The 144,179-nt window shown below is 46.0% G+C and overlaps 2 protein-coding genes across 3 annotated transcripts; one reads left to right on the top strand and one right to left on the bottom strand.

Annotated features, from left to right (window-relative positions):
- Positions 1 to 37,403: 37,403 nt before the first annotated feature.
- LOC146198654 (uncharacterized) lies at positions 37,404 to 83,547 on the top strand. 2 transcript variants are annotated; one of them, XM_084594159.1, is made up of 13 exons: positions 37,404 to 37,580; positions 38,165 to 38,441; positions 39,170 to 39,342; positions 41,866 to 41,976; positions 46,057 to 46,119; positions 48,264 to 48,350; positions 51,082 to 51,197; positions 53,698 to 53,796; positions 58,985 to 59,090; positions 61,085 to 61,249; positions 66,840 to 67,015; positions 77,237 to 77,282; positions 80,109 to 83,547. In XM_084594159.1, the coding sequence occupies exons 2-13, from the start codon at positions 38,174 to 38,176 to the stop codon at positions 80,214 to 80,216; spliced, it is 1,518 nt and encodes a 505-aa protein (XP_084450285.1). In that variant the 5' UTR covers positions 37,404 to 37,580; positions 38,165 to 38,173; the 3' UTR covers positions 80,217 to 83,547. The 2 variants fall into 2 exon arrangements, with proteins under 2 accessions (XP_084450285.1, XP_084450286.1); XM_084594160.1 differs by lacking the exon at positions 46,057 to 46,119.
- A 15,525-nt stretch (positions 83,548 to 99,072) lies between these two features.
- LOC146198653 (uncharacterized) lies at positions 99,073 to 104,661 on the bottom strand. Its single transcript, XM_084592628.1, has 4 exons — positions 104,469 to 104,661; positions 101,753 to 101,824; positions 99,763 to 99,968; positions 99,073 to 99,313 (listed from the first exon to the last, which is right to left on the bottom strand). The coding sequence occupies exons 1-4, from the start codon at positions 104,658 to 104,660 to the stop codon at positions 99,073 to 99,075; spliced, it is 711 nt and encodes a 236-aa protein (XP_084448754.1). The 5' UTR covers position 104,661.
- Positions 104,662 to 144,179: the final 39,518 nt, after the last annotated feature.

Here is a 144,179-nt window from a genome sequence, read left to right as displayed (position 1 = left end):
TAGATAGCCCAGTTACAGCTTCATGGTGTTAAGCCCCGCAATACATAAGAAACATGTTTTGATTGGGGTAGATGTCTTCGACAACGAAAGATTTGAGGAAGCTGCGTACCTTTCCTTCATAGCAAGGCTTGTATTTAGAGAGTTTTACTTCAAAAACAAGTTATGAAATTTTTTCAGACCTCTCTTCTTTCGCAGCTGTAACACTGAGGTGAATGTTGACTATTTCTTAATTTCACTAAAGCCAAAACACATGTAGACATCACTGTGTAATTGGAGAAGGCGGTTAAACGATGAAAGAAAATCGTGCATTTATTTTGATGTCTTCTATGCATGAAACCTTTCTTATGCATGCATTTCTTTTCAAAAAATAGCCAGAGCAGGGAACTCTGACGGATATGCCATGGGTTACAATGCTATGCTTGACAATCGGTGTTTACCGAGCTTATGCCGACGACGAGAGGCACTCGGTGTAACTTCGAAGTAACCTCGCTGTAACCTCGCTGTAACTCAGTGTCTTCTTCAGGGCACAGTAGTTTTTTGTTTTGTTTTTTTTTGCTCGTTTTTTGCTTGTTTGTTTGTTTGTTTGTTTGTTTAATTGTTCGTTTGTTTTGTTTTGAAGGCGGGGATGTGCATTACGTTAGGCCAATCTGCAATCGGTATGGGAGGCCGAAGGCGCCTCGAATGTCATAAATGTTTTACGACCAGGGTTGCCAACTCAAAAATAAAAACTCACAGACAAGAACGGCTAACGCGCCTCGAATGTCTGATAGCTTTTATGAGGAGTTCCAATACGAAAAATGAAAGCACGCAACAAGAAGTCCCAAAACCCGCTAAAAACCGCAAAAATAAATATTCGCATAAAAACTATTTTTACACATTTTGCTGGGTTTATATAGCCTCTAAACAATACAACTAGTTTTACATATTTTATAAAACAAAACATTTTGATTCCTTTTTATTGGCAACATCACACTGTGAATTAATACTTACGTTCTCGGGAATACGTCGCCTGCCTTTAGCAGGTTGAAATTATGCAGAAGCACGTTTTTTTTTTTTTTTTTCCTTTCCTGTATAAACAGCTGGACGCAGATAACAACATAAAAAGAGCGTTCGTTTACGTTTACAACTTCCAGTACCCAGTTTTGAAACTGCAGCCACTCTTTTCTAAACTTCCGCACATACTTTACAGGTCCCAGACAGGAAACAATAGACTAGAAGGCTGCCTTTAGGACTATAAGGCGTATATTTTCCGATGTTCGTCACCAAGACATTTCAGTGATATCGTGCCCTTATTATGACGTTCTCTTTGAAAGTTGAGCATAATTTTAAGGAATTTAGGCGGTTCTAAACAAATCACCTTAAGCTGTAGAAAAAAAAAGCCAATGATAACTAAAAAGCCGCCAAAAATCATGTTTCCTGCAATAACACATTTTTGTCCCGCTAAACGCTGTAAAAAGCTGCCAAATTTACCGAGAAAACCACTAACTTGGCAACACTACAAGTTACGCGAAAGCAGTTGTTATTCTGTCGATGTGCTAATAATATTCGATGAACTTCCAGTCCACTCCAGAAACAAACGGTGAATGACATTCCATGCCGAGTCCTCGCTCCTAAGGCATTTCCCTCAATGGTGTCTTCGACGTTTTCGGTATCCGCGACACCCGCGGGAACGATGACGCTTGATCGCTTGACTAAGATGGCACTCTCACTTCTTCGGCGATGGCACTCTCGCTTCTTCGGCGATGGCATCTCAAGGCTATGTGAGTCAGGGCTGTCTTGGAAGATAAGGCTTCGTCCGGCGAAAGCGATGTAAGCATGAAATGATGATGAATGATAGGCTGACGCTCAGTCAGGAAATGGACGACCCTGGTTACGTCGAGAGAACACTTCTTCAGGAATACGAAGATAGCAGGACAGGTATACAAGAGCAGCCAAAAATAAATGGAGCAAGCTATATATTGATTTCTAACATTTTTCACGCGCTGCCGAACTGAAACTGCCCGTTATGGTACGTGCATCGGTAATGGATGCTTGCGCGCTTGTTTTTGCACATGTCTTAAAGGTAAGGTATCATTGTACCTTCTTGGAACAAAGTGGCATGTTCCGTTTACTTAGGTCCGCACCTGTAGTTCAATTAATCTTTATTGGAGTCGGGCACTGATCTGACGGCCTAGTAAAGTGCCCTCCCGTAATAAGTATTTGCAGGCCGTCACAAATGGTCGTCTCTTTGTTAAGCACAGTGATGAACGGTCCACTGACGACAGAGTATAGTGGGCGCATATGTCTCACCTTCGTAGATAGAGGTAGCCGTGGATAGTTACTTTAAAGACGATGGTTCATGCCTTTGAGTTACAAGTTGATCAGGAAGTCCCAACACGGCTTCTTTATTTGTTGTCGCTACGTATGGAGCTCGTCGTTGTCAAACAGCTGAGAGTTGTGGTCGTCTCTAAGTTGGATCGCGTCATTGTTGTCTTCATCCTACTGGATGATGCGAGGTTATGCGTCGTCGTCGGTAAAGGATATCTTTTACTTTTTTGATAGTTCATGACCTTGAGTTGAGTTGACCTTGACATGAACTGCTCAGATCTGTACCGGATGGTTGTACTGCTTGGTTCGTTGGTTTGTTGTCTTCCCGACTGTGGGCATTTGTTGGATGGATTCTCGGCAATTTTGGAAAGGCGGTGTGCGAGGCCTACAAAGAGTTGACGCTGCTTATTCTAAAGTTCACTGTCTCCTCCTCGGTAATGATGTAGTTGGAGCTGTGAAGCATGGATTTCCCCTCTTCGATGTAAGCGAGGACGGACTCGTTAGAGAGCTTAACCTTATAGTCGTGCAGCAGCTCACTTATTCTTTCTTTACGGCGCTTAGGAACACTTTCAACAGCTCCTTATTGAATTCCATTAATGTCGTTAGGGGAATAGTCCTGGTTTTCATGCGGCTCGAACCACAGCTTTAAAAATGAGAAGATGCCTTTCTGATTTTTGTTGCATCACCCCAAATTTTGAACGACGCCACGCGCTCAGATTGATCCAACCATTTTGTTGGGTCCTCACCAGGGGAGTCTTTGAAAGTAGGAAATAGCCGCCTCCCCAACAAGATTACGAGGCGCGATCTCAAACAGATCAAACCATGGACCCAATATTGCAGTATGTTGGCAATGTATTGATCCCATGTAGGGTCGGGTATTTCTAGCCCGAGACCAATATTGGGCCGATGGATTGGGCTGCTTGAGATGTAGGCTCATGTAGGACCCTCCAGCTTCGTTTTGCGGTTGTGTGTGCTCCCGCAGAGCCCTGAGCGCAGGTAATAGCCCTTGCAGGAAGACTGGTAGCATGTCTTCCCAGAGGCCAAGTGAAGGGGGCTGGTGTCAGGCTTGCAGTTAATGTCTGGAGTATGAACCGGGTTCAAGCTCCTCTGACAGATGTCACATAGTGGTGACGGCAGATGGCGGCCAGGAAGGCCCTGACTGACTTCAAAAGATGGCATGGCATGCCGTCTTTGGCATCCTGACGTGACTCATGCTTTAAGGGGCGGCATGGAAGAGGACTCTAAAATAATTTAGACCATCAGGATATCAATAATGCCCTCAAGTATAGTACACAGCCACCTTTATTGGGGTGACAATTGCACCGAAGCTATCACTAAAATTGATGATATCAGCGATCCAAAATAATGTCCCTCCGCTCCCCCATCAACACAACCTGAAGCGTCAGAATAATATAAAGTAAGCACGTTGCGACTGTGCTCCATCCGGCATGTGTCATCATGCCCAATGTGAAGACTCGACCACTACGTATGTCAGCGTCACCGGTCTTGCTTGCTTGAGTGGGAGGCGGAAAAGGTAAAGGGGGTGCACGAGCCTGTTGACTGCCGGCGTAACCGACACCGCCACTGTCGGCGTGCGAATGAAGGGTGAAGGGGGAGGCGAGGAAAGATGAAAACGCAGAAGGTTGCACGTGTCACGCTACGCCGATTTTGGGGCGCCATGCCCTCTCAGGTCATCCTAGAGAAGGTCGGTCAGGCCGGTGTCCGCCAGGAATGCGGGGAGGAGGTGGAAGGGCTTGTGGGAGATGCGGCCCCAAGGGAAGAGAACCTCTTCCAAGGTGGAAGAGGGCAGACCAAGAGAGCAGAAGTCGGTGGAAAGGATGGCACTCTGCGGCGCGAACAATGGACGCTCACATATCAGGTGTTCGAGAGCCTCCTCTTGATGTCCACCGAGGAAGGGATGAGGCCAAACCGGTGGAGTCAAGAAACCATTCGAGCGGAGCTGACTCGGCGGTGGAGAAATAAGGTCCGGTTGTTGTAGGAAAGGCCCTTTGTGGGGAGCGGCCGCGAAGGACACCCGCTCGCCACTCTAGAATCCGGGTGGTCCAGCAGCAGGTGACTGCGGATGACGTCCCCCGCCACGTCTAGAGGCCCCACCGCGGTGCTAATGGTGGTGAAAGGGTCGTGAGGGCACCGTACGGTCTCTGCAAGAGCTGGAGGGCGGAGCGGGAGTCCGTGAAGAGGGCCGCTTTCCGGATGTCCGCGTCGCTCTACCAGGATGTCCGCCGCCAGGTAGAGGGCAGCCAGCTCGACAGTCATGGAGGGGTTCGCGAATGGCAGTGGCCTGCCTAGTGATGCTGAGGGCTGGGATGGTGTAGGAAGCTGCCGCCAACGGGCAGGCCCCGGGAAGGAGCAAAGCGTTAGTGAAGACCAGGACCGGCCTCGCCAGGTCCTCCTCCAGAAGGCAGGCGACCACCTGCCGAAGGCCCGCAGCAGCTTTGTTCCGCCTGGTCCTAGCCCCAGGCAAGGACAGCTCGATCGAATACGGCCAGCCCAGGTCCGGTCGTGGTGGGACCAAGTGCGGCCAAATATAATATAGACGCAGTTGGGTGTCATCCTAACTGATTGTGAGCACCCCTCTTTAAAATTATTTCTAAATCATGCGCTTCAAGTACTGCTTTCGAATTTTCCTTGAATGCTCACTGAAGTTTTGTCTCATTAGAATATGACAACCAAAATTGTGTCTGCGTTTCATTAATAATCGAAATTCCAAACCGAAGTGATCGAAATTTCTCAGCTGCCCTTCACTATGGCATTTATTTCTCATATTCTTTTCACCTCTACCCTGTTGGTGCGGTTACTGCGACCACTGAAGCTGTTATTGCGTTCTTTCCTTTCTTTAAAAAAAAATCATAATAATTTCGTTTGGTAACTCCCTGTTCTCATTCATAATTTTATATCGGCATCTCAAGTCACGCTCAATTTAGAAACTTTAAAATCTAAATTCGTCAGTCGCACTAAACGCCTCCAATGCTTCGATATAATACCAGATAAAGTATCGATGGACTGTGATAATACTACATGCTCCAAGATCAATAATTGGAATACAATTATTTAATGACAATGAGCTAGATACGTTTAACTCCGAACCTCCGCTTCTGCACCGGACATAATGCCTTTCTTGGCGTTTAACACTGCTACGCATGCAACGTTCAATTATATATTAAAGGCAAATGTATGCAGACTAAAAGCCAAGAATTCAAGATAAGTCACTGTCGAGAACACGGGAAGGTGAAAAAACAATCAATATTATTAACTTCGATTTTTTTCCTTACACTGTACTGTAGTTTCTATCAAGAAAATTTCAGTAATGGACTAAATGTCTAGAAGTTTGGTAGCCAATAGCCAATAGTGTAAAGACAAGACACCGTTATTTTCTCTTCAGGTTTTCTTTTTCCGTCTTTTGCTTCTCAAAAGACGAAACATCGTTATCAGAGATTATTTCGTTATGACCAAACAATTTTCATCTTATTTATTTTCAGTCTATGCTGGCGTGGTTGGCATTCCTGAATCTGATCCCAATTTAAATTTCATCTTGAACGAGGAAGCAATTTCATTATTAATTTTTAGACATTTCACTGACTTTATAATCATTCACAGCTTTAGAATTTCTGTTTGGTTGTTCGGAAGTGCTGAAGGCTCAAATAGACTGCAATATGACCGTTGCGGCCCCAGCTTTCACTAGCGACCATAGCGTCGCAGTTCATAAGCGATTGGGAACTGCACGTACTGAAGAGTATGAAAATAAAGCAGGTTACTTTTTTGCTTCCCGATGATACGAATACCGGTTCCAGAAATTGGTTTGCTGTGCGCGTGCCTTCAGTGCAAGATTGATATTCATACAACCTTAGTAGACAAGATCATTTCGGCAGGGGGGCCTAGATAATGATGTAAATCAATATTTCCAAGAGTGCGGGACACACATACCTAGTTATCATTAGCAATTCACTTCTCTATATCTCTTAGCCAAGTGAACTTAAACTTATTCCAACGCAACATGCAAAGAAACCCTTCAAACTGAGCAACCACGGCAAATATAAAAGCCTTCAACGGGGATCCTAGGATGATGACACGTACATTGATTAAATCACCTGCATTGTTTAAACAAATAATTTACCGGCATTGTTTAACAAATAACTACGGAAAATGTCGAGCTCACAAGCGCGGGAAGCGCGGGAAGAACGCTGCCCCTCAGCTTTCATCCTACGGTACGACGTTCAAATGTTCAGGATGGCTTTCTTGCTCCAAGGGCCACATTGGTGTCTTTCGCACCGCTACAACTCTTTTCCGTTGCCGATATCAGCTTCGCCATGAAGGCTACTGAGAGGCTGCCTTTTACTATCCATTTTAAAGCAGCGCCTTTTATTTGTTTGGTTTTACAGGAATAACTAAAGATGTAGCAATGAAGTGAAAGTCTGGAATGCCCTTTTTCCCGGAAGGGCATCAGTTTGTGACATTACCTGCAATAGAGAAGTGCATACCGGTGAGCATTCCGCTGAACGGCACTCCACCAGCGTCCGCCGATGCATTAGTCGAGAATACGGATGACTGTTTTACCCGCACAGAATTTTTTCAGGCATCTATCCCACGATAGGCTTGTTTAATTTCATTTTCTTTAAACCTATCCAAACACTAGCCTCGCCTAACTTGAAAGCCGTACCTTGTGCAGTCGTGATTCTGGTTATGACCACCGTTGCTTGACTACGGCGCCGCAGTACCCGAGTTCGATCCCGACCGCCGGCAGCTGCGTTTCGATGGAGGCGAAACGGAGTGGCGTCCGTTTGTTGTGCGATGTCAGTGCACATTAAAGAACCCCAGGCGGTCGAAATTGCCGGAGTCCTCCACTACGGTGTCTCTCATAGCCTAAGTCACTTTGAGATGTTAAACCCTACGGAACAAACCTGTTACCTTTCTCGAAGAAAGCAAGCAGCTGAAAAGCACGAGCTTGGTGTCCGACAAATAGATTACCAATTTAGGTAAGACCTCTCAATTGCTGTCGAGAATCGCTCTCACCCTCCTAAATCTCGTGGGGATATTGACCCCTCACCGCTGTCGGGAACGTTTTCCAGGGAAAGATGCCCTTCGAAACAATCTGATGGTCTTAACGCCTCATTAAAAAAAAAGAAAAAAGAAAGAAAGAAAGTGGTGCTGTCCAAGACGCAAGCGGAAAATCGCCGGCGATTGAGTGTCGCCCGCCCGCGAACTCCTGAAAAATAATGACTTCTCAAGAACCGCGAATATGCGGTTTGGCAGCTTGTTGCTGCGGCACCTTATCACGACAGAAATGGGAATGGCCGAATGACCAGGGAATCCGCTGCGTTCAAAGCTGCCGGCGACCACGGCAGAAACCAACGTTCCAGCCGCCCCGCTAAGTAAAGATCTCAAACCCACTGGCCTCTCGTCTGCTATTCGCATATGGCATGAATGTCGAAGATGGCCCCGCAGGGAATATGTGACGCTGGCCTTGGCAGCTCAACATTGTGGTTGCCAAATGCATGGATTTGAACAAGATCTTCAGAAAAGCCTTATATTCCGTCGGCAAACTTTTCGGCAGAAAGAGCAATTGCCTCTGTATGGGGCAAGCTCTTATTCAGGCAAAAATCTGAAGAGGATTTTCCGCGGCACCTGTTTAATTTTTGCCTTTCAATCTTTCAAATTTGGAGTTTTCTGCCTACCAGCAGTGGCCGTATGGTGTTTAATCCTGAGCACGGTGTCCTGGGCAGAACATCGCTCATTTCGTCTTCGCATCGATTAGTGGCTCTTCGTCAGCTATTCGGGCCTTACAAATTCTAAAGCTGGCTTGTACACAGTCACAAGGACATAGCCGCACTTGTACCTCGTGTAGAGCTCAATTGAACAGTTTTTCAATTAATGCAGAAAGCTGGTATAGTCGATGTGTCGTCATTAACTAAAAAGACTAACCCATGCAACAAGGGGGCGGCCATTTGGCCAAACATTGTAAGCGTTGCAAGTGCGTTCCGGCGTTTGATGACACGTGTGTGCTTGGTTGGGGAGGCACAAAGTTAGGGCGTTAGATATATGTGAGACTTATCACATTATCAGTGATGGTGATAACTATCAGCACGCCTTCACTTGCCTTGTCCATAAAAGAATAAATGTACCTCAGGAACAGTTTGCCCCACTTTGATTAGTTTTCTGTATTGTTATAACCCAGTGAGCGCTTGCGCCACCAAAGGGTATTTATGTACCTTTCTGTCGTAGCAAAACCTCAGTTAATGTTTAGCGCTCGTCCTGCCTTTTCTAAGTCTGTGTACTAGTTACATGCGCTAGTCTTTTTAATTAATAAAAAAATGGCCTTTCACGGGGAAAAAAAATTGTCTACTTAGTAGAGAACTAACGTGCGTTAATACTGAGGTAAAGAATTTGAGAGCCACATACTTATATGTCTAGTTATAAACCACCATATCAGTTTCCAGTACCACTACAATTAGCTACTATTATTAATACTATCAACAGGAAGCGAATTAAGCCCACAGAACGGATATTCGATAGATAGAGCAGCGAAATGTCGCACACTTCTACTACTATCCTCAGATTGCAGTTGGCAGCTGCGCTTAGTTGTGTGCACACGTATCCAGGCATTTATGCTGAATGTTTGAAGTCCACTAAGCCTGCTTCTCCTTCTCTACCGCGAAAGCTGAGCTTGTACAGCTCCCGATACCCTATCTTCAGTGACACTCCTCCGTGGGTGCCTTCTCTGATTTGATGCATGTTCCACCCCGGTAGACGCATGGGGCGTTGAGTCTGGCTCCATTCCAACCTGTTGAGGCTAACACTTTTTTATTGCGACAGAGATCCTTGTGCATAAAATGGCGATTGTCAAGTATGATTACAGGCTGGGTTCCAGAAAGTATGGCCTTGTCGGCACCCGGTAGTCGACTTGAGCGGTAGGCATCAGAATAAATGTTCCAGGCGGCGCAATTATAGAGGAGGGCACGTCCGGAGAGGCGTCCAGTGTCCGCCTAGCAGACAGGAGCGGGACAGATAGGCCAGGAGTTGCCGAAAGGGGCATAATAAGTGCCGGTTATGATCCGGTTATCACAGGGTTGATGGTGACACAAAATCAGTGCTGAATCAATCTTCTCAGCAAGTTTTCTTCGCGCCCACGAAGAAACCAGGGACTTCGGTGCCCCGACGGTGGGAGAAAATGCTCACGACGCATGGCGAAAGTCTCCTTTTTCTATCACGAGTCTCGGCTCAGGAAAGGAACCAATCAAAGGGGGCAGGACTTTGTGACTTGTCACTAAAGCTTGAGTAGGGTGTGTTATTTCTAGGGATGCAGTCTACACGTATTGTGATTGAGAATTTCTCAAGGATGTCCTGAACCTCTTGTGCAAAAATTTGGTATTGAGGATGTGCACGCTAGGGCCTTGAGGATGCGAACTGTGCCGCTGTGCACTGCAGCCCACATTGCGTTTCTGGAGATCCATTAACTAAGATGAACTAGGCAGCAAAATTTAACTTTTGAACCTTACGGAATACACTGACCTTGGAGGTCATGCAACAATGTTGCAGCCTTTTTTCAATAGTTAGGGCCCAAGAAGCGCACTTCCCAGCTGTGCAACGTGGCCATATTGGTGTCCGTGAAAGCCTTAACTTTAAGATAAAATAGGTAAAAAGTTACTTCCCCTACAAGAGACCTATAGGACACTTCGGTCGCATAAAACCAGCAGAGCACCTCTGGGAAGAAACCCCATCGGGCTCCTTTCTTTTGACAACCATTTGACAACAAGTGTGCATTTATGTTCGACCAATGGACGCAGCAATTGACGATCGAGGGATGATTGATACAAGACTAACGCCAGCCTTACCTGCACCTTAACAGCACCACCACCATTGCGATGCGTTCATCTTTTTTTCCTTTAGAACCGCCGGTTTACGCCTAAATAGGTCGCCTGTGGATATCCTTAAAAGGACCACAATGGCATTAAGGTTCTTTTCATTTATCACTCCATTGTCAATTTTCATTGCAAGCCCAGAAAGGGCGTTTTCATGACGTGACCTTAGTCAATAGCAAGAGTGGAATAGGCAGGAATAAAATAGAATCGGAACGTATTAGTTGACATTATCCCGGCCTCAGAAGTCTCCTTATCGGCTCTCCTCGCATAGGAAAGTAAAATGTGTACTAAAGCAAGTGGCCTACAGAAGATCACGGCATCATCAAACGCCGAATACTTTGCAGGAGACAGGATTAGTCCCGTTCTGAGTACCGCCAATCGATACGGCTTGTCTCAGAAAGGCTCATCGCCGTTACGAGGGAAGATGTGGCGGAGGCCGACGAGCGGTCAGGCCAGGATCCCGGAAGCACAGAGCTAAACCGTTCTGGCTCCAGTGATAACGGCAGGAGAACAAAGTACAACCGCGCAAGTGAGTGGCGCAAGCAAAGAGCAAGCACGAGGTGTGCAGGACCGGTGTAATCGGCGAAGGGCACGGTAAGATACCGCGCAGAGCGGCTTAGTGGGTTAAGGGAGCCGAGATTTACCGCGTGTCATCGTGCGCGGCATTGGGTCTGCAAGGCAAGAGTACGGCTCTCCATTTCAGTGGGTCCGCTGTCTTCGGGAGTCGTCAGCTTTGGCCTGGTAAAATCCTACTCAGGAAATACGATATCAATGTTGCAGTTGTTCGTACCGAAAGCGTAAATCGCATATCGGATTTGGGGTACCTGAGCGGCATATGGGCCGCAGTGGATGGCTTCAGGTTCGTTTAGGGCATCTGGGACGCTTTATTACAAGCCTATATTGCACAGCACGCCGGTTAATTTTTTTTTTTTTTTTTTTTTTTTTTTTTGTTTACTTCGCCCCAAACAAATGCGGCCGGTGGGACCCGCGACCTTGGAATAAGCAGCCAAAAGTCATTTCGCGTAGCCACATCCGTTCTTTAAATATAGGGCGAATGTACAGTGCACAAGGCAAGAAAAAGGCACAGCAGCATACAATTGGTACCTATTCCAGAGTTAAGATAAAAAATGCATTTTGCATATTTTGCATACTCTGGGAGTCAAAAAAGATTACCGTCAAGATGCGCCCTAATAAAAGTCCTTCTGAAGTGATGAAACGAAGGCGATGCCGTCATGAATCGCAAATCTGTTTTTGCTAAACCCGTTTGTTTCATCGGAAAATAGATTTCGGCTGCATAGAAACCTTGTGATTCGTTTGTATACAGTGTCCGCTCTTGTACTAAGGTCCTGTGCTCCTATTCGGTCGCTGCTCTGCTGCGCTTCGTCGAGGTTTTTTATTTTTGAGTCTGACCGTTGTTTCGTGGCCACTGGGCCTTGAGTGACAAGCAAGTGCTGAGCGGGTTTTTGTTACATCAAGTGCAAGGGAGGGGGTGCGCTCTGGTTGATGTCGCGCACCCATAATCACCGCGGTGGTTGGGAACCTGCCCCAAACCCCCTGTCTCCCCAGCTTCATGCTTCTAAAGGTATCCTGGGCGTAATGAATTCCAGTCCTGCGTGGGTGGAGTCAACTGCCAGCTGGTTGTCATGTGGTGAAGAACATCTTCAAGCCCCCATTTTTGGTGCTTGACGGAGCGCGAGCTCTAACAACGCATCCTGCAGCAGAGGATGAAGTAGAGGAGGTGGAGAACAAAACACATCTGCCTCCATGAAAATGTCAGTTATAGTGAGAGCACCTTGCTGGATGTGCAGAATGAACCAGAGGATATATAGTGTGATGAAGCCCCATTTATGGATTCCTATAGTCTCCGCCCGTCTCAGGAAGGCCGTAGCTATTTGACATGTGAACCCTAGCAGAGTTTCCTAAGAGTCTGTCCGTTCTGCTAAAGAGAAAGTTACGTCATTCAGGGTAAATACGGATAGCAGCTTCTCTGTACGTGTCAATTACCTTAGCGTGATTTAAGCATCTGTTATTTCTATATGAATTGGCTGAATTAGGTGTCATATACCTTCAATGCCTGAAGTCCTATACACAAGAAACATGGGTAAAATCTGCCACATTTCTTTTCAGTACAATGATGAGCAACTTTAGAATTTCTAAAGGATGCCGGAGTGATCTTCGTACGCCGACAGATCATATACCGGTGTCAAGAGAGTATATAAAGTGGTACAATCCCGTCCCATACACTAAGCGATTATCCTATATAGGGAAGACCGCCCATTGCCAGAGAGGGTGTGCTTGGGCTTCACTAGTCACCCAGTACAAGGGTACCTTCCGTTGCTTCAACTTTCTGCGATTCGGCCACATGGCAAAGAGCTGCCGTGCATCGCGCCGATGCAGTATTTGTTCGGAGAGTCATGAGCACACCTAGTGCAAACCACTCCTGCAGTCTGAATGTGCGATCTGTGGTGGTAAACATGCCGTCATGACCTCCTCTTAAACTGGTAGCAGAGAATCCAGTGGGCCAGAATCCAGTGCTGCATAACAAACCTCAAGCTTCGAAATCTGCGCCGTGTCGAAATTGAAATCTGCTCGACAAAATTCAGGCGGTTAAGTGCAGAATTCTACCTCGAGTTCGTCAGCAGTGCCTCCCGCTTCTGTGTTGAAGAAGCATGTTGAAGAGGCAGTTTTATCTAGGTCTCTTTATCAAGGTGCGAATACGTGTCTTTGTTTAATTCGGCGAGAGCTGTGGTCACTTACTCAATCTTAAAAGGTAGATCCAACACAGGTACCGCCACCTGTGAGAGGCTTCACTTTACCACCTGCTGAGAGTGCCGGTGGCTTTGAACTCGCTTACCTACCAAACATCTTTAAAAAAATTTTGTTCATGCAAATAGAATACCGCGAAAGGTCTAAGTGGTCGTATGGCTTGCGCATACCTCTAAATGTCCGCCAAACTTCGGCTATCGATTAGCTCACACCCTAAGCAGAACGGAAGTTTTACCATTTTGCCAGATAACTTTATCCAGGTAGCGCTGAATCTGTCCGTACTCACAGCGCACTCTTCTTTCTTATTCCTCCTCAGACGGAGACGAAGCACTCGTCGACGTGAAGTTCCCCTCAGCGTTCCTCTTCAAAGGCTACTGTAGAGCTACCTCTCTATCAACAGCGCGGAACTGGCCTGCAAGCAGAGGGGGCCCTATAATCAGCAACAAAACTGCTTTGTTCGTGGATCCCAGGTGGCAGCCCAATCACGAGTTATGCGAAGGATTTCCGGGGGTCGACTGTGTCTTATCGATTTGTATGTGTTTTTATTTGTCGAGGAAATTTAGCGCTTGCCCTTCCTCGCTCTTCTAATGAGACATTTTTTGTTCTTTCCTGATCCGCGAGCAAACACTCTCAGGTCTTAGACGAATGATATTGTTGGACCTCTGATAGCAGCTGGTAGGTAGGATTGCGGTCTACGCCAAAAGCCTCATAGTGAACATAATGAACAGGAAACGCTGCTCAGTGCTACCAAAAGTGACGTGCAACTGTCGAGAAGGCTTTCCTTATTGCGTATTTTCTCTCCCTGTCAAATGGTACTCTGTGACAACTCTCCGAAGAGAAAGAATACAATGGCTACGCCTATATATATATATATATATATATATATATATATATATATATATATATATATATATATATATATATATATAGGCAGAAATGGCTTAACTGGCCGCAGAAATGGCTTAACTGTATTAAAATCTTTGCAGATAGACTTGGTACGTAGCAAAACGATAAGACCACTTGTCAGCGGCATTAAATGAAGAAAGTTAAAATCACTCAAATAACTATATATATATATATATATATATATATATATATATATATATATATAGTTATTTGAGTGATTTTAACTTTCTTCATTTAATGCCGCTGACAAGTGGTCTTATCGTTTAAAATCACTAAAAGTTAAAATCACTCAAATAACTATATATATATATATATAGTTATTTGAGTGATTTTAACTTTCTTCATTTAATGCCGCTGACAAGTGGTCTTATCGTTTTGCTACGTACCAAGTCTATCTGCAAAGATTTTAATACAGTTAAGCCATTTCTGCGGTTTACTGTGTACTAGTTTGCAGCTCGTATTCAAGACGCCTATTCGTAGCTTTTAAATTTAGCACGGCCAAAAGTGTCAGTGATTCTTAACTCGTCCGGGGTCGAGAATAGTTTCCGCGATCACTCCCGCTTAGATGCATTCTCTCTGCGGGCAATGGCTGTCCGTTTTAATTCCACTTCAGTTTGCTGTCCGTGGTACATGTCTTCATCCGCCCTTCAGCCAACCTTGTGGTACTTCATGCTTGAGCTATGGCTATCTAATGATTTTAAAGACTTGGTGATCATCTCTATAAGAAACTATGCAACCTTCCTTTTCACTCAGATGAAACAACTGCTCGCCATCCTACATTCTCCTTTCACCTATTTGTGTCCTCATAAAGTGACCACACTTTGGCTTCTTTCAAATGTTAAAAATCGAGGATATAGAAGTCAGCCGTCCCAGACGCCCGGCGTCATAGGTGTCCACAGCCCCTCTCGTGGTTGATTCCTTCGTTCCTAACGACAGGACACATTTCCTGTTGCGACGGGAAGCCTTAATTCTACTGCATCCGCAAATGACTGTTATCACCCACTTGTCGAAAGTGTGTCACACTCAGGCACCGTATCCCAAAAAGCATGCCCAAAAAGTTTTCTTGAAAAGGTTCATTGCAAGCCCAGCGGTCAACGATTTGGACGAGCCTCGTGCATACATTTCTTGGTTTTGACATGATCTAGTAACGCAATGATTTTCTGGATGTTAGATAATCAAATACAAGGTGAAAAAAAAAAATTGCACACCCCTGGTGAGAGCTGGACACACAGCTTCCGAATTTTGCATGCGGTGTTCTTACCAAAGAGATAAAACGGTGGTTATTCATTCTTATACTTGGCTTGGTATTCATATGCCCGCGCGATTTGTCCTGCCGGAATTCATCACGCTTCTCGCTGAGCGAGATTGTCAGTGCTGCAGCGCACTTCAGCTGTGCTCATTAAAGTTATGCGAAAATTGCTTGTCCGCGATTCCTCTAAATTGTAAGAGATAATGTGTGTTATGTCTTTCGTACCGGTGAAGGCTATACGAACCCCCAAGCACACCACACTCGCTCAAGCGGACACGGACTAGGACACGAGACTAAAAATGCCGTTTAGCACATTTAGACACGAATTATAAAGTTTTCTGATGAGGCAATGATTATTACTGCGATCCAAATTAATGGCACTGACCAATAAGAACTGACACCACCACTCGACCGACGGACAACTGATTGGTTTTTAATCGATTAACTTTTGTTTGCATCATAATGTGCTAGGGTGTATTGGTTTTTTAAATGTATTGAGATGAAATATATTATTGCATAACTCTTCAGGAAATGTAAACACTGCATTTGCTATTTGTTCATTTTTGATATCTGCTGTGTGTATAATTCCTTAAGAAGTGTAAGCAGTTCTTTTTCTCTCATATCCGTATTCATTTTTGCTGTGAAGTCCACTGCGTGATGCTGCCTGTAGGCCCCCAGGGCCCACAGTGACAGCATTTTGCCTGGGGGCCTCCGCCTTGTATGTTGGAAATAAAGTGGATTTGGATTAATTTTGTGCACGTGTCTGTTGTGTGCGAATACGATAGACTCGGCAGAAATGCGCCTGCTGACGATGCGACTGCGTCACACCGTGGTATGTGAAGGTGTTCATTGAGCCTGTCGTCTGTCAGAGTGATGGACCAATGGAATTCTGTTCTCCAAGACATCGCGGACATGGTTCAGTTGTCATGGTAGAAGATGAGAAGGTTGGCTTAGTTGAAAGGTGCCGCGAAAAAGGTTTGATTTTAATTTTCGCATTTTGGTCGTGGCACACGGACTATACTTTTCAGCGACTATCGATCTACTGACTTTCAAGGGTCCCCTGAAACGGGGTGCACATAGGACGAAAAAGGCAAAGGATAATAGATATTGAACTAGTTTATGCTGCTTAGATGTATTGATGAGCCAGAACGCCCTTCAAGGCTACGCCACGACTGACCTTACGTGGACAAACCATCCCCGGGATCCCGCTTGGGATGTGTGCCTGGACATGTGGGAGAGTGGTCACGTTCCTATCATTGAAATACGTTCCTATATTTATCCCACTTTGGAATCACAAGGCGAAACAGCATAAACGTACCACCAGTGTCGTTCAATGGGATGTTATCTGGAAGCAACTGGAGTGGACCTTTGGAGATACTGTGGCAGAACGAGATCAGGACCAAGGATCGACCTTGCTTGTGAAGGCAATGATTCAAACCAAATGCTTAGCAACAAATCAGCGTCAAATAATGGAACACGAACCTTCCCCAGACCTTCATCTGGCGAATCTTTGGCAGCAGCGCCTTGAAGCCTTCCGTGAGTACTGAAGAAAAGGAAGAACATTTTTATTGCGCCTTCTGAGCTTAATTGCAGCTGAGGTGTTCAAATATGTAAATAAATTATATATGTGAAGGAATTAGCGCCCATCATACAAGCCAAGCAACGCTACTTGCCACAACCAAGACGGGCCGCAGGGTCTTGGAAGGTTTAATGCTTCCCACGACGAATCGCTGGAAGACAAGATATGTCCAAACAGTGCAAGAACAAATTCTTTATGCTTCCGCTTCCCCAAAACATGCACCCGGAGTATCATCATGCTAGAAAATTGACTAGGAGCAAAACGGTGAACAAGTGATATTCAAGATAAGAAGGAACTTTCGTCGTGGATGCAGCGGGCCCAGTAGAGGGAATATCAATAACATCAGAGGCACACCAAATGCATGTCGTGAACGGGCTTTCATTTCGTAATGGGGAAACACTGGCTATGGAAGACGTGGCAATAGCCCTAGCCTCGACACACTCCGCAACGAAATACATTGCGACAGATTACCAGGCGGCTTATATAAGCTATATGCGTGGCAGAATCACGTCGCTAGCCTGCAAGATTTTGAATCCATGTAGGACTTCAGCTGCATGGAGGGAGCTGTTATAGCTGTTATGGGTGCCAGATTAGCAGGGGGGGGGGGGGGGGACGAAACAAATGTGCAGACTCTTCGGCCCGAGCTTTTCTTCCTCGGAATCATTCTATGTCCTCCCTTACTGATTTAGGCTTCCCCTCTCTGTGGACAATTTATTTCGAGATATTACAGCATTTGCGTCTTGAAAGGCAGACATTCGCGAGGACTGCTAAGGGTCTTAATAAATCAAAAGAGTGCCACCTTCGAAGCCTGCAAACTGTGGCATTTAATAACCTAGTTATGCTTCACGCATAGCCCCGTTCGTTTGCTGCGCAGTGTGAATTTTGTGGTGAGAAGGCAAACTTATACCATGTGGTATGGGATTATAGGAAAAACAGCAAAATTAACGTAATAAATCAGCCAGCGTGGGATAGCTGGGAGGTGGCCCTGTCCAGCTCGGACGTCGAGGAACAACGAGGCCTCGTCGAAAGAGCACGGCAAGCGGCTTTCCCCACCGGAGTCCCGAACTATAGGGACCCGATCAGCCTTCTCCTTGTCTAAACTGTTGCTGCTACAAATAAATGTTTTCATAATAATAATCACTATCATCATCATCGGATCGATAGCATGAACTCTGCTCAAGTTTTAACGGCGACATGAGTGCACAGCGCATATGGCAGCTGCTTCGCACGTGGCTAGGAAAATTGAAACGCCGCACTGCAGCAGAAGCAACGACTCTCCGCATGTTCGTAACAGATGAACAGCTAGCTGTTCACGATGAAGACATGTTTCCCCCTCCTTCTGCTATCCCGGATTCCTTTATTTACGCAAAGGACCGAACCTCAAAATAGCCCAGACCAGAATGCAGATCAACCTACCGAACCTTTAAACTGCACGCGGCTTTAGCAAAGGCAAACACCTCCAGTTCATCTTGACCAGACGTGATTACTGTATCAGAACTTCGTAACATTCCTGAAGGCTCTATTAAGCTACTCCGCTATGCCATAAACACAATTTGGACGACGTGTACTTTCCCTTTAGCCCATGGAGCGAGTCGCTTATTATACCAATTCGTTAGTCGGGAAAGGCACCCAATGAGCTCCGCAATTTGCGGTCGATATCGCTGACCATCTAAGATTATGGAGCACATATGGAGCCGATTGTTAAATTGTATTTCATTCTCACCAAACATGTTTCCTCAGTGGCTAACCACCCAGGACGTGCACCTCATGCTGCGGCTCAGGTTCTTGGTATGCACCCGTCGGCGCAACCGAGAACCGTAGTTGCCGTAAGCGTCCGCAAGGCATACGACTCTGTACCACATACAGCTATCATCGAGAGCGACAGGTTACCTGGAAAGCATGGCCAACTACTTGCGTTCAATAAGAAATTTTTCGCCCACCGAACGTATCAAAAAAGTAAGCGACCACGCTAGCAATCCAAGGACCAACAATATCGGCGTACCGCAGGGAGTGGTTGTTGCGCCCACATTATTCGAGCTTTTGACGATCAAACTACTGCTGTTCCTTGCTGCCCATCCGGCCTTGCAATATGTTTGTACGCAGACGACATCTATATATGGGCAACGACAGGTCATGTGGGTGAACAAGAACAGACTCCAACAAGGCCTAGATGCCATGAGGGATCACTGAGTTACGGTGGGCATGTCCGCATCCCTGGAGAAGTCTGAATACGTTGTAATTGTTAATGGCCACACAGGAAGGCAGAAGCAGTTCGAAGACTATAGACATTTGCAACGAGGGCCGCGTGGGCGTCTCCAAATGCTCGCTGGGCTGTTATGTGAACCTGACGTCTATACGGTGAAAGCGTCAGGGGAACCGGTTTGCAACAGCCCAGAGAGAAGGTGTTTTGACCTCCTCCACGCCGATGCAAGACTCTATACAAGCTGCACATGGCAGGCCAGCTATTCGACGTCAGTCAAGTATCCGAATTCTGGGAGCGTATTTTGAGCAAGACGGGAAGGGTCAGTAAGGTCTCAGTGCAAAACACTCCTACGCCTCATTAATGAGGTGCAAAGGAAAAGGAGACCCGCCAGCAATTACAGCCTTTATCAACTCCCGCATTATGTATTGATATAATTTCCACACAATCACAGAAGACAGTCTGAAAACCTTGAGAAGCTTAACAGCGAAGCCATCCGCATTGCCATGGGTCTGCCGAAACGCACAGCTCTCTATACGCGCACAGCGGCACGAACCTGCTATTAGAGACTGCAGAACAGACAAATATCGCCCAAATAGGCCGCCTAATCTGTACTACAGCTGGCCGTTACATTGTAGAAAAATTGTAAATTGCTCCAAAGAATTTCGCCCTTCAAACGATTATGTTCTTCTATCCCGGGCCCCGACAATTCCGCTCACAGATGACAGATCATTGCCGCAAAATACGGCTCCTCGCTGTGGCGACTCGGAACGATGCAAGCGTTTCGCCAAGGCGCATAACAGTTGCGTAGCAAACAAACAATGGTTACTACCATATGTTCTGATATGGCAGAGAAAATACTTCCCACAACTGGTGGCAATAATACCAGTGAGATTGATTTTCCCAAGTATGGACGGGCGATGTCGTGGGTCGACGTCACCCATTGCGTGGTGAATGCGAGCACACTGGTCATCGCCGACGACGTTGACACTGTGGGAGTAGAGTTCGCAGACTTCTTAAAAGCATCACAGGTGGGTCCTGCAAATATTTTCTAAATATGACTTTAGGCACAGACCATACAATTTTACAGGTTCGTCTCATGCGTATGAAATGTGCAGAGGAGTGAGTGCGAGTCCATCAACCTGCCTAAAAATAATCGTCAATTTATCAGGGACATGTCAAGATCTCAATCTTAAGCTTAGAATAGCAACGGCGATTTCCTGTGCACCTGCACACGCAGGCATCGAATTCAAAGAATGGGCCAACAGCGAGGTGCGAGAAGCTGTACTTAAACTATCTACCACGCCGAACGCATCTTCCACCATTGCGGGAGCATAACCTGCATATTGGAACCCTCCACCTTCAAAATAATCGCGAGCAACCGGCACTACAAAGTCCTTGAGCCCCTCCTGAATGGAAGAGAAGAACGCGCCGAGCAACAGACACTTCCTTTCGCCATGTGTCAGGGGAACTATCGAGGACAACGCGGATATTAGTCCGCCGGCTCTCAACCAACACTGCATTAACGTCTACTTTAAAACACAAGTTATTTAAAGTTCAAAAACAACTCCGACAAAGAAATATGCCATCGCTGTAGAAGCCCAGCGAACGCTGCCCATATCGTGTGAGAATGTCCAGAACATTCTGATATTCGAAGAAGGGCTCTTAAACAAATTCCTCTTGCCATCCACCCGGCTAGCCAATCGACTGGGGACTCCCTCTGTCCTTTGACGCAGGAGTCGTCGCTATGCTCTGGGCAAAGCTCGGAGATTTTGTGGACGCATGCCCAAGAGCCAAGTGAACCAGCACCCAAGTCGGCCGCCATGACTGTGGTGGTTACAGATGCCCGCACAGTTGCTGAAAGCAAAAGTGTACATTCAGGGTTATAATTAAAAGACGTGCTTCAATCGATCGATGGCTCCCGCTTCGGTTGTTCACCTTTCTTTGTCGGCCGCTATAGGTCCCACCGCAGCAGGACGACAGCGTCACGTTGCCGTCTAGAGCCGGAGATGCCCCTCATTTTTTTCGTCTGCTTCAGCGAAATCATTCGTTAAGCACTCGGAGGTGACCACTCGTCGCGATTTGTGGCGAGCCAATGATATACCTTAACATTTGACGTCACACGGACCCGGTGACGTCACACAGAACGATTCGAACCAGATATCAGCACTGGACGTCACTGCAAGACGAGTAATGATATATCTATGAAGGCGTGTTCAAATTATCGGTTCACTCGTGAAAACTGTCGCTCTGCATGAACGCACATTGCTTCACATCATGTACGCTTTTTGTAGCCACTTTTAAAGCTGTTTTATCGATCCCTTAAATATGAAAAGCCGCTTTTGCCGAGCTTCCTCGCACGACACAAACGCAGACCCCGTTTACCAGTCTTTTACTCAAAAATAATAATGAAAGGAAATAAGCCGCTGCGCGTTTAGGCGCGATTAGCCAATTAGCACTTCTCGTTGCCTTGCTTTGCACTTGAGGCGCGTTAATAGTCTCCGTAGAGCAGATAGATATTTCATGTAAATCAACTGCACCCCCGACAAAGGCTGATTTTAATCGGAACTTATCTCCAGCCTGTCATGACAGCCACTGTGTATCATCAATACACAGGCTGCAGCTACTCGGCACCTGAATTTAAACTCCGTGCTCGCAGGTATTTGCTAAGAGGTATTTCTCTGATGACGCAATAGTTTGCACTCTATTATATGCTCGTGGCTTCTTTGGCTGGATTTCTGCTCCAGACAAAACAAATTACGACACTTCGATATATTGCGGCGATTCAGGAAGAGCAATTATCGTATAGTTTGTGCAACTGAAGTAGCATTACATATACAGCTAGATGCATACCGCTTAACGTATTTGTTTTATTTATATAGAGGAAGGCAATTACCGGCGGCTTACCGTGCTCTTGGACGAGCGGAGGGATCCATGCATTTGGCATTCCGTCCTAAACTATGTCGCTCCTCTAATTTCGTTCTCAACTAGTCGTTCGAAATTTCAAACTTATGTTTGAAAATCTGCTTGAAAATAAGTTTGTAAACTCCTTCCTGCGCAAAACAACAAAAAGAAACGCGCCGGTAGCTGCTCCTGTTCCTTTTTTTTCTGCGTTTCTCTTTTTCTTTTTTTCGGCCTACCTCTCTTCTGTTTTCCGCTAGTCCCTTCTTTGCATATATTTTATGTCGTAACCGGGTCCGTAACACGTTCTCAAGTGCATTCCACGAAGTGTCTTGAGAGTAAAGCTGCTATTTTAGGGTCACTCAAGTTTCAAAGACAGACCCGTGACAAGCATGAGCCTGCTGGAAAAACTAGAATCGGGAAAGTTAGCTAGCGAATGGTGACGTTTAAGAGAAAACGAGAAAGACGGGTTGGCACATCTGGCCCCCTTTCTGGCTCTTTCAGGTAACCATTCAACCGAAGCCTTTCTACGCGGGGTCAGTAACATTTTCCCTGTCACTTATTACAGAGGTGTGTCTTAAAGCAAATGTATAGGTGACACGAGACGGTAGGCTTTTAGAGTCTGCACGTCGCTCAGGAGCCAAAAATATTACCTTAATGTGCGCTCCAGTCTCGGAGCCGTCGTTGCTGAAATAGAAAAAAGCGATCGAACATAGCTGTAAAGGTTGAAAACAGCGAGTAGAGTTTCAGCCGTATAAACTGACTCTGCAAATGGGTTCTTTTATGGATTCTTTCATTTGCATAGCACTCTCAATGCGCTGTTCTATGTGTTTATGTGTCTAAACGAGCACGAGTGGCGTTATTCTAGAATGAAGGCACGTCTGTGCTTTTACCTATAGAGTGCATTCAAGACTCAGCCCATTCATTGATCCCTTTGCTCGTTGGGCGAGAAAGTGCGTGCTGTGTCGTCCTGACACCGACTCCAGCTTCGCTGTCTACTTGAACGCAAAAACGTGTAAAACAAAAGAAAAGCAAATACCGATAAGCAGATAGCAGAATGAGGAAAGAAAAATTATCCCATGACACATGAAAAGAGGTCAGCGCACTTTCTGGTCGAGCTCAATAGATAACGTTACAACTACAGATGCATACACCGGTAGCTGGTGCATAGCCCTAAGGATAGTCAGGAAAGCCTGTTTAATTAAAGGAGTTTCAGGAATGACGTGACGAATTCATTTCTAACCGTGGCTGTGAGACATGGTGTACGGTTATAGTAAACGGATGGCTAACTGAAAAGAAGATTCAAATCCCTTTTGGCATCTTGGAACAGATGCATGGACCAAACTCTGCCAAGCTTTAAACCCTCCCATATTAAACTCCGTCAAGAACTGCTTGCATTTTTTTTTTGCATCTTGCAGTTATTCACTTTTTTTTACGAGGCATGGGGGGGGGGGGGAGGGGGGGGGGTGCGTCTTCGTCAAATATCATCCTCGCACCGCAAAGACATTGATCAAGTGATCTAGACGGGTCACTTCAGAATTATTCATTCACTAGTGACACCAACATAATTGGCTTTCCCTGACGTCACCCACGAGTGCTTTGATGAGGGGGTCGTTTCTGAATCCTAGTATCGAAACTATCGGGGCTGTGTTGATTCACTGTCATGGAGCCCGCGACATCAGTTGCATGTTATGTGCTGAAGTGGAACCTCGTGTCCCCTTACACAAAGGCTCGTTCACTTTCAACCCTTCTTCTTCTTTTCTCAAGCTATTCGCTCCTGGTCATCCCCTTCAAGTTGCCCACCCACTTCTGCGCATTGCCATATTTGCCGCGCCATTCCTCCGCCGATTACCATCATCAGGCTGGAGCGGCCTTCCACGCGACGTCGTCGCAATCCCTTGTCCATCCACAATTTTCAATCGTATAGCTCTCGTCTTTAAAAGCGAAGTATGTGTGACTCCCATGCAGCCAAAGGGCTGGTAGCCCGGAATGGCCGAAATCCCGGGATGACCAGATCGCCTTCTTCCAGGCTAGCGCGCTCCGCTACTTAAACAGAGAATGCGAATTTGAACCCGGCCGAGGCGGCAGCGCTTCGATTAAGCTGAAACGCAGAAGACGTTTGTACTCTGTGTGACGTCGGTGGCAGTCCGCGTTAAAAACGCAAATGTATTGTCAAAATTATTCCGAAGCTCTCAACTATGGCACCTATTTCTCTCTGCCTACCGCAACTTCCTCCCTCCCTTCACGATGCGGCTCGCACGCTTACACCGGGTATCTATTTCTCATGTAATACTGGAAAAGCATTTTGGAAAATTCCCGTTTCAATTTTTTCTTTCACGCAACTTTAGTAGGGGTGTTTTTTTCTTTAGTACAAAGTAAAATCTTCGATATCTTAAAGCGTTTCACGCGACAATTCACTCGTGCTTCACGACGTTAGCACTTGTCGGACCAACGTTGGACAAGTTGGGCCAAGAGCATGGCTACTGATTATTGGAATTGGATTTTAATTTTTAACGCGATAGCGTTGTAAGCGGTCTTAACCGAAAATCTGGCATCGACCGCCGCCGTCCGCCCTCGCCGGCGCTGGCATTGTGGGCAAAATTCACGATAATGGCGCTGACAGGAAGTAACTGGCAGCTGACATATGGCCGAGCACTAACTGGACGTTCTCTGTCATTACTTTTGGCGGGAGCTGCCAATTCGGACTTCTCCTTTCATATGGGAGGTGATATCAGAATCAGCCTGCAAGGACCCTTTCATTCACGTTACCCCTTGGCCACGCAGGTACGTTCATTGGGCTTGGTCAAAGTGGGGCTTTATATGTAGGCTGGTAGCCTATACTATCGCCTCATACATTTAAAGGTGGAGCTTGAATGTATCCAATAATTTTCTCATTTTCAAGAATCCAGAGACTGAAAGAATTCTTTCGCGTAATCTATGAAAGCTATGTATAGGGGTAGGTTAATATTGAGCATTTCTCTTTCACCTGATTGATAGTGTGGATTTGACCAATTGTCGACAAGCCTTTGTTAAAGCCTAACCCTTCGGTTCATTGCATCATAAGGTCTACCTGATTCTATCACCCAATATTTTACTAAGAAATTAAAAAGGCGCTCGAGCTTAGGAGTAGATGCGATGGCAGCTTAAACGCCGACTTTTGATTCCGTGATTTCTTTAAATTATTTGAAGTTATTTTTTGAAGAATGGAAAACGCAGAAGCTTCTTACTTTTATATGGACACCCTTTCAAAAATACTACAGAACCGTGGCGAAATTACGACACAATATTCTGGAATTCTGTTGTACCGCCAAACATTCCTGTAGCTTTGTAGTACTATTTGCATTTCCATTGCTTTTTCGGTGATATTTATATGTTATAGCTACTCAAAATTCTGATGTTGCTACAGAAACTTCCGTTTTCCCCGTCAGAAATGTCTGATTGCTCTGCACTATGCGCCCATTCTCCTTGTCACCGTGATTATTGAATCACGGAATAAAGGTTTAGTCTTCCCTAAATGCTCCAGAGAAGTGGAGATCAACTCGTAATGACGTCACTATTGCCGATTTTTCTTAATTTCTCCCCGCTTTGCCCATATTTCGTGCGTCGTCCGATGCTGCCAAACAACTCTTCGTGAGCTATACATCTGGGTGCCCAGGTTTTCTCCGTTCAGACAACGGTTTCTTCGCTTGAAGCGCAGCGCCGCTATATTTATTTATTTATTTGTTTATTTATTTATTTGTTTATTTATTTATTTATTTATTTATTTATTTATATATATATATATATATATATATATATATATATATATATATATATATATATATATATATATATATATATATATATATATATATATAGGGAGGGGGTTGAAGCTCGAATGGGTCCGGTAGGGCATAGACTTAAAGTAGTTGACACACGGTAGAAAAAACAACACTTTATTCCGACGTTTCGGCCGGGGTCCGGCCTTTGTCAAGGAATGTACGGCCTTTGACAAAGGCCGGACCCCGGCCGAAACGTCGGAATAAAGTGTTGTTTTTTCTACCGTGTGTCAACTACTTTAAGTCTATATATATATATATATATATATATATATATATATATATATATATATATATATATATATATATATATATATATTTATTTATTTATTTATTTATTTATTTATTTATTTGATACCTCAAATGCCCCTGGTATGCAGCATCACGTAAGGGATGGGAATGGCGGTTAAACAACGATGGTCGTCTTGATAGCGTTCTTAAAATGCATGACATTGATATGATGCACGACGTCATGTGGTAGATCATTCCAGCACCGGGATAACGTGACGAAAAAAGATCGAGAATGAGTGGTAGTTCTTGCGGTGAGGACGTAGACTGCCTTATGGTGAATAATACGGCTTGAAAGGTGATAAGCAGGTGATAGGACTGATTCTCCTAAAGATAAATTATCGATAAAACACATTAAATGGCCTAATCGAGGCATTTTTCGTCGCGTTTCAAGGCTGGATAAGTTAGCTCTAGATTTTAAAGCAGACGCACTAGTGTGCCCCGCCGGGGTGGTGCAGTGGTAAGACGCCCGACTACTGTGCCGGAGTTCCCGGGATCGAATCCCGGCCTCGGCGGCTGCGTTTCGATGGAGGCGAAACGAAGTGGCGTCCGTGTGCTGTGCGATGTCAGCGCACGTTAAAGATCCCCAGGTGGTCGAAATTACTCCGTAGCCCTCCACTACGGCTCCTCTTTCTCTCTTTCCACTTTCATTCCCACCTTCCTCCCTTCCCTTACGGCGCGGTTCGGGTGTCCACAGAGCAAGTGTGACAGTTACTGCGCCTTTCCCTTCCTGTGAACCAATTTATTATTTATTTATTATTACGCACTAGTGTACTATGACTGACGTCATCGTTGCGGCCCAAGCCTGGTGCCGTGTAGTGCGCAGAAGTCTGATCGCCTAAGTCTTTTATTCGGCGATTACATTCGCAATTCTAACGCTAGCGTAAAAAAACTTCGCTTTTCTTTACGGGCAGGTTTCATAGATTTGTCCCCTTTAATATTGTCGAAATCTGAAACCTCTTCACCTGCCATTTAAGAGTCGTTTGCAGGACATCCCAGAAGAGAACTGCATCCCAGCAGTCCAAGAAAACATGCTAAATTGTTTAGTGGTGTTTTCATAGAAAACAAAACTCCACAAAGCACAAAAATTCAATTTTCTTGAAATCACGCTCTATTGGCTAATTTAATTCCTTCTGTGTAGTCGAAAAAGGAATGTTTTGCTGTAGGAGTAATGACAAATTTTTAAATTCGGCCAGAACTTTGTCCAGACTCAACGAAATAACAGCATGCAAAAAGGGGTCCTTAGCGTAACTAAATATACTGAAACGGTTATCTAACTCGTACAACTAAATGACGCAAACAAAGGCCTCCAGCGCGTGCCCTCCGAACAGGTTAGTTTCTACTTGTCCTTTCCCAAGAGGAGCCTCACATAAATACTGCAAGCACCCTATACAACGTTTGACATTTAAACGGGAACAGTGTAGAACTCGTATCACATATCCCAGCTTACTTGCTGACCAAGAAATGGTTGCAAATTGTAGCACGTCCAGACATTGAGAGGTTCAGTCCACAAAACCGCGGTTTTTCTCATATTTCTATAGCCTTCATTCGCCAATAATTTTAAATATCAGTGCTAAATTCACAAGGGACTGACTTCAGTGGAGTTGTTCTCCATGACGCGTCGGCGAAGGCACTCGGTGTTTCAGGCTGTTCACCATGCCAAAGCCCTAGCACTTTAACCAATTTACCACAGTTGTTTCGCAGAAAGCTTTAGATTTTCTAACAATAAAACCGCTTTTGTAATTGTGGCAGAAAGCAGCAACATCATCAGCGTATGCCAGCACACGAACCTCTTCTCTGTTCGATCAAAATTCAATTCTGTAAGGTAATTCTTTTGGAAGATACTTAGTCAGAACGGTTAAATTTAGGTGAAAAACAACAATGGCGAAAGAGACTTTAGCGCACAGCCCGTTCGAATCGAATTTGCTTTCCGGCCTTATGGTTTAGCCCCGCCGTGGTGGTGCAGTGGTTAAGGCACTCGACTGCTGTGCCCAAGGATGAGGAATTGAATCTCGGCCATGGCGGCCTCTTGTCGTTGGAGGCGAAAAGCAAGACGCCCGTAATGTGCGATGTCCGTGCATGGCCAGAAACCCTAAATGGCCGGAATTTCGGACGCCCTTTTTTTAAACGCCCCTCATAACGTGTGTCGTTCGGGATGTTACACCCAAATTACCGTAAAACAAGCATCCCTAAATTTATACATTTTATTGAGCCTAATTACGACGCCTGCGACCTTGCCGTTAAGGCTATAGAACTGCTCTATGTTGCCAGCTATATTCTTATTGACAAGGGTTCAACACGTAGTTCTTGTTTTTCCACTAAACACCGACAACATTATACGCGTCCTCTTTTAGTACAGCACGCGCTTCATTCGTACTTCCAACCTCTGTCGCGTCGCTGGTTGTTGGTCCAGAGCGGCGGCAACGGGTAAAAAAATCCTGATTGGTTGACAGAGTTTTCACGTCACAGCCACATGACCATCGCACAGCAATTTCAAACACTCCTCAACACTCACGTTAAACCTGACGTCACAAAGAGTATGAGAGTGACTAAAACATGACATATAACAGTGCGTAATAAAGATCACCACAGGTCTCAAAAGATTTAAGTTTATAAACAAAACGATTTCGCTGGAAAAAAAAATCGAAACAAAAATTACAGAAAGCAAGCAAGATTTGAACCCACGACTCCTAAATTGTAAGCGCACGCTACAGACAAGGCCCCATAAAGAACATTTTTGTTTATTGACACATTTTGGCACAAATCAAATACCGCTACACACAGCCATCGTAAAAGCCGCCAACCTAAACGAGCATCGCAATTCCATGTTAAAATTCTCTAAGTACAACAAAGGGCTCCAACCCTGACAGCCAGTCCGGGGCACATGTTTGGGATTTCAGTATCTCAAATAAACTTATGGATACTTTCGCAGCAATACATGCGCGCAGGTCACGCATCCATATCACAGTAATAACCGGCCATTCGGAGTGACTTACACTATGGAGGCCCACGAGAATAACTAAACCAGAAGCACAACCACCTTCATAATTTGTATAATAATCCGATTCCAAGTGAGTTAAGTGGTAACTATTTTCTAACAGCCCTTTTGAGCCCATCCCAAAAATAAATCGCTTTCCAACGCTATAAAAATATGGGGCCTATTGTTTCGGCCTGTTTACAGTTAATGCCCCATGCATGGAAGAAAAAAAAAACGTTTGTTTCTTTTTAAGACTTCCCGAGCAAAGTTACAGTGTGTAAATTGAAAAATAATTTTTTTTTTTGTACCCGGTGTTTCTTGTATTTTTTTTTTTTTTACTCTCTGCACCATTGCTGCCTGGGCCTTCAGAGTTTAAAGCCATATACATGGGTTCCAGAAACAGAGCCTCACATAAATATATGTACGATGTTTGCCGCTTAGCACTGCTTAAATAATTTATGGAAAATATGGTGGTCAAATATGTCACACTACCAACCACTTCTTTGCGATTACATTTATGTACTCACGAACCTTAAAGTGCTCTTGAAGCTGGTTTCACAGCTTTGAGATGTAAGTTCTCGATAATTAGATTTAAGGGACCTAAGGATCCTTGGCGCCTCTTCAGAGGCCTAAGGTTCCAGACATATTTTGTATTATACCTCAAGGAATTCTGCATGCAACGCTCAAATATAACATATCGCTGCTTCTTCCGAAAGGAAAACCATCCAAGTGGAGAAAACTGCCAGATCCATGCCTCTAATTCGGAACTGTTATTATTTGTTTGAATCTTGGTAAGCTGCGAGTCTGTTGGATTAATTATATGCCTTGAAAACATTCCCGATCTCCTCTGCGCTAGGGGCATGTGCCTGGTCAAACAATTTCTCTCAACAGCCTCCAGTTTTCTGATGACATTGGCCTGCCAATTTACCGCGAATATTTGGAATACCGAACCATAATATTGCTGCGGGCGTTTAAAAAAAAAACGAAATGAAATTAATATCGCCCAGAACACACTGCTTGAAGCAGGGCAGGCTAAGCATAATCAGTGGTTTCCTGTGATGATGAAACTGCAAACATACCCGCTACACTGACGTGTTTATGTCAAAGGGCGCCTGTCTGCGCCGCCGCAGATTTTAATGCAGATAAGGAAATGGAAAATACACACTGGAAAACACTGCAACTGGGACGCGATTAGAGTGCGTTACTCGTTTCCGAACAGGCGCTCAACGCGCCTCATTTCCTGTACGCGCTTTCCGGAAGTTCCCGGGTAGCCAATTTGCAAAACGTAAATGGCATACCGCTACGACACGCAGAAACCCATGTCGCAGCATATATGAATTATTACTTACTTCGAAAGATGCACTAACGTTAGAAATTAATCAAGTAGGGTTCCATGTTTATTTTCACTATATATATGTCAATAAACACCGAAGAAAGTAATCGATCTTAGAATGGGTGAAAAACATAAGCTTCAAATTCAAGATTTCCTTGAAAAATAGAAAATGGTAGGCGATTTTCGTGAAGGAATCGTCTACCGTTCTTTTCTTTCTCGTTTACCCGGCACACAGATGCCTTGAATTGTCATCGATGTAGTTCTTTTGTGTGGAGACAGCACTTCTTTCCGCGTTCTCTTCTCTTATCTTTACCAGCATTGGCTTTCCACGTCAAGAAGTGCTCACGAAGAGCGTCAATTCGCTTTTATTTCAGTGATAACTTCAGACTTGATACTGTTTATGCAGTTCTTGGTCATGGAAGGGTAATCAAAGCAATTTGTTGGCGACAATTATTGACAAGCTCGAGAAGAAATGGGTAGTGTACTCGCTAAGCCCGAAGACATGACTGCACTTTGGTGAAGTAGAAATTATACTTGACTGGAGCCTGAAGAGATACTTGTCCGCCAGGGGTATTTAAACATACCCTTACATAAAATTAGATCTAACGACCGAGAGAAATATATTTGCGCAGATTCTGCGAGAAGTCGCTTGAGGTATAGGAACAAACGTACAGGAACATTCTAGGTAGCTTTTTATTTTCAATATTTCTGGAAGTGGCTCCTGGTATGCTATGTACCACAGCCAGAAATCAATAAGTAATCACATTTCCTGTTGATTGTTTTCGCCAGTTGTGAGCTCTCTTCGAAGACGTAATTCAGACGTTGTATAAGCTTCCATCTGCTGGAGTTTGTTTTGGATGCTTCTGCACAACGTACAGTGGAATGGGTTGGTATTTTCAAAAGCTTTTTGATCTTCTTGCTACCGCGTGTAAATTTCAAACGTAGAGCGTGTTTTTCCACCCTGTAAATTTTATATGCACGTCAAATTTGTTTAGCAAGTTTAGGTAATACTTCGTGACCCTGAAACCGCTGTATTTCCTTTTTTATTTCAACTCGCTGGTGCAATAACAGCACAGAGCGTCAGGTAGGGAATATTTTCTCCTGTAACAACAACCGCTTTATACTTGTAACATAACCCGCAGTAAGCATCGATTTCTTCTCGGCACTGAAATTTAGCAGCGACATCAATTTTTGTTTAAACAAATCGCGGCTGGGCTCAAAATTTGGGTGTGGCCCGGACACATTTGAGGGTGGTCCAAGCCAAATTGGGAGGTCGGCATTGTGTTCGCCATAGTCGAATTAGGCTGGACATCGATTTTGGTCCAAATCAACCGAGGTCAAAGTTTAGGGTTGGCCCGAACCGAATCTGGAGTGTCCCGGGCTAAATCGTGTTGATTGATTGATTGATTGATTGATTGATTGATTGATTGATTGATTGATTGATTGATTGATTGATTGATTGATTGATTGATGCACTGGAAGGGAAAGGCGCAGTATCTGTCACACTTGTAGCTGTGGACACCTGAACCGCGCCGTAAGGGAAGGGAGGAAGGTGGGAGATAAAGTGGAAAGAGAGAAAGAGGAGCCGTAGTGGAGGGCTACGGAGTAATTTGGACCACCTGGGGATCTTTAACGTGCGCTGACATCGCACAGCACACGACGCCTCTTCGTTTCGCCTCCATCGAAACGCAGCCGCCGTGGTCGGGATCGAACCCGGGTACTCCGGCACAGTAGTCGGGCGTCTTACCACTGCACCACCCCGGCGGGGCCTAAATCGTGTTCGCCATAGCAGAATTCGGCTGGTTACGATGTTTCGTACACATGACGACGCGCCCGGGGAGGCACCCCTGCTACCGGGATGGCGTACCCGGCTAGCGACTGGCTTCGTCATTGTAGCTGTAGAGCTAATGTTCTAAAAAGGGGTGTTCGCCGCTCATGGGTGTTTCTGTAGTTATACTAGGACAAATGAATGTTAGATGCGCGGTTTATAGCAAATGAAAAAACCCCAAAAAGATGTCAGAGGCTAAGCTCAGCTATGCCAGGATATACGTAACGAGAGGTATATGTTTCCTTGGCTGAGCTTGTTGTGGTCATGTATGTTTAGCGTTGAGAGATATTGGGTATACACATCTTTTATCATTTTGCTTGACACACCAGCACTGCCCGATGACCTGTGAAGTAGCATGTAGCGGTCTCAATTTTGTCTATATGGTATTTTGGTTTGGAAGAGTCTCCAAACGCAGTCTCATACATTGGATTACTCACCGGTGTCAAGTCCATTTGGTACCACAGTCTCTGGCGCACACACTACACATGCGTCCAACCGGATTGTTCACAAGGTCTGCTTCAAATGTCCGGGTCGCAGAAGCACTTTCGGAAACACGAATGGAGTTATCAGTCACACGACATGCCTGGTTCCCGAAAACTCTTCCATAGGCTCCATTTCGGCGGCTATTTTCCGTCTATTACGCTCGGCAGTTTGGCATCACAGTTTGGCAAGCCATTCCTCTCTCTGTTCGGCCGTCTCCGCAGCTCTCTTCGCCTTCTTACGCCCATTCTCTCTTTACTGCTGCTATGCGCCGCTTTTTACGTAGTGACGGCGGCTGCGTTTCGATGGAAGCGAAATGGAAAGACGTTTGTTGTTGCTACTGTAGGAAGAAGGAAAAGAAAATGCACGGCCCTGTTACTGTCTGTGTAGCTGAGCTAACTCCGCTGCCTCGTGCTAACAGAAGAGAAAATAGAGAAGAAAGAAAAATAAGAGGGAGAGAAAGACGCGCGTCGCTACAGTCGTCGACCACTGCCGAAGTGGTGGCGGGTGCAATGACGGCCTACAACAGATACAAATCCGGTGGCAGGCTAGCCCCCGCCACAAGCGGCGGTGGCCTACCAGTTCCAGCCCCGGAAAGATAGAAGCAGCCACTCCTGATAGGAGAGGAAGGGTAGGCTTTCTCCATTCTCTTCTAAAGAGACATCTAAGAAACACCTTAATTTTTTTATTCTGTAAGCATTAAGTGGCTATGTTCGAAGCAGCTTGTCCCCAGTTTGTCATCACGATTGCGGTGAACTGAAAAGAGTTAGTCAAAAAAGAACAGTTGAATACGAAAGAGGACCAAGGAATCTCACCAGATTTCGAAATTGTGTGATCGAAGCGGAGTCAATAGTTAATTAATTAAAGCCAAAAAAGCCAATCAGGCGTTGAAATAGCCAAGCAAGCTGATGCCCACGTCCAAATGAAAGTGACACCTTGGTAGGGTGGCTAGAACTTCTAGCCACCCTAACCTTGGTGACACCACGCAACCGGAAGACGGCGTGTGTTTCGATGTCAGAGTTAAGAAGTGCTAACAAATAGTCGAGATCAATCAAAAGTGATTAATGAGTGTCAATTAATTAAAATAAAATATAATTAGGGCAAAAGAGGGCGAGCAGGAGCAAGCCAAAGCATAAATGGAGAGGGGTATGTGGGGACGTTACCTCGGCTGCGTTGCCATGGTGACCACTACCGGCGCCGTCATGGCATCTAGCAACCGCGCGCCGCTATGGCGCGCCTCTAACAACGGTGACGTCATGAAAAGCCGGCAGAGCAGTATGTCTGGGCGCGTTGGGAGAGGAGGCGCGGTAGTACAAAATTGTCGGGGTGGCTTAGTGTAGTGCAACATTACGCCACGTGTGGATTTACTGCGCAGTTGGCTACACATTGTCGTCAACAGCGCAGCTGCTATAATTTCCACAGTGTGAAATCTCTGCAAGTGGCACATGATATAGCGTGTGCAGTAGCAACCATCATGCTCAGGCCACTTGCGGTCATGAGCAGTATTCTGCAGTTCCGGTTCAGCGTAATGCGTCAACGTTTTCTGCGCTAAACCACGCTTCCGAAGAGGCCTCCAAAGCCACACTCTCCCGAAGCGGAAGACACATATGGCAATGCCGACTGTCCTACCGACCTTTGGAACGCTCTTGCGAAGCGAGAATCCACAAACGGGCGAGAAGGCGAGTTTCTTCGACCCGACAGAGGTTGGACGATGCAGGGTTTGTCATGGACGGACTAGGGAAGAATAGTGTCTAGAGATTATTGAGGAGCACGGACAAAGCATGGGCTCTAGCCGGTTAATTGTCTCATATTGCAGGGATGGAAAGGTTATAAACGGCAGGATGGCATCCCAGTTCTTGTGGTCTTATGCGGTGTACATATAGAGCACGTTGGGCAGTGTTATCGTGATTCTCGAGTAGCGATAGTGCTGAGGTGGGGACTAGGAACGAAGAGATCGATCGGAGACAAAGTTGGGAAGATGAGCAAACCAAAAGAGCTTTATACAGTTATTTACAAAGAACTTGGAGAGCAGGGCGGAAGCCTGCCTCTGTTGAGTCTCTCGAGCAATCTCTACCTCGCTACACAACACACTTAATGGGTTCGCGTCCTCTCAGCCGGCCCCGCCCACGCAGTCACTCGATCGTTAATGCCTGGTAGCAGGCGTCAGAGTGCAGCTGCGGGCCCCCAAGGTCGTAGGTACGGTTCCAGTTTCCCGGAACCCGGCTAGAAACCGATGGCAATAGGCGCCCACGGGTCAACCTTACGTCTCGCCCACGCGTAAAGTGAAGCAGCACGCCGCTTCCCTTTCTCCCGCTCACTGAGATCGCTTTTCTCCCGAAGTCGTAAACGCAAAGGGAGAAAAAGGAGAAGGTGCGACATCCGTCCCGATAAACGACAGTACCATTATAGTCTCGTGGGAGCCTGACTGGCCTGACACAACAGTGTGCGATTTGTGCGCTCCTTCAAACCATTGGTTCGAGGGAGATATTGTGTGGAGCGTCGAAAATGCGATGCGCACAAACGGAAAAGCGCTTCCGCAACATCTGCATGCCGTAAACTGGCGACCTCGATCAGTCACTGATGATCATTCACGGAGGTCCGTGGCGCAGATTTACAGAGCGGCGCAAGAACAGGGACACTGATGAGCGGTGGCTGAAGAGCGGCCGTTTGACAGTAGCGGGTGAGGTATAGTATGCACAAACCACGATCCAACGATTTCCTTCGGAAGACTTCAGCAAGGGACCAATGAGGTCGATTCCGACTCTCTCTTATGCACCACGTGGCCGAGTCACAGGGTGGAACAGGTAGACGTAGGTCGTTTGGGCCGCTGACATTCAGTGCAGATCGCCACATATCGTTCAGTTTTCTGACGCATCTTCGGTAAGTAAAGGTAGTCGCGGGCATAATGGACAGTTCACGCTGAGCTCAGGTGACCAGTGAGGTCGTCGTACATGGCACGCAGGACGCACGAGCAGAGGCTCTCGGGAATCACGAGTAGAAAATTCGTGCCGGTGTTTAGTACGCCTTTTTGTAGAGGAGGCCACCATGCACGGAGAAACAAAAAAAATGCTGGTGACTGTGGAACACCGCGAAGTCGAAAGGAGTGGCTCGAGGCTTGTGTCGGTCGCTTGTGCAGTCCGCATAGCCGAGGCGTCGGGAAACTTAGTCACACCGGAGGCGATGTACTGATCAAAGTCGGCTGTGTCACACTCGGTCGTAGCAAAGGGAAGGCACGAAAGACAGTCTGCATCGGTGCGTTTGCGGCTGCTTTTGTATGAAACAGTGAAGTTGTACTCCTGCAGACGAAGAGCCCAGCGTACCAGACGACCAGGCGGGTCACGAAGGTTGACGAGCCAACACAAGGCATGATGGTCCGTCAAAACTGTGAAATTGCGTCCATATAGAGGTAACATCAAAATTAGACGCGGCTGCTCCGCTCGTTTGCTTCGCGTAATAGATGAAGCCGGGCCCTCTGGCACCGCGACGCAGGTTAAATTTGCCGTGCTCGACGTGCTGAAGTACAATGGTTACAAAGACAGCGGTGCTCGACGTACTGAAGTACAATGGTTATAAAGACAGCGGGAACGCGACTCTACTGATTCTGATATTGCAGCTAAACAGCGCAAGAACCTAGAAGCACAAATAATGAGGAAACATGCCCAGCGTGCTCACGCAAAGCGAAGCATAACTAAGTGTAAAATGCATGACAGATATAGCAGGGATAAGCAGTGCTACGCATCTACTTCGCATTTGATTCACTATGGAAATCGGCTGTAATTTTTTTAATCAACCAGGCTGCTTACCCGCACGGAAACCTGTTATGTAGGAAGGATGCTTCTTTTAACGCTCATTCAGGACTCGGATCTGAACTTCAGATGGTAACAGATAGGAGTACATATTGACTATTAATTGGCGTTTTGTGTAGTTAATTGTGTGTATGGCGATGTAGACCAGTCAGGTCACAGATACATGACCGATTTATGGACCTTATTTATCATATATTTTTTACTGTAATCCATGAGACTTTAACGAAAACAAGTAAAGAATTGCGCGGAAACCTCAACAAACGTTCTTCGAACTTCGTCCTGCGCCCTGCCTCTCCTACAACATGTTCACTTAAATGTATAGGACGACGTCACGAACTCGTGCCTCAAGGCACCCGTGAATAGCACCGACGTGACACACAAGCTCTGACATGTTTTATATAGCATGTGCCGTTAATCTCGACTTCGTTGATATGAGCGCACCAGTAACAAAAATATTTTTCTTTTGCATACTCAAACCTTCAAGCCTATATATATTTACACCCTCTGAAATAAACACGTCAGTTGATCATAAGCTCTTGTCCTGTGCTTTGCACTGTTTGTTAAGATGAGCCCACACCAGCTAGCTCAATTATATACCTTTTTTTCTCGTATGTGCACTTAGACAGCGTATCCGTAATCAGCACCTATAAACTGATTTATCCTCTTAAAAGCTGTGATAAATATAACCATTATTATTGTTACAAACTCACGATGCTTAGCATCGTGAGTTTGTAAAATCATTATATATAATGATTTTGCATTAACCTGAAGAACCTAAATCAAAATCATTATATATAATGATTTTGATTTAGGTTCTTCAAGTGCATTTCACACCACGACTGGAGAGTGATTGAAATGATGATGAAGATCGGTTAAAGATTCAATCCCTGCGACGGACAGCCAATGTCACTGGATTTAGTGGCAGCAACTTGGCAAAACAAGAATATACCGTTAAAGAGCGCTCGCGATATAGTGCTTCAGTATGAGCATGGTCGATTTGAAAAAACGCGCGAGTGTGGTTGACGTCATAACGTGTCAGCGGCGATGGCGGCCGCCGCCAGCCGCACCAGCGCCACAGCGCTATTTGCCCGTCTGGCCTGCACAATAGCAACGGGGTAAACTGTTTTCATCGGTGTTATCGGTGTCATTCGGTGTCATTGGTAGTGCCAGCGACTGGCTGGTGGGTTTTCGCTTTTCGTGACAGTTCTGTTGGTACTTGAGCCGTGCTTCAGTTTGAGGCCTGATCGTGTTAACTGAAACGAAAGGTAAGCATGTCACACCATTAAGTGCAGTACGATTTTACTGCCGTGGCTGCTGTCTGGTCGCTGCTATCTTGCCAAGCACATCGACCAAAGGTCGCCTTGTATTTCTTGACATAACAGCTTAGTGACACGATGTGACAGCCGAATCATTATATACTCCCGTCGCAACTTGAATTCGCCGTTACGAATGAACTAAGTCATTCGAGTTGGACCGCAGCATACAACTGTCCTTCCCCGTTCCGTGTTCCCGTTTGTCGACCGCTTTGGTGCGGTGCATGCCTTCCGCTCGGACTTGAGGTATAAGGATCATTGATGCTTACAGTCGATATTTCCTGGCACACTTATCGATTTCTAACGGATTCTACACTATGACAAGGAAGTTGACGATTTTTTTTTTTTTTTAAGTATTGCGTCGTTGTGTGCAATAGTGTTGCATAGTTCCTGATTAATCTCTTTTCTAAATACTTTAACAGCATTGCCTCCTGGCGAAGAATTCGAAATGTCGAGGGCCTCGTTTCCTGCACTAGCGTTCAGCTACGGCTGACGCATTGTTTTGTTGACGCCTGTCCCCACTCCCGCCTCCACAGGGCACTGCCATGATGGCGGTCAGTTCGCTTCAGGAGCCGAGCATGCCGGCTGGCACGGATGGCAGCGACGACCTGATGTCAGACTTCGTAGTGCTGCCTGCGAATGATGAAAGCATCGGATTTGGCGCTGTAGCCGGCAACGGGCCCCTTGAACAGCTGAAGCTGTCATTGCCGCAAGACGATGGCTCGTCTCTTTCCACCTGCAGCGACGATCTGACTCACCAGGAAGCGGAAGAACGCATCGCTAAAGTCCTTTTGGAGAATACGATCTTGAAAGGTGAGCACTTTGTACACGATACTGAAGGAATTGGTTTCATGAGTAGTGCACCTTCTGTTTGCAGGTTAGGATGAACTGTGTTCATATTCATTATTAATTTAAACAGCGCGAACACGAAGACAAACATGAAGAAAACGAAACAATCACGTTAAACAATCCCTGGGTTCACCTGCTGCACAAAAAGTCACTTAAAAAAGACACCTCTGACGAGAGAGATAGTGGAATCATATTTTATTTCAACGGACAATAAGTGTGTCAGCAAGACTTTTCTTGTTCTTTCAAGCAAAGAGGTGTCTTCTTTTATGGGGTTGTTTCACGTGATTGTTTCGTTTTCTTCATATTTGTTTTTTCTGGGCCTTGGACTAAAGGGCTTAAAGCATAGTTGTGAGTCTGCGCTTGTACTGTGGCTTTCTTTTATCGTGTCCTTTGTCTTCAAGTTTGTGCTTTTTAAATTAATAAATAAGTGCCAACTCGCCCAACAAAGTATCTTGTGTTCATATTGTGTCCTAGGTTCTTGGTAGTCGCTGTCATACAACAGTGTTCCTTTTTTCGACGGATTTGATCGGCCTGTTTTTAGTCGTATTTGATTTAATGTTTGTTATTGCATTAGGAATGCCACTAACAAAAAATTGAATTAATTTTGGCTATAGTTCCATAAAGGGGCCTTTGAGCACTGTGCTCATTGGAAATATATGAAGGAATGAGTGCAGTGTTAAACTGTCGTGCAGATAAAGTCGCCAAGAGCACGGCGAAGATCCGCGAGCAGTTTGAAACCTTTACAAGATGGCAGCAGCATCTGGACAAGGCACAGAATGCGCTAAAGGCGGAGCTGGCTGCAGCACAGCTGATACTGGAAGAGAAGCAGTTGGCAGAGACTGAACTACGGAAGCAGGTCCAACAGGTATGTGTTGTGGCATGTAGATGGCATTCTTGATGTCCTTTACTCAGCCTTACTCATTTTGGTTTAATCAGGCTTAACATGTCAAGCACCTGATAGAGGGGAGAGCGTAACAATATTGCGGGGGACCACAGTTTAAAAGAAAATAAAATGACCAAAATTTTGTTTCTTATTTAACCCACCATTTTATAGTTTTGTTTCTTATTTAACCCACCATTTTATAGTTTTGTGTGATAATGTTTACAGTGGGGCATTTGCTAGGCTGGGAGTTGTCAGCAGGGTGAGGGTTAAATGAGGGACAAGAAGGATTCTCAGATTCGTTTCATGGAACTGTGGTCTCCATAAGAAGACAGCTTGAGGGTTTGTTTGTTTTTTTTTTTTTTTGCATTTTCACTTCATTATATTACCACATTCCCTACAATTCCCTTTCTGTAGTACTGAAATCTTTTCTCAAAATGTTAAGAACTGTATTAAAAGGGCAAAAAAAAAAGCAATACAAGGGCATCACGGCTGATCAACACATGATATCACAGATACAATTCCAAAACTTATCATGTGCACATTGGCTAAACTGCCGAATGGAAGTGAAAGCTTCAGTCCTTGTTTGTCTGAAATGACCAAAAGCAAGCTTGGAAGTTTTCCCTTCAGCAAACACTTTGTCTATATGAACAGCCATTCATCTAGTGACGTTATGCAGGCAAGGTTGCCTGTAAATAGCACCACGAAAGTTTCAATAAAATTCGAGGAGGTAGAAAACAGTCAGCAGTGCTATTCGGGTTCCTCGAGTACCTGCAGCTATGTATGCCTTGACCCTCGCCTTCCTTTTACCCACTTAATGATTAGACTTTGCAAGCTGTAATTGCTTATATAAGAGCCTGCTTCACAATACAGGCAGTCAGTAATAATTAATTGTGAAGTTCTTTAGAAATCTGTGCATCTCTTATGCCAAAGGGCACACTTTTGCAATAAAAAAAATATATTTACAGGATTTGTGCCTGCTGTGTGTATATCAAGTAGGAAGGAATTGAACCAAAGGCTCATGGCTTGTGTTGGCATGTTTGAGTGTCATAAGGGTTGACTGAGAATGAAAATAAACCTCCTGCTTCTGGTGCATATCTGTTGTCATAAACCTTTTTTGTTTATGGAGGAACGTATTCTGTTTTCACTTGTATTCTCTGCTTTCCCTCACCTTGCCAATCCTGATGTAGAACAAGCTTTGGAGACTATCTTTTGTGCATTCTCTGTTATTATATTACAAGTGTACCCTGCTATAAGCAATAATACAGCTTTATATTTTGTGCATTGGTGTTTTGAAAACAATTTAGAAAACAAAAATCCCTTTGCTACCTTAATTCATAAGTATAAATGTTTGTTTAGGCTGTAGATTCAGTTAGCGCGCTTAATTCATATCTACTGACCTTGTGGTATCTACATTTGGGCTTGAAAAATATTTTGAGGATTCAGTTCACTGCTGGCATCTGAGGAAAGCAGATATTGCAAAATGAGGTTGGAGCATTGCCATCTTTGTTGTTATTTCTTTGCATCGCGTGTAACATTACTTTTGGGGCCAGGAGGGTCTTAGTTATTTGATGGAATTTGGATTTGAAGGCAAGCTTTCTTATGCAATGGGATGATCGCAAGGTATGTACAAATTGCATTCTTGGGCTTGCATGCTAGTTAAATTCAGTGTTTTTTTTTACCTCGTCCCGCTGCACTGGCTTAGTATTTAATAGATTCATTTCCAAAGCTGGAGGAATGCTAGGGGCACATACTGTGGTCATATTGCCAAAGCCATCGATTTGCCAGGCATCTGTTTGCTGTGATCTGTAAAGTTGTACTTAGATGGCACTTTACGCATATATTGGTTAAACGTTACTTGCATGCATTGTAACAGATGGCAACACTGTACAGCTTTGTTGAAATTTTTAGGTTTTTCTCTTTGTTTTTTTTTTTAATTGTCGTTAAAAGTGGAGGGCATGGGCATTGCTCTTGGCAGCGAATACCTCTGCTGATACCTAGGGTTTGGATTCATTCCCAGCTGTGGCGGCTGCTTTGCAGTGTCATTTTGTATGTTAAACACGGGTGGTCGTAATTTCTGGAGCATTCCACTGCGGCGTCCCTTGTAGCTCGTGTTGATTTGGAAAGTTTAACCCCATGAACCAAACCTTTTTCTTGCTCAATACACAAATTCAGCTGGTTGGTTGATAGCATTGGAGTCAGCAGTTTACTGCAGTTTACCTATAAGTGCAAAGGAACAGTGAATGGGCAGCATTTGCTTTAGAAAATAAACTTAATTTACTGGCACAGAAGGGACAAAGAAAATTGACCATTCTGTTACATATGAGCATGAGTACAAAGGTATGCTCGAGCTTGATTTTTAAAAGTGTGCAAATAGTTTAATTTGCTTGAGAGAGCATTTGCAGCATTTGGCTGTTAGTGGATGACCTGCACTCTGTTTGTTGATTGAAAAGATGTCATGGTTGGGCTTCATTGACGTCCAGTCTAACTATAGCTCTTGACATGCAGCTTGCCTCTGAACGCCAAGCTTTGGTGGAGGCAAACAAAGTGGTTGCGCAGCAGCGTGATGAAGCAACAAAACAAGCGGAATCTGTTCAAGCAGTGAACAACGCTTTTGAGGTGGCAAACTTTTAATTTCTCACTTCTGTGCTTTCCTTTTTGACTGCATATCTTTTAATGCAGTTTCTTGCCATTCTGAGGCTCCTTGCTAACTGTTGCTTTGTGGGGTAAAAGTTCACTGCATTGTGTACATATTTGGGTTAACTCGCATGATTTTGTTGGACGTAATTTAGTACAATGTACTTTATTCTAACGTGTCAGATTTTATGGGTAGTTGTACGTTGATGACATCTATTTTGTAACCTGGCTTACATAGAACATTTTTAAATACTGTTACCTTTAACAGAATGTTGTGAGAGAATGGATTTTATAATCCTTGTTTAACGCAAAACTCGTACAGTACAGTAGCATTGACAGGAAGAAAAAACTTCCTAGGTGGCACTTTGGATCACTAAACTGCGATGAGGCAAAAGCCTTTATCGTGCGGTGGTCCGTAGCCCTCCACTACGGCACCTCTTTCTCTCTGTCTTCACTCCCACTTTCGTGATGATGCGATAGTGTAAGCTACCAACCAGTCAACATATAAAGCCCCGCTTTAGCTGAGCCGTATGAACGTGCCTGCATGGCCTTGGGATAATATGAATGCAAGGGTCTTGGCAGGCTGATTGTGATATCACCCCACCCATATGAAAGGAGAGGCCCAATTGGCAGCTCCTGCCAAACGTAATGTCAGGGAGTCCTATGTCCAGTTAGTGCTTGGCCATGTCAGTTGCCAACTATTGCCTCCCACGTAACGTAAGCGTTACGAATGGATGGACATGATCCGTGAGCATGAGCCATTAAAGGCTATTGTCTTAATATATACTCTGTATATTTAATAAACAGTGGTTAGAAAAGGTCCTCATCAAGGCAGATTTGTTTGGGGAAACTGCAGTCAGAGTATGTACCCGAGAACTCGTAACGGTTCTAATGTTTTATTTGTCTCGTGGCTTCCTTAGCAGAGGGCCTAAAACAAAAAGTGAATATGGTGATGGGGATTCGAAAGTACCTTCAAATTGTTCAAACAAGCTCTGTTTTGGCATTTGCTTCTGTAATTTATTTAGTGACTCCTACCAGAAATCTTGTAAAAAAATTAGCTGTGGTTTAGCTTGTGATTAAACCTGCCGTTAACGAGAGCAATCTTCAGGGCTACGCTTAGGTTTGGCTTCAAAGTAAAGACATGGCTTTTCCGCATAGTAGTTTACTCTATGGTTTCAGCTTTACTTATGCCGTAGTGGAATTCACGTATGAGCACCCCTTGCCTCTTGTCGTTGACCATTCCTATTCAGGTGTAGACTTCAAGTGGTATGACATAGAACTTCGAGGCACACCGCCATCACAACATTCCTTCGAACCTTCTGTCCTAGCAGTCCTAGCAGCTCGCTGTTGCTGTTCGCCTCTACCAACTACCGAGTTATCTGTCTTCTTTTTTTCTTCTTTGTCTCCTTCCTCTTGTTCTTTTTCTTCTTCTTTTTCCTCCTCCTCTTTTTTTTTTTTTTCTTCGCTTTTCGGACAGGCACGGCAAAATGGCGAGACTGTTGCCAATGTAGCTCTCGCTACACAACTGGCAGTACAGTTTTGTATGTACACTGTGGTTGCATGCATGTAATGAGGCATTTTGGTGTGTCAGTGGAACAGTGGGGCTCCTGAAAGTTTTCTACGGACATGAGCTGTTATCTTCGAAAACCACAGCTTCTTTCCTCTGCTCATTTTCTCTATGAAGTCAAGCTCTTTGCTGCCTCATCTTTGTCTATTCTGAATGTAGTGATTTCCACAAACTGTGCCTACCAGTGGCTAAATTTGAGCAGCTCACTTGTGAAGCATTGACCGTGTTTCAGTATGGATGACTGATAATATTACAAGCCTGCAACCACTTTTATGTGATAAATGAACTCGCGGAGAATATCAGGCTCCTGCACTTCTGAGGCTTCATTTCAGCTTTAGTTCCGCTTTAGTAAATAAAGCTCTCTGTCCCTTTTAAAGTTTGAATTGGTAGCAGTGCGATGGCGAGAGTGAACGAGTTGTAAATAATCAAGAAAGTCAGCCCTACGGGTTATGACACGGTGTTGTTAAGAAGTCCGAAAAATTAGGTGTTCAAATTTTTAGTCAGTGACCGGAATTTATTTGGCTAGTGCTTTATGATGTGGCTTGTAGATGGCGACATCCGTAAATATGCAGTTATAAATGCCGAAATCATTAGCAAGGACCATATGAAGCATGTCAGCTTCGTATTTACCTGATGCACGTCGCCTCTTTAGGATGACGCTTTAGTTGCCCTTCTACATGAAGAAGCCATAGATCTCACAGAGCTCGAAATGTCTGAGCTTGCTTTGCACATCAATGCATTACACTGCTAGCATGAAGGCTTGCAGCTTTTTTGCTTAATGGACACTGTTGTGCATTGCACTTCAAGCTGTATACCACTGTGTGGCATCACCTACGTGCAGAAATTTTATGGGATCTGCCCGCATGAAACCTAATGTTCGCTTACAAGGCAACTTAATGCTGGCGATAAGCTTTCTTTATTGCATGCAAGGTGTGCTGTTATTGGCACTCTAAATACAAGAATGTAGCGCTATACAGTAAAACCTCGGTGACATGAATCTCTCGGGGTCGTGAAAAAAATCCTATCATCAAAACGAACGAAAATAAGTTATCAGAAGCATAGGAAAGGCAGTTGCGCATATCTGTTTACATCCGAGAAGATTTATTACGGTTGCGCGGTCACAGCTTGGCACTCGCGGCGCACACAGTGTAACAGTCGATTGTGATGTCGGCGACGCGCGGGCCGCGGACTTCTTGCGGCGTGTACAGCACGACAAGAGATTACGACGTGCCAGCCATGTTGCGCCGCAGACTGCTCGCGATGTGTACAGCGCAACTAGCGGTCGCGAAGTCTACGATGTATGCGTGCGCCGCCGACTACTGCTCGCGGCCAAGCACCACCGCAAACCTTTCGCGGCGTGGAAAACGATCGTGATGCCGACGATGTGCAGTCCGCCCGTCTCTGCGCAGTTCTCATGGCATGTACAGAATGAATGGGAATAGCGGCATACGGGCCGCGCGGCGCCGCAAACTGCTTGTGGATCGCGATCGCGGAGCCAGCGATGTCCGATCCGCGCGCACCTGCCACGTATGTCGCCGCCAGCTATGGCAGTTGCGATGTCTGTGGTTCGTGGGCCGCGTGCCGCTGAAAGCTTTTTGTGGCGTGATCCCGACAGAAAATTGCGACGTCGGTGGGGTGCGGATCACGCGTCACCACAAACTGCTCGTGATGCGTACATACAGCGCGGCTTGCGATCGTGGAGTCAACGATGTGCGGACAGTGTGTAGTGCTCAAGGTTGCGGTCGCAGTTTGCGCATTCATATCATCCGTAGTGGCGCGAGGGAGTGTTCGGACCATCCGAAATTTTGCACATTGTACACAATGCACTCTGGCGGGGGAATTTCACGAATTCATATCATCCTAAAATTCCTATCAACCGTATTCGTATCACCGAGATTTTACTGTATTTCACAGCAGGATGAAGGGCATCTACTCCATTATGTTTTTTTTTTTTCTTTTAAACTGTATTTAGGACACGGAATAAGTCTGGCACTGAAAAGCCAGTGCTGTGTTTGTACTCTAGAAATTGAGCCTTTCAGTATCGCTTAAGTATAGTTCACTTTATCAATGTTAGAAGTGTCAGAGTGTCCACTTCTTGCTCAGGCCTGCTTTGTTTGTGTGCAGCTGTATATTTGCGGAAAGGGAATTGAAGATATATTTTAGTGTTTCTTCTTTACTTAAGATTGATATTACTTATTTTTTACCATAACTATTTCACATTGTTTAATCTTTTTTTTTTTGGGAGGGGGGGGGGGGGGGGCACACTGATGTTATTGACGGTTGTAATCTCTTATGCCTTGTGGTCAACCACAAGCTACCTCTCAGCCTGTCCCTTTTCTTGGTTGCTTGTTGTATCCTAGGAGCTGCTTGCTCTTGTGTCTAATTTGTGTATTTTGTAAGGGAAAAGAAGCTTCATGTTGCTAATGTTACTATATCTGTACATTTACGGGACTGTTTCATAACTGCCAGTGTGTGCTGCTGCTTTATTTTTTTAGGAATCGATGAGCTTTTGTGATCCAGTTCCTGGTCTAATACCTGACAAGGACAAAGCTGAGATGGTGGGTGGCTTTTCATCTCTCGCACATTGAATTGTGTTGAGACTCTTGAAACAGAGGCTACAGCAATGCGCAAACTGCGCCCTGTAGTCCGCCGATACTTGTCAAGCCAATAAGGAGCCAACAAAAGTCATAGACAAATCCACATTCATAGCCTAGTCTGTTTATTCTCCATGCTACTGGTCATGCCTTGTTTAGCCAGCGGTTGTTAGGCCTTTTGTCAGGTGCTGTTTCAATACCCAGTCAACCTAGTTTGCGCTGTTGGCCTGCTTTGTTTATGCGCCATGAGTGCAACTTGGCGGCAGTCTTCCATAGCGAAAGAGAAGCTAAAGATTATAGCCACTGCCGAAGAAATTGGCAACAGAGCTGCAGCAAAACAGCATGACGTCGATGAAACTGGTTTCAAGTCAGTCAGCGTGCTGACTGGCAGAGATGCCAAGCTGCACTGCACAGTGATTTTATGTGGTTTGGCTGATGAGACGAAACTGCGCTCGTATGTAATATTTAAGCACTAGACACTACCTAGCACATTACTGCCCACAGGAATCGTGTGTTCGTAAGAAAATTCCTGCATACACAGTAGTCTAGTCGATGACTGGATCCGAGTAATCTGGGAACAAAGAATGCCTTACTGGCACGCTGGTCGATGTTTGTGCTGGATTCCTTCAGAGGCCACTCCACTGATGCCTTGAAGGCTCACCTCACTTAGCCGGCACCGACCTCATTGTGATACGTACCTGGAAGCATGACATCCATGCTACAGCCACTCGACACGTGCCTGAACAAGCTGTTGCCCAGTAGTTGGCCAACTGCCTTTTCGCCCTCACACCGATGGAACGCGTGCAAAGGCCTGATATTCCACTGCTCTGCCAGGGGATCGTGGACGCATGGAAAGCGATACCATAAGAGCTTTAAAAAATGTGCCATCAGCAACAGCTTGGATGGTTCAGAGGACGACTAACTCTTTGAGAGTGACGACGGTTGAGAACCGTATAACCAGTGACGTTGTGGCGGTTGTTTGAATAAATGTTCTGAAAACGAAATGATCACTGAGTGTGCAGTTGTATTTTTCTAGTGCTCTTTCTTTTTTTGTGTCTTCAGATAAGCATACTGGTTATACATGAGGACTTTTTTTTTTTCTCGCGGAGTTCAAAGTTAGAAGTGTGGGCTATATGGAGGGGCAGGTTATAAGCGAGTAAATGCGGTAACGACATGCGCATTGCCCACATTGCAACCAGCAGCAGCTTGACGGCTGCTGGAATCACTAATCATTCAGTCGACACCAGCTACCATAAACCGAATTTAAGGGACTATGCCAGCCATCTACGCACGCTCGTTACTTCACGTGTTGTGTATACAAGTGGAGGTGATTTTTTTTGTGATATTGTGTCCAACTCTGTGAACAAAAACCTCGTATGTGGTTCCGAAACGCCTAATTTCTTCTGACTTGTTCAGTGACTGTGATTCACTTCATTCAAATGCCTGGCCATAAGAATTTTCGTGAAACCATTGATTAAGCTTTAATTGTGGAAGTGCGAAAGAGAAGGTCGCGTTGAGAGTGTCAGGTGGCTTTGCCACAAGCGGCAGCACGGTTGCAGCCACTGAGAGGGGCACATAATGCTATTGCAACCGTCATTGTAAAAGGTAATGTTACTCAGGACTGAGCTGTTGCATGTTACTCGTGCACCATCAACTTTGGCCTGTCTCTCCTTGCATCTGTCACCTCTAGGCCTTCACAGCAGCACGGTTGCAGCCACTGAGAGTGGTGCATAATGCTATTGCAACCGTCATTGTAAAAGGTAATGTTAATCAGGACTGAGCTGTTGCATGTCACTCGTGCACCAACTTTGGCCTGTCTCCCCTTGCATCTGTCGCCTCTCGGCCTTCACAGACTTGCAGGCATGTGCAAGCAGTGCTCCCTTTACCTTAGCTTCATGCCACTCGCCGCATCGTAAGGCAACTTGTGCTCGCCTCCGTGCCTTAACGGGCGGTCTCCTTCAAGCGCAAAAACACATAGGAAAGTTTAGCAGGGGTGAGCAGGGCTGGCGCACCTACGGAGAGGGGATTTCTTGAGGCACCTATTTCCACCTCTTGTGTTAATGGACATTGAGTACTATTTGCTTCTTCTCTGCTTACCATTTTTACAGAGCCTGTCGCAGACAATGGTGAAGCTTCACGATGAGCAGAGCAAGACTGCACAGCTCACTGAAAAAATTGAGCAGCTCACGGAGCAGGTGAGTCCTCTTCTACCTGGCTGGTTCTTACTTTTGTGTAGAACTTCACAGGAGATCTGGTCCAATGGGGTTCTAGTACCCCACTAGTGCTGATTCACTGGGGTACTGTATATGCTCATGTCAGGGTGCGGACAGATGTAGACATAAGGAAGGTGTTCATTTTCTTCCTTATGTCCATGTCTGCCTGCGCTGCTAGTGCCTGTCTAGATATTCGGCCTGTTGAAAAAAAAAAGAAAACTTATTGCGTCCTTGTGCTTTCTAGCCTATGTGCAAGGGTTAACAGCTGTTATTTGGTACTGTTTCTTAACATTATCGTGAAAAAAATGCGATTACTTTTAGTCAGCTTGTCTACCGGACTGTGGCGTAAAAATTTGTTGCCTTATTCAAGTTGGTACGGACAACAGATCTGAAACATGGTACCCATTCAGCTTAGTTCAGAAAGAGTAAAAGATCTTTAACTTTACGTTCAAGCTGTTTCTTTGATACACTCCTGCTACTACTACTGCATTAAATTTTGTTGGGGAATTTGCAATTTCTTCTCATGCATGCTGCAGTTCTCACGTTTCAGGCAGTGAATTTGAGCTCTAATTAAGGCTTCACAGTTCTTTGGTGCTTAGCACTACTAGCAGTAGTTAAAGATTTCGCTCATGTCTGTTTGAGGCTGCTCTCTCTCTCCCTTTTCATGAACTTGAAGCACGAAAGTCGGGGCGATACATGCATCATGTAGCTTGGCCAATGAGCTTGCAGAGAGGCCGCGCAGCTGCAGGTGGTGAGAGAGGCGCATCTCACAGTCATGGCGGTCGCTAAGAAGTATTGTACGAGCGGGTGTTACTCCGGACTGAGTGGTCGCATGTCACTCGTGCGCCCTCAACTTCGGCCTCTCTCCCATCATGTTAGACATCTCAACCCGTCAGCCTTCATGGACAGCAGATGTGTACGCATTAAAGAAGCTGTTTCCTATATCCTGCACCAAACCCCCGGGCGATGGGTTATCTTCACTGATTCCAGAGCATCTCTGCAAATCCTGTATAACCTGCTGAAGAAAACCAATAATCAGCCTGTTTCCCTTGACATCGATCTACATCATTTGACTATTGCCGCAGGCCACATTTCAGGGTATACCAGCTCACTGTGATATTACAGTCCATGAAAAAGCAAATGAAGCGGCTCGTAAAGGCCACCAACATCAGAAATATGTTCAAACTTTCTTCAAGAAATCTGATGCATTCCAACTGGCTAAAGAATTTGCTTTCGAAGCAAAGTATCGACTTTGGAGCTTGCCGACACATCACAATCAATTTCTTTACTCAATTGACCCACATCTAAGGTCAAGACTCCCTCCGAAATTTCTTCGCCAACTAGAAACTCTTTACCACCGGCTTCGCCTGAACTGTGCATATACAAATGGCTTGCGATACCGTTTTGGTCAAATGAACAGTCCGCATTGTGACAACTGTGGCTCTTGAAATTCTGGAACATATCCTGCTTGAATGCCGTGCATATGCTGACGAGCGTGCATACTATGAATTAGCATGGAGAAGCTGTCCCCAGTGACTCTAACAATGAACAGTGTTTTAGGTCCCGTAGCCTGCCCTAGGCAACAGATACTCACAGTTCACTTTTTATTTACATATTTGAAAGAGATTGGACTTCTTGACAAGCTCTAAATTCACCTTGCATGGTATCCCCGGGCATTTTTCACGCTGTGAACTCTATAAGCACATTTGTTGGATTATGCATTTCATCATTTCATTTTATACCATTACTCCACGATGCACCTTAGAATGGCCGCATTTTATCTTCTCTCCTTGATTTCTTTTATTTTCCTCACCATCCTTTTCCATCTTTCCTCCCCAATTCCATTTTCTACGCAGAGTAGCATGCCAGTGAAATCTCAACGTTTGGCTAAATTCTCTGTTTTTCATTAAAGGTTCTCCTTCTCTCTACGCTTGTACATATAGCCTCGACCTAGGCTCTGCATTGGTTTCAGCATTGTGAAGCAGCTCGTGCTCATTATGGACGCTTGCCTTCAAGCTCACTTCCTTGCTCTTCGATTATTTTTCTCTGCCCTGGGGACCCTCTTTCACTTCTTTGAGATGGGATGACGCCGAAACTCTAGAGCATCTGCTTTGCTGATGCACTGCATTCTTCTCACAATTGGATGTATGAAAGGAGTAAACGGATCTACTTCACATTTGGCTAATTATGCTGGTCTGCATTTTTTTCCGTAATGGATGCAAGGGGTACTTACGCATCCAAATTTCACTTGCATTCGAACTTGGCGCTTTTTGTTACGAAAGCAACACTGACAGCCAAAGCGAGACCTCGGGTGGCCGCAGCTGCGCTCTTACGTAGCTTACGCTCTCGCATCATACTCTTAAAAAATGAGCTTAAGTGTCCCCAATAATGTAGCACCCTACATTGATAGGGCGAGATCGGGGAATAATGTAGCAGGCAAAAGAAGCTTCCGCCATTTCTTTCGCAATTCAACTAGGGTTAAACAGAGCTAAACAATAACTATTTTTTTTGTGTGTGTAGAGCTTACATACGCTCTCACTGTGACACAGGGTGGAAGATACAGGTGCACGTGTGGGATTTTGGCTAGTTTCAGGCAGGAAATTTCGGAGTCTAGGCTATGGTTCATAGAGGTAGGTATGGTAATGTTCGATTGTTGGATGGGAAGTTTTGTAATTTCTTGGTGCGCTTTCCGAGTTCCTTACCCTTTTTGCAGCTCGAGGCAGCCTCAGAGGAAGCCGGAAAGTTCAAAGTAGAGGTTGCTGCTCTCAAGCAGAGACTACAAGAGGCAGAAAGCAGAAATGCAGCCATTACTGCGCAGACAACTAGCAAGTAAGCCAGTTTTGGTGGTTCTCAGATTCAAAATATTTGTGTCAGGTGGGGTTTTGAAAGTGGCCGTCAATATAAAAGCTCTGAATAGTTTTGCTCACAGTGCAATCCACTTACATTGATATTGAGCAAACCAGAAAATTAAATCGTTATGATCGATTATAGTTATGCAGCAAAACCTCCATACGTTTGGTAAAAAATGCCAGAAAAGATATATCCAGAAAAACATACGATTGGAACTGCCTAACATTAAAAAAAAAAAAAGATTAACTGATAAATGAGGTACAAAGACAGAATTAAGGCTTTCACAGCATAAAAGTGCAGGTTAGCTTTTATAGACATGAAGTATGCACAGCTCCTTTTTTAGCTCTTGCAGGATTCAGTCCGTATTTGGGTTGTCCTAAGGGAAGAGATTTAGTAACAGATCTGATTCCCAGGAGATGAGACGAGCAGAGATCGCTTCCTTAAAGGAGTATAGACACCATTTTTTTAAGCGTCGGAAGGAATACGATTGCTTTCCTGGTTATACAGAGATGCTCCCCAAGCAATCCCAACCTCACACGTTTGCGCGAAGATATTTTAATTTGATGTTAAAAACAAGCCAGGCAAATACTTTGTTTTTCAAAACCCATTGGCATCGACATCTTTGACGAAAACGTGTACATAGGTAAACAATATGACGTCATCAAACAACTGCGACATGAAGTCTGCAAAGCAAAGAGCAGTGACGACACATGACCGGACTCGAACAGCGCCGCTGCTGCTTCCGGCCGTGCCCTGAGAAAGAACTACGCTTCTGCTCGCTTTACTCGATGGCTTCTTCGTTGGTACATGTTACAATTACCTCACCGGTGTACATATGGAGACTGCCTGCTAAACTCAGGCTCCAACAGCATGCCTGCACAAGTGCAGGGCTTACGGCAACAATGCCTCTCAATGGCGCGCCGAGAACATACTGCGCCGCTCCCCGCCTACCCTAGATGTCGCTAGCCCTAGCTGGTTTCACATCGAAGCGCCAGCGAAAGGCGCTTCGGAACGGGCTGACGCTGTAATAAGCGTCGGAGTTTAGCGTCGCTTTACTGGCAAGCCCATCTCGTAAAATATTTTCTTTCTTTGCGCGACACCTTCAGCAGCGGAGCTAGCATACATCAGGTGCGTCGCACCGGGCAGCAGCTGTAGGAAAAAAAAAGTTCGCTTGTATCACTGTAATTATTTCTACCAGGACCTCCGTATTGGCTAAATAATCCTTGCAATTTAATCGTGACTGATAGTCCTTTGTACAAATAGTTATGTAAACTAATGAACAGCGATCCGCGATAGCTAGATTACCGATAGCGGATGCTATGAGGCAGCTATGACTTGGGAGCCGATCGCGGTGGCCACGGCTTTACGCACCCAGATTGCCTTGACTGCGCCAGATGGTGCCACATGCTTGGACGGCGGCACGCAGGCCTGCCGCGTCGGGACCAATCGCGTGAACAGGCGTGAGTACGGGAGCCATCAGGAGAGCTTACGGGTTACGGTGGCTGATCGCGTCATTACTAAAACCTTTTTATTAGAACAGCTTGGCTCACAGCGTTGGCCAACCGGACTGATAAAGGAGCATCTTCACGGTTCCTTTGTTCAACATTCCTACCAGTTGACATTTCCTGCGCGTCAACCCACCAAGCTTTCGTGGCTGCTGCTGATTCCTGCTTCGTCGCTTGAGTCGCAGGCGAGCGGGTCGGGATTAAAGTGCCCGGAAATGTTAGTAACCTCCACGGTATTGGGTGAAACAACGTCGCAGTACTAATTATGCTACGCTGAAGCGCTGCTCAACCACGATATTTTCTTGCAACGTGTGACAGCAAGCAGACGAAAAACGCGACCCGAATGCGTCATCAGATTTTGTGTTTACGCGATCACCAACCTTGCCAGTAGGGGGCGGTCGTGTGGCGTTCTCGTATCTTTGACGTCATTGCGCGCTCGTGTCCAGAGAGATCGAAACCGAAACTGGCCCTGATAAATGCACTGATAATAAATTAATTGATCTGTGCTGGGGCTTTTTGGGTCGCAGTCCCTCTGTTTTGGACCACTGTGGATCGATTAAAGCAAAAATACCGGAACAGAAAATGTATGTGTCTATACTCCTTTAGTCGTTTCAGGATGCTTTGCTTCCTTACACCAGTGACATGTGGAGAAGCCATCGCGATGGCTTACAGTCGCCGGGCTTTTACTCATGCTACTTCGAACTGGGAAAAAAGTTTGAATTATTGAATGACATCAAAAAAACTGATATAACCATTTGCATTATGGTAAATTTACTGTATTTACTCCCTTAACGGCCCCCTCGCTTAATCACCCCCCCCCCCCCCCTACTTTTGCCACACAGAATTTGAAAAAAAAAATGTTACTAGTCCCTCTGTTTCGTGCATTCACTTTTATTTTCTTCATTTACATTCCTGCTTTAATTGTGTGAAGATTTCCGGTGACCGTAAACATGCTTCTTTTGTTCCACTTTCAGGCATGCGGAGCTTGAAATGGCCCTCCTTGAGAAAGAAGCCCTTGTCAGGGCCTTACAGGGGCAATGCGAGAGTAAGGTTGCTGAGGTTGAAGACTTGAGGTGAGGATGTGTTTCTCTCAGGAATTGAAATGGCACACCTTTTCCGAGCAGTTGGTTTATGGAGCTACGAAAATATGTTGGCTTAGTTTGGAACTGTTGTCTTGATGCACTGAACTCCATGATAAACAAAACTGATTCACAGAGGTGCTCTAATCATGGATTAGGCTTCTGTAGGGATCATAAAGCTGTGGTGTGGTGGTTGCTCTCGTATGTGATTGTGGAATCAGGCAAATGCCCGCTGAAAACCACTGTGTCATTCACCTGTCACTCGTATGACTTGGTGACTTGTTTTGCTGTGCCCATGTTCTGCAGAAATTTTTGTACATTTTATCTTTTGTATATCCTATTAGAAGCGGATCGCAAAGTACAGACAAAACCTCGTTGATACATTGTTTTCTTTAAATGGGGAACAAAAGTATTTTGCAGGAAAACATACAGTCCAAGCTGCCTGATTTTGATAAATTTAACGGCTGAATGAGGCACAAAGGCATTTAGAATTGAGACATTCACTGCATAAAGGTGGTTTAGCATTTACAGACGTCAAGTATGCACAGCTCCTTTTTTGAGCTCTCAGAATTCAGTTCGTATTTGCGTTGTCCTAAGCTTGGAAGAGACTTAGTAGGTTGGCTGGAATCGCTTCCTTGATTGCATCCGGATGCTTCACCCCCTTACACTACTGACATGTGGAGAAACTATTTTATAAACGGCTAAGAAACCATGCTGCGTCCCTCAGACCCGGCCCGCTGGTATGCAAGTCAATATTTGTTGCTATCAAATGTTCCACCCCTATACTTCTAAAGCACCGCAAAGGAGCCACCGCGCTTCTCCTCGTGAATTTGTGTTTCCGTGGTAACGGGCACCTTCTGTATTGACTCTTTGGCTTTCTTTGATGCATCACCCCTTTGCATGGTGGCACTGAAGGAAAGCAACTTTAGCGGATGAACGTTGCTGATTGGTTTTTCATGTCACGGGCCCTTGTTAGCACACATCTGGCTGATTATATAACGCATTATACGACAGCAATTTGTCGAAATTTCGAACGTAGTAATTGGAAAACTGTGTTATCCAGGAATGTATTAATCGGGAGAAAAGTAGTGCGACTCTGTGGAAGATGCTTTACAGCTTGTAATTTTGAGCTTTTGAAACGGGAAATCGTATGAACTGGGAACATATCAATGAGGCTCTACCATAGTTTGGTATATTGAGACGTATAACAGTGTGCCGCCCACAGGCATAAGACATACTGTGGCAGTCATTAGGCCCAACCTGTCTTGCATCAAAGCTGCAGAGTATAGGATTTTGTATTTTAGCCACTGCTTAGCATAGGAAGCCTAATCGCGCATTGTTGGTATGTTATAAGCACAATGCCCTTTCGTTGAAATTAGGATGCGGTCGGTTTGTGCAATGCCTTTGGCAGAAAAGCAAGCGTGGTCAGCGGCAGCTGCTAGCGTTTCTCAGTGAGGCTAGCTTCACCTCATGGCCAGTGTTATGCCTAGAGCTGACTTCCTTGCAAGATAGCAGCTTGCGTCGAAAACAGTTAAAAATTTTGTCCTTGATTAGCTAGGTCATCGTCCTCCACATTCTACACTGTAGGTGGCCCTTCTTTATGCACAAGTATTGCACGAAACAAGGTATATCTATAGTAAACCTCAACTCAAGCTGCTACCAGTGCATTGTCGCAATGGGTAAACCTTGCAACACTGCACTGGGAGATAGCTGCTTGAAACACAGCCACTGGTGCAGCTGGCCAAATGTTTCAAGACAGCACTTTTGAGGAAGCTGGGGAAAACATTATGATATATTTTCGAAGCATGAAAGCTAACAGAAATTTATTAAAGTGAGCTCTGGCTCGTTTCTGGTGTGAATACCGTATACACTCGTGTAAGGGCCGCACTTTTTTTTCACGATTTTGACGGGGTGCGGCACTTCCACAGAACTGTGAGTTCTGTGGAAGTTCTGCGAGTTTCAATTTTCGATCCATGTATGGAAAAATCTGTTTAATCGTGCCATAAATACCTAACGATAAGATATCTGGCATCTAGCTGCGGACATCTTCGCTAGATGTCTTCATCTGTATCGCTGCTCGGGCTCGGCTCGCCACCGCTGTTCGGTTCATCTGCACGTTCATGTATACAGTCGTGCTCAGTACCGTCTACGGCATTGGAAGTCCTGGTGACCTTAAGACTTTTAAAAAGGGTTGTGCTGTAGACAGCCGTCAAAATGAACAGCCGCACAAAGGATCAATGGTGCCGGCTAGAAAAGCGACAGGATCTCTCGTATAGTGCCGCATGCCCGAAGCTCACAGATAGCGCCGCGTGACGAAGCCGCAAGGCAGCTATTGCCATCTGGTGGCTCCCGCGAAATGCGCCATACGCAGACAAGATTTTCTTTTTTCTTTTTTTCTCAATGTGCGCAGCCCTTAGCCGAGTGTATACGGTATCGGGACATCTAGCAACTGGGAAAACCGGGAATTGCCAGAAATTTTATCCACCAGGAAAAATCAGTGAAAACTTTCTCCTAGTCAGAAAATATGGCACGATATATTCTGTAGTGCATTTTCATTCTAAGTTGGTGCAGAGCAAATATGTCAGTCATGCAGATCTTTTTTATTTTTATTTATTTTATTGATATTGTTTTTTTTTTTGTTTTTTTTTTTGTGCTGTCTCGCCAGCATGCTGCAGTGCGAGGAGCAATATATTACTTTGATGCCAGTACATGGCTGAGCTGCCACAATAGAAGAACCAGTACACACGTGAGGTGGGTAGAGTAGTATGTGACGAAAAGCAGAAATAACCGCGCCAGCAGCTGCCAGCGCAAAGCGATCAGCGAGCTGTGCTGCTACAGGGCTCTAGAACGTGTGCTGCTAAGCGCGCACTCGTAGCCATATTGGATTGGCTCGGCTTTTCTCGGGGTAGGCGGCTCGCATGCTCTGAGGCTGGCATCAATGGGCTCTTAATTTTCAGTAAACGTTTGACATTCCTAAAGCCTATTAACGCTAATGACAGCCTTGTCACTATTCTAAATTTCAGAATACGATTAGCTTTTTGTTGGGAATTATTTGTCTATGTTCAGTACCGTCAGCAGCTACATTTTTGAGCCTCATTACTCATCAGGGAATTTGACCTGAAATAATCAAGAAAAACCTGGAAAGGTTAGGGATTTTGAAAATCGTGGTTAGCTAGACACCCTGGAATATGCCATTTATCGTCAAATAATTGCTCTTGCTACTAAGAAGTTGCCGGTGAATGGAATGCATGGGCTGAAGGCTTGTAACGAGAGGTGCGCATTTGCTTTGCGATATATCAGCCAAGTTCGTGCTGAAGTTGCGGCATCATTCTCACGATTATGCTGCAATTGGGATCGGCCTGTAACAAGTCTTTGCTCGTCTTGCACCGCATAACATTCAGAAGCAGGTTTATTTCAAGATTTGGGATTCCGCATGTAGTGGAACACCATTTCTCGGCAGCCTCTGCGGCACTACCATATTTACTCGAATGTAACGTGAGGGGCAACTTTACATATTGTCTAATGGGAAAAATTAAAACAACAAATGTAATGTGAGATAAGAGCTTGAAAAAGAGATTCCCTCATTTGTCGTCATGGTCGAAAGCCTTTTCGGTCAGGCTGACGTTTAAAAATCGCCTCCTGCTGCATAAGCCTCCCACGTATGGTAGATAAGTTAACGTCGAGCTGTCGCATAATTTCTGATTTCTTCTGCTATCAGAATACCTTTTTTGATGCTAGCGTCATACTGTACACAGCACGTTACCTTGCGCAAAATGCGTTAACGATAGAACCACGCTAATCCACTGCCAAAGACGCGACAAGCGCGTGATAAAGGCGACAACGTGATTCTGAGCCTACAAGCGGAAATGTGCAATGTTTTGACTTCGGATGGATTGGGATTTGATTTAGTTGGCTTCCCTGGTACCCATGTTGCCAACATAACATCCTAAAACCGCGGAAACAGAAATCGAGAGGTGGCGGATTCAGTATGGCTGCACCCCAGCGCTGCTTTAGGCTGACGAATCAGAGTATTTGATTATTAAGCGAGGGTTGACTTTGAGAGCCAGAAAAACTTGCGTTACATTCGAGTAAACACGCTAATTTTGCTTGACATTGCGATCTGTTGTGCGGTTGAAGTGGCATGCATCAATTTCTTATGTGCACCGTCGCAATTGCTGTGCCTTACTTGTCAGGAATATTCCCTGACATGCCTCTTATATCTACCTACCCCTACTTTTTAGGCTAATAGTCAGGTACAAATCTAAATTATTGTGCATTTCATATCGGGATCGTGACGAGGGAACGGTGTAACTTTCTGAAAGTGATGCCGGGCTGTGAGCAGTCAATGCTGCCAGCCAATCAAAACCTGCCACTTTGGTCACGCATTTGGAGAGCAATAGCCGAGTGAATTTCACGCAATATTCTTGCTTTGTTTTCCAATTCAGTGGGCTTGGTCATGGTCGCCAATTGAACTATGGGAATTGCATGAATCGAGATTTTTTGAATGGGACAATGAATATGCCTGCGGAGCTCATTTTTCTCGGAACTGCACATGATCAAAGTTGGGCAGTATCTGACCTCAATTTAAAGAGTGACGAGTGATGATTCGCGTCGTTGGAACTCTAATGCGTGAATTGGGAGATATTTTTTTAAATATATGTAGATAACTGCAGAAGATCTCAGGATCATAAAATTGAAGATATCAGAAGTTCGATTTTGTAACCAATTGTTGGCTGCAGAGACCTGGGCGCACCCTAAATAAATGTGTAGGTTATACTGTTGTGGATGCTTGTAAATAAAACAGGTTAGCCTTCTCTCGTGTTGCAAGTAGTATTATCGGACGGGAACCACTCGCAGCAGATCCTATATAGGAGTGTCGAAACAGGTCGTTGGAGCTCTACCACCCAGTTAACGATTAGCTTTGCCAAGCTATTAACACTGCTTATTTCATAGTGTACTTCATAGTGATGAAGTTCTCTGGTGTGGCCGTGTTTTAATTTCCAATCCTCTTGTTAACACGGGACATTTCAGTTCCCATCCCATATTCTAAACTGCCTTCAAGACGTGGTTGCTGTAATTCATATTGTGGCTGTGTTTAGTGCTCTTTCAAACTGCAAAAGTTTTTGTTTTCCTTTTACCTGATTTTAAACACTTCTAAAGTTTGTTCTTGGTGTGTACTCAGGCGGGCCCTGCTGATTGCCGAGAAGAACTGTGATCGTGCTCGTAGGGACTATGCCGAGTTGCTGCGCACCTGGCAAGAGTTTGAAAATTCCAACGATGCTGGAGAGGTGAGCTAATGGTGGCACAACAGTAGTGCTTGATGGAAGTGGAATATCAAGAAGCACATTGAAAGAAAATTTCCCCCTCTTGTTTCGCTAGATGCGATTACCAGTTTTTTGTGTCTTTTTTTTCAGAACTGTGGGCTGTACATGTGCACCTTGTAGCATTTCTTGCTTTTTCTTTTATCAGAATCGGACATGCCTGATGAATTGGCTTTGGTATCCCACGTTGTACTTGGTTATCCTCCTTGACTTAACCCTTCTTTTAAACCTCATGGAAGAGATCCATTAGCTGAATTCTGCGGCCTCCTAGCCCACTTTCAGCTGCTTGTTCATTCTGGGGCTTCCATATTGAGGATCCTGCAAATCACTTGGCGTGCAGGTGTACAGTGACCTTGTTTTATTGTTTTCTGTCTTTATATAAGAAATATTTTTCGTCATTTTAGGTTGTAATGGTATTTTGCATGCATTATCTCCGTGAGGGGTTTCAGCATGCCTTCGACAGTTCATTGTAAAATATGGGTTGTGGCATGACGCAGAACTGTAGCTCCGCTGCATTTTTTGGCTGGCCCATGTTTCTTAGGCGTTAATCCTGTGGGTTGAGAGTTTGAAACTCATTGTTCTGGATCTGCTGATTTGCTGAATCCTATCACCTGTATGTATGTTGTTTCTTGTTTTCTACACTTTTTGGTGATTTGACTTATTGCAGCCAAGTTAGAGGCAGGTCAAAAGTGAATGAAAAAAATTTTCTTTTTTTTTTTGTTTGCCCACAGTTACTTGACCAGGACACTTGACTGCTATTCCTGGGGACATGGGTTCGAGCCTGGCCGCAGTGCGGTGACAGCTTTCAAATAGATGCGAAAAGCAAGGCACTCATATACTGTGCGATGTCAGGGCACTTTGGAAGTACCTCATAAGGTCAAATTTAACTGCAGCCCTCTATTACAATCTCCCTCACAGCCAGAATCGCTTCGTGATGTCAAACCTTATGAACCACACCAAAGGATGTTGGAAAGCAAAATATTGCTGGCATTTCTGCAGAAATGGGAGGAGGGGGTGGTCGTTTCCTTCGATCTTTGCCGCGCTATCACAGGTCACTTGAGTCATCACATCCTAGCATCCTAGTGTGCCTTTCATCTTAGATGGCACACTTCAAAAACAAGCATCTTAATAATAAATAAAAATACAAAAAGTAAAGGCACAGCTAAGCTGGCCTGAGGCAAAAGTAAGCAACAAGTGACGGTGTAAAGTCAAAAATAATTTGAAGCCATTCTAGATAATGTTCGACTTGTATGATTCACGTGCTGGCAACATTTTCCCCTGAACTATGTCTGTGAAGCAGTTCAAAACGGTGCCTCTTGATCCCACCCAATCAGCCCTGAAGAAGACGCCAAGTTAGCATTGCAATGTCGATTTTCGTCGGGATACTTTGATTGAAGTGTCGCAGTTTTTTCTCTTGTTTTTCTCAACTGGGCAGGTCTCTGCCGAAATGTTCACGCTCCAGTCTTAGCTTTCATTTGCAATAGGCCTTTACCTGACATATTCTCATTAGCAAGCAGTTGTAGCTACCACATTATGTGGAACACCGCATGACGTAAATATTATGTGAAACACCATCCGGAGTGGATCAAGCCCTAGGAACGTAACTGTGTGGCCTAGGTGTAGCGTGTCCAACTCAGTATGCAGGCAACCTGGGTAGTTCGATTGCCATCTCAAAGCACCTGCACGAGGTGTCAGCTCCTGTCGTGTCATTTGTCCTTACGACTTCAGACTGACCGGGCAATCAGTGCCCGGCCATGTATGGCCTGCCTGAGTCATGTTTGGAATTTTCTGCTCACAGTGTCAACAACTACGAATCTTCCGAGAAGTGGGGCCTTGGGCGCTATGATATTAAAATATGCTTGGACATGGGCATCCATAATGTGGACGTAGTTGGGCTAGGAACAGTGACTTGTGGCCTTGCAACTCTTGACTTCTTTTCTGCTGGGTGGATCGATGTGCAGAGGACGTTTGTGCGTGTGGAGCGGCAGTCTGGTGTGGCTGCATCACGCCAAGCTGAGAAGCACGCACAGGAGCTGGCAGAGCGTGACAGCCAGATCGCTGCACTGAAGACAGACATGGAGAATCTCCAGAAGCAGCTGGAGCTGTTGCCACCACTCCAGGCTCAGGTGGGCTTTCGGCATTCATTGTGTTCTTCGTTTTCTTGTCTGCCGGTGAATGAGCAGGTGATCTTCTTTAGCTCTCGGGCACTAGAGAAGGACCGACGGCCATAGGAACAACACTGTGAACCGAAGTGCAGATGTGGTGTTGAGAATTGTGAGCTTTCTTGTGCACTTAAAGGCTACTCTTGAGGGCCGTCTATCCATCCTGAAGGCACTGGTGACTGGTGTGTAGGAATTTATTAGCACAGGCATAGGATCAAAAAGGATATGCCCTAGATAGAGACCGGAAATGTTCCGCTGATTGATGCAAACTCCAGGCTTGTAGTGGTGCTCGAGCACATCAAAGTGGTAGACAACGCTTGAATCTATCATGTCAAAATAGTAAAACTTGGTTTAGTTATAAAGTGTAAAAGCAAGCATTCGGTTTGCTGTTAGTCTGTTCCGAATTGTTGCTCAGATCTGTGGTGTTATCGTAAGCATCTCTACATGTTTTAGCCATTTGTCTTGTCTTGTCAGGGAAGTGTGCATAGTCAGCAAAGCATTAAACGTTGAATAGAGAGAAGTCAGATTGGATATTTTTGCATTCAGGAGCTGAAAATTTCAATTATTAAAGGCTTCTGACCCTAGAAGCATGGCTCTAGAATATAACTCGAATGCTTCAAACTTTCGTGTTATTGCTCCAAAGCTGCTCCAAGATGGCTTTATTACTGCTCCCCGAGCTGCTTCAAAATGCTTGAGCTTGCCTCCGTCGCTGGAAAATTAAGCTTTCTAGGAACAGGAATATAATGCAAGAAACAAAGATCAAACACGAAGTGAAGTTATAATCTAGTCATGGTACTCTCAGTGAAGAAAGCTGACAAAAGCCACGATCTTGTTAGTGCTTTCAGTGTTGCGGGATATAAAGCGTCAATTTTGGGGATTCTAGCAAAGAAAAAAAAAAGAAAAGAAAACAATAAAATCAAACGTTCACATGATCGTGCTATAGCATATACAGTCGATCCAAGATGTATTAACCCGGATATGTCGAATTATTGCTTGTGTCTAACAGTCAGGATGTCCCGTTCAAAATCCCCATTCCAAATTATAACATTATGTTTCATGTTTACTGAACTCTTGCTCATTGAAATGCCTCGCGTGCCACACCCCCTGCAAAAGCTGCTTCTCCTAATGGAGCTCCCACGATCACTTTTCGCGCTCTGTGTAGGGCTGGGTCAGCTTGGCTGCAGCTTTGGACACATGCTGATGGTTTTAAAAGCAGCTTGACAAGTCAAACATTGGGTATGCGGTGGGCTTCAGTCTGGCATGCTTAGGGGCACAGTTGCCACCACTTGGAGAAGCCAGCGTTCGGTGTACCACGTGTCAAGTATTGAAGCCAGTTTAGATGAGAGAAGACTTGACATGGTTCTCCCGTGGCCTGCTTTGCTGCTGAAGGCAATGCAGAAACTGGCTGTACCCTAACTTTAACTGTTACGTTGTTGCATTTGTAGTATACCAGTAGCAGAATTGGACCTCTTATGATTGGCGGTCGCTTCTCCCAAAGTGCCGTCGGATGCGGCTTCGATGGGAAGTGGGCTAGGCCTAGCGACAAGCAGCGGTGTATGGGCTGCCAAATATGCCAGTCAATGCAGGAAGTGTACCGGTAGCTTGCATACACCTTATTCATGCTTCTGGCTTGAAGATAAACTTGCATATTGCCATGTTTTGATCCCCTGTGGGTTCTGATATATCCAGGATCGACTGTACTGAAAGGTAGCTGCTTAGATTGAAACGTACACAATGTTTTGCTTAAACGGTATATATTGCATGAAAAAAAAAAAAAATATCTGTGCAAACTTGCTGAAACAAACAGAAAATTTCTAAAAAGGCATACACAAGGTCTCCAAATTAACTTTAGCCAAGGGTTAAAGAAAACATTCAAGGTAGGCCAGGGAAACCAGTTGCATAGATCTGCCAGCCATCTTGTACACCACAGGCAATTTTTTGTTTTGCAGTCAATTAGTAATTAAGGTTTTTTTGAGTTACTAAATATTGACTGTAAAAAATAAATGTGATTTGCAAAGTTGGAGAGTTCCATTTATTTTCGATAAAGAAAGCCTCACTCTCATCTTTTTTCCGAGCTCCGAAGAAAGCCCGCGAAATACAAAAATTATCAAATGACTAGCGCATTCGCGCGCCATAATTATGGTGCCCCCAATCAAGGTTTGAGCGCGGCCGTGACTCAACAGCCCAGCTCCTGCGGTAGGCTGATACATTTGCGATGGTTGCAGCGAGTTCGCTGCAGCTTACACCATCACATGCGCCGACAGACTGACGCGGGTCAAGAAACCATCGCTGGAATATCGGCCTGCTGTTGCAATGGGGCCATAGAGCCATGCCGCAGCTGATTTTATTCACTCAAACTACAGTTGAGAGCAGCGCAATCGTGGCATGTGAATGCGCCGGTCACGGTATTTATTATATATAATATTTATTTTTTGCATTTTCCAGGCTTTTTTTGCAGCTCGGGAAGAAGATACATGTGAGGCTTTATTTACCGCAAATAATTAGATTGGAGGTTTCTGAAGGTGCTATCTAATTTTGCGAATCACATTTATTTTCTACAGTCAATATTTAGTAATTTAGAAATATTCTAATTAGTACTTGTTGATTGAAAACAAAAAATTGCCTAAGGTGTGCGCAAGACAAGATGGTTGGAAGATCTATGCAACTAGTTTCTCTGGCTTACTCAGATGTTTTGTTTTTTAATCCTTAGCCAAAGTTGGCTTTGACATCCTATTATACGGTAGAACCCTGCTGATAAATTTTTCACAGGTTCGTAAGGAAAAAACGTAAGAGTCAGGAAATAGGACAAATTGAAAAATGACAGTAGTAGGTAACTGAACACGCTTATTGCAGCGCTAGCGCTTGAAAAAAACGAGCAGAGCTGTCTGCTGCATTTTCATGCGCTCGATGAGCACAATGCACTTTTCAAGCACTTTCAGCGCCGTATGGCTCTCGCGATTGCCGCGAACATACCTCCTAAGAATGTCGAATGCCGCTACAGCTAATGTAAAGGTTGGCTCTGGAAGTGGCTCACCTTCTACCTCTTCTTCTTCGTTGCCACTGTTCGCATCGACACACTCGGTCATAATTAGATCAACGGTCAAAAGCACTGAGCTGGCAACAGCATCGTCAACAGAAACGTAATGGCTGTACACGACCCTGTTGGCACTAACAAACTCCATGGCTGTGTCAAGTTCTTCGTAGTCCTGTGTAGATCCGCCCCCCACGGTTCCAGAGTCTGCTGTGCAGTCTGCGCCGCCGAAACACTTTTCGAAAGAGTTTTTGAACATTTCAGCAGTGACAGCTCTCCATGCTGTGGCCAAGTAGTGCATGGCATCCAGGATTGTAATGCCAGTCGGCTGCTGCCCGCAGTCCACTAGGCCAGGGGTCTCTTCACAATGCACTTTCTGTAAAGTGCTTCACGTTTTTGATGATGCCACCGTCCAAGGGTTGAAGGTGGCTTGTCATGTCGGCCGGAAGGTACACCACCTTGACTTTCCGCAGCAACATGGTATCCTTTGGATGCGCAAAGCAGTTGTTCAAAGAAAAGACTTTTCTGTCCTGACAGCCTATTTTTGAGTTCGTGCACGACAGAAATTCTTAAAAAATTGTGCACGCCATCCACACCTTACTGTTATTTTTGTAGTGGCAGGGCAGGTACTGGTTATTTTTCAAGCAACGAGGGTTACAAAATTTTTCGATAATCCACAGCTTCATCATCTCTGAGCCGTGCGAGCAGCAGCACAACAGCATGGTGAGGTGCTCCTTGCTGCATTTCCCGCCATGGCAAGCCCCGCCTTTAAGGTTCAGCGTCTTCGATGGCTGTACTTTGAAAAAGAGGCCCGCTTCATTGGCATTGAAAATGTCTCTAAGCTCATAGGCGTTGATAAAGGCTGCCACGGACTCTTTCCAGTTGCCTACGGTAGCCGTGTGCATGCTTCCGGTCTCCCCATTTTCGGTTAGGTAGGAAATACCGTGTCTTCTTTTGAAGTGGTCAACCCATCTGTTCGACACAGTGAAATCTTCGATCCCCACCTTGTCGGCTATCTCTCAAGCTTTTTCACGCAAAATGGTGCCGTCAAAATTTACACCTCCAGCTCTGGCTTGTTTAAACCACTTGCAAACAGCCTCATCTAGCAGCATGCACCCTGCACCGCCGGCTTGCTTGCTTTTTATGTCAAAGGTTCGGGCATTTGCTTCGATATCGCTTCTTTTCGAAACAATGGAGTCCACGGTGGATGGCATGAGTCCTACTTCTTTCGCGATGCACACCCACTTCTGCGTTGGGTTTAGAATCTTCAGCTTCTTCTCCAGCGAAAGTGCTTTGCGCTTTCTCGGTACCGTTACACCACAACACGACGTTACAACAAACAAGTCCGCTCGCGCGTGAGCCACGTACGCTGGAGAAGGTGGCTGGCAGTACGAGGTAGCCGCTAGCCTACAGCAATTCACGTTGTGGCGGTTGACACGGTGCAAGGTTGGAGATTGAGCGGGCTGGACGCGTGAGAACACGACCATGGCACACAACGAATTCAGTCCTTACATATCGCACGGTGCAGCACAGCAGGAAAAGCACCCCGACGATTCGTCGCACGTGCACTGACGACGACAGCTGTGCTAGCACTCGTCACACAAGGAAATTACAAGGAAGGATAAAGACCAGGCAAAAAAGAAAAGACCCACTGCTGCTGATGATGATGGTGCAGCCTGCCCGAATGCCCTCCGCCTGATGCAGTGCACAGGCCACTAGATGTGCCAAGCCAAGCCAAATCAAGCCGCCTTAAAAGCAAACATGGCCGTGGAGCCAGTTCACGACATATCATGCGTTAACATGCCTGAAGTTACAATGTAGCAGCAGGGTTTCTCATGCGTGGAACCCTATGGGATTCATGCAGAGGCAACCACAAGAACGTAGCAGCCAAGAAAACGCAGCACCTGGGAACGCAACAGCGGGGTTCTTCTGTATATGCCTTTCTCAGCTGCTCTTTGTCGGGGTAGCTGAAACCTGATGCAAGCAGCGGATGGCAAGCACTTGAAGTTGTTGCAGCTGCAGCTTAATTATTCAGTTTTAATCAGCCGAAAGTGACTTGATGAGCTAGTTGACGTTACATGATTTGAACCAAGCTAAAAATGACATTGAACATACACTAGCGACGGCTACGTGTGCAAAGTGCTTCGTGTGGTTTACTTGTCACCTGTGCGTGTGTGTGTGTGTGCGTGCACGTGCGGGCGCGCGCGTGTGCGTGTGAGAGAGAGAGTGAGTGAGTAAAGTCTTTTTGAGCTTCACATGATCCTTGTGATCTGCAGCTTGTTCTGGGTGGCCTTGCCTTGCCATGTGCTGTACTTACAGCCATAGCTATAAAAAAAAAGAAGAGGCATAACCAGATGACCGCATTTCTTGGCACAAGATCGAGACATTTATTTGCTTTCGCACTGGAAACACTTGTAGAGCTGATGGCTGTTCCAGGGTTTGTTGTGGCTGCATTTTTGCTGTAACCATTGCAGTTGTTGCTTTGCTAACTGCTTTCTGCCTTTGTACGTTTTTGCCGCCCAGGTGGAAGTGTACCGCTCCGACTATGAGACGGAGCGCAACCTTCGTCGTCAGCTGGAGGGAACCGTGCAGGAGCAGCTGCACACCATTGAGGAGCTGAATCTGCAGATTGCTGCCCTGCAGGATGCTGCCCCTGTGCAGAGGAATGCCCAGAGCAGCAGTGGAAGCAGCAGGCAGAGGTGCAGCGCCACTCTTGCGGTTTTATTTTTGCAGCTCTGTGTTAAAAAAAATGAAGAAGCTGTTGTGGTACATTACCACTAACATTCAACTTTGTAGCAATGGCCATAGTTTAGATGCAGTGTTCCGCACCCTCTGTGCCTTAGGGTACCCTGTTGGGCTCTGTGGGCACCTAAATCTGTGCATATCTCAACCCCTATTTTCCCTTAGGCGTTTCTATCTTGGGGCTAATGTTGCTGGTTATAGCAGGCTGTCACTGTTGAGCTAAGTGCGGTTAATTGAATTTGAGTTATGGTTGTGCTCATGCTTTTGTTTTCTCATTATTTTTTATTAATGCACATTGGGCAGGAAGCTTACGGTCGAAATGTCGCACTCTGTTGGCTTAGCATGTTTTACGCTGATATTTGGTTTTTCTTCTGTTTTGTGGCCACAGAGTGTTAATCTCTGAGCTTCTGGATGAAGTCTTGTTGTGTCCAGTCTGCGTCCTGCGGGAAACCATTCTGTCTGCATCTATTATTGGCTTCGTCAATGCAGGCTTTTACACACCGTGAAAGACAGGAAAAAATTTTGCTATGATTCAGCAATCCACAGTTCGCTCTTGTGGCAAAACAATTCTAACGTGTAATTTTTAAATGAACGTGTTCATGAAATGAAGGCATTCAAAGGTTCAAACAGGATACTGCCATGCATCTTCAAGAGAGACCCAAAATCTATTGCTGCAGACATCCTGCTTTTGCTTTCAGCTCTGCAAGAGACAGGCACGACAGTGAGAGTATGAGTTCATCTGCAGGCGAGTTGGAGAAAAATCAGCATTAATCAATTGACCATTGAACATCTGATAGGCTATCAAATTTTCTGACCGTGAGAACTAGCAGCTACAAAGAGGACATCATGACAGACACCAATTTTCATATGCAGTACACGTGCACAGGAGGCTTTAGAGAACAGCTACATCATAAGAACGGGCACAGCAGAAAACCTCTGTACTTACAAATTACAACAGTTGAATAGCTGCTCTTCTGAAACGAGTATTTTCAGGTACTGCTGCTTAATATGGAGATGCCTAGATCAATTCTATGACAGTTGATGTTTATGTTCATTGGGTTACACTGAGTTGCTTCATATTTAATATTTTTGTAATAGAACACCTCATTAACAGCTGAACTCAACGAAGTTGTGTTTTTTGATAATTGTTGCCGACTAACAGAATAATTAAAGCCTCATATCACAATAACAGGGGACTTGTGCAGCAACTATGTAGGTGCATAGAAGGGAGGAACACATTATATTAGAATTTTTACGAAACCACAACTGAAGCTGTGACCGGAATGTAGGATGCACTTGGTTTCAGCACGCGTTTTTGACCTTAGTAATTTCTTTGTTGTTTTTCGGTAAGTTAGCACTTTCCTGTCCGCGGGAAAATGGGCGATTTTTGGGTGGTGTCATTAATATTTTTTTTCTTCAAAACATGCTTGGTACAGGAGTGTCTAGTATTAAATTGTAGATGAATTCCTCTTCACAATGGTATTAGTGACAATCAACGCATTTATAGAATAAGGGATGAAAAAAAAAAGAACAATTAGCAAACAAAAACATCAGTTTCTTGATAGAAAAGAAAAACAAAAAATTTTCAAAATATTTATTTTTTAAAGCAGCAAATTCTAGCTTTCTCTGTACAGTGTTTGCTGAGTTAGTAAAGAAAACAGTAGTCAATGTTGAATATGCAGAGGTCGACCCCTGGCCGTCCTTTAGTGGAAGACACTACTCCCTGTGCTGCCGACGGCAAGTAATGCTAGCCAAAAGACGGCAACAGTTGTGGCCTTCAGAACAGTGATCTTTTCCAATCAACGCACAGCAAAAGCGAAAACTTTCGGGGAGCGAATGCAGAACTTATCGGGGCATGGCTGTCGACGTTCCAGGTAGGTTTCACGTAGTTCCGCTGTCAGTGCTAAAGTCCGCAGAGCTGTATTCGTCTTCCGAGTCATCACTGCTGCTGTTCACATAAAAAAACGAGCTCTCTACGATGCATCAACTTCCGCGGAAATGCCCGTTTCTGCATAGCAGGAGCGCACAACATCGACGCCGTGATGTAAATAAGGAGCACCAGACTCCGGAGACCATCTGGACAGGTATGGCACGGCGGAAAAAATTAAATCAAAAGCAAAACTGAAAGAAGGGTTCCTCTATTTCCCATTGGATGACGCCACTTGTCAAGGAGTGCTTCGAAAGCGGGAAAATTCGAATCGTGAAACCATCAATAGCGTGCGATTGATGGGAATAGGCACGGACAGGACAGTTTAATCACTAAAAACGAGGACTTCTAGCAGAGCACCGCCCCTTTTCCCCGAACAAGTACACACTGAAATGCACCGAGCAGACGGCTGACTGAGGAGCCGCTTCGCAGGCTTCTTTGATCACTTAAGGGGGGAGGCTACCCTTGAACACCAACTTTTTTATTTCTTGAGGTATCTGAATGAAATTTTCAGGGTATGCTCATAGTACACACATTTGAAGAACTACCAAGTTTCATGGAGCTGGGCTCATCGGTTCTCAAGTTAGAGGAGTATATCAAGATAGTTTACATAGGTCCCTAGGGGCGGGCCTGGAGAATTTGCAAAATGTGCTAGCAGTGTGAAATTTGTTATGGTCATTCCTGGATAGTTTTCCCAGGGCAAGACAATTCCCCTTTTCCAAATTTCCTCTCTGAAAAATTTTAGTACAGCCCCAAATTTAGTGTTCAAATTTACACCTGACTTAACGATATTTTAATTGACTGCCCCTAATTACACATGAAATATTTTGAAAAAAACGAATTGTCTTGCCCTCAGAATTTTACTTAGGTATATAACAAAAAAAACCTCATGAAAATCCAATAAGCGGTTCTTGAGCTATGACTTTCCCTAGCAGCCACACCGTGCAAAAAATTGATTCTGAGAAAACGGCTCTCAAAGGTTGAGAGAACAATAACTTTTTTGTTTCTCAAGTTATCATGATGAAATTTTCAAGACAGGCTCATGACATTAACAAATGAAATACCACCAAGTTTCATAGAATTGTGCATGCTAGTTCTCAAGTTACAGAAGCATATCAAACTGGTTCGAGTAGGTCCTTTATATCAAGCCTGGAGAAATTGTGAAAGGCACTGGCATTGTGCAATTTGTCATGCTGATTCCTAGATAGGTTCCTCAGGGCAAGACAAAGCCCTTTTTCTAAATTTTCTTGCTGAAAAATAGCATAGAATTGGATTTTTTGTTATCAATTAGACCTATGTTGATTAACCAAATTAATTATGACAAATTCCAGACATAATATTTTGAATACATGGGCTTGCCTTGCCCTCAAAAATTTATTCAGGTACAGTCGAGCCCACTTATAACGGCCCCACTTAGGACGAACACTCGCAATTATCACGAACAAGTCCGGTGCGGCCGTCAAAATATACATTAGGGCTATGGCGCTCCGTCGATCTCGGCTGCAGCGAACATCTGTGCGACTAGCCGATCGGCTACAGCGAACGCCTTGGTGCCGCGGACCACTTTCCACATGCTGAGATCCGTCGATCCTGAGCTCTGCAAGCCGCGACAATCGGCATTCCCGATTCCCCCACGGCATTTCGCCCTAGCACGGTGGGCGGCGCAGACGCAGCAAGCGGTTTCCCGGTTTATCTATCGCGGCATCTCGCCAGAGGAACGAGGAGCGGCCCAAACGCGACAAGCGACTTCCCGGGTTATCTTCCGCGGCATAAGCGCCGTAACGAAAAAAAAAAAAAAAAAAAGCTAGCCAAGTCTGCACTGAATGCGTGTCGCACCTCGAGGCATCGTGAGCGACCACGCAACGTTTAACACGTTGCACGAAACCGTTAAGAGATCGTAAATCCGGCGATCGCAAAAATGGCGAAGCCAACAACGACAGCAAACAAAGAGCCGTAGCAGACGACGCGGGGAGGCGGAAACCGACGCGTCAGCGGCCGCAGCAGCCAATAGTAGTCGCCCGATCCCCCGCGTTCTCGCGGAGCGCGCGCTTTGCCCAATCGCAGCCTTGAATTCGAGCGCGGGAAACTTGAAAGCCGCCACGAGGCTCTCAATCGGTAGCAAGCCACGCCTCGACCGCGCCGCCGTCGCCGCCGCCGTCGAGGGTGGCAGAAGAAAGCGCAAGAATTCACAAACAAAACAAGACCAAGATGGCGGCGCTCAGTTCGGCGGGAGAGGAATGGTGCGCGCGCGAAGTTTGGGAATTTTCGGCGCTTGCTCGCTGCTCCGCGGCTGCCGCCGCTTGTTAAATAATTAATTTCGAGTATTTCTACGGCGAGTTGGACATCGATAATTACAGAAATGATAGTTTATAAGACATACTACCGGAATATATAATCTTCCAAAAATCGACTTTTTCGCGATTTTTCGGTTTTCAAAGGTCGCGTCCCCCCTTAATTGCATGACCTCTAGCAGTGAACCAATTTCGGAGTGCAAAGCTGTTTTATATATTCTTTAAAAATTTTGTACCGAGCAGTATCAGAACTAAAACCATCTTATTTGATAGCATTAATTTCGGGGAATTCGTATCTGGTTAAATCAAGCCACTGTGCTTTCTTCGGACACAGAAAGAATAACCAACACCACCAGAACCAGCAGTTAATTTCACACCACAAATATAAAAAGAGGGTCTCCTTTCATGGAAATAAGAACTAACAAGAACATCTGTATTATTGAACCACGCTTAGCTCATGAATATTTTTTTAGGCCTCGACCCGGCCTGCTCACTTGGCGGGCCGGGCCAGGCCGGGTAGGTTATAGTTTCCTTGTGCCAAGGCCAGGCCCGGTTTTGTATCGGAGAAAGCGCGTGCCTACGCAGAGACGCCGACAACACTGATGCAGCGACAATTAAAAAAAAAAACATTAGGACAGAGCTTGTCGAGCCAATGCGTTGGTCGGGTGCGCCGGGGAAGCTTGCATGCCACGGAGACGCAGAGGAGGACAGAGCACTTCTTCACTTGGAGGAGGAGAGAAGGCATAAGGTGCTGCTAGGCACGGCCGTTCTGAGGAGGAGCTTTGAACACTCCCCCTTGAGACTGCCCATGAACTAGGGTACTCGCGTCATCTCTGCCTCTGCATGATGGGAGCAGTCCATTCTGAGGGTGCACTGACTATGGTGCACGGCACTATCCTCCCCTATATGCTTTGTCCAGGCTGCCGCTTCGATGTTGCACATGATTTGCGGCTGGCGTGCAGCAGTGTTTGTGCACGTGTCTTTCTAGCGTGGTTCTCCTAATGTGCCAACATCATACTATCTTGTTGGCTTTGGATTTTTTGTGAACAGCAATGGAGGATCCTCTTTCAGGAAACGCAACACAACCGGCGCAGAAGAGGAAGCAAACGGCAAGACCTCTAGAAGTTAAGCAGAGCATTGTACTTCAGCATGAGGACGGCGTAAAAGTGTGCAACTTGGTGCTCAAGTACGGCCTGACGCAACCGACAGTATCGCCATTCATTCGCAGTGCGCTCAAGATTGAGAACAAAAACGATGCCAGTGCTGCCAATGCAATGGACGATGACGACTGGAAAGTGTTCAACACAGGGCCTACAAAGATGTCGGAACAGGTGCTCTACTAGTGGTTCTTGAAAGGCTGCGCAGCGAGCCTGCCAATTAGTGGCCCAATTTTAGCAGAGAAGGCGAAGCACTTCGCATACTTCCTGCGCAACACCGATTTCCAGCCTGGAGGTGGTTGGATTTAGCAGTTCATGGAGAGACATGGAATAGTCTACAAGGCAGTCGTGGGCGAGGCAGGATCGCTCGACGTCGACGTTAGGCAGAAGTGGCTTGAGGAAACGCTGCATTGCATCCGAGAAGCATATGTTGACTGTGCCTTGTACAATGGGGTCGAGACTGGGCTGTTTTCCCAGATGCTATCGTGAAAGACGCACGCTGTCAAAGGTGATCCGTGTGAAGTGCAGCAAGCAAAGCAAATTGCGGGCAACTATTTTCTTGTGTGCCAACTTGGGAAGTGGGGACAAGTGCCCCGTCCTCGTCATGAAATCCTAGAATTCCTGTTGTTTTCGTGGTGCCGCAACGATCCTAGTTCGCTACTGTTATAAAGGAAAAGCATAGACGACGCTGCAAACTTTTATACAGTAAAAGCTCGTTAATTCAAATTCCACGGGGCCGCCAGGCCAGTTCGAATTAACCAAAATTCGAACTAATGAAAGTGAGCGAAAATGAAGGCGTTTGATGCCCGGAGGGCACGAAAAACATTTATTTAGCAAAAAAGTCTGTTATCATCTTCTGCTTCTTCTCTCTGAGGGCTACCGTACTCACTCGGTCTTCTAGCATGCGAATGCGACGCAGGGAGTCTTCTTCCTCCTCTTCAAAGCTGAAGAAAAGGCGCGCGACATTCAGCGCTCCCATAACTTCTGCCGCGGATGGACGTACGGGCTCTTGCTCCTCGTCGTCGTCCTCGTCTTCTGCCTCTTCTGGGACAGACTGCTCCCCAACAATTTCAGCGACAATGTCCTCATCACTTAGGGCACCGCACACTGCTGCATCGCTGTCTACTCCAACGTAATCATCAAAACTGACGTCCTGCAGCACAGCACGCACAGCCGCAGGCAGAGGCTCCGGACTCCCATCGTCGCCACTTTCTTTCATACTTCCGGCAGCAAAGCCACAGTGGTGGAAGCAGTTTGCAATTGTGGACGGTGTGACCTGCTCCCATGCACGCACCAACATGTGCATTGCTGTGAGCAATGTGATGGTGCTGGTCTTCTGGTTTCCAGTGCACAAAGTCATGCGCTCGATCATGTGGCGCCTATAGAAACATTTGATGTTTCTGATCACCCCCTGATCCATCGGCTGCAAGGCCGCAGTCGTGTTGGCGGGCAAAAAGACGAGCCTTGTGGCTTTCAGCTCGGCGTCGACTTTGTGTGCCGAGCAGTTATCCACAATGAGGAGAACTTGACGCTTCCCTAGCTCCATCCTCCGATCGAATTTCAAGAGCCATTTTTTAAACAATTCGCCCGTCATCCACGCCTTGCTGTTGGCGGAGTATTCCGTCGGCAGCGTCCTAATGTTCTTGAAACATCTAGGCTTATGTGCCTTGCCGACAACAAAAAGAGGGACCTTCTCCGTCCCGGTCATATTAGCGGCGACCAGAACAGTAATCCGCTCTTTGCTTCGCTTGCCGCCAGCGCAGCTGTCCCCTTTAAATGTTACTGTTCTGTCGGGCTGGAGCTTATAAAACAAAGCCGTCTCATTAGCATTGAATATATCATGTGCCGAGTAGCTTTCTAAGTACTGCTACAGAGCACCGCTTCGCCACGTGGCACAAGTTTCTGCATCCACTTCTTTGGCTTCTCCAAACAACACCCGGAAGACAAGATTATGTCTGTCTCTAAAGCGGTGAAACCATCCTTCGGAGGCGACAAAATCTTCCACATTCAAGCGCAGGGCGAAATCGGCCGCCTTTGCCATGATAATTGGGCCGCTCAGTGGAATGTCAGCGCTTCTCATTTCTTTCACCCACGTGATCACAGCGGTCTCAATTTCCGGATACTTGGCTAACCGAAGCCATTTTCTGTTGCTGGCGAAATCTTCGGCTTCATAGGCATCCTCGATGGCCTTCCTATTTCGGACGTACGTCGACAACGTGCTTGGTGGTATCCCGTGCTTTTTCACGATTTCCACTTTGCTGGCCTTCCGTTCATCCACCTCGCGTAAAATAGTCACTTTCTCCTTCACCGTCTTGGCACAGTATTTCCCACGCGAACACATCTCGCGGACACAAGCTCACAACAAGCGGCGTGCAAAACGAGGGCTCACGAAATGCAACACGAAACCGTGGTCGATAACACTAAAACGTCGTTCCTCGAAGGAGTCGCGGCAGGAAAGACTGTTTAGTACTTGTTCCAGCACCCTAGCGGCGCCCCGATGGTTGTGCCATCTATCGTTCTGCCGTGAAAGCTTCCAACGATGGTTTTTAACAGCGCCGCTTGGCGGCGCGCAGTTCGAATTATGGGTGGCGGCGCCAATTTTTTAGTGAATTAACGAGCTGTTACGCGCATAGACTTCTATGCACTGTGGACCGGACCACGATGACTATTTCGAATTATCCAAAATTTCGAATTAACGAGTTGTGAATTAACAAGCTTTCACTGTACGAGTGGCTGGTCGAGTTAGATCAGCGGATGCAGCGCAAAGGCAGGAGGGTGGCATTGATGCTCGACAATTGCACTGCGCACCAAACAGCTTAGAAGCTCTCGCATGTGGAAGTTTTTTTCCTTCCACCTAACACCACTGCAGGCTTGCAGGCATGATTGCTTAATTCAAGGCACTGTATCGCCGACCTGTTTTGAGCAGGCTCGCGCTGAACCTAGACATTTCTGTCCAAGAACGTCGACCGGTGCCAGCCTTGAAGATCTCGCTTCTGATGGCAGTGCAGTTCATTTTTGGAGCATGGGCTGCTTCAGGAAAATGGCCTTCGCTGGGGATGCCAGCAGCGGAGAATGTGAATCTGCTGCCAACACAGCGATGACTGAACTTTGGTCCACAGTGAGCAGTAGTGACGGCAACGCGTCGGGACTTCAGGAATTTCATTGCGAAAACAATACTACGCCAGGTCTAACCGCTCATCGCTGTGTGCTGTGTCCGTGGTCTCCTGGCAGGAGCTCCCAACTTGGGTCTCTTGTTTCACATGGGACGGTTATGTCAGAATCAGCCTGCTGGGACCCTGGCATTCATGTTACTCCTATAGGCCACTAAGGCGCGTTCATACGGCTTGGTTAAAGCGGGGCTTTATATGTTGGCCTGGGAAGAAAAAGAACGCTCGGTCACCGGTAGCTGATGCTTTCGCTCTATATTCAGTTCAGCAGCGTTGAACCCTTCAAATTTATTTTCTTGCCAACGATACAGTCGCAACAGAGGAAGAGCTGACAGACGAGGCTATCGTTGCAGCAGTCACTGGTGCGGAGGACAGTGACGTAGCGACGACGACGATGAACCAGAACCTGTAAGGGTTGCGTCTCACCAGAAGGCTTTGAGAGCGATCGACTTCCTGCGGGACTTTGTTCTAATTGCTAAGAACCCTCCACTGCACTATATTCAGCAGTTAGATGCCCTGCATAAAGATGCCGGCCAAATTACCGTGAAACAGACAACGCTTGTGGATTACGGGTTTCTTCCCGTTACAAAATAAGAAGTGTAATACCTCGTCCTCATGAAATGTGTAGTTTAGAATGTGTTTTTTTTTTTTTTTTTTTTTTTTTTTTTTTTGTCTAACCCGGTTATAACAGTTGTCGGTTATAACAGGGATATTTCCATGGCATTTCAATATTGTTATAAATGGGTTTGACTGTATATGCATTAAAATTTGTACAAATTCTATGCTGTGTTTGCATAAGCCAGGTGGTAAGTGCTCATTTGTCAAAATTCTCTTTTTACATAAATCAAGGGAAGAAACGGAAATGCATGAGAGGAACATAGCACCAGCTCACACTGAAACTTGCTGTGTGTCCAACAGCGGCCATTGCACACTTGATTCACGGCTGTGGATAATGCGCTCATTGAATAGGCATGGCCCTGCTACAGTGGGTAAGGGGCCTGAATCCCAGCTGCAGCGGCTGCGTTTCGATGGAGGCTAACAGCAAGGTGCCTATGTGCTATGCAATGTTGGCAGTGGTTAAAATTTCTGGAGCCCTTCACTGCAACGTCTCTGATGACCTGAGTTGCTTCGAGACGTTATGCCCCATAAATACCAAACCAAACCATTGAGCAGGCAAGGCATATTCAAGCTTGGAAAAGAGTGCAAGAGCACTATTATGAAGCAATGGGAGGCTTCAAAAGAGGCAGAGCAGCGAGGCCGCTTGGCGGCATAAAGTGGCAGTGTTGAGAAGCAGGTTCTAGAAGTTAGTTGTCAAAGGTGAGACAAAACAAAGGATAGGCCATGTGATGTAGCAAGGCCAGCATTGAGAAAGAAAGAAATGTGCCGTTCAGCGACTGTTCTTTGTTCCCTTCTCGGGCATTAAAATGGGCACTTCTGTTTATGCGCAGTTCCGATATCATGTTAACTTCAGTTCTGTGTGCTGCAGTTGGAAGAGGAGGACATGCAGCTTACTGCTGCTTTTTATCATCAACGGGAACTGCTAATTGCTGCTAGAGCATACTAGATTACACAGAGCCGTGCAGGTTGTGAGTGTCTGGTATTAAAGGCTGTTGCTGTACTCGTTTCTTCCTTGCAGAGTTCCTGACAGCGGCTCTGAATCTGCTGAAGCAAACAGTAACCAGGTAGGCATACAAACATTTTCTCTGAGGTTTGCTCACACAGAGCTTCTGATGGACACACCTTCTCTGTCCAGCATTTCTCAAATTTTTTGTGGAATTTTATTAAAAATTTTGATTTAATTTTAATTTAATTTCAGTGTGACGAGCTCAGTGTATCGGTCGATTTCTTTACTTAACTGAACAGACGGCTTCGATTAGGTGGGCCCCTTTATAGGAAGGTCCATTCACTGTCAGTAGTGTGCAGGAATTACAGTAAAACCTCGTTACAAGAGACACTTAAGGGACCCAAGATAGTAATCTCTTGTAACCAAAAATTAAAAAAAATTAAGGAATTGGACTAGAGAATTTTACTGCACATCAGCATAAAGTGCATTTAAACACACTTTAAAAGGAAATTGTTCATGATGGTTTGAAGTCCTTAATAGTAGTTTGCCTTTTTGTCAGCGCAGAGTGTATCTGCTTGCCAATATTTGGAGGTAAGGCACTTCACTTTGCAACCCTTCTTGCTTCTCACAATACCTTTGAAGCACCCTTCGATGCTCGTCAGCCTCAAATGCTGGCGCTTTTTCCCCTGGAATGTCCTCGTCATCTTCTTCGTCCTATGGTTCATCCTCTATGGCACATGTACCATTTACTTGTGTGAGGATTGCACGGTCTGTAAGCTTTTTGAAGCACGCGAGATACACATCTGCAGACTCTTCGATGCTCTCCCAAGCTTCATCTTCAAAGAAGGTTGCCTTATGATCCACATCGAGCCCGTCTCCCATTATGTCGCCATATTTAAAGCCTGCTTTTCTGAAGCAGCTTTTTGCAACTTCACTTCTCTGGCCATTCCAGAGAGTAGAAATCACATGGACGGCAAACTTCATGTCAATTACTGTTGTGCGGTCCTGATACATGTTGAACAACAGACGTTCCACTAGCCTTGTTCTGTACTGCGACTTGACAGTGCACAGTCCCATGGTCTGTGGGATGTGGAGTTTAGAGGGAAGAAAAACTTTGGTGGCTTTCAGCATAGGGATCTTAATGTGGCGACATGCATTATCCACTAACGAAAGAACATCACGATTCTGGGCTTCCATCTTGTGATCAGATTTTAGCAGCCAGGAATTGAAAATGCTAGATGTCATCTATGCATTTTGGTTTGCTTCATACGTGATGGGAATGTGATGCAAGTGGCTGAAAAAACGGGGTCGTTTCAACTTCCCAATCACAAGGAGACGCTCCTTCTCAGTTCCTGACATATTGCAACAAGAAAGGACGCTGATGCACTCCTTTGACCGCTCCCTTCCCCGTGGCCTGCATCGGACTTAAACGACAGTCTTTCCTGACCTCATTTTGTAGAACAAACCCCTCTTGTCTGCGTGGAACACATTATCGGGCTGTAACCGTGAAGTAACTCAGGAAGTTGACTGTCTTTCTCTGAAGCCATGCAATCTGTGTCAACTGCACCACCTTTTCTCGAGATGATCTTGAATGAGATGCCGTTCCACGCTTTGAGGCGATCTAACCACCCTCCACTGCACCTGAAGTCGGCTCAATCGAGAAGCAGTGCTAGCTGTTCAGCATGTTTGCGGAGCAGCACACCGTTCACTGGAATGATCTTTGCAAGTGCGTCTCACAAACACAACATTACGGCTTCCTTCACCTTTGGATAGGTCACCCCTTGAATTCGTTTCACTATACGCCCTCCATCCAGCTGTTGTTTAATGATTATGTCATGGTTTTTCATGATGGTATGGACAATATTTCGAGAAAGTCCAAACTTGTCCGCAACTGTCGTGTGCTTCTGTCCAGAGTCCACATCACTGATGATTTGAAGCTTATGCAGATGGGAGATTTGCTTTCGTTTCGTTCACATTGCTCGCCACGTGTGCCTCTCGAAGAATACCCACGACACAGGGCCATGAGAAGAGATGCTGGCAATGCTAACTTTTGCTTGCGTAGTGTTTTGACACAGATGGTGATGGTGATGAGCGTACGCAGCACTTGGAAGTTCTGGCTTGTATATTATTGATTGAATTTTAGATCCAACATAAGCGTAATTACTATTGCGCCCGTTCTTTGTCTTGTAACTAAATTTTTCTGTCACTTCAACAGCTTGTAGACATTTTAGTTTGTGTCTGATGTTAAACTACAGCAGATGAATCGTCTAGAACTGTAAACATGACGGCATCTCCGGAGTCCGACTGTTGCGACTAACGACGCACAAAGTGACAGGCGCTGTTGAAGCTGCGACGGAAATCCAACCCAACGTAAATTCAGCTCAACAGACAGTGCAGGAGCGCGGCTGCAATTATAGAAGCAGAATGGCTGAATTTCCGGTGCAGTGAGACAATATTGGCAACCATGTGAGATCTGACATCCAGCTGCGGAACGTAACAGAATGGAGCTAAAGGGATAAAAAGAGCAGCGCACACGAATTACTACGACGTCAGTCGCGCTGCATGAACGTTTACGGCTTGTGTCTGTTCTAAATAGTGAAGAATTCACTCTAGGGACCTAGAAAGTTGCCCTTAGTAACCGAGTGTCTCTTGCAACCATGTATACGATGTTGTTAACATAGTAAACATAGGAAAACCGACCAAACCATTTTCAAATGTCTGTTGTAACCGTGTCTCTTGTAATGAGATTTAACTGTAATAAGTTTATTAATTATTATTGCCTAGACATATTTAAGCTGTACGTGGAAATTGCCGGTGTTTGCAGCTAACAGCAGCCGTGTGCGCATAATCTGTGCTAACTGCTTCACTTGGCTGTGCGCTTGTAGAATGTTTAGTCTTGTCCTGGCTTCCGGAAATGAACAGAGTACTGTCATTTCACTTGCAGGGGATGGAGTCTCTTCTGCCATGTCCTCTGTGCAGCCATGCCTGCTCATCACGCTCTCTTTACATTGCCCACGTCCAGAGCTGTGCAGATGGCCAGGAAGTTGGTTAATGCTGGTTGCTAGTGAACACACAGTCCAGGGAATGGGTGTCTACTTCCTGCAGATATGCTCTGGGCTGATGTTTACTTAGCTGCAACTTTTAAGCATAGGTGTGGAAACTGCGTGCATTTCATTGATTCGCCGCTGTCATGGAAAGGATTGCGTTTAGAGGTCACCAATGGCTCTTTAGATGGGTGGTACTTTTTTTTTTTTTAATGTTTAATTGCAGCAGCTTGTTACAAAATTCAACTCGATGCAAAATTAAATCAGTCAGAAGTCTTCTACTGGTGAGCATTGCTGTTTTATGACAGTCAAAAATTAAGCATAAAGGGGCAAGTGCTGATGAGAACAAAGGTAGAGAAAGTTTTTATGAAGGGCCAGTTATTGCCTGTCAAGCCTCAGTTGCAAAGAACTGATGAATCATTCTAAGCCAAGGATATCCGAGCCTATATTAGACCCTCATAATTTCTTTTTTTTTTTTTTTCTTTTTGTTGTATCTATGCCTTCTTTTTTTTATAGTACTAATGATGACAAAACAATTTTGACATGACTGGTCCAATAAGCCTACCTATATTTTTACAGCTAGCTCAGATTGAGGAGTTCAGATATGCAATCATTGCAGTTATGTGAACCACTGAACCACCATAGTGTGTTTAGTTTCTGAATACACACAAGGGTTTCAAAGAAGCCCAGTGTTTGGTGGTATCTGCTCTAGGTTCATCTGGATAATGTCAACAATGTGGCCGTAACATTCTAAATTGTGTTCAAGTGCTGACTGCTTGCATACTGCTTTCAGCGTTCATCTTTTTGCTGTATTGCTGTTCACATGAGTTACTGTAAGCTTTCTGAATGACTGTACACTGAAAAGATTGGGAGGTGAAAAATAGTTTCGTACGCTTTTCTTGTATGGGTATTTGCTACATGCTTTTCTTTAGCAAGCTCTACTTTTTTGCTATGCAAAGCTAAGCTTTCTATGTCGCTCTCTAAAAAGGTCTGTGTCGACATGGTTTTCCTGCATATGCTATCATATCAAGAGCTGCAAAGCTTGCTGACATAAATAGTGTGGCTGCTATGACGTGTTGCACATTTTTAGAAAATGATGTTTAGCATGCATTATTTGGTGGTCATGTTCTGGAGACACCCGTGCAGTAATCTCTTAAGGTTAGGTTGGCAACTTTTTTTCTATAATGTGTTCAAGGTATGTCACCCTGAGTCTGTCATATACACAGTTTAAGGGCCACAAAAGTAACATACCGTATAAACGCGTGTAAGGGCCGCACTTTTTTTTCCAGACTCGAGGGCCAATTTTCGGGGTGCGGCCCTTGCACGGAATATACGAAAAAAAAAATTTTTTTTCTACTAAAAACACACCAATCAGGGAACGAGCAGTACGGCATTTATTCTAGGCTCAATCTTCACTCGTGGAGTCTTCCGACTCCGAGCTGTTGCTGTGCTCTGATGCATGGTCATTCCACAAGAAATCGTCTTCAGTCCCATCTAAACTGTTGGATATTCCGGTCACCTTAAAACTGCGGGATACAATGTCCGCAGACACGGAGTTCCATGCGGACACAATCCACCCAAGCACAGTTGCGAGCGGTGCCCTCTTGAGTCGTCCGGTCGGCGTCTCTTCGTGATCGTCGCTTGCCATCCACTCTCTGTACTGTCTTCGGAATTCTACCTTAAAAGGGCGATTAATGCTCACATCCATGGGTTGCAGCATTCCGGTGAGGCCACCCGGAATCACGGCCATGTCTGCCGATACTGCGCAGGCGTTCTTTAACCCTATCCGTCAAGTGACCGCGGAAGCTGTCCAAGACGAGGAGCGACCGTTTGGCCAACATGGCGCCTGGGCGATTTTGCCATACGCTTTTAACCCAGTCGAGCACAAGCTCATCGTCCATCCAGCCCTTTTCTTGGGCTCGAACTATTACTCCCTTGGGGAAAGCGTCTTTAGGAACCTTTTTCCTTTTTAACACAACATAAGGGGGCAGCTTTCGCCCGTCCGCGGTGACGCACAGCATAACTGTGCACCGTTGGCGCTCCGCGCCGGTTGTCCGCACGACGACACTCTTCGTCCTTTTCACGTCAACTGTGCAGTTCTCGGGAGAGTCGTACCACACGGGGGTCTGATCGGCGTTCGCTATCTGTGACAATATGTAGTTGTGCTCGTGGCGCAGACCGATTACATAAGTTTGAAAGCTGAGCACCTTGTCAGTATAGTCCTGCGGCAGCCGCTGGCACAGCGTGGTCCTTCGCCGAAGGGACAGGCCCTTCCTCTTTAAAAATCTTCGCATCCAGCCTGCACTAGCTTTGAGGTCGTCTCGCGGTATGCCTTTCGCACGCGCCAAGGCTTGCGCTTTCACCCGCAACATGTCCGTGGTTAACGCGTAGCCGTTGTTCCGCACTTCCATGGCGTAGCAGAGCAGCTCGTTCTCCATTCCTGAAACTTGCACGGTTTGCCTCGGAAGGCGCGCTTTTTGCAACTTGAGTTCTTCAGTGCATCTTTTTGTAGGCACCATCGCCGGACGCACTTCTCGTCCACGTCAAATTTTCTGCCCGCCGCACGCTTGCCGTGTTCAAGAGCAAACTCCACTACTTTCAGTTTAAAGCCGGCTGTGTAGCTATTCGGGTACTTGCCCATCGTGCTAAAGTTGCTACGCTGGGCGCAAGTTCATGAACAAAAGCAGACAGCGCACGAAAGCCACAACTAGAACAAACTGCCACGCTACAACTCGCGTGCCCTTGACAGCCACAATAAAATGGAGCTGGTAATACTGATGCCGATATGGATAGTGGTCGCGAGGGAGAAAAAGTTGACGATGATGATGACCCGCGGCCTCGGGCGTCATCTGTAGGCAGCACGTGGAAGTTCCTGTGCGCATGCATTGCGAGGGCTATTCCCGCGTGGGTCGTGGAAAGTTTGGGTGCGGCCCTTACAAGGATATTTTTTTTTTTTAATATTTCCTTCGGAAAAACAGGGTGCGGCCCATACACGGGTGCGGCCCTTACACGCGTTTATACGGTACCAATGCTTCGCTTTGTTCACTCTGCTAGTCAGACACAGGCAGGGAAAGTAGGGTGTAGAAAAAGAGTTTATGAGGAGTACAGATGAGAGAGAGTAGGTGTAGAAAAAGTTTATAAGGAGTTTGTTGCATAAAACAATGTTCGATTGATTCCCCCCCACCTTCTTTTCTCGCAGGCATTGATGTTGACATTGAAATCAGGTTGTTTTCTAGCCTTCTTAATTTTCTGGTCAGCAACTATTTCTTGTGCATGAATTAATTTGTCATGTAACTTTAGCATGCACACGCACCTATTAAAACGTTCTGCATTGGTCTACCTTATTTTCTTTAATTTCACATGGGGGAAAAGTGAATCATTTCATCAAAATATACAAGAGAAAGAGTATTTTCAGATTACCATTTCAGCACCTAGTAGTTTAACACTTGACAAAGAACATCTTTATTTGGGTGGCTGTAACTGGCTTGTGGCAGCAAAGGTGTAATTGACATGTCTCATGATTGGGATGCAAAGAGGAAAAACATCTCAGTACAAGCTGCGATGCAACATGTAAAAAGGGATGGAAAATGAGTGTTTACTATGTAAGGAAAACATTTAGCTTAAGTCTGATGTTGATGTTATATATGTGTCTAGTATTTAAGCATTTCCTACCATTTAGATAGTGGATGAAATAAAATTTGCCTTACCGTAGTGGTGCAATGGTTAGGGCACTCGACTGTAGAAAACAAGCACGTGTTCGATCCCAGCCAAGGCGACTTTGATGGAGATGAGAAGCAAGGTGCCCGTGTGCTGTGCAATGTCAGTTGCACATTAAAGAGCTCCCACTGGTTGAAATTTCTGCAGCTCTCCTCTACCACGTCCCTCATAGCTTGGAGACGTTGGCACCTATGAACCAACACAGAAGGCAAATGCCTTAGGGCAGTGTTGTAGTCAATTGGTAGCATGTCATCCTTAAATATAGTTGCTTATATTGCTGTCTCTATTGTCGTTTTGTGGAGTTTAGGTGATGCTGTGTTTTATAAATATCAGAGGTATGTTGCAGTATTGTGTTGATCGTGTGAAGTCTCAAGAAATTTGTTTCTTTAAACTTCAAGGCACGTTGCTCTTGCGTCCTCTGGTGGGTTGTCAATGTTAATGACTTTTGTTTAAAGCTATATACATTTTATAACAGATCCATGCCCAATCCTTCTGTGTAGCATTTTATGAGGGCTAATATTTTGCATGATTGATTCAAGTCTCAAAAACTAGGTACTTCAGTGTTTCTTTAGTTTTTCCCAATTATTAGTAGATAAACAGTCATCAAATTCAGACTCATTTCTTGCTTGGCTGCTGTAGCCAAGAATGTTCCATAAGTTCCTCATTTGTTAGTTTGCTGGCATAAAGTATAGCGTAGGTGTACTAGGGCATGTTTACAACTAAGGTAAATTGTGTAGCTAAACTAAAGGCATTTTGATATTTCCACTGCCATGCTGAATGTGCACTTTTTTCCAGAATCATTTGTAGTTTTCTATTGCAGTAAACAGCTATTCATATGCTTCAAAATAGTGCTGTTCTCAGAATAGAAAGTTCTCAGAAAGTTTTCAGAGTAGTTTTGTATATAAGTATTTCACGCATGCACTGTTTTATTTTACGCTCTTGCATTGTTTTCTCTTATTGAGAAATGTATTGTTCCATGACTTATCTACAACGTAAAACTCACTCCTGCCTAAGGCATAGAATGGAGGCCAGCTGTATATGGTAAATAAAGAAAAGGGGTATTATTTTAGTCTCCAATGTTGTGATTGACATTTAGCCAGCCGCTTCAGTTTCTTTACAAAAAGTAATAAACTTGCGATTTGTTGCTGATGCCGTTTAGTGGTAGTGCATCTAGATATCTGAATAATTGAAAGTTGTGTAATGTTTTCCTTCAAGAAACGAGATTCACAAACATGGACATGCAGTGATGAGCAGAGTATAAGAAAAGGAAAGTGAACAGCTGTGTCTTAGATACCAATGGAGCACAAACGTGGAGCCTAACGAAAAGAGGGAAGGCCAAGTGGAAAGTATATGGAACAAAAGTAGTAGGTGTACTCTAAAGCGGTATTCACATGAGGGCTGGAATCCCTCTCTAAGTGAGGGTGACTGTGCTGACGTCACGCCTTCGAGAGGCTGCTGGGTGCGGGATCTTTCAGTTTTTTCCCACCGTCTCCGGGTAGGGGAACATCTCAACTGGCCGGCACAAATGCTCCCCAACTTCCCGAGAGGGAAAAAGAAGCGTGCGGCGGGGCACGAGCAGATAAGATCTACCCCAACCTATTCCCTTTCGGAGGAGTTTGTTTATTTTGTTTGCATGCTTTTTTTCACTGGACTTGTGTTTCCCTGCCTGGCAAAGAAATGTTCATTGGTCAGAAACAGCTGCCTTGTGTACGTCTCCGTTCCTGTCTTGCTTGCGGCTTGAAACAGTCGACGCCTCTCTCGGCGACTGTTCATTGCCCATGTGAATGTGCAAGTTCGGGAGCAGGGGCGAGTTTTCCCAGTCCATGACGTCGTGCACCTCTTTTCCACATCCATCCTTGCCGGAATTCCCTGTGTGAATACCGCTTAAAGAGGCAGAAAGCGGGCTTAACGGGGAAGGGGCCAAATCCAAGTTAATGGCATTCTAATAAAGAATGGAAAGAAATGGGCATGGATAGGTCATTTAAGGCAGAGGCAAGATAACTGGTGGAAGTGTGATGCACTGGATTCCAGGGAAAGGCATGTGTAGCGAGGTGGGGGGGGGGTGGCAGAAACAAAGTTCGGGGGGATGATATTAGGGCCCATTTTCTGGGTGAATTTCTTTTTCAAATTGTGTTTCTTGCTCCCATTTCGAGCTGCCTGAATGGTGGAAACACCAGAACCGGATGCTGGTTTGGTTGCCCCTCCTTTCAGTTCCACGATGTTTCACCAGTTTTATGAGGGCGAAAACGATTAAAACTCTGAATAGGAGGCTTGCCGGGATCGAATTGAAGCAGCTGACACAGGGCCGGGTTAATTGGAAGGATATGGGAGAGGCCTGGCTGCAGTAAATCACTATCTTCACATGTAATAAAATTACTGTGGTAGAACATAATGGTTTAGGGCCCTATGGAAACAATGGGCCTCAACTGTGCGACGTGCAATGGCAAGTTTCAGGACACAGGTGTTACAACCATTGCTTTAAAGCTTTTGTTCAGCGGTAAATTTGTTTGTATTTGGCGTCTTGTTCAGAAAATCCAGACCATGCGGGGAAATTTTGAACAACCCACAATGCTCACTTGTCATGCACGGAATGGAACTGGCCTTTGCGACACTGACGTTTGCTAGCATAGCTTGATGGCTTCACGGTCCGGCGTGCTCGCCTCTTGGTGTATGACACGAGAAAGGCTCGGCAGCCTCCTTATGGAATCGTACAATCTCATGACGTCGTGAATCATGGAATTCTTTGAAGTTATGGTTGTCTAGGTTGTCACAGTATTGTTAAGAAACAGCAGCAACTCCTCAAGATCCTACATCCTCACTTGGGTTTTATTGTAAATCTGTCCAATTTAATATTGCCAATTTCCCTTTGCAGCCATTTCTGGTTTGTAGGTATGGCAGCTTTTCTTGCCCACTGGTTTTGATCCCCAGTTCCTCAAGGAAGGGACTTGTTTCCTGATCTTCAAAAACATTTAGTCCTCTCCTTTTCCCGGCATGTCGCCGCCTCTTGTTTGGTAGGGAACTAAGTGAGATGTGCTTCTCACCAGTTGCCCCGACAGTGTGTCCACCACAAGCAACCTTGGATTTTTCATTTTGCCCACAATCTGACCTGTTATGCCACTTGACTCGCAAACGAGTGCTGTGCAGCTAACTTAATGCTGTACCCGTCCAAACCATGCTCTCGTTGCTGCGGAGAGGCATATAATGACATTGTGAAAGGCAGGCTGCAGGTACATGTACCACTCTACAAAGCTTGCGCAATAGACACTCAGAGATATTCTAGATGCATGCTGTTGGCCTGCTGCGATGATCATTGCAGATGGTCTTTGTAAGTTGCAGCCCTCTTCGGTACTGAGGGATAATTCCAAGGTAGCGGTACTCACTGGCCTGCAGTATCAGTTCGCTACTGGGCAGCCACGACGAGATCGTTGTCTATGGCATCTGAAAAACAAATTACAGCAGACTTCTTTCGATTGAAAAAGTGCAGCCAGCTGATCCGCAGAGATGATGACCAGTCTCGCAACTGCATTTCATTCTTGGCGAGCAGGACAAGTTTATCCGCCAACAGCTAGCAGTCCTCTCGGGGAGTTTCCAGCTGTTGGGTATTTTGATCCATGTGAAATGGAGCTTGAAGCTCAGACCCAAGTTAATGAATGCTTGCTTTAGTCTCGAAGTTCATAGTATGTACAGTTGCAGCAACATTGGGCACACCTGTTTGAGCCCTTTGCATACTGTCACTGGCTCAAAGAATGCGCCGGCAAATTACTATAGAGGTGATGCAGGTTTCTTGATTCTCGTGGTATATATATCATATATATGCCACAATGTGTGACAGCATATATATAATATATATATATAGGCAACGTCCATAAAGCACACCATGAAGCCTCAACATTCCTTGTGGGCAACCTCAAGGCACTGAGTCAACACTAAAATGTTATCCTTGAGGCACCATTTTCGGCGAAATTCATTTACCAACTGTCAGTCTTCCATTTACCTCGGCCCAACCGTCCCATTCCTTCACTACTAACGCGAAGATGCAGTAGATCACACTGGTGACCGTCAAGCGCCTGCAATCGCGTACAGTCGAGGCTTGCATCGTCGTCCTTTTTTGGGATTAAGCAACTGTGCCTTTGAGCCAGTCAAGTGAAACATTCTCCAATGATCTTGGTGAATGACATTGTGAATGTCCCGTGCTCTCTCGTCGAGGCTTTTTATACAGCCCTGCAGAAGTATCACCGAGACCTAGGTCAGTCTGCGAGCCGAAGCGAAAAGTTTCCCTCTCTGCTGCTGCTCTTGTCACCGTCAATGCTGCGGCACTTTCTGATGATGATGATACTCTTTATTTACTCCCAAAGAAGGGGAACCAGCCGAAAGACTGGTTGCACTGCTTAGAGGAGGTCAGCAGGGATCCCTTGGGACTCTGCGGCCTCCAATGCGCGCAAAATGAGCTGGCGCTGTTGGGCGAGCTCGGTGGTACGCAGGAGGGACTCCCACGCATCCACTGTAGCTGTATTGTCTGCGTTGTCGTATACATGTCCACACCATGTGAATGAATGTGGCCGGTTGTGAGCAGTGTTTGTAGCTAGGTGCAATAAGAATTGGGAAAATTTTGCTATATAGCCATGGGTTAGGAAAAGTTCCCGTTTGTATTTTGTGCCAATGGACGGCCTCGCACCGGGATAGTTCCCAATGTGCAGGGGGGTATAGACACCGTTCGAGCCGATAATGCTGGAGGATGTCCGTGTATGTAACAAGGCGTGAATGAGTGCCTTGGGGAGTTTCAGAGGAAGCGGCAGGCTGAGGAGGGTGCTTCGCCTGGTAGCTGAGTTCTCGGGCTAGAGCATGCGCCTGTGCGTTCCCGCTGAGTGCCTCATGAGCAGGGGTCCATATGAGAAGATGAGGTGTAGACGGTAAGGGGAGAGATCGGAGGATAGTGTGTGCCTGTCGGGATATACGACCTGCATCGAAGTTACGAATTGCCTGTCGGTCAGAGCTAACGCGATGGCAACCTCTTCCGCGGTGGTAACAGTTGCGGCGTTGAGGACGCTGCAGGCGTTGTGCCAATTTCGGTGCGGTGCCAATGCAACCGCAACCATAGCGGGGCGACGGGGGTGGTGGGAGGCATCTGTGTACGTAACGTCGGGGCGACCGGTAAAACGTTTGTGGAGTTGCCGGGCTCGGTCGGCTCTGCGCTCTGTATGATACTCTGGATGCATATGTTTGGGAAGCGGAGGTATACGAAGACTGAGTCTCTGCTCAGGTGTGAGGTCCATATACGTAGAAGTCGCCCTCAGAGGAGTGATTCCTACCTGGCTCAGTACTACACAACCCGCATGTGTCAGCGAGAGGCGCTCATATTGGGAAGTTAGTCGCTTCAATCAGCTCGTCGACTGTGTTGGAGATCCCGAGGGTCATCAGTTTGGTGGTGGAAGTGGACATGGGTAGACCCAATGCTGTCTTGTATGCCTTGCGCAGTGATGCATCCAGTCGTTCCCGATCTGTTCGCGTGAGGCGAAGGTAAGGGGCAACATAGGCAGTGCGCGTACAAACGAAGGCTTGTACGAGGCGCAAAAGGTTGGATTCGCGCATGCCCTTATGCTTGTTGGCGACTCTCTTGAGCAGGCGGCTGATCTGGATTACAGATTGATCTATTCGCTGAAGAGTAGTGGCGTTTCCTCCATTCCAGGATATGGATTCGGTCGGTATGAGGTATGGGAGTGCCCTGTACTTGCAGATTGAAGGATGCCAGAAGCGCGGCGCTTTCTGAGACCGTAGACGATGGCAACTACTCATACAACGGTTCTTTCAAAGGCTCATCATACACTCCTCGTATGTGCTCTCCGAGGTGTTAGACTGCAGATCGCTGCATCAGTGATTCGTAGCATCTATGTGGTACCGTTTGGTCAAAGACTGTAAGATATGACCAGAACATTCGTGGCATTCTCCAGCCACTAATAATAAATTTGGTTTGGTTGGTGGGGTTACAGGAAAGGAAAGACACATTATCTGTCCCACTTTTACAGTGGACACCAGCATCGTGTTGTGAGAGGAAGGTGGCAAAGCTGAAAGAGATGAAAATTTGGTGCCACAGTGCAGGGCTGCACAGTAATTTCAACCACCTGGGGAACTTTAACATGCACAACATTGTACAGCCTAGCATCTTAACTATGGGGTTCCCAGACGACACAGGATCCCAGGAACATCCCAGGGATTCCTTATGTCCGATTATGGGAGATTAGGATGTGCAAGAGAAGCCCCAAAGAAATTTCCAAAACATGCCAAGTGAGACGACACTTAACAGGGCGTCCCAAACCATTCTGCTGTGGGACATGTTTGAGGTGTTTTGGGAGCTTATTGGCACTATGTTTCAAGGCTTTCCTCATGTATTGTTATTCTAGGCCCTCCTTTTTCAGGGGTCTTGTAAGAAGCATGCAATTATCCTGTCCTCCAAAAATGCTGTTTCCATTTTGAGCTCATGCTGGTGTTCCTAGCAGACTCAACATGCCATCTTTGTGTTGATACCAGGAAGACTGGTGTAGGCAAATTATTGAGGCAGAGCTGAAATTCAATGGAAAATTGGCCACTGTGCTGGAGTTGACCATTCTCAACTTTTCTAGTTAATTATTTTTTGTCTTAAACTCATATTGAAATTAAGGGCAAAATTACGGGACTCGCGCTAAGGTTTTAGAGCGTGACGTCAAAATGTCGACGCCGTGACGCTTCGGCGAGACGTCAACGTGTGACGAAAATCGGAAACAACCAATGATCGCCAAGGTGCCGCCCCGGGCCGCTTATTTTCACTGCAAAAGATTTATTCGCACGTCAAGGAGCCGTTTGCTAACTTTATAGATATAGCATGTGAATAAATTAACTACAGCTTTAATTTTTTTATGAAGCCGCATTTCAAGTTCAACGTCATCAAAGAAATCATGAAGCAGCTAGTTTTGCAATTAAGCGCTCTCGCGGGTTGCTTGAATTGACCTTGTAGTTTCTTTTGCCGCGAGGGCGCGCTGGCAGAGGTAAACAAAAAATGAGCATGATAATACACTATAATGATAGCTACTGCTTACTGCTACCACCCTGTTTTAAAGGGGACGCTCCTATATTCCATCCCATATTCGATCCATCCAAACCATGAAAATGGCGCTTTTCAGTAAAACAGCTGATTCCACGGCTAGTGCCGGCTTTTGCGCATCGTCTGAAGTAAAGGTACTGCTCGGAGAAATATCGAAATCAGTGTAATCGGGGCTTTGTTTATTTTTCTTTAAGAAACAGAAACAAAAGAAAGATTGACCGCGGAGCACAGGCAAAATAAGGTTTTATGTCCACACGAACGTCTCGCACACAAATGCTTCAGTTGGAACGAACACGGGGAAAAGCAACGCGGTTGAGCGTACACTACCAACCTCGCTCGTTTTCATTCGTTTTGCACTGTATGTCGCCTTCGCCTCCGCCTTTTGCTTTGGGTCCACTGCGGAGCCCAACCACCCTTCAGCGCCAACTTTGCAGCAGTTGAGTTCAGCCATTTGATACCCGTGTTACACGGACAATTTCAACTGCCGTTCAGTTAAATCACAGTTCAGCGTTCCAACTGACGTTGAACTGAACGGCAGTCGACTGTAGTTACACGGAACATATCGCGAACCTCAGTTGACCCCCAGAATCCCGTGATCCTCCACATGCAAGCAATTCTTACTAAAAAAAGTGCTTTATTTTTCATATATAAATTACTTTGTACAACATTTGCACACTTTATATTATTAAATTGCACATTTTGCACGAGTTTTCTTTTTCGAGTATGGAACAAATGAACTCGACACAAAGCCAAGTCAATCCATTTGAGGTGCGTCTGGCTTCGCTGCTTAATCGTCGTTTTTTGCTGCCGCTTCGCGCGCTTGTGTTTTGACACTCGTTTGAGTATTTAAAGTTGCAGGCTGGGACTTGCGTTAGCTAAGGCAGCAACCTTTCATGTGATTTAAAACGCACAGCGGTTGGAAGTGCCGCCGACTCGGTCGATGCGGTGCGTCCGCTGACAGCCACCTTGTCAATTGACTGGTTCAACTGGGACCGCCGACCTCAGTTGAACTGAACCGCAGTTGAGATTTCAACTGCAGTTGGCGCTGCCGTGTAACATCGCTAACTGCCGTTCAGTTAAACTGACCGCCAACTGAACTGCCGTTGAAAACGCCCGTGTAACAGGGGTATGACGCACGCACTTGCTCACCGTCAGTTATGAGAGGCCGACTACCTACGGAGACGAAATTCGCCAAAGGCAAAAAAAAAAAAAAAAAAAAAAAAAAAATGGAGCACGCATGACAGCCGCACCGTCAGAGCGGTCGACTGCGAGTTTCATCACAGTTCATCGGCGCATTCGTCTCACCATCATTCCGCTTTAGCATTTTCAAGTTGAAACAGGCGTCGGAACAACTCGCCGAACAAGTAGAACGCATTCTCACACACCGCCCTTCGTCGTTGCTCGCGCCGGCGTTGCCGCTTCAGCGCCGCAGCCACCACTCCACCGCGGACGCCGCCGCCATTTTCACTCTAAAAATGCTCTAAAACGTTTTAGACCGTTTCATCGCGCTCTACAAAAATAGTCTAAAACCACGGGCATAATTAGGTGCGCGACGTCATCTGTTTTTTCGCCTCCGCGACGCAATCGCATCATCCCGTGACGCAACTTTTCAAGATGGCGACGGTAGGAGTGGGCGTTTTAGAGCGCTCTCAATTATAGAGCGGCCCATAATACGGCCCCAGTGTGTATCTTCTTTCGCTGAAAAAATTAGTTGGAGTCACTTAGATCTCTCTCATAACAAAAGCCTTTCCTGCGATTTTTTGCACTCCCTTGCAGCTTAACTCATTTGCTATTTTTAATTCTTTTTGTTCTCTTTCCTTTTTTTACTTTATTTTTCTCTTGGATATTTTTTTTTCTATTCTCACGTTTTTTGCACAATTTCGATGTACTTGGATGTTTTGACATCTGCGCACTATATTGACGTGCTTGTATATTTTGACCTTTAGTTGACTTTTCTGGCTCTAATTAATATCCTCTACCTCATACAACCATTCTTTTTCTGACCATTTAATTTATGTCTCGACAGTGATGGTGTGACACCTTCCGTGGACGCACAAATCCTGTCCACACTCATGAGCCTACATAACGACGTCTGCCTTAAAACATTTTGTGTAAATGTATTCGATGAACGCCTGTGTGTTGAAGATTTTCAGGGGCGTTCAACAATGCTGCAGCCTGTAATTCGGCATTATTTTTATGCCTAGTCCCTGGGTGGTGTTGACGAAAGGAATGTTACCTGATACTATATACATTAGAAACTCAAGTACACTCCTAAATCTTACGCACTTATTCACAGGTTACAAAGCTTAGAGCAATCGCCGTCTTGGACTGGGACGGTAGGTCAACGCCGCTTGCGGCAGGGGCTTGCCAGCCACCGAATTTTTATCTGTTGTAGGTCGTCATAGCACCCGCCACCGCTTAGGTGGTCAACGAAGGCTGTTGCGGAGCGCGTCTTTCCCTCTTCTTTTTATTCTCTACTTTCTTTCTTCTGTCCGCACGAGGCAGCGGAGGTGGCTCAGCTACAGAGACAGTAGCAGGCCCGTGCATTTTCTTCTTCTTCCTACAGCCACAACAACAACACCCGACCGCCGGCGGCTGCGTTTCGATGGAGGCAAAATGAAGAGGTGTTCGTGTACTGTGCGATGTCAGTGTTGTGACTATAGGAAGAAGGAACAAAAATGCACAGGCCTGCTATTGACTAGCTGAGCCACCCCCGCTGCCTCGTGCAGACAGATGAGTAAATAGAGAAGGAAGGAAAAAAAAACGGAGAGAGAAAGACGCGCGTCGCAACAGCCGTCGTCCGCTACCGAAGCGGTGGCAGGTATGACGACCTACAACAGGTGCAACAGCCGGTGGCAGGCGAGGTCCAGTACCCATGTCAGTGCACGTTAGATACTCAGGTGGGCGAAATTACTCCGTTGTTGCGACAGTGGGAAGAAGGAAAAGAAAAAATTACGAGGGACTTTAGCGACTACAGTAGTGAAAGGCGAAAGCCTGAGTGCCGCATTCTGCTACGCAACAAGCACTAATTAGTAATTAAATATAAAGAATTAGGTAATGAAGTACTTTATTTAGTCATTAACTAGCGATTAATCATTGATTGCCATATAGCCATATAAGGCACGCATTCGTGCCTACTTTGGGGGTGCTCTGTGATTGGGCGAGGCCTCCATGACGTCATCCCGCCTCGGCCAATCAGAGCCGTCGCAAAAGTGGAGCACATTTTGTCCACGACATCATGAGCTATTAAAGACTTTCGCCTTAAAATCTATGGGCCGTGTTACGATTCGCCACCGTCATGTGCAACAGCCGGCGCGGGCGCAGCGTGGCATCAGTCGAAGCAGCCAGCATCTCGGCCATTTCAGCGCCGTGGAATTGGCCGCCCAACGCTCATGTGTCATAATGTGTGGGCGTGCGTGTGTGCAAACGCCGGCCAAGCCCGGCGCTCGAGGGAGAGAGTGTCACCCTCGCCCGTTAACAGGAGGTGGAGGAGTTTCTTCCGAGCCACCGTGACTGAGTCAGCAGAGCTTGCTCTGACAAATTATTCCCCCTTTCCATCTGAACTGCCGAGCGTATAAAAGGCAGCGGCTGTTTCCGCTGCGAGAGGGGAGATGGAGAAGGATGGCTATTCCTGGTCCTACGTGGCTGGGACTGGTAGGTCAACGCCGCTTGCGGCGGGGGCTAGCCTGCCACCGAATTTTTATTTGTTGTAGCCGTCATTGCACCCGCCACCGCTTAGGTGGCGGACGATGGCGGTTGCGGCGCGCGTCTTTCTCTCCCTCTTTTTTTTTCTTTCTTCTCTACTTTCTCTCTTCTGTCCGCACGAGGCAGCGGAGGTGGCTCAGCTACAGAGCCAGGAGCAGGCCCGTCCATTTTCGTTTCCTTCTTCCTTCAGTAGCAACAACAACACAGTATAGGGAGCTTGCACGAAGCCTGGGTAGTCAGCCATGTTGTAGTCGCTGGCAAAGGAAAACGCAGCGCAATATAGCTGCTGTGGATGCATCGCGAGTTCCTTGTCGTTTTCGACGGTTTACCAAGCAAGCACGCGGTTACTCGTGCGCTGCCCCTGCTCGCGTACAAGATTTGGCCTTATTCCCTTTCTTCGCTGTGCCCTGAAGATCAGCCGCGCTATGAAGAAAAGGCGAAGGGCAGTGGGCGGTGTGAACCTCTTTCACACCACGCGCAGACGACTGCACTAAGAATATGGCCGCACATCGCCATTCATGAATTTCTGAATTCGTGAATTCATGGCTAGTTTGGTATACTTGCCCGGATTGACGTCGATTGACTTGGACTTATCGAGCCATTATAAATATATGCAGATATTATATCTTTTGCGCTTATCGCGACAAAAGTTCCTGGGCCCATCCAAGGAATTAGGTAAAGCAGAACAGCGTCATTTACGTAGATTACAAACCACGTACTTTAATAATCCAGCAAAGCTTCACGCTTTCAAACCAGAAGTCTTTTCGACTGGATTTAAATTTTGCGGGCAGGAAGTAGATTTGTAACATGTGGTATGAACCTGAGAGGCTAATAGTGCCTTAAACACTATAAAACAGCCAACGTGAGAAGAATGGGAGGCAGTCCTGTCCAGCCCGGGGCTCCAGGAACAGCAAGCACTCGTGGAAATAGCCAGGGCAGCAGCCTTAGCCTGAAATAAGGGCCCTTAGTCCTGGCGTGACGAAATATAATCAACCTTCCCGTATCCTTTTTCCTATCAATAAAACGTTCTCATCAGCTTCATCGTAGTGCTGGATATATTAAAATGGAGACATTGCCTGGGGCAGCAAGAAAAAAAGTGAGCAATTAGCTTCTGATCTCAAGGTGTGACAGACCATGGTACGTCCCACATTGTTGCCAACACGCAAATTTTCTTAGAAACTGGAGCGGAATTGTTGAGATTGCTTCATTCTTGCCCTAATTCTCAATGTCATCTCCCTGATGGAGTGGCAGTAGCAAGCACATTTTGTCTGTTTTAACAATAGACAAAAGTGTCGGTATCCCGAGCCTACGTTGGAGGTTCCGCGCATTTGAAGCTCCGCTGACGTGATAGCCGGAATTGACATAAGCCTGGGAAAGTTTTAGGAGTGGTGTGAAACCTTGGGAGCGTAAACAAACTATTATCAGTGGCCATGAATGTAATACCTTTGCGAAAGTATATAAACACAGTACTGCTCGTCCAGTTACCTCATGCCATAGACTGGGCGGTACGTGAATGCCTTCGAAAAAAGCGCCCCTCCAAAGATCGATCACCAGTATTTGGCGTTTTGCCTCTCACAATTACTAACTAGCTAACTACGGCGGTTTTCATTATCAGAAGTTGCAAAATGTCTGTGCCTCGTAGGAAGCGAAGAAATCTTTCCCAGGTCAGTTCCAACGCATCCCCATAAGCGACCAGGGTACCTTAGAGCTCTCAGCTACATGACTAAATTTAACGCAGATGACACAATGCGCAGTTTGTGGCAAGTCCATAGAAACGATTGAACATCATCTACTCGAATGTGATGGTATCTAATTGAAAGTCTATGCAGTCCCGTCCATCCTCTTTAAGGGTTTAAAGATGACAATGATCCCGAATCAATCTACGGTGGAAGTCAGCAAAATGTGATAGGAAGACTGGCGGCTGAAAGGCAGAGATATGACATAAGGTCAGAAGCGTAGTAATAAATATTGTAATCAATAAAATGAATTTATTTACTCATTTATAACAATTAACGTCAAAGAAATGTAATGAGAAAAAGCCGAGGATGATGGTAACTGCCGCCATCCCGTTTCAAAGAGGATATGTTCCTATACTCCATCAATTTATCGAAGGTGAAGATGATGGCGCAATGAAAATATAGCAGAAATGGGTGCTATTGGCAGAAGGGCACACAGACAAATAGTGAACTCGTGACGTCAGCACAACGTTACTCGCACGTGTCATCTGGGCACCAACCTGACCAGATGAAACGACGCAGAAACTTACCTGAACTGGTTCAGAAAAATTACAAATATGCCGCATCTTGTAAATTTTATTTCGCCATCTTTGGATTGCTTTAATAAAAAAAATACAGCATCGCTCATATGACACCAATCGATTCTACGGCATTTTATCGTGATCGACACGGCACTGTTGTTACAGGGCCTCTTAACATCTACTCCGAGGAAGTATCAATATGTGCTGCAGGTACGCCACACAGCGCTGGCCGGTGGGTCCAACACCATGCCAAGATAACTAGAGGACAGCCGCTATTCTCACCAGCCCCAAATCGTGCTGTATTGTACCGGGCCTAGCAGCTATCTCTGAGAGGTATACATACCTCCGTCCAGGCCACGCGCTCGAGCGTTGTGCTGACGGGGGTATACAACTGCTGCGTTACAAACGCAATAACCAACTGCAGATGCTGTCACTCAAGACAGTAGTAGAAGGTACTGGTGGAAAACATACTTCGTCTTGCTGACAAGATACGGGACAGTCTCTCCAGCCAGATTTTCTGTGCGGACATGAGGTACCGACTTGAGTGTGACGGCAATCTGTGTGACAAAAATCTACTACGAAGAAAGTAAAGTACACATGATGCAGCTGTCTTTAAAATTAATAACGCCCTGGGAGCCATGTGTGATAGCGAACACGTTAACAGGTTCTGATAAGGCACGTCTATGTTAGCAGTTCACGTGTGTGAAATGAATCCGACAGAGCATGCATGCCGGAACGTGTGAACTTGGGGTGGGATCTGCACGTTAACAACTGGAAGCCAACCCAGCTTTTTTTGATGGAAGGAATGTAGACGCCTTACTGACAGAGGTACCATCGTATACTGAAACCTGTATGAACACATATGAACCACTTTGTCACTGCAGTTGAAGTCTTTAGCCCCGTGTATTTTTCAATGAAGTTCGGCTGGCACATTCCAACGGCCTTGCTGTGGTAACCGGTTTTAAGCTTGTTCACTGACTTCCTTCATTCCCATATAATTGCAATTAATTCGACAACATTCTTCAGCCCACAGGCATCAGCCTGTGGGCTTTTTAGGAGTGCTGTATACCTCTGAGAAGTGTGGTCAGGAAAGAAAATGTCCATATCTGTCGCCCTCAAATGCTCGAAGCTGGGACCTCTGTAGCTATCGTGAGTTGCACTTTTGTCCCGTCAGTCTTTGTTATCACTACCTTTTCGAATATGCATAACAGAATGCGGAAAATCAAAAACATAATACTGGACATGAACAAACGAAATGTTGATGTTGTTCATGTTAAGAATTACGTTGCATAGGATGTGACTTTCAGATTTCTTGTGAAATTTGTATTCTTTGTGTAATTGTGCGAATTAAGGTCTACTCTTCGTGTTACATCCCGCCACTTAACTGCCCCATGACCAACAGTATTTGTAAATAAATAAATAATTATAAATCAGCGGTTATATGCTTCTTACTTGTCTCGTGTTTTTCCTGTTCCATTATGTATATAAACCATATCACTCCGCCCTTCTGTCTGAAATAACACAATGTGCCTTTTGATTTCGTCTATTGAGCGCCGAGCTCCGCTTGCATCTGCAGTATTTAAGATAAGTCATGTAGCTTCTGACGTTGCTAGCAAGAACACATTTCCAAGTCTGGGAGTGATTGCCACGCACGGAATCCCAGAACGGACATAAAATTATAACGACGCCCTACAGTTCCTGCCTTCCCGTCTGTCTCGCCTTTATTTACGGTGTTCCGCATTAGTTTCAATGTAAGCCCCCCCTCCCCTCCCCCCCCCCCTTACATTTGTTTTCAGAGCATGACATTTTCTTGTTGACACGCAGCTATTTGTCGCCAAAATTGTAGCTGTCATCAGGTTACACAAACCTTACGATGGCCACCACGCTAGCCATAATAGAACGTAGGTCGCGGCTAAAAAGTCAGGGTATAAAAAAGATCCAGCTGGTTTTCTGCACGACCAGTAATATCAGACACACTGCCTGTTCTGCTAGCTGCAAGCTCTCCCTGCTCTGTAAACAAAGTATGTAACAGTAGAGAGCTAGAGGTTGAGTTCTGACAGCGTCCGTACGAGTCGAGCAACAAGATGTGGGCCCTTGGCAGCCGGAAGCGTCAGCAGTCTTCGGTGGACGAAGAAGCCGGGCTGAACACCCTCGAGTACCAGTGGGCATACGAGGATGCATGCAGGGGGCCCTTGAGAACAAGTTTGCGCCGGGGCAGCCTCATCTCGCGGTCCACATCCTCGCGCCGAGGACAGGGCTCGGCCGGCGGCCGAGGCAGTCGTCGCTCCACGCGCTCTACGGGAACCATGGGCGCTTTCGCCTCGTCGCACGAACGGCTCACCACCCGCCGCCTGCGACGGGTGATCTACGATTAAACCAGCTGCAGCGTTGCGATTGCATGAATTCTTGAACACTGAAAGACTGCTAATGTCATTTATACGTGTTTACAAAGACTACTTTAACGACGCCCTGCAACCTATACTGGCGCACGTTTAAATGGAGACGTACCTTTAAAACTGATCCGTGCCAACGATGGCGTCTCATCAAGCATTGTTTGAGCAGCTAAACTAGTACGCGAATTGTTACTTTATATATTATTTCAATTGCAACGCAGGAGCACCACAACAATAAATTTCAGTGCAGTTTATTCAAGCAACACGCCATGAAATGTCCTCTCGCTCCGTGCGGCGCTCGAAGTTGTGCATTGTTATAATGACAACTGGGAAGCGCGAATTCTGGCAAGTTAGGAACGCTGTTTAGGGTTGGAAAGGGCGATTAAATTCGAGATTCGCGCACGTACCGTCCCCTCCTGCGGATGTCGCTGTCGATGTACATGTCAGCCGCGATCTGCCACTGGCTCAGCGGGCCCTGGTAGCGGCCATAGTTGCCGTGCAGCAGCGACCGCGTGGGGAACATGGGCACCAAGGGCGGGGCAGTCGCCGCTGCTGCGGTCGCGTGCAGAGAGGTTGAGTCGGGCGCCGTCGGTGCCAGGGTCCGCAACGACACCTGCATGCGTACCATACCTCGCTGTCACACAATGCTTAGGAGTTCTACTTGCGCGCGTCCCGAGGACAAACACGCTTACGTACATAATATTTTGACAGCGAGAACGCTTCAGTGTCGAGAGTGATCGATGACAGTTTGCATCAAGTGGTGCTGACAAGTGCAGTGGATATCTCCAGCGGTATACTTAAAAGAGTGCGAGGGGCATAACCGGCTCAGCCGAGCAAACAGCCATTCGTCACTGCTCCAGTCGTCTTCTCCAAATTATTTGGAACTACTCCGCATCTGTAAACTTAGGCGGAAAAGTATGCTTGCAAGAAAATAATGAGACAAACACGACGCTGAGTACTTTTTAGCGGAGGACGTGACTTTTGCACCCCCCACTTTGGATTCGAAAATATTTACGGTCAGCATTGAGCTATATTTGGGCACTATACTATAGATGGCCTCGAGTCCGTGGCTTTTGGCGACCTTGTCAGCCTACTTAATGGCACGGACGTCATCTCAGCTCGGCGTCCCACCACTCTAGAGAAGGGACTACTGGCAGAAGGTTCGCCGGTGGCAGCACCTTTTTGTAGCTCTATAAAATGGGGTCATATCCGGCTATCTCACAGTATCTTTGCAAGTTGGGTTGTATTGTAGGGTGCATGTTGTTCGGTAGCGTGCCAAAGTTTCAGTTTTGTTTTCCCTACGGCCTGTGCTATCATCATCACCATTTTTCTCTCTCTCCTATCGAGCTCACACCACACGCTCAAATACCACATTCTGTGTGGGAAATAAACAGTCTACTTTGAGCTGCTGTCTGCGCCTGTTCGTTCATTCCGTCCGGAACGATGTCGGGCGGTGGGTGTGAACGTCACGTCAGCGCTGTCGGCTCAGCGCTGTCAGTCCAAGCGTCCGCAAGAGACATATGGGGCCGAGGTGGTTTGTGAACTGTACAGCTTCGCTACACATATTATGGTTATAGATTATTTTAACACCTTAACGTGACTTAGGTGTAACGCTACGTTAGTTACGGCGATTTTAAAATACCACGCGCTTCCCGCCAACGTTGCTATATAAAACCCCTCGCTGAACCCGGCGTAGTAGAAATCGTTGTGGCATTTGTTTTAGAAATGCTTGGTCGGTTACAAGGTTAAATATATGATGGATGCGCATACTTCAATGTCTGTCACTTACCAAAGATTACAAGATTACACGCGTTTTTTTTTTTTTTTTTTTTGGAAGAACAGGAAACACTGCGAAGACTGTGTGCAGGATTTCTTAATGCAGACTTCGCATATTGAGGCAGACTTAACCAAGGATGCCCAACGACTCCACAGAAATACGCAAATGCGAGATGGTGAACTATGGTAAAGTAGCAGCGGTGACCGAGGCTCATCATCTCAGACCAATTCGATGGTCGTCGCCTGCAGGGATCGGTAATCGTTTCACGCGCGTTCTTCGCGCCTACAAGTTTCAGGTGAGATGCAAGTGCGAACTTTAAACCAAGGGTCGTATTTTAGTAAGCTACCTTTTTCCATTTCGGCTCAGCTGGTTCTCTAGTATTGCTAACTGTTCAACCATGAAGCCCCTGCTCGCTGCTTTCATCTGGTCTTAGCGTCCTGTTTACGTAACACCAGATGAAATTGACAATGCCAACTTATGGAATACCCCTTTCGCTGCTTTTCCTTTTCTCTCCTTTCATTACCATGCACGTATTTGCGGATGCAGCATACGTTATTGTGCATCCCCATGGTGCACCGGAGTAGGAACACAGCATTTCTTGCATAAAACCAAAAGCTTACCCGTGATCCGAAAAGTGCCGAGCCAAAATCATCCGGTGCGACATCCTCTGCAATTTTGGGCTTTTGTAGAAACTGTGGGATTTCAAAAAAGAGACAAAACAAAAAAGACATGGGTAAGGAAGTACTAGAACAGATGAAAATATTAAGACTTAGCTTTGCTCAAAGCACTATTAAATGGTACCTTTACCATCCGACAGTTTTCACTGAACAAACATGACGGAAAGAAAACCTTGCAAATTGCGAATGAACTGATGGGTACAGAAAAAGAATTCCATTGACGAAGCAGTAAAGAAGAATTTTCCAAAGTGAAACGTGAAAATTCTGTGTGAAAAATTTAACGGTGTGCTCATACACATAACAGAAAAGTTGCGAAAGATAGAGTAGGCCCGTGTACCCCATCCACCCAAACGAGCATGTGCACATACTGCATATCTGCCACTCATATCCCTGGATGACCCATGGAACATTATATGTAGAATGAAGCAGTTCAAGACACTTGGATATGATGGTGTTCGTCTAAGAAATATTCACAGAAACCTTGACGTTTTGAAAGAAGTGATTTGGAACATACTGAATGGTATATTCGAAACTGGCGATATACCAGAACTTAAAATATATGTTATAAGGCCTATCTACAAACACGGGAAGAAAGGTGATTTTACAAACTATAGACCCATCGCTATACTGTCATCAATAGCGTATAATATGGAAACGCATGTTGCATATATGTTATGCAATCATTCCGTGAAAAATACTTCTTGAACAACGCTCCGCAATTTGGCTTCACAAAAATAGAAATACAACTACACTTCTTGAAAAAATTTTCTGACAATGTTTACAATGCACTAGAAAATATTCATATTTTGTTAGCCTTATTTCTGAACTTAACTAAGGCATATGGCATGATAGACCATACGCGGCTACTCGAAAAATTAAGCTCAATTGGTTTCCGCGGTCATTTTAACAAGTTTTTTGTCAATTATTTTAGAGACCGGTTGCAGTGTGTGATGCTTGGTAATACGCACGGAGATCTTAAAAAATGGTAAATTCGGTGTACTTCAAAGAAGTGCACTTGGCAAAATACGTTGCTGGGCCAGTTGGCAAACCATAGTTTCTTAACAAGTTTCTTAACAATTTTCTTAACAAGTTGGGGTCAGCGCCTGTGCTGTGCATTTCTTGCTATGTTAGCGTCATTTATGTAGTGCTGAATAACTTGTTGAGAAGTCACTTGACCCACGCTTTTTAATGTTTATGCATTAGATTTGAGTTTACTACAGCTTGAGTCAAAAGTTTTTCAATACGCTGACGACACAGCGTTAGCACTTGAAGCTACTGTTCATCGTATACAGGCGTTGAATTGTTTCCAATATATATAAGTGAAATAGCTGACTGGTTCTCGCACAGTTTCATCTTTTTAAACGTTAATGAAACGAAACTGACATGCTTTAAAAATCCCATAAAATAGTTACTTTAACACTATATCTACCAGTGTAATTGCGAAGGTATGCAAATAGAGCGAGCAGTTCTCTATTTGGACATCCACTTTGACCAGCACCTCACATGGAGCGACCACATCGTCTACCTTTCTAGAAATATAATGGCCATTACAGCCATGGTGTATCACTTTTGTGGCAAATCTTCGCTTCACTTTAGGCGAGTGATCTATATAGCATTAGTAGAACCTGTTTTAAAGTATGGCATTACTGCATATGGTAACTGCTCCGAATACAAGAAACAAACATTAAATGCTATCCTAAAAATAATAGTGAAGAATATCATACGGCACCAAACTGGACTGCGATTCGGCAGCCTCATTTTGAAAAGTATGTTTGGGAGGTAATGAATTCCTGTGCAGACTCTCAATGCTTCATGTACGGAGCTGTCTGGTGATAAAAACCTTGACTTGTCTTGCCAGTGCAGCAGTCTTGGGACAAGGGGAACAGAAAAGGTAGAAAACACGAGGAAGACATAAACTTCTCCATTAAGGGTATACGATGCGACAGCATTGAATGGCACCCATTTGCGACTCGACTTGCGGATCCTCGTTCGCGTGCATCTCCTTTGCTACTCGATTAGTTACTAAGGCCTTAATTTGTGCTTTTATTGTCTCGCACATACTGAGAAACATGGAGTCTAATCTGGCCACATTATGTGAGAGACCATCCGGCATAGATATACAGAACCGTTTTAACGAAGCCCTGGAAACTTGGTAGCGCGGCCTTGGAGCAACGCCTCTGACTCAGTATCCAAGGGTCACTGAGGGTTCGATTCCTATCTCACTCTTTTATTTCAAAAGCGCTGTCTGAGCTGGCAGCTTTTACTAACCCATGTCACATGGTCTCATGACGTCTCAGACCCTGCCAACCGATCGGTGTCCGGTAATGTCACCTGCCAATTACCACCAGCCAGAGGTGTGCCAGTGATTTTTCTGGGCATTTAGGGTTACCATGTTAAAAGAAACGTTTGTGCGAGCCAAGGCTCCTTGATGGATGCGGACTATTTTGACAGCGCCCAAATTTCTGCAAACGGACCTGCTTGCACTTTGTCCCCACTGTCATGCGGTAGACACGACAGACTACCAACCATACCACGGCCTCGTGTTAGCTGCAGGACCTAGCTGGAAAGTGCATAAGCAGTTTAAGACGATCCTTGCTAAAATTGACTGCTTGCCCGTATAATCCCCTTAACAGTTTGGAAACGTGTGCAGACAGCGAACCTTGCGGTCCATGTAGCGACTGCGCTTGTATTTGGCCACAACGTTTGCGTCCACACCGGGATCCATCTGCGAGACAAGGGACGTTGGCTGGGGGGCCTTGTCCGGAGCCTTGCTGTCCGCGCGTGGCGGAATTGGCGACTTCTTCTCCTTCTTCCATCGAAATTTGGAAAGTGTCCACGAGTCGTGCTTCATGACGGCCACAGAAACTGCGAGTTCCAACAAGGATAGTCCTCCTGAGAAGCGTTGGTGATAATGCCGGGAAAGGGACAGGCAAAGGAAATGGCTGTATACTACGTCGTTCTAATGCTAGGGCAAGCGTCAAATTATAGCATGGAAAACAAGTACGACAAAGTTAAGAAAGCGTCAAGAGTGCAGAAGTTCCGAACGCACTTGTTTTTCAGCCCAGAGGAAACTTGGCTCTTGCCCTGAAGATGGAGCGGTCCTTGGATGGACTGAACCTCGAACAGCAGCAGGAACATAAACTGCGCGACAGAAAATACGTTTATCTGTCAGAACCAGAACAAACTACCGTGATAAATTTGCATCTTGGCGTGCTGACAGAATTCAACTCGCAGTTTCCGGATGCCATACAAAGAATTGCTCAATGGCACCCATATATAAGTAACAAATATGGAAAGTGTACGGAGCCATCAGGGCCACATAGGTGGAAATAACGATCACGAGCAGAGAGACTGGAGTTCAAAGCATGAAGCGCCTCTATATTTTGTGGAATGCATTTATACTGCGTGAACTTAAATACTGACCCTCTCTTTAGTAAGCAATATTTTAACGCTGGGAGGATGTTCACCGACGAAAGTCTGCTCGGTTAGGAGGTACAAGCCATACAAAAAAGGAAGCATTCACAGAGCCAAAAAATTTCAAATTCTTCCTCATGATGGACCGCCCAGGAAGCCACAAGACGTAGAAAAAACATACCAGCCGAGGGCGACGTAGTGCACTGCCGACACACCGCGGAAGCACCGAGAACCGTGTATGGTTTGCCGCAAATAGTAGAAATGGGGAGAAAGCGCTGGGGCAGGAGAGAAAGGGAATGGAGGAAAAGCTACTATTGCGCTTTGCACTCCGCATTTCCTTAGCGTTCGCCAAGAACAAAAAGCGTTGTTTACGCTCCAAGCTCAGGAAAGTGATGGGCGATTGCACAAGGGCACACAAACTGTTTCTTTCAGGTGTCACAGATTTGAGTATAAACCCTTCTATTCTTTCCATCGCTGGCAGAACCGTCAACGTTCTTCCATTGTATTTGAAAACGGCCTGTTGTCCGATCTGATCTGAGCATTCTAAGAAAGACGTGGCGCATACCGCTGCTTCTTCATAGCTCGCAGCGAACAGGTGTTCTTTGGCATGTCTCCAGCCAGAGAGTGGCGGGCGTGGTCTTTACACGTATTTGTGTGGTGAGTTCAGAGGATATCACGAGCTGGATGGAAACATCTTCCCATGCCGGTAGGTTCTTCCTTTTTCAACACCGGCGTGAGTGTGTCACATATATATATATATATATATATATATATATATATATATATATATATATATATCTTGTGAGGCAGAAGAACGCACCAGCAAATTCACCTTTTTACTTCAGGTAGGCCGAAGCAGCAGCTACCGACTAGCCACAGCTTAGCAACACTTCGTCTTCTTCGCACGACCCGATGACCGATCATGATTACGCTGAGATGAAGATGAAGGTCACTCACAGTGCTTACAATATATATATATATATATATATATGGGTTCGACTCCCACCATCGGTGCATTGTTTTTCCTTCCGTTTTGCATGTAATGTTATATATATATATATATATATATATATATATATTTTTCCTTCCGTTTTGCATGTAATGTTATATATATATATATATATATATATATATGAGGGGAAATTCCCCTTAATTGATCTGCTTGTAGCTTACGGGGGTCTCGGTTCTGGCAGTCTTGAAGCCATAGGTAGCGTAAGAGGGTTCTAGCACAGCTTTCGCCCTCACTCTTGATCACGTTCTGCGTGACGCTGGCGGTAACAAAGGACGTTCCACGTCCGCCGCTATGGTTGAGAGTGGCGCTGGTGAACACTCTCAAGGTTCGTATACAGATAACATAAATACCTAAGCAAGTAGCAGGGGGGACAGCGGCCGATGTAGCTTAGTTGGAAGAGCACCGGACGCGATATTCTGAGGTCGTGGGTTCGGTTCCCACCATCGGCACGTTGTTTTTTCTTCTACTTTGGGTTTAATTATCTTTCTCCTAAACAGATTACATTACTAATTTCTGTGTATATCCAAATAAAACATTAAAAAAAAGACATAAAGTACCGTCCCCAACGCTTTCCATGGCCTCGCCGACTGTTGGCTTCTATATATATACAAACATACCGTGACACGGGGAGGGGGTGGGGAGGTGTTCAACTCCCCCCTCCCTTCCGCGCTACGCTCTTGGTGTTCTTCGTATCAGGCTTCCATGTCGAAACACGAGCCTTCGCATCGTGGAAGTAGAAAAAAAAATGACATCGTTGCTTTCTTTGTCTCTAAGCAACTGTTCGCTGCAGCGGCAGCCTCTGCTGTCGAACTATTTTCGTGCCATCACGGCTACTCAAACTAAAACCGATTCGAGGTGCTTCTGATAAAACAGAACTTCACGGGAGTAATTTGTGGGGGTGAATTAGTCATCCGGTCACTATGACATATAATACTTTTTGTTTTCGAAGCAACGAGGAATTGGGTGCGTTTTTCACATAAATATATATATGGTATATTTCTGGTAGTACCTTTTATGTCGAGCAGCAAATATATATGGGTTACGCTCCACCGCTATGGATCTGTTAGGGCAATTGGTGATCTTTAGGAAGCGGGTTTGATTCTGGCCGATGCAGCCACATTTATATGGAGACAAAACGCAAGGCGCTTTGTACTGTGTGATGTCAGTGCGCACTTTAAAGAACCCCAGGTAGTCAGTACTTCCGGAGCCCTCCGCAATGGCCTTCCTCTAGCCTGAGTCGTTTCCGACTGTAAACAATTAAAACCAAAGCAAATAAATTATTGGTTTCAAGGGAGTATAATTTGGGGCCTCGTGCTCGTTTGCTGCTGTGCTGAGTGCTGAAATCTAAATATTTATTTCTATTTGCGTTGTTAAGTTTGCTGTGGTATACATTTAGAAAATCTATGACCTTTTCAAATATATTATTTAGCTTACCTTGTGTTTCTTCTTCGCTTCAGTCCTATGACCCTGAAAGAATGCGAGAAATATGTTCTTGATAATCACAAGGAAGTGTGAAAAATTCGTCGGCTCAATGCGACAGCACACATAGAATATTATTACTATAAAGTCACTTATAGAAATACATGCGTAGGCGTAATAAGAAAGACACAACCGAATTCGAAGGAAAACATATATGAAGCAGAATGACGTGACGAGCACTTCACTTACAGCATGGTAGACGTTCCTGAAGCTTATTCTGCCGTCCTGTAGAAATCAAGTGGATGTTTCCAGTGGAAGGCATGAAAGTGACACAAAGTTGAGTTCATCGGCTCACATCAGTGTGGGCATGACAGTATAAATGCACTGATGCAAAGTAAAATTTACAGGAAGTGGCAATGCGAAAGCATTTGTCTTTCCTCTCATTGTCAACATTTTTTAGTTATCTGTTTTTTTTTATTTTTTTCTAGGTCTTGTTTCCTCTTTCGCCCTTTTCTCTGTGTTTTGTTTTTATTTTTCTTATGCGTTTACTACGTGCTCAGTGCATTCGAACCAACAACCTTCGAGGACTCAAACCCATGACTCTTTTTCTATCACTAGCATCATCATAACTACCATAGCTATCTCCAGTGTCATTATAGCCATGATCACTGCCAATTATTTATTACTATTCCTATCATTAGCGTTCATCATCACTATCACTATCTATTTCTAGTACTATCACTAGTGTAATTACATATTTATGGTGCTTACCAACTGTTGCCTCATCAACTGCTCTATTGCAATTAATTACCATAAACTTATGATTAAAATTTACGCGGATACATTTTTGGCCTACACTACTAGACCGATACTCTCTGTCTACACAACTCATCAGCCAAGAGGGACTTTCGCCTTAAAATAACCGGCTGAGCAGAGCACCTCCCCATACTTCACATAGGTACACTTCTGTCATTGGAAGGAAGAGTTGTGTGGGTACACGTGCACTTCAGCCGCACCATCTGCGCCTGCTCACATTGAGCAGATATTTATGAAATATCCTTGATAGTGCCAGCTGGTTTATGTGATTTAACGCTCCCACTCAGGACAAGTTTCACAGCAACACCGCCTTTGCAACTGAATGGGTCCGACTTATGCCGGTTTCACATAGTTCCGCATAAGAGCTCGTTATTTCCCAGATTCAAGTATTGTGTAGAGAGTCGATCACACTTGTATAGAGCGGTCGAACTCTTTGCTATGGAGTAAATAAAGCGAAGTCATAGCCGATCAGCATTCTTGGGGGCAGTACGGTTGTGTCTGCAGTTTGCACAACCTGCCGCTGCTCAGGGTGCAAGTGTTATTAGTGAAATTCAGTAGTTGCGTTATAATTTAATTTTATTTTCACCCCATTCACGGCTCGACTCGAGTGCTCTAGAAAGTGTGATTTGACTCTATACTCCAAGAATTATACCTCAATGTTCTGTTGAATCTTAGCTGTTTATGTATGTAGGGTGTGTGCGTGCGTGTACGCTCCAATCCGATGATACTCTACAAATAAAGGGCGCGACATGTTATGAAGAGGGACTCTCTGGTCGCAGTTAGCACATTTTTAAAATCAGTTTCATGCACGGAACTAATGATAATATCGCATAGTTGCTTAATTGTTCAAATGTGGACTTGCTCATATGTCTGCATAAACCTGCGCTGTCTAAGCCCTCCAGGACAACCCTTCACTCCAACTCTGTGAAGCGAGACATTTGGTAGTCGGTTGCAAAACTGCTCGATCACGACAGACATTGAGTAACCATCTGGCTGTCTTCATTCTCGACACACCGTTCAGGGCACGGTCTATGGTGGCATTCCTGTTTCGCAAGCCTCTTGCCCCCTTCGCTCACACGTTAAGTCGATGCCCTCCTTTCGTACGTGCATCCTCGTTCTCTGGCGACCGATAACGGTCGCACGAAGCCATTTCCACTAAACTGCATGTCGAAAGCGAGGGCTGCTCAGCAGCGCGCACGTAACACGGTTGAGCCCAGGTCGACTGACTCTGTATGAACGTCCGACCCTCACGCGGACGTGCGTTTCGCGAGCGATATATGACGCAGAAACGAAAAAAAAAAAAGAAAAACGTAGAACGGTCCCACGTTCGAAATGCGTCCCTGGCGTGGGACCCCGCCCACACGACACTCTTTTTCCCGCGCTGCAGTTCACCCCTTAGCGACGTTCCTGGTTTATTACGTCGTGGTCGATTATTTTTTTTTTTTTCCAGACGACTACCTAGAGCTTCATCGCAGAAGTTCGCTGCACCACTGAAAGCACGTGTTCTGCTGCTTCAGCGGAGATAGGACATACGTCGGATATATATAGTTCGTGCCACTTTTCTGCCTTCTACCAGAAACAACTAGCCTACCAGCAAGAGCTATTTCGAGAGATAATCGAGAATCTCCTACGCAAACTTGTATGGTTTGCTATACACAGCACCGTGTACTTGCTATCAAGTGCCAAAGCGCCTGCACACTGGAAGTCAGTACGCATGACGAAGACTGTAGAAGACAGATCATGGCCTGGCAATACTTTCTGTGTTTCTCCCTGTCAGCAAATTCATATTCGTTCCAACCCGCCCTGGCTTTGTTTCACACAGAGTAACAACTGCTCCTATATCCATTGTTATGCAATGCATGGTGCGTAGATAGCTTACGGCGTATATATATATATATATATATATATATATATATATATATATATATATATATATATATATATATATATATATATATATATATATATATATATATATATATATATATATATATATATATATATATATATATATATATATACAAGGGCGGAGTGGAAGTACACACATGCCGCTAAGAAAACATTCTGCTTTCGTGTATCTTCATGGGTGCAGTGAATTTTAAGCTTCAGCATTCATTAAAAAGCCAAATTATTATAAAAGCGTACCCGGCGCTAATCAGTCAGCCGAATTAAAATAAAACGTCGTCTGAGCAGCGACAAGTCACGCCACCGACTGCAGCTAGATTTAGGCGTCGTGATGTGGATTTGAAAATGTGTAAGTTTGAAGGTGCAGCTTTACAGAGCAAAGCATGCCAATGAACGAAGACGCTGCTCCATGTATGTATCGCTTTTTGGTTTTCGGTTGCGCTGGCTGTTTCTAAGGCATAATGAATAGTCACGAGCTCAGAGCAGAGGTGAATGGTTCACAAGTTGCCAGCTGTCGGTTTGCTGCACACAATTAGTAAATCTGGTGCAGGGAGGGGCGTTACTGCGCGGTTCCAGAGTAGAACTAGGAACAAAAAAGAAAGGTAACGTTGGCAGCAACGTGGTCGCAGATCATCAAACGTGTCACTAGAGATCACTGCGGCTTCTTTTCTCCTGCCCGTGATATGACAAAAGCTCTTCTCCCTTTGATTCGGTAATATTTTCTTTCGCCGACGCACGAAAACGTGTGGGAGGCAAATCCGGTCAGTTAGAATTAGTTAACAGTAACTACCCGCTGCTCCTATATTAAGCTGCAGGTACTCTACCTTAATGGAGCCAGCCGTGACGTGAAAAAATGCCTGAAACATGGTCTTGAAAAAAAAAAAATGAAAATATAAAGTACTTTGTTCTGTAATTTTTAGGGCTACGTGATCCACCGCTCACGAGATTGATTCCAGACGCTTTAGCGGGAAGCATAATATTTTGATCGAATTTTTTCTTTCATATATTGACTAAATGCATTCAACCGATTATGTCGAAAATTGATTTCCAATAACTTTAACGTACAATTTTGCCAGGCACCACTCGAGCGCCAACTGTTAAACATTCGTACTGAGTGTCGATCCTGTAAAAATGCAGCGATTACTTAAATATTTCTTATTTCTTCTACTCGAGCTACCACTGTGGCTGCGGCGTTTCTGCGACTGAGCTTCAAGTTCGAACCCGGTCATTGGCCACGCTTCGAATGAGGTGAATCGCGCCATTCTTGGAAGCATGCTGAGGTTTTGATGCACTTGCAAAAACCTCAAATATTTGCAATTAATTTTAGAGGCAGAATAGTGCTTGCCTTTTAGGGGGCGGTTGTGCGCCATATTTCATTAATTACAGATACCGCTGATTGATCGCTCAACTGTTGCCGAAAAGGTACTCGTGAAAAAAAAGAAAAGACAGGAAGTAACAGTGTTCACTTCAGAGCACTGTATACACTTACTACATACATCGAGCTACATTCGATAACTTGAACTCGGAGGTGTCAGAAAAAAAAATTTCTGGTTGTCAGTATTAAGGGGAACTTTACGGGATCGAAGCGTCGGCTTTAATGAACCGGCTGTTCGACTTGAGCGAGTTCAAATTAATGAAAATCACTAGCTTCTGCTAGAGTTGAACATACGGGTATAACTGGGCCTACCGGCGAAATAATAAAAAAATCATCATCATCATCAGCCTGATTATACCCACTGCAGGGCGAAGCCCTCTCCCATATTTCTCCACTTAACCCGGTTCTGTGCTAGCTGCATCCACTTGACCCCTGCGAACTTCTTAATCTCATCCGCCCACCTAACTTTCTGCTGCCCCCTGCTACGCTTTCCTTTCCTTGGAATCTATTTAGTTACCCTAAGAGACCATCGGTTATCCTTTCTTCCCACTACATGTCCTGCCCATGTCCATTTCTTCTTCTTAATTTCCACTAGAATGTCGGTAACTTGAGTTATTTCTCTGACCCACTCTGCACGCTTTCTATCTCTTAATGTTACCCCTACCATTTTTCGTTCCATAGCCCTCTGGGTTGTCCTCAACTTAAGTAGAACTCTCTTGTAGAAAAATAAAAAGTAGAAAAATAACCGGCCGTTATTCTGGACAAATAAAAATATTAGAAACAAAAATGACGCTACGTTCAAGATTCCAGTCACTGCCATAGAAGAAAAACGGTATATTTCTCCAGATTCATGCGCTGACAACGCAGGTAACATATTGATCAAGCGTCTGGCATTAAACAAATTTTGCAGAAAGTTTAGGAATGTCGAAGAAAAGGCCCTGTAGGCTACACATTCTATGAAACAAACGGTTTGCAATAACTTGCAATGGTTGCAATAATTTTAGCAATAATAGCAATATACGACGTATGATTCCATGACTGGTTACGGTGGTGCGCGCAATACGTCTAGCTATATCACAGCAAATGTTTCCCATAGTCATGCACTGCAGACAGGCTTTCTTGTGGTGACGTACCCGTTCACTTTCCTGTATCAAGGTACTTAAGACTTTCTCTCAGTTTCATGAGAACTACAAAGTTCACGCGGTGCAAAGGCAGTTTTTATCAGTTATTTATAAATATTATGGCAGAGGTTTGCAAGCGGTTCGAACTTGTACACGTCTGCCTATGTACTCGCTTTGAGATTTATGCCATCATCACCGCTGCCATTCGTGACGAGCTACAATATGTGCAAGAATTGCAATATTGTTCTCCTGCCGTGGATCACGTTGAGGGCCTTTGAGGTTTCTTGCAATTTCATGTTTGAAGATGACAGCTGAAAACATTCCACGCTCAGAGACACGGTAAATGCAAATGGAGGCAGAGAACTTTTACGGCTCATATACGCTTTACCAGAAACCACCCCGCTCACAAAGTTCTCAAGTCACAGCTTGCGCCATCACCCAGACGGATCGTTATGCTGCAGCACATTCCATTTGAAAGCCCTTAAAGGCGTAAGAAATGAGACGTGCAATATGACAGCATGTACAGTCTTTGTCAAAAATATATGGCCCAAGGGTTTCGCTTCTAAGCCCTGTAACGTGGCTCCTGGTAGCAATACTGGAATATGAATGTAAGCTAGAGCAAAATGAGGACGAGCCTTGTTGTGATCCATAAGATTTTGAACACCAGAGTTGTGATACGAGCTCCGTTACGGGGCTTAGAAGGAAAACCCCTGGGCCGTATACATTTGACAAAGACTGTACATGACGTTCGCTTATTTGCTAGATAAGATGCACTAAAATGGCGCTGAAACATTGCCACCTCCAGGTGGCATCTGAAGCAGATGACGTTTTAAAAAGGAAGAAGCAGACTCACGCGCTCTCGGAGCTGGAACTGGTTCGAACGTTAGCTCGCCTTTACTGTACCGTGACAATATGCTATGGTATCGTATAGTGTCTGTGCACACCGGCTTGCTGTGCGCTCGATGTTAGGCTGACAATAAAAGATGCCTTTTTCTCAACCTCCCGGAATGAAAAGGTTGAGAAACGCAGTCTTTGAGAGCTGTGGAAAGAGAACCTAGACAGCTGTGGCACACGAGCTTGTGTTCCTGCTTTTATGGTATCACACATTTTCATTAGCTGTTTCCAGCGTGATGCTCCTAACTTAAGGTCCACAATTAATGAAACACTTCAGTCAGCTCCGCTTGCACATTCACCATTTTCGTTTGCCCGTTTACCAAGATGTAGGACGTGATGAGCTCTGTACAAAATCACTGCCGACAAAACACATCTGGCGCTGGATTCTGTAAATATATATACACTGTATAATAGCGCGAGAGTAAGATCGAGCCCTAAGGCTGTGTGCGCAACCTCACGCTGAGGGGGTTTACTAAACACTCAGTATCTATTTCGTGCGGTAGGCTTCACGGAGTGCGAAGCGACTGAAAGTAAAATTTGAAAAAACAGAAACCGCCGGTGCCGACACGAACTGTGCCGTTTCCCCGTCACGTTCCACGCCACTTTTCAAGCACTCTTCGATATGGCTAAGTATCAGGCGTTCGGATACCGAGCTCAAGTTTGCTGTATTAAATCCCGGAGGAAGCGAAGTGCAAATATGCCCATGTTCGGTGCGATGCCATTGGACGTAAAATGAGCCCAAGTGCCGGAAATTAGTACGAAGCCCTTCACTACGGTGTCTCGGTATCGCACATAAAGATTCGGGATTTTAAGCTCTTTACGCAGGCTACCAACCTAGTATTATAAATAAAGAACAGAGAATATATAACAATCCCCCCGATGGCAGCAATAAATAAGGGCCACATGACAGTGAGACTAACTCGCTAGTCAATTGCCATAGCTGTCAACTAGAATCAACTGGCAGGATTCTGCACAAGGAGCAACTTGCTTGCTGTCGACGTGGCACATTCAACGATACTGAAGTGCGAATAATAACCTGTACCCTGCATGGAGCTCAGCGCGTGCACCCGGCGTACTATGTTTAATCGCATCTTTTTTAAAGGTATTCAATCGATCGTGTTGCACGTGGCAGGAGTTGGCAGCGTGTTACCTGACCGACTGAGAGGACATTGACGAAGGCTATTCATCTCACCTTGCGCTGAAGTTCATCGGGGACATCGCAGGCCGCTGCCTCGCCGACTCAACTGCCCCAGTCCTCTCCTCCTTCTTGAGACAACGCTTACATCCTTTCGTTCTCAATACAAAACTGCCAGCAACAACCTGGGAGATCTCGTCCGTTGCCGTCACCTCGTAGTTCAACACCTGCTGGTTCTTCTTCGCAAGGTCGCGCTTCTGCCATTGGGCAAGTCGGCTCCAATCACAGGACGAGTGGCAGCGTCCCATTAGGCCGATTAACCGGTTCCTCCTTCCCTTCCATCCGTTTTTTTTCCCCGTCAGCGACGCCCCTATATTTTCGCTACTTTAGCTTGCGTTCCTACACAGCCCGAACACTGTTCTCTCCGTTTCCCTATGGCCTTCTTTTCTGGTTCTTTTGTCCTTGTGAGCTTGGCCGCATTTTTACGTCTCATGGGAGGCAAATATGGGCGTCACGTGTTCGCTCGCACACACACATCTTGGTGGGCTTTCCCCCACGGCTTCGCGGCGCGGGGACAATTAGGCGTCGGCGAGACGCGAACGACCTGTTCCCCCGGGACTCGCGATGGAAACGACAGTTGTGGCCGGGGTCGGAGTTTTGGGGACGCCCCTTCTCTCGTCCCTATTCCTTTCCACGTATTCGCTCTCGCCCGCAGATCGTTGCAATGGATTATCTTGCTGATGTTGTCTTCTGTAGGCGGAAAAGCGAACGTTTCATTTTTATTTTGCCGTTATCTTTGTTTTTCATGCATCTACGCGTACATTTTGCTCCTTTTTCTCTCCTCAGGGGTGTTTGCGTTTACTGTAACGTTGTGCATGGCGGGTTTTGTGCACGCACGTGCTCGGAATGACCCCGTATAGTGTCCTCTTATCGGGTTTCATCCTCTGGTTTTGTTTGGCAGCACCGATTCTTTTCGGTGATTCGCTCGCTTTATGCCTTTCGCACTTTTAACGCCAGAGTCTACTGCGAGAACTGCAGTAATCGGTTCTTTACCTTTCTCGCATCCCGGGTACATAGGACTTAAAAGAAAAAAACAGACAAAGCGCGATGCAGAAGTACCTTACATGGAGCAGCTATTCGCGATACAGGAAAGCTTGGACATGCAGCGTGTGTCGCCCACTTGGTAATCGTCTTCATGACGTCGGTTCGGTTGTTGGGCCCGAGACTCTGACAAAGTCTTAGAGAGAGGGAATTTCTCAGTTTCACATTGGAGGCACAGAAATTTAATCTGCTTCTCCCCTCCGTTACTAAAGACTGGGCGCACTTTAGTATTTGCTTAGAAATTCTGGCTGAATAAGAGATGTTACTAATATGCTCGCGCCTGTGTGACATTGCACAGAGCCGTTCCACCTCATTCTTTTCTTGCAGTATCGCAAGCCTTAAAAAAAAAAAAAAAAAAAAAAAGAGAAAGTAAGCTTATGAATCTCGGGCCAATGATTACAAACACAAGCCACTCGGCCTTCGTGAACACTACTGGATCATTTGTCAAAAAGTTCCCGTGTTTATACTGCTCTGACTCCACCCAAGTGATTACAGTTTAAAGAATCTTGGAATCTCTAATTAACGTGCTTTTCCATCGGTCCGACACTTTGAGTTGCTGGGGTGTGGCTGAGAGCACGTGTCCCGCGGGTGTTTGGGGTGATTCAATAGACTTTTGGCGCCTTTAACACCATGCAAATGTGTGATATACCCAATGCCAGCTTTTAATGCTGGCGATTAAAGAGTCAGTGGACGTTTTGGTTTCCTTTGTTGGCAGTCAGGCCATATAAGAAGCGGCTATCCTGACAGATCCAGCTTAATTACATTACCTGAGAGCAAACTTCGGGAACCATTCATGACAATATCTACTACCAAATATCAACGTGAATTTCCCGCTGGAATATTTGAAGGGCTAACGCACTACGCCGCTTACAATCCGCAGATTGCAGCTGTTGTTTCGACTGACAGGAATAAATCGTGGCCGCTTTTCGGTGAATGCGAAAAGCAAGGCGCCTGTGTACTGAGCGATGTCAGTGCACGTATCTCTAGTTCGCAGTAAGTTGGAATATGCTGCATCCATTTGGGATTCCTTTACTGAACACCTAATCAGCACCCTCGAATTAATTCAGAATATCTCGGCACGTTTCATCCTTCGGAACTATAACCGCACCGCCAGCGCAACATCTATGAAGAGTACATTACAGTTAACATCTCTTGCTAGCCGTCGAAAGTACGCTCGTCTTTGTTTACTTCATAAAATAATGTTTCATAACCCCAGTCAGCGGCGCGATCTTGTACCTCTCCCGTCATATGTTTCTTTACGAGTTGATCATTCACATAAAATTGGTATTCCTTTTTTTTTTTAAACTAAACATGCAGCCGAGTCTTTCCTCCCGCGAACAGCAAAGGACTGGAACCACCTTCCCGGAACTACTACTTCCGTCATTGATCATCAGCGTTTTTGTTCCGCGTTAGCTAACATTGTATGATTAGAATTGTAACACCCTGTACATAACTGCACATCTACTGCACTGTATATATATCTATTGTATTCTACCACTTCCCTCTTAAATGCCCTCGGGCCTTGAGGGTAAAATAAATGAAATGAAATGGCATATGATCTCATGAGATCGAAATTTTCTGAGCTCTTCACTACGTAGTCCCTCATAGCCTTAGTCTCTTAAGCACACTAAACCATATAAACGGAACCAAACTGGAGTAGGCAGAAAAATTAAATTTACCACTGCTGCCACGTGAGAACAGGAGGGTTTAAAAAATTGCGAGAAAAAAAAAAGGAAATGCATCGTGACTATGGTCTGCAATGGGAAGAAACCTCCGCCACAACCGGCGAAGATTCCCAGCCCTCTGAGTCAGAAGCAGCTTCACCCCCCCATTCCATCTTCGCTCTGATTAAGACTCCAACGAATGCCTTAATATGCCGACGTACAAGACTTCCTCACGATTAAAGAAAATACTCTATCTGTCTACTATTGGTCTCACGCGGAACATACCGCCAAAGAACATATAGAGAAGTGAAAAGATGGGAAAGGAAAGAGGCGGGGTAGTAGAGGGCTCGTGAAAAATATTGGCTCTCTCAAGTCCTAACATTAATTCTGCTTCTATCGAAATGCATCCGCCGAGGCCAAGTGAGCCCGAAGGCCTGCAGCAACAAGCATTTTTGTATCTTCTGCTGTAGGCAAAAGGAAAAAAAAATTACAAGAGTTCAACGCTGCTGAACCCAATATTGAGCGAAAGCATTAGCTGCGGGTGACCGAGCGTTCTTCTTCTTTTTTTCTCCTTGCTCAGCCCACATATAAAGCCTCGTTTTAACCAAGCCGTATGAACGAGCCTTAGTGATCTATAGGGGTAACATAATTCCAGGGTCCTAGTAGGCTGATTCTGACATAACCGTCCCGTGTGAAACGAGAGACCCAAGTTGGCAGCTCCAAGCCGTATGAACGTGCCTTATTGGGCTCTAGGAGTAACGTGAATGCCAGGGTCCTGACAGGCTGATTCTGACATAACCGTCCCATGTGAAACGAGAGACACAAGTTCGAAGCTCTCGCCCTAGAGTCATGTGGGGTGTGACGTCACAGTGTCATGTAGGTAAGACGTACGTGGCTACCGCCGCGCTACGCTGAAGGCTCGAAACCTAGAGTAGTATTGCTTTCGCAATAAAAAATTGGCCGTGGCTTAGCTAAGGTTAAGCCTGGATATACGTAGAGAAAAGTGAGGTGAAATCAAACGTTCCGCCACATCTTTTAACGCTGGTAAACCGGGAGGCATGGGTGGATAGCGATACCCATTGGTAACACTATAGAGGGGAATTTTCTGTTTCGCTAGATATCCCTTACACGTCGCGCACACCCTAGCCACGGTTCCACTCAACTGGACAGATGCCAAACGCAACGTCTCGCGCATACTGTCACAATTACCGCAGTCAAGTCTCTCAACGAGAGTGCCATAGTCTCTCACACACATCACAAACGTGGTCAAATGAGTTGTTCACGAAGTCCGACGTAAACACTCTGGACGCACTCGCGCTTTCACTCAGTCTTAACACGTGTTCGGTGTAGCGGTGAGTCTTAGAATCTTCTTCAATGTTTTCCTCCTTCTGCTGCTCCTCCTCTTTCTCACATTGTTGACTACCACTGGTCACAGCGGTGGCCATAGCGCGTCGTTCGGCTTCTTGGCGACGTCTTTTCGCGAGGCGTTCCTCGCGTTGTTCCGGCGTTTCAGATGCACGTTTCGCCTTGGCTCGATCTTTCCCCCGTTGTTCGGCGGCCAGCTCCCAGGCGACTACCTCTGGTTCGGAAGAACTCAATTTCTCCGCTCTTCTGCGTCGTCTAGAGCAGCCGCACTCTCCTTGGCTTCCATGTCGAACGCGCCCGCCAGTTCTCTGTCAAGCGCATTATATACACGCGGCTCATGTACTCTCCTCGCGCATACTGGAGGAAGCGGGTAGGAGGTGAAGGGTGGCTGTTTCTCCTATAGGGCTGGGACTGGTAGGTTACCACTGCTTGCGGCGGGGGCTAACCTGCCACCGAATTTTTATCTGTTGTAAGCCGTCATTGCACCCGCCACCGCTTAGGTGGTGGACGACGGCTGTTGCGGCGCGCGTCTTTTTCTCCCTATTCTTTTTCTTTCTTCTCTACTTTCTCTCTTCTGTCCGCACGAGGCAGCGGAGGTGGCTCAGTTACAGAGCCAGTAGCAGGCCCGTGCGTTTTCTTTTCCTTCTTCATACAGCCTCAACAATTCGCGCATACACGTGGCCCGGCTAAAGGTCAGGCGGCGGCAACGATGGCTGTGGCGAGGAGGCGACGCACATGTGCAGTAGCTCGCGGAGCTTCTGTGGGTCAGGCGGCGGATTCGGCGACGGCTACGGCGAGGAGGCGACGCACCTGCGCCTCTCGTGACGTAACTTGGTTCTCGCGCATGCGCTGAACTGGCGGCTCCCGCACATGTGAAACTCGGCTTTGGTCCGGGTAGTGTAGCTTTTCGCTTCAAAAAAAAAAAGAAAAAAATGGTTGGTTGGTTGGTTGGTTGGTTGGTTGGTTGGTTGGTTGGTTTCTGGGGTTTAACGTCCCAAAGCAACTCAGGCTATGAGAGACGCCGTAGTGGAGGACTCCGGAAATTTCGACCACCTGGGGTTCTTTAACGTGCACTGACATCGCACAGCACACGGGCGCCTTGCTTTTCGCCTCCATCGAAAAGCTAACTACCCTCAATGGTGAAACTACCCTCAACTACACAGAGCACCTGGCTTGCAATCAAAATATTGGCTATGGTTTAGATTCGGTGAAACCTAGTGTGAAGCGATAGCCCCGGCCGAGGCTCGTGGCCCGCCTCTATATATATTCGAGATCTATGTCAGCGATATATATATATATATATATATATATATATATACACGTATATAAGGAGGTGGCATTATGGGACCGACAGGCAGAGAGGGGCTGGGATCGTAGGTTTTTTTTGTAATGTGTTTCGTGATGTATCGTGCTAAATCCAAGACCTCTTCTACCGTGTTCTCGTCCATCAGCGTTTGCGCAGGGGGCTTGCGGTCCAGAAGGCCACATACACCCAAAACTTTCTAGGCCCATTTCTTCCAGGTTTGGTCAGTGTCTTGTGATATTGGATGTTGTTAGCAGTCATTTTGGTCTGCACAAGCTATAATTTGAAGCTACAAAACTTCAAATTAATTCATAGTGCCACCTGGTGTCGTCAGGTGGCACCTGATGACGATGAAGGTTTGGAAGAAGGCGAGGAAATCTGCGCTTTCTTGCACCTGAACAAATGGACGAGCACAACTACTCAAACATGCTGACCACCAGTAAAAATAAAAAATAAAATAAAAAAATAAAAAAAATAACTAAAAAGTCGGAAATCCTAGGCAGAAGGGAATACGCGCCACCTGATAAATAGCCACACCAAGAACAATAAATAACTCTGAGAAGAATTAAAAAACACGTATTCAAGACCAAAAAGACTTCACGCAATCTACCCACACCACTATAGGCCACAATGCGCACACTGTGACAGGAAGGCGGACCTATACCACATGGTATGGTATAACACCGCGGTAGAATGGATAAAAGGCCCGATGATTGAGCGGTGGAAGGAAATGTTGTCCAGCTCTGACACGAACGTTCAGCTCCAGCTAACCTTAAAAGAGCAAGAGCGGCTGCAAAATGTAACAGAATAGGGCGACCGACCCCCAAGTTTTATTCTATGAAGTGGTTACATCATCGTCATCGTCATCATCTCTTAATCTGTTTTTTCCCTGCATTGGTCTACGGGAAAGGCGCAGTATCTGCTACAATACCTGAACAACTAACGTGCGCTGACATCGCGCAGCACACGGACGCCACTTCGTTTCGCCTCCATCGAAACGCAGCCGCCGAGGCCGGGATTCGATCCCGGGAACTCCGGCACAGTAGTCGGGCGTCTTACCACTGCACCACCCCGGCGGTACCCCGGGGTGGTGCAGTGGTAAGACGCCCGACTACTGTGCCGGAGTTCCCGGGATCGAATCCCGGCCTCGGCGGCTGCGTTTCGATGGAGGCGAAACGAAGTGGCGTCCGTGTGCTGCGCGATGTCAGCGCACGTTAAAGATCCCCAGGTGGTCGAAATTACTCCGTAGCCCTCCACTACGGCCTCCCTTTCTCTCTATCCACATTCACTCCCACCTTCATCCCTTCCCTTACGGCGCGGTTCAGGTGTCCACAGAGCAAGTGTGACAGATACTGCGCCTTTCCCTTCCTATGAACCAACCAACCAAGCCGTAGGGGAATGGAAGATGGGAGTGAAAGAAGAGAGAGAGGTGCTGTAGTGGAGGGCTACGGAATAATTTCGACCACCTGAGGATCTTTAACGTGCACTAACACCTCAGAGCACACGGACCATAGAGTTTCTTACTCTTACCTAGAGGGAAAGCTGTGCTGCCGTCTATGGGCGTTTACATGGAGTTTCCAGACGGCCAGTTCAGCCACCATGGGCGCTCAAAGCATCATGGGCCGGTGAGCTACCGAGTGCAGAACTACAACTTTTGGCCAAAACTAATGCAAAGATAAACGTTGTTCTACCGTAAATAATGCCCTAAGATTGAATATTGTGACTATAAATTGTAAAGAGAGAGAGAAACAGCATGTCAGTGTGATATTTATCAAATATAAGCGATGGCTCTTTCTCCTATTGGCTTAGTTTTGGGCAGCACAAATACCAATATTTCGCACTTAATATGCAAACTTTGAAATAAAAAAACGTTATAAAAATATTTATGGTTGCGCAATCACTTCAGGAAGTTTTTAGTGGCATTTCGGGAAACAGAAACCATTTATTGGCGACGTCTGCTTTTGAGCCTTCGCTACTATGGCTTTCGCGGTCTATGTACGCACCTTCAAATGATGATGATGACGAAAAAGAAACATCGCAGTAACGCCACTCCACGTACCCGAGAAAAACCGACTGTCCCGCAACAAGTAGCACACCGGCCCATGATTCTTAGCGCGCCCATGGTGGCTGAAGTGCAGCGCCCTCAGCTTTCCCTCTAGTTAGTGTAAGGAACTCTATGACACGGACGTCTCTCCGTTTCGGCTCCAGCGAAACGCAGCCGCCGGCGGTCGGGTTCGAACTCTGGTACTCTGGTATAGTAGTCGGGCATCTTAACCACTCGGCAGGGCTCTTCCTGGTAGTATAGTTTTTGTCTATCCTAATATATACAATCATTTCATCAAGCAGTATACTTATATTTCTGATGCTTACATGTGTGGTCAATCCGTCTCGTGAGTGTGCGTCATCATCCAACGATATAACAGCTTGAACAGTGCTGAAAGTTGGGTCGTCTCTTCTGTGCCGTGACAATAAAAACTTGCGGAAGTAGCGCTTGATGTGAAACATATGAAAAACTGCCTGTTGAATTTTCTATAACTTGCTCTCACCTTGCGTTGAGGCTTCTCCGGGTCGCTAGTGGACGCCGAGTCGTCAGCGCCGTTGGCGAAGGCGACGGTCCGGCGGCCGGCCTTTTCGCAGGCATCCCGCCAGCGCGTGGTCGTCATCGTCGTGCGCCTGCCAGGACCGTCGTCGTCGCAGCCTCCACCGTAGCATGAGCCGCCGTCATCGTCGACGCGTGCCCACCGGCTGAAGAAGCCCACCGCGGGTCGGAGGGTATCGCTGGGCCCACCACCCCAGCCTACCACGTCGGGAGACTCCAGAACGGCAGCCAGAGTGCTGGGAACTGCCTGCGCTGGTTCGCTTAGTTCGCCTGGTTCGCCACTCCTATTTCACCTCGTGTGTACACGAGCGGCGCCTTCTGGGATGCTTACCTGCACATGAAGGGATCGACGCAGCTTGGTGAGAGGTATTTACCGGAAGGAAAACTCTAAGATCAGTTTAGTAGATCGGTCTTGATTGTACTATATAAGGCCGTGAGGCTATAACCTTTCGTATTATTACAAACATAAAAACACTCTCGGGCTGTGGCTAAAGCTGATAACTTATTTGATACAAATGTAATAGTGCCCTTCTCTTTGTTCAGCATTTGCTCTTGGAGGGTTTTCAAGCCGCTGATGTGGTTCAGAAATTTTCTTATTGTTTTCATGTGTTGTTGCGCGCTATTAATGTGTTCTGATGACTACTTCAGTATTGTTAACGAATTCAGTTGACTATCGTATGCAGCCGATATTATTGTTTTGGTTTTCTGAGCTTTGTTAAGAATCTTTGGCGCTGTTCACCGTTAAGTTTATCGATAATTAATTCATATTAGATTTGAAGTGACTAAAACGGCATTCAAAGGAAAGCTAGCGGAAGAAATGACAGGTATTCACACCTTAAATTTCTCACAATGCTCACACCTGAAGGGACGTCCACTTTCTTACCCACCAGGAACTCATGAGTACAACAGATGCCTCATTTTCAAAAGCATCACCTTCCCCGACGTGTCCATGGTCGTTAGGGACAATGTCCAGTTAGGCTACATCCTCATTGCCTAGCAGATAAACGCTCTACTATTTGCTTACAAGTTCTGGCTACATCAAAGCTTGCTGGCTCGTTATTCCCCTAAGGCATTCCTCATACGCAATCATTACAAGCCTTGAGAAAGGCCTTTTAACCAGGACCCATGCCAGGTACGGTCCCCCGCAAGCTTTACTCTCATCCGCCTACCTGCCTTCTGGTGCCCATCTACGCTTTCCATTTATTGGTATCTAATCCGGTACAATTGACGACCATACTTTTTGTCGCCTCTGTATTTAGCCAGTTATACTATGTGGCACGGGCAGAGGCTCTTTATTTTTCTTTCCTTTTCATGCCTCAACATAATATATGTATGTTACATGCGTTCCCAACTTTTATTGATTTCGGATTTAACTCACATTTGTTCCGTGACTCACTTTGCTCGGTTCCTTTCGCTGAACTGTTCTTAACGGTACACATATAAATTTCATTTACCTAGCTTGCTCCGTTGTCCTCATTAAAGATGATGCCTTTTCTTTACCCTTCACTCTTCTTCTCCCGTACATATATCGTTGAAAAAAAGAGGAAAGTTCTCTTTGTGATGAAGATGCAAGCAAAAATGACCCAACGCATATGCACGAAGGGAAAGCATGCAGAGGCATATGTAAGTCTGGTGGCTAAACCGGTATTGCTTTCAAGGTGAGACGTTTCAGAAGCTTATGCTTTCAAATACGTTTCCTTTGAAGGCCCGGATACACATATGAAAAAGAGCAACATGAAACGGTCAGGGCGTTTCTCTCATTGCGAAATGCGCTGGCTATACAGGTCTTCGTGTTGTTGATGCTTGTTTTAGTGCGCCAGTTGGTTTAGTAGATACGCTTGTAGGTCTCCATCAAAAGCCGAAGCCAATTACGCTACTGCTGAGGGGTGCCGCGTGATCATCTGGGCCGCACGGTCGACCATTCAAGGTAGTAGGCGACTCTGCTGGTTCGTCAATTTGAAATACCTCATCAGGTTGCCTTGCTGGATAGAGCTTAGTATACAAGAATTGAACATCGCAGTGGTCTAAAAATATGGCCGCAAGCACTCCGACGCAGACGGCTTGTCACGACTAACGAGCCCTCGTTGAAGAGCAGCCGAAAGAAGACCATTGAGGGTAAACAGCGCAAAAAAGACGAGGACGAACGAAGAACACAAACAGCGCTCGTTTGTGTTCTTCGTTCGTCCTCGTCTTTTTTGCTCTGTTTACCCTCAACGAATTACCAACTTGCCCAAGCGTCTGTTTTAGCCGAAAGAAGACGACGACGACGCCTTCGTGAGACCGAAAGCGCAAGCATATTTTGAACTCATATCAGGCAGTATAATACCTATTCTGCAAGATACAAGTGCGGCTAATTCCTTTCGTTGATATGTGTCATTGTCAAAGGACAAAACAACAACTGTCGCACAACAGCAGCATTTGGATCCTGAGTTGCGAAACCTATTACAAACTTCCTTGAAAGCAGGACCGCATCACCTCCCGCAGTTTTCAAGCGTCAAATACAACGGTGTCCTTGTAAGGAAGGACTTTGCACCGATCAGGACCACGTCCCTTCTTGTCGTGCCTAAGGAGCTCTGAGTGAGAATTCTGCAGGCTTCTTACGATGAGCTAGAAGGAGGGCATCTTGGGTTTTGCCCGCAAGTTGCACCGAATACAAGACAAGTATATGCCGTGGTTATCCGCTCACGTCGCACATTGCATAAATACATGCCAAGAGTGTCAGCGACATAAGACGCCTCCAATCGGACCAGGTGGGGTATTGAATCCTATTCCGGCCCCGGACGAAGCCATTTAAAAATTAAGAGGGATATCATTGGCCCATTCCAAACTTCATGAAGAGTAACAAGTGGAGGAGCGTGGCCATCGACTACCTCAACCACTACGCTGATGCAAATACCCTGCCACATAGTACTGCGGCGGAAGTCGCAAAATCCGTCCGTTAAATCTTGTCACGCCACGGCGCATCAGAAATTCGCATCACGGTCAGCAGCACAGCATCTATGGCCTAGCTCAGCCATGCGATTCTAGACACACAGACAACTGGATACCATCCGCAGACAAACAGACTAAACAGAGCTTCTATATAAAACCATCGTGGGCATGCTGACCGACGTCATCCCTGCATACAGCACGGCCGCCCAGGAGACAACCAGATCGACCAAGCGTTCACACTTGTGTAACGCAAAGAGCCCACGACAAACGGGAACAGGAAGCGAAGCATAGATGGTTGTCGAAGCGGAGTGAAGGTAGGTTGTCTCGCAGAAATTCCCGCATCTGTCAACGGGATCGCGAGAGGTGGGGGCTGAAGAGCTTGAGGGAGGGCCTCAGTGACATGTTTTTCGGTAAACTGGCGTATATTGGGAGACAGGTGTGTTGGAGGCTCTTGATGGCGGTGAATGAGAGGCCTATTGAGCAACTTCTCGAATGAAGTTCTTGATTTGCGGCAGGAGCGAAGACTGGTCACCTGCATCTTCCGGGACAGAATTAACTTGACATGCTTAGTGTTCTCGCGAGTCACAGCCCCGTGCTTCCGCAGTTCTTCTAATTAAGGCTTGCCAAAAGGTGACAACTTCAGCGAAGGAGCGCAGGTCTCGCGCCAAGAACATTTGAAATGTGTGGTCATCGATTCCTTTGAGGATGTTTGATATTTTTAGCTTCTGACGCTTGTGCGTTGTTTCGCATGTAAAACTCAAAGATATCTGCTATGTAACTTGTATAGTTCTCTTCAACCGGCTGAAACTGCGCTCGCAAACGCTGCTTTGCGCGGAGATTTCGGAGAGCCGGACGGCCGAAGCGTGTTTTGAAAATGACCATTTCGTAATGCCCACCTAATTGTTCCCGAATCATAGATTTGCTGCGCCAGCTAAAACATAACGTTGTTAAGTTTATGTTTCCACGTCCCACTTGTACACGCTCACTCATTTATAGGTTGTGAATCAATCCTCCCCACCATGGTCTTCGGTGCCACTGAAGATAGCGGGGTCTCGCTGGCGAAGACAGCCGGTAGAAAGGACTACCGAGCCCACAATGTAGGGCTAGGTGGCTGGCGTCTTCACGAATCGCAGGAGATGGAAACGTGCCGGTATGGAGTTCCAGGGCGATAGGACCGATCGCAACCGGAACTAAATATGAGGTGGGGGTTTAATTGTAAACTGTTGGTAACTGAAACTAGTGTACAAGCAGGCGAGATCAGCCAGAGCAGGCAGCCGCGAGGCTGTTATCGGTTACCAAATTACGTATGTCACGTACCCACGTGGGGGATAAGCCAAGAATTGGGAAGCAGATAATGTTTTAGATGTCTACTTACATATGTAAAGAAAATTATTGGAGGGGTAGAGAAAAAGAAACGAAAAGGTGAAGTAATAACGCACACAGGGGATAGACACTGGGATGTGTATAACAAGTAATATGATAAAAATTAGCAAGGCAAACAATTTAATACCAGTAAAAAGTTTGCATGACGGTAAAAACCGACCTGGGACTGTTGCTAAGTATGGTGGCGCAATCTGGTAATATCGGGCTACTTAATTTGAGGCCAGGCTGTTACAATGGCTTTTGCAACAATCGCATTCACAACGTGGTGAAGCGGCGGCAAAACAGTAAAAATGATTTAATGATTCCTGTTCACAGAAAAATGCTTCTCGGCCTTCTGGCTAAATTTGAAGTGTAGCCACGAGCCCTAGGCGATGATCATGTGGCTTCTTTGTGGGATTGGCTAGGCTCGAACTTAAGCCCATCTTCTTTACACCTATAGTTCTCTTCCTCCACTTTAAGTCAATGCTTATTAGTTATAGCTCCACCTGTTAATGTCAATTTTCCTAACGTTTTGATGGCCACCTACACTTTCCAAGTGACACCGTCTCTTCATTCCGAGAATTTGAGCGAGTAACGAAGTACATTTCCGCTAATTTTGAGCTTTGCACGTTACACGCAATTTTAGCGTCAGCATGCGACGCCCACAGGAAACCCGTGATTCATATCTTTATTCATAGGGATGAACTGAGGACCAGAGGGGAAGTGGGTGGGTTAGGTGATGTTCAAGGTGCCAGACTGCGACATTACGTCTAGCAGGGCACTAAGCTTGCGCTTGGAATCGGTACTGGGGACTGTCCCGTCTTTGTATGTCTGGATGCTGGGCAGATGTGCAACGGGCGCGGAGCTAACCATGCCAAAACAGGTCCAGATCAAGTGCTGCACATCAACGAATTCAGCAGGGCAGTTGGGGAAGCCGATACTGGTTCGGCGCCATCGACTCAGGATGCCCGGTGGGTACAGGGTGCTCGGTGTGTAGTGAGTGAGAACTTGGGCAGGGCGAGAAGGACCGGAAGAACTCGGAGGAGAAATGTCAGGGACAAGGTCCGGCAACAAGCCCCTCCGCTCATGTTTAAGCCGTATTATGACAGAGTCAGGTAAGATGAGCGAGATTGGAGAACAGTAAGAGTTGTCCGAGTTGGATGGGCCCACATCAAGTCTATACCGGCGGTCTTCCTCTAACTGCACATGGCCTCGCAGATAGTCCTGTTCCTGTTCCCTTGTGCGCGATGTCCAGTTGTCCACTGAATCCGTACAGTGACTAGCTAGGTCTCTTGCAGGTACCGGAAGTTCTTTTTTGATGCGGTGTTGCACTGAGGTCTTGTATGAGAACAGGATTTCAGCTTTTATAGCCTCTTGAATGTCGGGTAGATATGGATGATACAATCTGTTTATTTGGTGCAGAGCTGGATGGCCTCGTCGATAGCCATTAACTCAAGTTCAGCTGCGAACCAGTGCCTGCGACCACTGTGGCGATCGTACTTCAGCGTGATTATACAGCGCTACTGCAAAAAAATGGCGTATAAACGGCGTATAAACGCCGTTACGGACGCGAAGCGAACGCGTTTCGTGAACTACATGAGTAATGGATACGTTCCGGGTTCCGTTGTGGGAAGTTCGTGACAGTCGTCGTCTACTATGAGTACGAATAGTGTATCTATGCTTGCTCCTGCTCGGCAGCCTCCTACTAGTGCGGATGGTGCATCTACGTCTGGTTCTTGGTGGCGAGGTGGGCGAAGTAAGTCTGAAGCCGAGAAGGTAGAGACGAAGGTGAAGCGCGCAGAGGCGATGAGGATGAGGCGGCGCGAAATCGCCTAGATACGGTCAATTGATTGATTGATTGATTGGTTCATAGGAAGGGAAAGGCGCAGTATCTGTCACACTTGTTATGTGGACACCTGAACCGCGCCGTAAGGGAAGGGATGAAGGTGGGAGTTAAAGTGGAAAGAGAGAAATAGGAGCCGTAGTGGAGGGCTACGGATTAATTTCGACCACCTGGGGATCTTTAACGTGCGCTGACATCGCACAGCAAACTGACGCCACTTCGTTTCGCCTCCATCGAAACGCAGCCGCTGTAAGCGGGCCAACTTCCGTCTTTACCTCGCAACTTTTGAATGCTTACCAGCCGTGGTAGCCCTCCAAGAGCCAGGGATGGGCGCCGCACTCACAAGCTATACGACATTCCAACAAGACCCCTCGACTTGTCTTTGTGTCCACAAAAATTATACAGCTAATCTTGTCGACCTCGACCTCCAAATTGTATATTCCTACGTGATGGTGACTCTCCTCCCTCTCCGCAAGCAGGACCCACCACTTCACATTCTCAATGTATACTGTCCTCCTAAACTGCAACACATTTCTTTTTCAGACCTCTTCAGCCGAGCGCTGAGAGTCGCGGGTCGAGACCCCCTCCTGATTGTAGTCGACTTTAACGCCCCCAGTCGGCTTTGGGGCTACCACCGTGAAGAAAAGCGAGGGCGCAGGTTGGCGGAGCTTGCGTCCACGCTGGGCCTCACTCTTCACACTGACCCCGTCCACCCAACCCGACTTGGTAACTCCGTGACAAGGGACACCTTTCCGGACCTCACCTTTACTTATAACATCCAACATGCAGACTGGGTCAACACCGAGGAAACCCTCGGCAGCGACCACTGCATTATCAATACCACAATCAGAACTCGTCCACTCTCTAAACCCACAACACAAGCCCGTCTCCCAGATTGGAAGAAATTCAGACAAAATTTCGACAACACAACATCCATTACAGAGCAAGGGTACACCTCATGGTCCCAGCATTTGGTTTCACACCTTCGCTCCACCGAAACTCAGATTCAGCTTTCAGAGGTGGTATCGGATGTGGACAACCACCTACTACACCTCTGGGAAGCTCGGCACTCCCTCGTCCGCCGATGGCGCCGGCAGAAACAAAACAGAAACCTTAAAGCTCGAATTGCCGAGCTCACCCAGCGAGCGGCTGAGTATGCGGCCCAGCTCGCCGACTCTAACTGGGTGGATAGGTGCAACACGGCAGCGCGTCAAATGTCCAGCCGAAACACATGGCGCCTCTTTCGCGCCCTCATTGATCCAACTCAGACCCGTAGAGAAACACAAAAACATCTTCAGCGTGTAATCCACACCTTCTCTGGTAATACTACACAACTCGCGCACAAACTCAGGGACCGATATTTGTGCAACATACAGGACACCCGTGGGCAGGCGTACTCTTATGCAGGCTCTGAGAACGCTGAGCTTGATCAGCCGTTTAAGCTCCACGACTTACGGGCAGCCCTGGGCAAAATGAAACGTGGTACTGCACCTGGCCGGGACAAAATCACTGTTAAATTACTAGCTAACCTTCCCGACTCAGCTTATACCACTTTATTGGACTACATCAATGCAATATGGCGAGGAGATACGCCACTCCCCATTGTTTGGAAAACCACTGTGGTCACATTCATACCAAAGGCCGGCAAAGCAATAAACACGGCCAACCTTCGCCCCATCTCTCTTACCTCTTGTGTGGGCAAACTTATGGAGACGATGGTGCGGGACCGGTTGTCTGAGTACCTTGAGACACAACATGTCTTCGCGGACACCATGTACGGATTTCTCCCACACAGATCCGCACAGGATGTCTTGCTTCAACTACATCGGGAAGTCCTTGACCCCCTCGAGTGCCCTCATAACGACAGGGTCGTACTCACCCTGGATCTTAAGGGGGCTTTCGACAATGTAACGCATGGTATTATTCTCACTCATTTAAGTCAAACCAACTGTGGCCACCGTGCCTTCCAATATATCCGCCAATTCCTCACAGACCGCCAATCTTACATCCGCATTCAGGATAACGAACACGGCCCCTTCCCCCTAGGTACCAGGGGAACGCCGCAAGGCGCAGTGCTTTCTCCCCTGCTATTCAATTTGGCCACGATGCGCCTGCCGGCCCAGCTGGGTGCTGTCGAAGGCGTGCAGCATGCTCTGTACGCCGACGACATCACCCTGTGGGCTACACAGGGCTCACTTGGAGACATTGAGGCCAGCCTGCAGCAGGCGGCGATTATAGTAGACCGCTATGCTAGCCGCTGCGGCCTTCAATGCTCCCCACAGAAATCGGAATTTGTGCACATCCGCCCCTTTCCAAAATGCACTACTAAAATTCAACTTACTCTTCAATCAGGTCCAATTCCAGAAACACAAGAAGTCCGGTACTGGGACTCTTCATTCACCAACACCGCAAGCCAGACACCACATTAGCTAAACTCCGTAAGGTGGGGGACCAGGTGGGCCGCATGGTCCGCCGGGTTTCCAATAAACGCGGGGGGTTACGAAGCAAGGATGCCTTGCGGCTGGCAAACGCCTTCGTAACCAGTCGAATCCTTTATTCGACTCCATATCTCCACCTGCGGAAGCAAGATGAGGATGCCCTCGAGGTCATTCTCCGCAAAATCATTAAGCGGGCCCTCGATATTCCGGTGACTACCTCAAACCAGCGCCTCATGGCACTGGGAATGGTGAACACCGTCAGGGAATTGAGGGAAGCACCTCACAAATCAATATACGCGTTTGTCGCAGACGCAGTCGGGCCGCCGCCTTCTTGCCCGGCTCCACATCAAACATACGACACTTATGGAAGAACGGGCACGCATTCCAGCGCCGTGGAGATGCGCCCTCCGCGTACGCCCTCTTCCCGCCAAAATGGCACGCGAAGACCATGATAGCAGACGCCTGGCGCGGGCGGAAGCCCTGGCACGCCATTATGGTTCTAAACCCGGCGTTTTTTATGTGGACGCCTCTGGCCCGCACCATGGGGGGTGGTACACGGCCGCAGTCGTCCACGAGGCGAAAACAGTCAACGGTCTTAGCTTCAGGGCCCGCAACATAACTCATGCGGAGGAGGTCGCCATAGCATTGGCTGCTTCCCACTCTGACTCGAAATATATAATTTCCGACTCGCGAGGGGCCTGTCGGAATGTTGAACAGGGCTGGACCCCTTATATAGCCTACCGAATACTTCAAAATAGCTCGTACATTGGGGACCCCGCTACCCGATATATTATTTGGGCTCCTGCTCATCAGGGACTGGCTGGAAACGAGGCTGCCGACGCCGCCGCCCGCGCGCTCTCTCTCCGGGAAGTTTCCTCCTCCTCCCCCTCCGACCAGGACGCTGATCCTAATCCGGCTTATACATTCAAAGATATCGTAAATTACTACCAATCTAGCCACAGCCTTTACCCCCGCCCATGTAAAGGCCTTTCAAAGGCGGATGAGCGGCTCTTACTCCGCCTCTATACAAACACACTGCTGTGCCCGGCAAACACTTCGACCCTGCTTTCTCTGGCAGCTGCCCGCACTGTGGGGTGGTGTCTTCGGACATCTACTACATGGTGTGGGCCTGCCCCTCAAATCCGGCTATCCCCCCTCACCCCAACCCAACCCGGGAGGACTGGGAGGCGACCCTGCTCGGCTGCTCCGACCTGAAGGCCCAACGGGCCTTAGTCGGGCGAGCCCGAGCGGCGGCAGACGCCACTGGGGTCCCGAACTAGGGACCTCCACCTAGTGTTTGTGAGGGTTGGCCCCTTCAGGGTCAGCTCACGCATAACCTCCTGTATTTGTCCTATATAAATGTTTTCTACCACCACCACCACCGTGGTCGGGTTCGAACCCGGGAACTCCGGACAGTAGTCGGGCGTCTTACCACTGCACCACCCCGGCGGGGAGCGAGCAAAGTGGGCCGGAGTTGCGGATTATCTCAAAAAGCGCGTTCTGCTCAACGCGCATTGGTACGCATCAAGTCTTAAGGGCGGGCGCCCGAGCTTAGCGATGACGTCATCACTTTGCAGGCAATAACAGAAGAATATAAAAATAAAAAAACGTTTCTCGCTTTCTCTGTGTGTGTCTTTGGTTGGGTTTATAGGGTTTACCGTCCCAAAGCGACTCAGGCTATGAGAGACGCCATAATGGAGGACTCCAAAAATTTCGACCGCCTGTGATTCTTCAATGTGCACTGACATCGTACGGCACTCGGACGCCACTACGTTTCACCTCCGTCGAAACGCAACTACCAGCGGTCGGGTTTGAACCAGAATCCGGATACTTTGGCGCAGTAGTCGGGCATCTTCACCTCACCACCGCTAAGGGGCCTGTGTGTGTATGTATTTGGGTTTGCTCGGTACGGTGGCTCCGCAAGGGACAAAGCAACAGAAGAGACGAAGAAAACGGGCTGTTCCGACTAGCATCTACCGCCCCCAGGAGCCGAGCAGCCTAGCGATTAGCGGCGCATGCTTTTTCAATGGGCGTCATGTTGGACGCGGCACTAGCTTGAGAAAGCCTATACTACTACTACTACTAGTACTACTGTTACTATTACTACTACCACTATTACTACTACTACTACTACTACTACTACTACTATTATTATTATTATTATTATTATTATTAGTAGTAGTAGTAGTAGTAGTAGTAGTAGTAGTAGTAGTAGTAGTAGTAGTAGAAGAATAGAGCAAGACTCGTTTCACTAAGTGGCCACTGAATTGTCTGTAGGTAACGGCCAAATTAACTGGCTAAATATTATCTTCTCAGTTTTAATTATTAATGATAATAATATTAATTGGTTCACAGGAAGGGAAAGGCGCAGTATCTGTCACACTTGTGTCTGTGGACACCTTCATCCCTTGGTGTCCACAGACACGTGTGACAGATACTGCGCCTTTCCCTTCCTGTGAACCAATCATTATTATTATTATTAATTAAAACTGTGAAGATTATATTTAGCCAGTTAATTCGGCCGTTAACTGGACAATTCAGTGTCATCTTCGTGAAACGAGTCTTCCTCTATAGTACTACTACTACTAATGATAATAATAATAATAATATTAATAATAATAATTAGCGGATAAATATTACTGTGCATTATTATTATTATTATTATTATTATTATTATTATTATTATTATTATTATTTAGTAGTAATAGTAGTAGTAGTAGTAGTAGTAATAGTATTATAGGCTCTCTCAAGCTAGTGCCGCGTCCTGTGTATTATTATTGTTATTATTTTTAACTGGCTAAGCGTGTGTGTGCGCGTGAAACGTTATCGCTTCATGCCCTTAATGGTGGAGCTAAAGTGCCCCCTAATTTTTTGTCGACAATAAAGTTTATTCGCTCCTCTGTGAGGAAATATACAGCCTAGTAACATTCTTGAAAGTACCTCACCCGCACCATGATGGAGAATGCGCAGATAGGAGTAAAAGAAGAAAAAGAGATGTCATAGTAGAGGGCCACTGGTTGGGTTAAACTGCCTGGAGGTCTTAAACATTCACTGACATCGTACACCGCACGACGTCTTTGCCTTTCGCCTCCACTAAAACGTAGCCACCACTGTGGCGCTCGAAGTAAATAGCCACCGCTCCACCTCTGAACAGTGGGCCGTGGAGTCTAAAAGGGAAGCATCTATTGCTCGCGTTCGAACCTCTTCTGCAGAGGCGGTCTCATGATAGTAAGATCGTTCGATTCCTTCTGCCACCTGGCTTGAACGCCACCAGCTCCCATCTCATATGCGAACTATCTAACCACTGTCGTCCCAGATGAAACATTGATCTCTTTTGTTCTGGACGTCATGAAGGTCTGCTGCAGGACCAGTGGGGCTGCAAGGTTAATTGCTGAAAATTACCACCTTGTACTTCGTTTGCGCACCATCCAGATCACAGCCCGCTCACAGTCCTCCCGTGAAGGCCGGAGTCCTCTTCCTAGGGCTCTGCTTCAACTCTGAAGGTTTTACAAGTACCAATTGGTCGATGGTTCAAGAAAATATCGGGACCAAGACGCAGGACTACAAGAAGGTCTTATGCCCAGTCACGGCTCGCGTTTTATCACGAGATCTCTCCTGTTCTCCGGGCTGACATATATGTCGCCCGCGTAACAACCCTGGCATAGACGAAGCTCCGCTTGGAACAGATCGTTTTCCGTTTCTTGTGGGGCGGAATCACGGACCAGGCCGAAATGCCTGGTGTGAAACTACCTAGGGAGGAGCAGCCTTGGCATCCCCGACCTGGGCATCGTAGCCGCAGCTCTGCACGTCAGATGTACCCAAGTTGTGTCGAACACAGACATGCAGCTTACTCGCAGTATGACCCTATTTTGTGAAAACTGAATTCCGCCTGTTCACCCATAGCACGTACCCTCATTGCGTGCCATGGTCGGGCTGTCTATCGTCCTTCTGCGCGCAGGCAGCCAGCTGCCTTTAGCATCTCAGTGAGGCGGAGGAGGACATTGATATAGATTCACCTCTTCTCAAGAAATTATTTAAGCTGTCAGGCACAGACTTCCACCTCATCTTCACCATCATGAACTTTCTTATGTTAGGCCTAGCTGTTGGTACGTCACGGTGGACGTTTTCTTGGCACCTTGGGATTTGATACCTTCGGGTATCAAGTCCCCTTCGCATTTGACAACTGTAGCAGCGGGCAGTTATTCTGTTACCTAAAGCTATATTCAGCACCGAACTTAAGTTAAGAGACTATAAAACATACCGAAACGATGAATACACTGCTATTATACTACACAAACAAATATGTTAATACTGCACCAGAGGACATTGTCTATTTTCATATCACCATTACGCCTTAAAGAAGAGAGTACAAATGCTTAACGTCCGCACTCGCCTATCCAGTTTTTCTTTGTGCGCTATTATTTCTATAACTTAGAATGAATCACCAGTATGCATAAACCTATTGCTTAAGCATATGGGAGAACGTAAGCATTTGAATAATAATAATAATTGGTTCACAGGAAGGGGAATGCGCGGTATCTGTCACACTTGCTCTGTGGACACCTGAACCGCGCCGTAAGGGAAGAGAGGAAGGTGGGAGTGAAAGTGGAAAGAGATAAAGGGGAGTCATAGTGGAGGGCTACGGTGTAATTTCGACCACCTGGGGATCTTTAACGTGCGCTGACATCGCACAGCACACGGACGCTACTACGTTTTGCCTCCATCGAAACGCAGCCGCCGGGGTCGGGTTCGAACCCAGGAACTCCGGCACAGTAGTCGGGCGTCTTACCCCCAGATCCCACATTACCGAGTATTCGAAGGGTATAAAGCTCGCTCAGCAGAAAAGAACGTTGCCTTCGTAGCCCAGAATTGAGAAAAATGGTGTCAGAGAAAACACGCCTGTTGCTTCGTATAAAATTTTCACGCAACCGTTGCTTATACATCGTTCAGAGTGATGTCATAGCATTTGGCTTCCCATCTAGCATACATCTGCTAGCCAAGTGAAAGGCTAGTTTCATATCCGGATTTGAAACGACGATATAAGCACCTAAATAAGTGTAGGAATCTGTAAAGAATTGAATTAGATACTGCGCCTGCCTTTATGAAAATTTTTGGAGGTATGGAGATTTAGCAGTGCAGACCACAGACTACACATATACACTCAGATCCAGTGCACGCACTTGCTCTAACGTCCTAAGCCTCGTTTTCTACCTTAGACGGCACTGTGTTTGCGTTTCGAGAAGGCCAAATATGCAGATTATCGAGACGTAATGCTACAACATATGATGCTTTAGCGTACCGTCTTTGCCAAAAATAACCAGGCTGCTCCGAAGGCTAGCGGAGCAAGCGCGCGGCCGCGTGGCGGCGTTGCGCTCGCTGTGGCTTATCGGTGCTCGTCAGCTCCGAGAGTACAACAGCTGATGTAACTTCGCACCCTCACTCTCGCCCGTTGGATGATAAAAACTAGGCGCGTATGATGTGCCGGCTGCGGTTTCACGTGTGCGAAGTTTGGTTGTGCCCAACGAGGGCGCTCAGTATAGCTACGGGGCTATTCGCTCTTCTCGCAACCTCCCTGAAGCTGATATTATATCGCGTTTCTTGCTATATAATTATACGTGGTTGTGTTTTGCAATCCGTTGCTGAAACGCACCAGCAGTATTGCGTTTTCCTGCGTGTTTGATGCGTCTGTGCATTAAATAATGATAACGCACCTCCCAATTTCAATATGCTTTCTCCAAGGTGCTTTGCGTAGTGCCACATTACGGGTCGTAACTCCGGGACAAAGATATGGGAAAGCTTGTGAGCCCTTTCAAGCCAACTTATCTCTCTTTTAGGTTTGCAAAATTGTGTTAGCCCCTTGGGGAGGCTGTTTAAAAATAAGTGCAATGATTGATTCTAACAATTTTTTTTCATTTGCTTGTAGGGAAGTTTTGGTTTAAGTAAAGAACTAAACTGAAACCTTCCTCACGCGTAGCCATTCTATGCACATGATTACTTTCTCGTTCGCGGAACCCTAATTTCAGGGCGACACTGTCTGGAAAACCTAGCACATATTCGTCCTAGAAATGAACAAGAGCTCACCGTGTCTACTATCACCTGCTTTTCTGTTTTCCGCAGTTGCCGAGAAGAGCGAATAGCTCTGTCGCTATACTGAGCGCCCTCGCTGGGCACAACCAGGCTTCGCACGCGTGAAACCGCAACCCGCGCATCATACGCGCCTAGTTTTTATCATCCAACGGGCGAGAGTGAGGGTGCGAAGTTACGTCAGCGGTTGTACCCTCGGAGCTGACGAGAACCGATAAGCCACAGCGAGCGCAACGCCGCTACACGGCCGCGTGCTTGCTCCGCCAGCCTTCGGAGCAGCCTGGTTACTTTTGGCAAAGATGGTACCTATTGTCCCCAACGCGCTAGTTTCTGTTTATCTGCTTGATGAATGTCTTGAAGCAGGGCACTTAGATGGCTTGAGAGCAGATTGCCGCGATCAGTGAATGTCATTCACTCTACCTAGTTTAAGTATTGTGTGCTCAATGGTTGTCATTTTGTCATGTACTTAGGTGCTGCGTCGTAATGCAAAGTGATAGCCGTTTATTAAGTGCAATAACACCGTCAAGCACGGCTGCACTCTTGAAGATGAATGATGGACGCGTGTGAAGCACGCAGGACCCCGTGATCTCGATTGGGGTCCCTTACGCGACGTGACCGTTGTGCCAAGTTGTTGCAGCACGCTCCCCTCCAGGCCCATTCCAAAGGCGCATAAGGGTCTATTGTTAAACGCGCGAGTGGGAAAATAAAAAAAAATGAAAGCTGCAAACTGTTAGGGCGTGCCTCAGTTACATCTTGGTATCATGTGTCGACGCATCGAGGGGGCGAATATATCGCTTTCTGCGCATCTGTGAGCAGAATGCAGTGCGCTGTGGCACACAAGTGCTCAACATGGTGCACAGTGCGAGCTTGTTCGTTCACACAAGAAGGTTGGCAGTTGACTGCGTGTTTCAGTTGAATACACCATTGAATACAGTGAACTGTTGCGTACTTCAACTTTGCAGCCGGAAAAGAAAGATAGCAGCATACAAAAGCTTAAGTTATTAAACAAATACGCTTTTGAGCTTGGATTTTATGTCAAACAGGGCGCGTCTGGGTATTACAGATGCTTTTGTAGCCCTCAGTAGGTGACGTAGTAGGCAACCATAGTTGACCAATAACCATATAAGAATATGCTAAGTACAGCCGAACATGGCATGCATTTTTAGTGATGGTGACAAGAATCCGTGCATTAAAATGGTTGACTTAGGCTCGGTTGATTCATGGTGGTTCTTGGTAAAGCGGCGCAGCAGACACGGACTTAACAGCGCTAGTGTTGTCTATTTTTTCTACGTTCTTGTTCACTGCGGTGTTCCACCCTGGATCGTGTTCCACCCTGCGGTGTTCCACCCTGGAGCACGAATAACCAAGGCACGAGCTTCATTCACGGGTTGCTCGTTTGAAAGACAGCGGTAACCATCCCTCTCTAACTACTCGAACACTATGATATGAAAAAAAAAATCAGCGTAAATGAAATAGGCCGAAGGTGAAGAGTCCCGTCTTCTTTCCTCCTTTGGGCTACTTCATTTGCGCTGAATTTTTCATATCAAAATGGACCAACTATCCTAACAAAAAATTTTACTACTGAACGTCTATATTACTTGCAGCTTCGCACTTTATTTGTTGCACGTTAAAAGTCGGGAAAGCTGCTCTGGTAATCAATTTTTGCAGGCAGCCTTGAGACTGAAATCTAACACTCACGAGTTTCCAAAGAGGTTGTTGCAATGCGCAGTTTCGTACTAGCTTGGTTTATTTAGGCTACATATATGTCTCTAGGTTAACGAGTATTCTGCGGCACTATTCAACTACTCGGACATGTCAGTACCGCCTTTGCAGAAACTCCTGTACGAAATACTTTCGACCGAGTACTTTCCACTGGAGACTCGTACCATTGTTGTGTTCCGATGCTAAAACCTGAAGAACGTACGGTGTACTTTGTTTTATGTAAGCTATTTTGTTTTCTCCTAACGACCGCTGTGGTGACATATGATTTGAGCTCTCGACTAATCTGCCGTGGGTAAGCATACGTCAGGTTTTCTGCAGGTTCAGGGTTTTCACAGGACTGATGCTGGACTCCTCTGGAGTTAAGCTGACACTGAAATTAGTATCATCATCAAGTTCTTTCTTGTCATGAGGTTTTGTTGATGGAGAAGCATGTCCCACCCGAAACTAGAGCTTCTGCTCAAATGTCCTGCTCAAGACTAAAATTAACTATCCCAAAGTTCTGAATTAAGCGGTAAGGCTCTAGAAAATCTGCAAACTTTTGAAATGCAGTATATCGGCATTGTCTGTTGTTCCCGATGTTTCAAAAAAGCATCACGTTAGAATCTATGGCAGTGACTGATTTCCCAAAGAAAGTGGGGTTTTGCACCGGTTTTGGATGGTCAGCGCCACTGAGACAAGGAACAATGGTAACTGGAGAACGATCAGCTTCCAGGGAGCGTTGTCTTCCCCATAATCTTGAACGCAGTCATGCTTAAGTATGCTTGTGCCTCGATGAGGGACTGCGTCTAGCTGTGTCTTAATATGCTGACACCATTTGCTTGTGGACTTGCCACTAAAGACGAAACACTATTCAATAACCTTATCTCCTGGTCTACCGACAGGTGCACGTGGACCGGACGCAGTTGTGGAGGTTTGTAAACTAAGTCAGTTAAATGCTGACGTTTCATTTAATAGCACTCTGAACTGTAGCATACATTGTGGACGTGATGCCAACCCGGGTGTACTTGAAATTAAGTCGTAACAGAACGTGGGCCGGATAATCATACGGCCACGCATGGGAAACCGAGGTCATTAGATGCAGTTACTTTTTGCGTGTCTATTGCTGCGATATAATGACTGCTCGAGGTATAACTGGTCATATAGGTCATATAATTCATATAGGGGACGTTGAAATTACGTTTCATTTCAACATATGTGTTCGAAGAATGAGACTACAATGCTTAATATTTCCAGAATCCTAACCCTTAGAGCGCAGAAGCACCGTTTGAGCTAAACCACTCCAATGAGCATGGGCGGTGTAAATTTCACGTGCTGCAGGGAACCGCGTCGAACTACATGTGCTCGGTCCAAGGTACCATACGCAAGTCGCCTTTTGGACAACTAGTCCGGTGACTAGCGCTTCCACAGTGGCGCGTCAGAAATGCTCCAGTTCGCTCCGAATTCGCAAGCATTATTCGATACAACAGCACACGATAAGTTAACACTTGCTCTCGATGACTACTCATAGTCCACAGGTTTGAGGATATACACTTGCATAAACTCTAAGAGGAGGTGTTCACGTGATGTTTATTCGCTCGTCTTGGTTTTTTTTTGTCGTTATTTTCATGACATTCTTCGTGCAGGAATGCAGTTGCGCCCATTAGGGTTCGCAAGTACGTTGTGTTGTGCGAGTGTCGCTTACCAGACAGTTCCAAATGAAGTTTCGAACCTCGCTTATACCTGAAGGGAGAAGCTCTGTTCTTACTTATTTCGGTTTTGTTCTTGCTTTTGCGCTACTCCACAGACCACACCGCATTATGCACAGTCAAATTGTAGGCCGTTCTCAAAATGACGCTAGATATCTTTCTGATTTCAAAACACATTTGGAGGCTAGAGGCACTCACCTTCGGTACAGCAGTGATGGGTCTTAGTGGAGACGGCGTGTGTTGGCTGGCTGGTGTTGTGGCTGCTGCCGGAGTGCCACCAAGCGTGTCGCGCCCTGTTGGTTACCCGTGGAGACCCGACGCCACAACAGGCCATCGTGCTCGGGCCCCTCGTTGCGCTCGGCCAGACCTCGGGTTCCGGGTCAGCGGTCAGCTCGGGGCTTCCTGGATTCAGCCTGATGCCGAAAGCCTGTTGGGGAATGCCCACCTCGTATCTCGCGCGGCGAAACCCATGTGCTTGTGCGCGGGTTGGCCTGAACGGGTTTCTGTGCTGCTTAGGTGCCGTCTTGTATGTACCGGCCGTCACCATGTGCAACAGCACTCTTTCAGCTTAGAAGACCTTTTTCATGCCTGAAAATTTCACTGAATGGCGCACTGCACATGGTTGGAAGAAAATGCAAGAACATGAAAAAGTTCCAATAAAAATAAGCGAATGTAAGGCTTTTTAAACTTTGGGCTTGACTTTCGCACAAAAAGATGATGTATCTCAAGGATGCCACACTGCATCCGTTAAGTTGCTTGTCAATTCGAAAGAAGGAGAATATAGTTTGGCATGAAAGAGAAATGAGTCACGACTTGGGTGAGCAGAGATCGTGCGCGCAATGACTGTGAGCGCTAAAGAAACCTCTAGTGGCCAAAATTATTTAGTTAGTTTTTATGGCAGACCTGAAGCATTGTTAGGAGGGCTGTCATAATTCGAGGTACTGCACTGTACGTCTCACTTTCGATCCTCATTTTCAACGCTTTCATCATCATCATTACCAATGGCGCGAGTCGGGCGTCCACTGAGAGAGGGGCAGTTATCGCAGCTTTCCCATTAGTTAAAACCATGATCATTATCACATTAATACTACTTATAATAGCGATAACTAGCTGTTCTCATTTCCTCGGTGGACTTCACTCTGTTGTGAGCTGCTCAGTAAAACTGCAGCTGCTCTTCAGGCGATCCTTGTGCTCTAGAAGCGCTGTGAATGATTACGGGCTTGCAATGGCCATCCATTTCAAAGGTTGTTCGTTATCTTATAATGCACGTATGCTTCACCTGTGATTCATCATCCACCGAGTCACTGGCCTTCTAAAATTCCACACAGTCTCCTGTTGGCATCAAATGATAGTGGTAGTATACGAATCATCACGATTAGCCATCTCAACTGTATATTAACTTACTTGATTCCTACAACACAGCCGCAACGATTCGCACCTAGAAAAATGTATGCAAATTGCTTACCTAGGGGAAAGGTCCTCCTATAATTACTGCTGCGAAACGTTTTTTTTTTTGTGTGTGTGTGTGGTTATTGTGGCCTACTTCACTACGTCTGAGAGGCACTCTGAGAAGAGTAACCGGGCTGAATCTGACGTGCATGTAGCCTTCGTGTGGCATAAAAACAGGTGTTGGCGTTACAGTGTCATATACCGTCTCTTGGGCTTTCGTAGTGAGTTGGTGCAATAATTCACTCTAGGGAATTGCCTTGCACGGCGTTGTCTGCCACGTATGGTCTAGCTAGCACGGTCCGTGAATGATCTTGCGGTATAAATACCTTGATACGCAAGCTTTTAGGGCTGCAGCTTTCACGCTTATCGCTTCATTAGCGTGAACTGCAGCACTGTCACGCTATCTGCTTTTCTATACCGAGTTGCACGTCTGGTCACCGCAGTCAAGCAGAACGCGAGAGAGGATCTCGCTGTTGAAATGTCTACTTGGTGACAAGTAACAGCTTCCCAATAGGCAGCAGGAATTGTTTAGTCATTCGCGTAGTGATTTATGCATTTTTATCGGGCAAGAAAACATGAACGTGGTGGCACTACTGAATTTCAGCACAGAACCTATTGTACGATACGTAGAAATAGAGCAGGACAGGCACACTGCACCGGGTGTCCTTCACGCACAACTCCAAGGGAGCTGACATAAACAAATAAACTCCATATGGACGAAAGAAGAGAATTGAGGCTGATTGCTGGCTGAGACACGATTTCAAGCAACAATCGGTTTTGAAAAAGAACCATATGAATAAAAACTATTAATAAACCTATGCCTTTTATATGACGCCTGTTAACAAGACCCACATAGATATTCATAGTTCTTGCGCATGCGTTATTTTATTTCACCTGCGCTTAAGCATTAATTCGGCCGAATATTTCAAGCGTACAGGGATAGAAATGCTCTTAAATTACAGAAACAGACACACTGGAACAACAAACTACCACGAGCGCAGACTTCCAACTGTTTATTCAATACCTAAAGCGCACGCTTCTACCATATTTCAAGCGCAAGAAAAACACAGGAGAAATTTGTTGCCTTGACTTATTAACATTGAGCACGCTATTCTGAAATGCCCTCATTAACCCAATGAGCCAGTTACACTGTCTACACTGACTCTCAGGCTAATCTTCACTGTACCTAACATTTTACCCTAAGTCGAAAAATAAAGGATCGAGAAAAAAAAGAAATAAACGCTCGATGGACTGACTAATGAGTTAGCCCGTGACACCAGGAAACTTCTGCTAGCAATCTTACTCTGAGGTTACCTACGAGGACTAAACCAGTCGAAAAAAACTACAGAACTGCACCAAAAATACCGTCGTCAGACTTTGCAGTAGTTTTGTGTTACTTTGTATTGATTTTTTTAGTTTTTTTTTTGTAATATGTAATTCTGTACTACTTTCTCTTAAAACTGTAAAAAAATTCTGATGTCACTACAGAAATTTCTGCTGTTACAACAGGCTTTTTTATTAATGATTGCTTAGACGGCCCAGAAGGGCACTGAGTAAGGGTGACAAGAAATCGCATGCGTACAAGAGAAACAGTTAACACACTGAGATACAAAAATGAACAGAAACTATTGTACGTGGCTTAATGCGAAAATTATACATAGATGCAAAATACTTAGTACTGGCATGGGTGCCTGATAGAAAATACATATGCATATCTAAATAGTTCATGATCA

Source organism: Amblyomma maculatum, chromosome 2, assembly GCF_055883805.1.
Source record: "Amblyomma maculatum isolate TAMU_Amacu chromosome 2, ASM5588380v1, whole genome shotgun sequence".
Taxonomy (NCBI): domain Eukaryota; kingdom Metazoa; phylum Arthropoda; class Arachnida; order Ixodida; family Ixodidae; genus Amblyomma; species Amblyomma maculatum.
This window is presented reverse-complemented; position numbering and strand designations above follow the sequence as displayed.

What these genes read in the sequence shown, in the direction of transcription:
- LOC146198654 (XM_084594159.1), top strand. Translation starts at nt 38,174, where the DNA reads ATGATGGCGGTCAGTTCGCTTCAGGAGCCGAGCATGCCGGCTGGCACG. An exon ending in CAGTGAACAACGCTTTTGAG is followed by an intron (nt 41,977 to 46,056) that starts GTGGCAAACTTT and finishes TTATTTTTTTAG; the next exon opens with GAATCGATGAGCTTTTGTGA. An exon ending in ACAAGGACAAAGCTGAGATG is followed by an intron (nt 46,120 to 48,263) that starts GTGGGTGGCTTT and finishes CCATTTTTACAG; the next exon opens with AGCCTGTCGCAGACAATGGT.
- LOC146198653 (XM_084592628.1), bottom strand. Translation starts at nt 104,660, where the DNA reads ATGAAGCACGACTCGTGGACACTTTCCAAATTTCGATGGAAGAAGGAG. An exon ending in GTCGCTACATGGACCGCAAG is followed by an intron (nt 101,825 to 104,468) that starts GTTCGCTGTCTG and finishes GAAATCCCACAG; the next exon opens with TTTCTACAAAAGCCCAAAAT. An exon ending in GACATCCGCAGGAGGGGACG is followed by an intron (nt 99,314 to 99,762) that starts GTACGTGCGCGA and finishes CACCCGTCGCAG; the next exon opens with GCGGCGGGTGGTGAGCCGTT.